The sequence below is a fragment of the Cibotium barometz genome, chromosome 8, assembly GCF_041138505.1.
Source record: "Cibotium barometz isolate CiBa-2024 chromosome 8, ASM4113850v1, whole genome shotgun sequence".
In the NCBI taxonomy this organism is placed as follows: domain Eukaryota; kingdom Viridiplantae; phylum Streptophyta; class Polypodiopsida; order Cyatheales; family Cibotiaceae; genus Cibotium; species Cibotium barometz.
The window spans coordinates 63,958,716-64,102,894 of NC_141053.1; the positions used below are offsets into that span (position 1 = coordinate 63,958,716).

At 43.2% G+C, this 144,179-nt stretch overlaps 1 protein-coding gene across 4 annotated transcripts; it reads left to right on the forward strand.

Annotated features, from left to right (window-relative positions):
* Positions 1-32,341: 32,341 nt before the first annotated feature.
* LOC147636543 (uncharacterized) lies at positions 32,342-110,451 on the forward strand. Of its 4 annotated transcripts, XM_086802014.1 has the most exons (8): positions 32,355-32,972; positions 33,061-33,130; positions 33,268-33,332; positions 33,416-33,500; positions 92,624-92,692; positions 92,857-92,919; positions 109,806-109,894; positions 109,987-110,286. In XM_086802014.1, the coding sequence occupies exons 1-7, from the start codon at positions 32,569-32,571 to the stop codon at positions 109,860-109,862; spliced, it is 813 nt and encodes a 270-aa protein (XP_086658140.1). In that variant the 5' UTR covers positions 32,355-32,568; the 3' UTR covers positions 109,863-109,894; positions 109,987-110,286. The 4 variants fall into 4 exon arrangements, with proteins under 4 accessions (XP_086658139.1, XP_086658140.1, XP_086658142.1 ...); XM_086802013.1 differs by having other exon boundaries at positions 32,342-32,972; positions 109,806-110,451; XM_086802016.1 differs by lacking the exons at positions 92,624-92,692; positions 92,857-92,919 and having other exon boundaries at positions 109,987-110,200.
* The last annotated feature ends 33,728 nt before the right edge of the window (positions 110,452-144,179 follow it).

Below are 144,179 nucleotides of genomic sequence, written 5' to 3' on the forward strand. Positions count from 1 at the left end.
TTAGCAAGAGGCTGTAAAAGAGAATCTGTAAATGAGTGAGAAGCTGTGAAAAGGTGAGAGGTATCTACTGGGAGAGAATAAAGGGTAGCATGAGAAGATTTAGGATGTGTGGAGATATTCTGGGAAGAGGTGGAGAGAATCAGGCAAAAGAGGTGGAGTGAATCAAGGAGAGATCAGTGGGATTACATACTTGGATGTAAACTTTATAAATTGAGGCATTGGCCTAATGAGAATTTGTTGGTTTTTGATTATCCATGCCTACATTAAGCTATCAGTTAATTGCTCACTAATAGCATCTTAATCATCATCTAATCTCTTTGTTAATGATGTTGATTCTTGCATTTGATCCACCATAGCTCATCACATTGTTGCAAATTTAACATGGTATCAGAGCCTAGCTTAGAATCCATCAAATCTATGAGCTCATTATCTTGCTAATCACCTAGTTAATTAGGATTAGGAAATAATCAAGTTTTTAGCTTCTTTTTCAAATAGCCTCTCTACCCCTAGCTGGTGGAGGGGCTTGATCTCCCTCTTGCCATAACATTGGCCCAAACCTTTCAAGCCCCACCTAGCCAAGCCTCCCACGCACCAGCCCATCTACTCAAATTGTCAAACCACCGGCTGGTGCTGCTGCTGCTGCTAAAAATCGCGATTTCTCAAGCGCTTGTTTCTGGAAGCAAAACTGAGATCTTCTCTTCCACAGATATAATTGGTCTAATTCCTCTTCTGTTTGGTCAACTCTTGTGTTTCTTGGCTTAATCCTCTACTAGAATAATTGCTATTAATGGCTTTGAAAGGAGTTAAGCTCATTTGAACTCTCAGACCCCAGATCTGGCCTCCCCGCATATACTCTGTTTTCTCACACCAAACAGAGGACTATTTTGCTAATCAATGATTAATCAGCACTAATCACTGTATTTTGGTGCAATTGAGGGTTCAAATTAACCATTGGGCATGTGATATGGATCCCTATAACTTCATATTGCAATTTGGAGATGGTTTGATACTCTAACCATTCAGTACAGATTTGTTACCCTTGGCTTTATGTAATTTCTGGTGAATTTATGCTGATAAATCTGTTGTAATCATCACCTAAACACCAGATTATATGGTAGATGATCCCTATAACTTCATATTGCGAGATGGTTTGATACTCCAATCATTCAGTATAGATTTGTTACCCTTGGCTTTATGTAATTTCTGGTGAATTTATGCTGATAAATCTGTTGTAATCATCACCTAAACACCAGATTGTAGGGTAGACACTGCCCTTGAATCTTGAAATTGGATCAAGAGGTAAGACCCCCTTCACATCATCATGAGCACGGCACAAGAGATAGCCAAATTTAATGGGGAGTAGTTTTATACATGGCAAACAAAAACCATGTATTTGCTCATGAGGAAAAATATGTGGGGGCTAGTTGAGGGAAGAGATGAATGCCCAGAGGTGAGTGGGAAAAATGAGTGGAAGAGCAGGAATGAGAAAGCATTAGGACTCATCGCACTCAGTTTAAATGATGAAATCATTCATCACATCATAGGGATACAATGGGCAAAAGATGCATGGGATGAACTCAATAAATTATTTGGCACTCAAGCAAAAAATTCAAAGATAAATCTGTTGATGCAATTCTACAAACTGGATATGAAGGAAAGTGAACCTTTAATCACACACTTGAACAAATACAAAAGCATTAAGCAACAACTGGCAGCCATTGGCAAGAAGGTAGAAGATGATGAGGCACTAGCAGTGCTTCTGAAGAGTGTGGACAAAGGTGAATATGAAAACATTGTAGCAACCTTTAAAAATGTACCTGAATTGAAGCTGCACGAGATAGAAGGAGCTCTACTAGAGCAAGAGACCAAGGTCAAAGAGAAGAAATGGCTAGACTCAACAGTTGGAGAGGAAAAAGCATTCTTCACCCGAGGAGGATTCTCATGAGGACGAGGACGAGGCAGAGTAGGAGGAAGGACCTTCACTTATTGCCACAACTGTGGGAAGCCAGGACACATGGCAAGAGACTGCTACAGCAAACCCAGTGGAGAAGGAACATCAGCAAACTTCATGGAGGCTCTTGAGGAAGTGGAGTCAGATCATCTTTTCTGAGAGAGAGAGAGAGAAAGAGAGAGAGAGAGAGAGAAACCCCACAACCCAATGTAACCTGCCCCAACAGAGTAAAACCACCTCTGAGCCATCGATGATGTAGGCCATGTGGTAGATGTATGTGTGAGCACTTTAGTCAAGGTCACGGGCACTTGTAGTAGCCTTGGACACATAGAGAGAGAGAGTGTTAAGGACTATGAGTTTAGGGACTTGAGGCATTGGTCATGGGCTACCAAGTAAGAGGGAAACTTGGTATAGGGTCCAAGTGTGCTAGGATTATTCACTTGAAGGGAGGTGTTGAAATATACAAGTGAATAGGGTGTGTGCGGGAACAAGCCCTTAGTAAGAGGCTGTAAAAGAGAATCTGTAAATGAGTGAGAAGCTGTGAAAAGGTAAGAGGTATCTACTAGGAGAGAATAAAGGGTAGCATGAGAAGATTTAGGATGTGTGGAGATATTCTAGGAAGAGGTGGAGAGAATCAAGCAAAAGAGGTGGAGTGAATCAAGGAGAGATCAGTGGGACTAGATGCTTGGATGTAAACTTTATAAATTGAGGCATTGGCCTAATGAGAATTTTTTGGTTTTTGATTATCCATGCCTAAATTAAGCTATCAGTTAATTGCTCACTAATTGCATCTTAATCATCGTCTAATCTCTTTGTTAATGATGTTGATTCTTACATTTGATCCACCATAGCTCATCACATTGCTGCAAATTTAACATTCATCATGGTAGATCTCTCCAGGAGCACCTGATTCAAATTAAGATTGATGAATGCACCTATCCATATAGGGAAGGTGGGTGAGAGAAGCTCCACAAGGGTTAAAAAGCTTGCAACCCAGCCATGGATAGACCTTTGGACTTGTAAGCCCGCAAAAATGATTAATAGTGGAGATCACTTAAGCACAACAAATGATTTAAAAAATCGTAGTAAATGAGCCGACTTCTCTCTTATAGGCACATCAACTTATCATCAGTGTAGAGAACAAGCCAAAAAAGACATTACAGCATATGATCACTTATGCCAACTATATATGCAGCACTTTGAACTACATAAAGGTGCTAGGTAATCATAGAGTAACCAATGAACGCATCCCAACACAGCTATCATAAACTTCTTTTGAAACTCTAAGCTCAACCAAGGAGCATCCCAACCATGATAGAGTTTCTTTTGAAGCTCTATTCTCAGCACATTAGCCATGGCGAGCTAAGAAGTAAGCAAGCACACTTGCCCCATTAGTGTGTGAGAAGGAGTAGACTTCTAACATCGTGAGAAGGAGAAGCCCTTCATTAAGATCAAGGGAGTTCTCAAGGGAAATTGGCCAATAGCATGAGAAGGAGAAGGAGAAGGTGAAGGAGAAGGTAAAGGAGGGGAAATTGGCTAGTAGTATGAGAAGGAGAAGGAGGGAAAAAAAAAGCTCATATTTTAGGGTTATTTTACCTTTTCACATTTCTCTTTAGCCCTAACTGGTCGGCCTTTCACATTGTGGCCATCTAACTTTCTTGGCCATTCACATTACCACTTTATCACTAGGCAAATTTCTCTTGTCCCCACCTTGTTTGAACATCACACTTTACTTGACCCCTTTACTTGACCATGAGGTTGCTCATATGTTTAGAACATTAGGGTGTTGTTTACACACTTTGGGTGTTTTTATGAGGTGCATTCCCACACTTCACGTTTTGTGGTGATTTTGATTTGGATTTGGCATGCTATTGTACATGGTGCCCATGCATGTGGACAGAGAGATTTGATCGAGACCCAAGATTTTGGTGCATCGTGGAGTCGTTTCAGGATGTGGGTGACTTTGCCACATCCATTCACCATGCGTATGAGCTATTAAGAGTTTTGAGATGGTTGGATGATGCATGGTTGTGATTTTGGTGTTGCTTGGCATTGATGTCAATCCTAAGTTGGGTTTGTCTTAAGTAAGCCATGACCAAATAGCCCAGCAACCACAACTACTACATCAGGACATGTCTATTTTGTTGTACCATTAGCAATAAGTATTTTACAAAACACCCAACATAACATACACACACAATGCAAGCATGAGTCCCATCTTTGACACGAGCCCACTATAGAAGCTTCTTCACCATGGACCCCAGTTTCACTCTAGTTCCTCTCCGTTATTCGGATGAGGAACAAGGAGCCATGGGAAGGGTAAAGAGCTAATGATTGGGACTACCTCAAAGTTAGATCGACCCAGGACAAGTGCCATTGAAAACCACACAGCCAATAAACCCCATGGGGGAAGAAATCCTAAACCTTGAAACATAGGGATTTGCACAATTACTCCCTTACGTTTCACAGCCATATGAATATGCAAAACACATACCCCATGGGGGAAGAAATCCTAAACCTTGAAACATAGGGATTTGCACAATTACTCCCTTACTGCCTTATGTTTCACTGCCATATGAATCTGAAAAAGATATGCTTAATATAGCATTTGAACTCGGAAGGAGGGTTGTTATAAACATAACACTTAGAGGCTCATAAATGGGGCAAAACAAAGCCAATCCACATCTCATCTTTTTGAACTTCTGTTTCAGGGGAACCTATTTTTAATAAGAAGATATATTTTTCCATCCAAAAATATTTAAAAATCCAATTTTGATAAAACTAGAGATCCCATTCAATACCAAGAGAAGCTCGATCAAGTTTATGAAGCCATGGGAGGGATTGACGATCGTTGTTAACGGCACATAGCTATTAACAGAAAACATTGTACTTAAAGAGATTTAAAAGACAATTGCTTAGAACATCGCTTAGAGAATCACTCATGTGCAGAGAACATGGATAGATAGTTGTATTGATATCAGGTCATCCTTATATAAGCGGATGCTAAAGAGTTACAAAGGCGGAAATTACAAAGGACACAGTGCTTCATATTCAGCCACATAGAACAATCAAAAGTCGGATAACTGGAGGGGCGGATATCTGATGAGCGGACAGTATAGGTTTCGTCGGATAGTATAGGTTCCGCCCAACACATGGCACATCCGGTGGATGGATCTTGAATCCACGAGACCCAAACCCACCGAACTACTACTCCACATCGCCGAAATCATCGTCGCTCGCTCCATCATCAGTGACTTGTCCACCTGCAACAATAGCTCCTCCGATTGCAGCACCTCCAGCAACTGCTACAGCCGGTCGAAGCGATGGCAAAGGGGTCGGAGCCAAAGCATGCTGCTGAAGATAAGTCCTCATCCTCTGATACCATACCATACTGGTTCCACAAGGTTGGCGGTGGATGCCATCTGTGCAAGTCGCTGGATGAACACACAGCCTTGTCGGATCACTTGAATCATATTATTCAATGCTTGCCCAGAATCTTTGTAAATCCTCATGCCTCCGTTGGAGATCATCATACTGCCCTTGTAAATCCACATGCCTCCGTTGGAGATCATTATACTGCCCTTAAAAACACTGAGCATGATCTGCCATCAACTTTGCTTGCTTTGCCATAGTCAAAGAGAGAGAGAGAGAGAGAGATTGCACAACTTGAACGATACTCATTGGTGTTACAATGAAGGACCCAAGTACATGCTTTTATAAGCACTCATGGGTCCTTATCTTGTAACCTAACCCTTAATAACGGGTGTTCACACCTAAGAGAGTGTTTACACTGGTTGGTTTGTGTGTTTGAGTCTAATGTATCAACTTCCTAAAATATATTCCATGGGAAAGAAAGTTGGATTGGTCATGCATCGAACAATGTCTGTTCATGTGGAATCAAGTTATTTGTGTGAGAATGGAGAATGGGTAAGTCATAATCTCTCAAATATTTCCCTTTATGTATACATGTTATGTGGTATGGATATCCAAACATAATGTTTTCTCGTTATGGTAGGTGAATACATTGGCGCTTAGTATGTTCTATCGAGTAAATTGCCATGTCCCTATTATTGATCGCGAGGCTGGGCAAAATGTTTCAAAGAAGTTATTCAACGCTCAACGAAATTTCATTTTTGAGAAGAATAAGAAGCATCCATTCCAACGCACGGTGGTCTTGGAGCGCTACATTCGAGGTGGTGCAGAAAGATCTCCTATGTTCTTTAGGAGAGACAATTTTCATTTTGTTCATTTTCATAGCTACTTTTTCAAAATACTTAGATGCACGTTTATGATTGCATTTCATTGTAGGTGGCTAGTGGAGACCTTCTCAAGTGAAGGAGATGGTGTCTTGGATGTTTTTGCGGGATGTGGAGGCTTGGGACGTACGTGCCAAAAGTTAAAAAGGCACTATATGGGGATAGAGAATGACATAGAGGTAGCCAAAGCATATTTGGGAGATTTCTCATTAGGTTGGGATGACACATAGAAGAATGCTATAATTTGTGGATCAAAAGACTTTGTAATCGAGATTGTCATGGTTTGGAAGTTTAAAGATTGATATATACATTTTTTATCTTTAAAAGATTGTGTTATATATTTAAGTAAGTAAGAAAGTATGTATGTAATGTATGTATATATGTTAGTGCGTAGGTAGCTCTTGTATGTATGTATGTATATGTATATGTACGAGGTGTATGAATTTAGGTAGATATATATATATATAATTATATTAATAAGTATGATGTGGATCAAAAGACTTTGTAATCGAGATTTTCATGGTTTGGAACTTTAAAGATCAGTATATACATTTTTTTATCTTTAAAGGATTGTTTTTTATATTTAAGTAAGAAAGAAAGTATGTATGTATGTATGTATGTATATATGTTAGTATGTAGATAGCTCTTGCATGTATGTATGTATATGTATATTTTGTATGTGTATATGTATGAGGTGCATGAATTTAGATAGGTATATGTATATATGTAATTATATCAATAAGTATGATGTGGATCAAAAGACTTTGTAAAATTAATATTTTTATGAACTAGATCTTTAAAAGACTGAAATTTATATTGTTGATCTTTCAAAGCTTGTTATTTATATGTAAGTTCTTGGTCCTTTACAAAGCTCATAGTAAGTTCATGGTCCTTTACAAAGCTCATAGTAAGTTCATGTTCCTTTGCAAAGCTCGGACTACTTGTTCATTGCTCCAAAAAGCTCGGCAAAAAAAGCTCACAAAAAAAATCCCCCCACTGGAAGTCTTTGCATTTGCTGCTACGCTAATGAAGAAAACTCCCAATGGCAATAAATGCAGTCCATCATTTGCATGACGAGCTCTCTGGCCAAGTAAGAGAAGCCCTGGGCAAAGTCTGGCACTGCCCCTTGTGATGCACGAACGCTTTCTTCATATGCTGCACTAGATTTGAATCTGCCGGTGCATGCCCAGTAGAGGCTTTCCATGGTATTAATGTGGGATGATTAAGGAGAGGAGGGGCCTACTTCCGAGTGATGAGGTAGGTAAGGAGAAGATCCTCTCTGAGAGGTGGGGTTTCATAAAAGGTTCTGTTCCAAAAATTCATGCCTCTGTGCCTCCTCCTCAACAACCTTGGATTTGGCTTCTTCAACTTCATGTTCAGCTAGGGTGGGGCCCTTGCTAGATTGGGGGATGGGATCTTTTCCTTGGGGTCGGGTGATCGCACTTTGGTGGTGGTGAAGTGGGAGAAGATTGGGGAGGAGGCAAAGAGGTGGGGACTACATCTGGGCCATTGAGATGCACTACCCTGGGGTGCTCCTCCCATCCAACGGCGTGGTAGAGGACTTTGGTGTGAGGAGGGTGGCCGCTTTCCTTGGGGGTTCGCACAAACAGCATGGAGCTCCTCATTCAAATATTCCACCTAGTTGACGGGCGTTCCTTGCTGGACTCTGGCCAATGTCAATACACTGCATCTGCTAAATCTGTCTATCCACTATGTGGGCAATAAAAGGGATGGTGCCCTTGCTGGCATCACAAGGTGCTCCTGAGTGATGTTGCTCCATTCCATGCCATATTTGGTGGTGTTTCCCTTGAAAGTGCCCTTAGTCAACCGTTGGGCATTAGTGAGCCACACGTACGGTTGGTCTAGTCGAGGGAGGTGGAGTGCTTCTCTGATCAGGTCCACACACTGAGATGTACTTGGTGCACCTATTTTTCGTTACCTATCACCTGACCTATTGCCTGCTAGTTTGCATCATAAGTCTCTGTGAAGTATAGATAGTTGTAGAGGTCAGGTCCCCAAGGCTCCATAGTGGGCAGCTTGCTAAGCCCAAGCTGCTCTAGGAGGGCGGCAATAGCGGGATCTGCAACAATAGCCATGTAGCATGGTCCGGTGTAATACAAAAGTTTGTGTTCGACCTTATGATTATTCCTCATAAGGTAGTGGACCTTACGACTACTGACTTGCTTCATGAGTTACTCCCCTAGATGTGATAATTGGGTCAGGTGGCAACCATACTCTACAAAGCATCCCCCCACTGGGTGCTTCTTCTTGAGGGTGGGGTGGTGGTGGACCTCCAAGGAGGAGTCAGAAGTATCGGCCATGGGTGATGGAGAAGGCTCAGAAAGGGAAGGCTCGAGAAAACATTTGGCAAGACTTCGGGTAGGTAGAAAGCAAAAAGTGAGGAAACGAGAGGGGTGGGCCCATATATATAGTTTTTAGAAGGACACTACCATGGCAAGAGGATGGTATAGGCGTGGCATTCCCAGGAAATGGGCATACCATTTGAAAGGTACGAGCATACCATTTGGACATCATTTGGTACGGGCATGGCATTTGTTTGGAACGGGCATACAATTAGTTAGAACAGGCGTGCCCTTGGAGTGTTGAGGTTAAAAACGGGTGTGGCAGTTAGAGCTGAGGATGGAACGGCCGTGGCACTTCAAGTGGAGGTTGGTACAGCCGTGGCACTTCAAGTGGAGGTTGGTACAGTCGTGGTACTTCAAGTGGTGGTTTGGTGCTGTGGCATTCGGAATGTTGAATGCTATGGCCGTGGGTAAAATTGGTACGACCTGGGTAAATTTGAAGTTCTGAATGGTACGGTTGTGGCAACGCTGCAGGCTGAATGGTACAGTCGTGTGGGCCAAGGTAGAGAAGAATGATACGGCTAGGGAAAATTTGGTACGACTGTGGCAAATAGAGACTTTTTTTGGCACCCTGCAAAAACAAGAAGGTCTTGTACTCCTGGGCTATGTAGCCAGCACCCCATTTGCGGGTTTTGTACTGCCTGCATGCCCAATTTGCCAAATGGAGGAGATGGTTCCAATTAGGTGATGGCAAGGTTGGGATTTCTTTGGGGAGTTCAGAGGCTCGTTGACGAGGGAGTATCTGAGAATGGAGAAGTTAAGGTCTGATTGGGAGTACTCCAAAAGGTAGCCTGATAATGACGGGTGGGAGAGTAGCCGGCGTCGAGGTATATCATTGGTATGGACTATTGGCTTCCCTTTCTCCTATGCAGTATTTGTAGCAGAGGCCACTTTGGGTCCCCATTGAAGGGTTGGTAACTGCGGAGTGACGAGTACGGAGTTTGGTGCTTTGGGGAACCAAATGTGGCGATTGCCCTCATAGTATGGTTGAGCCTAAAGTAGAGGTTTTGGGATTCACCGGGAAGTTGTGGTTGGGCACGGCTTAGGGTGTGTGAGAGGATAGGTTGACTTTAGAGAGTGTGTGGGCCAACATTTTCCCTCTACCATGTGGGCTAGAGGTTGTCAAATTGGTTGCCTGTGAGAGGGAAAAGGAGATTGGGTTGCCGGTACATGAGTATGAGAGTTGGATCTTCGAGGGATCCACAGAGTGGAAGTACCTTCATAATACCCTTGTGTTGTTAAAAGCCTTTCAAGTACCCGATGTCGAGATTTGGATCTTTTGGGATCCACAGAGTGGAAGTACTTATAATACCCTTGCGCTGTTAAAAGCCTTTTAGGTACCCACTGTCGAGAGTGCTTGCCTTGTGTGCGTGTGTTAGTGTTGTTTAGGAGGTTTAGCGTGATTAGTTTTATGGGGGGGTCAGTGTGGTTAGTCTTTTGTGGGGGGTCACAAGTAGCTGGGTGGGGTTTTAAGAGTTGGAATTGGGTTGTTGCTGGGTGGGTTAATAGAGAGGATGTGAGAGGCAATGGTGTGTTTGGAGTGGGGAGCAGCCTCTTTTGGAGCAGTATGGATCTGTGGGGGTTGGAGGGTGGAATGATGGTGGTGAGTGGAGGAGTAACTTCTTGGCATGAGAGAGCAGTAGGTACAAGTTCTTCGTCCATCTCATGAGGACTGTAACTTGGCCGAAGGCCAGTTGTATCCTTGCATCCCAGTTTATGTTACACCGGTTATATCCCATCCAACCCCTTCCGAGAAGTATCTCTTCGCGTATGGTTCATACAGGAACCACATAGAACTTCCCTTCGAAGGGATTATTGCCAATGTGGAACAAAATTGTGAGCGTGCCTAAACAGTGAACAAATTGAGAGGCCACTATTGTGACCATGGCAGGAGTTTCTTTCAATGGAGGTTGCCCGAGAAAAAGCCATGTGTCATAAGACATTAAGTTGTAATAAGCCCTTGTATCTACAAGAGCTAATTTTTGGGCAAAGCTCGTTGGAGTGGTCATTCCTAACCATAACTGAGCAGGCTTGACCTCCCAATCTTCTTCTTCGAGGTTGACAACTTGGGCCATGTTGACCACAATGTGTTTCTGCCAAAGTTTAGCTTGCCTCTCTTTAGCCTCTTGTTACGCTGCTTGTTTCATTTTTTTGTTGTCATGTTTTCTTTGTTTTTGGTCGTGAATGGCCCTTAGGGTGGTTTTGGTTACTGGGCCATAGTAGCGTTTTAATTTGCTACCATTGAAATATCCCGCCATTTCGATACCGTCAAGTGTCTCGATGCACACAGCACCTTGCGGGGTTATCTCGGTGACTAGGAAAGGTACTAAGCCCCTCGAGCTTGAGTTTCTTTTTATGGGTTTTTGTACTGGGACCATGTTGCCCTCATTCATTCGCTTATCCTTGAGCTGGTCATCAAACCATTGTTTACGCGCCTTAGTTTTTCTACAGTCATGCTATATGTGGCTAGGAGGCATGTTTCATCAAGATTTTCAAGCTCGAATAGGTGACAGCCCGCTGGGACATTCCCCATGAGTTTTTCTTGTACAACAATGTGTAAGCTTGGGAACGAAGAACTCCATTGGCATAACCGCTTCAGTACCATAGGTCAAACTGAAGGGTGTCGCAATGGTAGCAGCCTTATATGATGTTCTATAGGCCTAGAGTGGTGTCGGCAACTTTAGTTCCCAATCGTTGCGGCTGGCCTCAACAGCTTTGGGAGAATGGCACACAGAACTTTGTTGGGTGCTCTCTGCTTTTGGCCATTAGCTTGGGGGTAATAGGGGGAAGATTTTCTATGAGTGACGAGGAATTCTTGTGAAAGGAATTGGATTACCTCATTAATCAAGTGTGTTCCATTGTCACTCACAAGGGGGCAACCGAAGGGTGTAACTCATACATGAATTTTGCAATAGAGCGCATCAGCTTTACAGCGGGTAGCCCGAGCTTGACCCATTTTGTGCAGTAGTCTGTGGCAGCGATTATATATTAGACTTGAGTGTATTGAAATGGGCCTATTGAAATCAATGCCCCACTTTTCGAATGGTTGCAAGGACACAATAGGGTTCAGGGGCATACTTCCCTTAAAGTAGAGGATTGACGCTCGTTGGCATTCATCGCACCACTTGACGTATTCTACTGCACCATTAAGGTGGGCCACCATAACCCGGCTATGAGGACTTTGCATGGAATGATATCTGCCACCCACAAAGTCTCCCCCCAGCACATGCAGAGTGAGCGTGTTCTAGAAGGAAGACATATTCGTCTTCACACAAACACAGAATTTGATAATCTTGTCTTTCTCCTACGTATAGAGTTGGCCTACAAATAAGTTGGTAGAGGGCCGCCTGTTTAATGAGGCGTCAGGCACATGATCCTTGTTTAGGAGGGGGTCAACTTGTAAGCCATTTGCTAGAAAGTGTGTTACCTCCACACCCCATTCAGGAATTAGACATAATTGGAACAAGGCAGCGTCTAGTAAATCATCATCAACACCCACCGACACCTCACCGTTAGGGATTCTTGACATATGGTTTGCCAAGACATGCTGTGAGCCCTTCCACACTGTGATAGTGAAGTAAAAATCTAGCAAGATCAGCAGCCATTTGTTCTTATTGTATAGGGTTTGTTTTACTAAATATAGAAGAGCCTGATGGTCTACGAAGAAGATGAATTTGGTCACCAGAAGATAATGGCAAAACGTCTCAACGGTATAAACCATGGCAAACCCTTCCCTCTCAGTTGTGGTATAATTTCTCTCTGCCTCGTTTAGTTAGCGGCTGGGAAAGCTAATGGGGAAATCCATCTTATGTTCACCAGGTTGGGCCAACACACATCCAACACCAAATACGGAGGCATCGATGTGGACATGGAAGATAATGTCCCAGTTGGGGGACCTTAGAATAGGGGCACTTGCCAAGGCTTTCTTGAGGGTAGTATACGCCTGTTTTGGCACTCCTCCGTCCACTCAAAAAGGATCAATAAAGGGGTCAAGCTATATCGGCGTACATGAAAATGAAACACCTATAATAGCCAACATGACTCATAAATCGCTAGACTCTCTTAAAGTTGGTGGGTGGGGGCAGCTCAAGGATGAGCCGCATCTTGCTATCGTCCATGGAGATTCCTTGTTGGGAGACAATGTGCCCCAGGATTACTCCATGCCTAACTCAAAATTGGTACTTGAGTGGGTTTAATGAAATGTGGTACAACATGCATCTTTCTAGCATCTTACATAAACAATCAAGGCGTGCCTTCCATGAGGAGTTGACATAAGGTCATCCATAAAGACTTCAAGGAATTTATGAAGATCCTTCTTGTAGGCCATGCACATTAGGCGTTGGAAGGTGCCAGGGACATTGGTCAGCCCAAAAGGCATGATGGGGTATGTGTAAATGCCCCATTCTGTAGCAAAGGCTATTTTGTGTTTATCCTCCCTTCCTTACGGCCTTCTTTCCTCTTATCCATCCACACTTGGAAGTCTTTTTAGAATCCATTGAAATTGTATCATAAGAGTAGTCATGCACTAGCACTTTAGCTATCTGAGGATATATTTTCAAGGCATTTACACTAATTCTTTTCATTATATCCTTCTAAGCTAGAGCAGAACTCCTCAGTTTCCTTAAAGGCTTCCACATATTGTAAGTAATATTCTTCCCCCTTGAGGCTTGGTAAGTCTCTTGCTCTAATTTTTGCTAAGTTCTTAGCTCTTTTAAGTAGAGCTTCTCTCTTTTTGAGGAATTCTCTGCTGAATGACAGGAGCCTCGTGTTCTAGCAACACTCCTTCTATTTTGTCTTCGTTATTGGAGGAGAGCTACTTGGTGTAAGACTTGCACATAAGCCCCTAATTGGTACAATTTTGGCTCATTGAAAGAAGTTTTTCCCATTTTTAGTTCCTCCTTCCTTGGCAGAACCGGTGTCTTTGTTTTTGGATGCACGGGGATCCTAATTATTTCTTTACCATTCTTATCACAAAACTATGTTCCCATGGGTGTAGGACATACATCTATTGTAGCTAGCAAGTGCATCCAATTTTCCTTCTCTTCGGGTTTGGTAGTGAAGCTATGGAAGCTTCATCTTCTAACTTACATCTTTTGCCACTTTGTGCATATGTATTAAGTCTAAGCGAGCCATTGTATCTGACCCCAAGTCATATAGGTGTTCTTGTGACTTCTTTATACTTATAGTCTTTAAGGTTTATCTTAATGGTATTTCTCTCTTAACGGCGGGTAAATGACATCATAACCCCGATCCTGAATCATCCAAAATCGGCACATGAAAGGTCTTCTTAGAATTACATATAATAATTGGTAGGCCTTCCAAAGTCAACAATAGCAAATGTATGCTCATAGGTCAAGCCACACGATGTTACCTCAATGTGCTTCAAGATTCCCATAGGAGTTCCTAAATTTCCATCTACTAGCTTAAGGACTATTTTGGCTCTTTTAAGGGGCTTGCTTCCCCATCTTTGGCACGTGTTTTTGGTAGCAATTCTCACTCATGCTCCCCCATCAAAAGTTACAATGGTGGTCACTCCTCCTAATCTGATTGGAATGGTGGTGTTTATATCATCTCCCTCATAACCGCACTGACCAACACATACTTGACTCTCTATCGTGGGTTATCTATTTTAGCTTGGTCTGACTTCTCAATTCATCCAACCGGTTTGAGCTTTTCTTTCATTCATTGATGGACTTCATCCTAAGCTTTTGACTTACATGCTAAGTATTAAGCTATGGTTATGGTGATTGAGGTTGAGAGAATTGCTCTCATTTCTCCTTTCAATGTAGGCCTTAGTGATTGATGACACGTTAGGAGGATGACAAGGCTGCTACCCTCACTAACTAGTGTTTTCTTCTCAAGGACATGGTCTCATCTAAAGACATAGGGGATCTAGTCCTTTTGTACAGCATGAAAAATGGACCTTTTTGTGTCATTAACATCACGACTCAAGGTATTGTAAAACTTGCTACCCTTAACAGAGTAGAGATGGAAGGCCTTATAAATGGTAGCAAGGTCAAAAGCTACTACGGTCCTCTAATACAAAATGCTCTTAATTAACACCATAGACAACAAATAGAAAAGAAAGTAAAAGAGGCCGAGAAATGCAATGTAAGGCTGGAAGCCTTAACACAGCAAAAGAAACAGTTAAAACCTCGGCCTACTTCACAAACTCAAACTTTAATCCACATGGCTGTTCTTGAAACAACTGATGAAATTGAAAGAATAATCAATCCAGCTTGCATTGAGTTGGAATTCCCACAAAAAGATCATATAACTGCATCATGGCCAGCACTAGTGGATAGTGGTGCAAGCCATAACTTGATGTCAAGGGAAACTTACACCTCCCTTAGCAATCCTAGCCTTCAAACAACAAATACACAAATAGGTGGTGTCACCAAGGGAACCATGAAGGCCGTAGGAAGGTATGATGCAAAAATTGTTATCAGGACTAAATGAATTTAATGTAGCTTTTATGTAACTCCATCAGGAACAATGAAAGAGTCACTCATCCTCGAGAGGGGATCCTCGAGAGGGGATGGATTACGCAAAACAACTGCCACATTAATTGGCAAAATTTGGGTGCCAACAAAAAGAAACCACTCTCAAATTTGGGTGCCAAAAAGCAGCCACTCTCAAATGGGTTCCTAAAGAGAAAATTGTGAAGGATTTCTCAATAAAAGAATCAACCAATGTTCCAAAACCTCGACGAATCTTTATTCAAGAAGGGTTGTGTGAGAAATCTAGATAGCAAAGAGCTTGCTCAAAGCGTAAGTATATTACCAAGGGAAATATCAAATTTAGGTGCCAAAGCGCTTGCCAATCCCAATTTGTCCTAGAGGTATTCAAAGGAACAACTTTCCCAAATGGGTATGGAGAGTAAAAGCTAAGGGAGAAATTCCAACAACCTAATAGTAAGACAAGGACTCGACACAAGAATATCCCTCAAAGCTAGAAGAAGTAGAGCCTATTTCCATCAATGATTCTGTTTTTGGAATCACTATCAAAGAACTGCCTATCTCTTTGGGAAACTACTTGGCAACAATACTCATGAAAAGTGAGGTACAAACTCAAATGGTAGTATCAGAGTGCAAAAGAATTTTACACTCCCAAATCCCAACAAAACAAAGGGCACAGTACTTTTGGAGAAGCTTGGTGAGCTGCCTCTTCCCTAATCGGGTTCGTCGGTGGCTCTTCCATGCCTGCTCTTAGTCTTCCTCGTCCATCCACCAATCCCTTAGGTCCTTCCATAGACTTGGGCTTCCAGCAAGGAGCCAACTAAAATCTAGACCTGAGAGGAGAGGAAGTAATGAGTCCTGCTACGTCTCTCACATTATGTCAATTATCACTTACATAGCTATTAGGACCGGTAATGGTATGTATATGGAATGTGTAGGTCCTTTTGAGTGCAGAAATCTTCTATTATCTCCCATAGTTTTAGAGGTAATTGATTCAAAGCTTCTTCACCTAATCCATGTTACTAGTCTCTATGTGTTGTAGACCGGACTAGTTCTTCCCTAGCCTTCTCTTGAGCAAAGTAAAACTGACATCTGCATTGGTGTCCACTCTGATAGTGGAAATTATTGGAGGTTCAATGTCTAATTATGCTTGACATGCCCTTACCAATTCATAAGCTACTTCTAGCTTGATTTTCTCCTCAATTGGATTAGGATATTTTGCCAACATTTTAGGTAGGTTGCTAGAGTTTATGACTAGTTCTTCTTGGTCTAGGGTGGATTGCGGATTCAATTCCTCCTCATAAGAGGATGAAGAGACGTTGGAAGTTGTATCCTCGCCTGAACCCTCTTGAACTATCATGCTATCTTCCCCTTGTCCTGTCTTCTTAGACCTTTGTCTTCTAGTTCAAGCGGTGACTCTAGCATGTTTTGAGATTTCATCAATTAGTAAGACCCACGCTGGTCATGCCCTTTCTAGCTTCGTGTGCACATCGGCTCTCCTCCTATTTTGCATTCTCATCACAGCATTAAGAGGTGCTCTTAACAACCCATCTCTAATGCTTAGCAAGTTAATACTTGTAGCGGTATATAATCTTGGGTGATGCTCTCAATGGACAATCCTTGTACATGTGATCGATGCCACCACAACCAGTGCAAAGAGGTGTTAGTGGTTGTGGGTTGGTTGGTGTGGCTACCATAGCCTTCTTAATGGGACACTCTACCACATGGTGAGGTCCCTTGCAGTGATAAAACTATAGCGGCATGCGGGATCCTAAGGCATTGATGTCTCTCCCCCTCTATTGAATTACATGTAGGATTCTAAGGCATTAATGCCTCTCCCCCTCTATTGGATTGCACTACGGCTATCTAGATGGGGTAAACATTGTCACCATCTTAAACGTAGTGACTAAGGATTTGACTAGGTGGACGCTGAGCCTCTAGGAGTTCTAAGAAAATAACGTCCCCCCTATTCCCTCTTCCTCCCCTTCGGGCATTTCTGTGGTTAATTAGTTCATGGGTGGTTGTTGTGGCAACACTAGAGGCGGTAGAGGTAACTCCAAAATCCTTAGTACTCCTCTTTGAGGTAGCAAGCATGGGCCTTGGTGGATGGTGTAGGCAAAGCAAGGTAATAGAACAGGTGGATAGTAGCTGCTGCCTCTAGGGTTGATTCTTGTAGCAATGGATAGTATCATGGTTTCCTACCCTCATGCAATATGCGCACCAGATTCCTCCTTGTCTAGATCTTAGGTGGGGACATTCCATGCTTATGTGGTTATATTAAATGCCAGACCATCTCACATCTAGGGTATGGATGTGGTTTTCCTATGTTTTTTTTCTTAACCCAACTTACTATTGCTTAGTCATTTGCTACATGAGTGCGACCACTAGGTCTTCTACTGCTGGTGCAAGGCATTGTGCCAAAGGATGCTTCAGATGAAGTCCCTTAAGGGAGGTTCCTCAAAGTAGTTCCCATGAATTTATTGTTGAAATCTATGACACTCCTACACATGGCTCAAAGTTTCCATGTATTTTCGAGTACAAGGCATGTAGGATCAAGTCAAGGATTCCTTCTAGGAATGTCCTAGTTACCTCTTCATTAGAGAATTTGTCAATGTTAGCACATCTAGAGTGGATGTATCTCACTCTATTAATTTAGTCTCTGATTGATTCTTTCTCAAGTTACTTGACACGGTAGAGTTAGTCAACTAGATTCCATCAAGTTCCCTGATGGGAATACCCAATCGTGAATGCGGTCTTCAAGGTGCCAAAACCAGCCTTGTCTTCCGGTTCTAGTGCCACTATCCCGCCTTCCCTTCCATGGTGAGGTTGAAGGCACTCACCCTTACCAGTCTCGAGTTGACCACATATATCGCACATTTGATCAAACACTTCCAAGTGTGCAATGGGATCTTTAGTCCCATTGAACTTTGGCATTACCTTTGCAATTTGCATTGGTTTGATCGTATGTTATTGTCTAGGGTTTGGTGCCACTGCTACAGCTGGTGGTGGAGTTGCTGCAAGTCCTGTTACTACCCCTCTCCCTATTTGTACCATCACTCTGTAGCTAGTGGAGTTTTGCTACCCCCTCCCTATTTGTGCTGCTATTCTCAAGATATCTTTCATGGTTAGTGCAATTTGTAAGATTCCTCCCCCAACCTCTTTTTGATGTCTAGTATATTCCCCTGTAATCAATTCCTTTTGTGAAATATAAGAGATCTTGTTTGTGGCTGTTTTAACCTAGAGAGAGAAAATATGCTAGAGAGAGAATATTCAGATTATGAATATTTTTGGATAGAAAATTAACTCATCTTATTAAAATAAGTTCCCCTGAAATAGAAATTCAAAAAGAATTTTCCAATGTGCAATTGGAATTAAATGGAAATAAGTATAAAGAACCTTAGTCTAAGGGTCTAGATTTTCAGAAATTTTTAGATTATGGTCCAATTAAGGTTCCTATGGGTCAATAGCATCAATCCATGTGTAGGGAGGAGATAAATCCAATTTGTAAAAGAAGATACCCAAAAATGAGTAAATGCTCACATAAGATGAAGAGTTGAAAATGTACAAGATTTATTAGTAAAAAAAACTATGAGCAATATTAAAAATATGAGATATTTTGGGTATCCAAAAATGAGTAAATGCTCACATAAGATGAAGAGTTGAAAATGTACAAGGTTTATTAGTAAATAAACACATATGTAAGGAAGGGGAGTTCTTTAAAGGAGGTGCATATTTCACATAAGATGAAGAGTTGAAAATGTACGAGGTTTATTAGTAAATAAACACATATGTAAGGAAGGGGAGTTCTTTAAAGGAGGTGCATATTTCACATAAGATGAAGAGTTGAAAATGTACAAGGCTTATTAGTAAAAAAAACTATGACACATATGTAAGGAAGAGGAGTTCTTTAAAGGAGGTGCATATTTCACATAAGATGAAGAGTTGAAAATGTACAAGGTTTATTAGTAAAAAACTATGAGCAATAAAATTTTGACACATATGTAAGGAAGGGGAATTCTTTAAAGGAGGTGCATATTTCACATGCTTGAATGAGTTTTAAACTCAAAAATAATGTGATATTTTTATCTCTCATCTCTCTTGAACCAAACCAAATCAAAATGGAACCAAACCGAATCAAAAAGTAACCAAACTAGGTCCAAATCTAGTCCAAATTCAACCAAACTGACTTGGAAAATTCTAGAATCAGTTTGTTTGGTTAGGAGCTCAAATTTTCCTATAAATAGAAGCCTCCCCTTGTAGAAAAAAATATAGTGTCTTATGCTTTGTCACTCTACTCCACCTAAGCCAAATTAGATAGTGTCTTATGCTTTGTCACTCTACTCCACCTAAGCCAAATTAGATAGTGTCTTATGCTTTGTCACTCTACTCCACCTAAGCCAAATTAGATAGAGTCTTATGCTTTGTTACTCTACTCCACCTAAGCCAAATTAGATAGAGTCTTATGCTTGTTACTCTACTCCACCTAAGCCAAAATATAGAGTGTCTTGTGCATTGTTACTCTACTCTACCTAAGCCAAGAGTTGTGAATTCTTTAATAATTCACTAGTTTTTGATACTTATCTCTTTCTTCAATCCCCATTGGTGGCTCCATCAACATACTAAACCAATTGATTGGTTGGGGGCCTCTACCGTGAATAAAGAATCAAGCAAATTATAAGGTAAGTATATTGAATTTTGATCTTTCTATAATTTCTCAATGATTCTCTCTTCTCAACCCCTCTCAAGCTTGAGAAGTTTAATTGGTATGGTTTTTTAAATGCTATTGAAGTTAATTGGTGAATAGTAGTGAAGAGTTACATAATTTAATAAATGCTATAGAAGTTAATTTCCATTTATGTTTAAATTCTAATGGTTTTTATGTAATTTCTCTCTCTCACTCAAGAAATGGTCATACTCATGAACCATTCTCAATCCAAGTGAAGCTTTTCATAAAGCCTTTCCTTAATCCAAGATTAAGCTATGCTTGAGGCCAAATTAATGGCTTTTTGCTATGCTTTTAGTTTATGCACATTGATGATTCAATCCATTATGGATTGATGACCCAATTAGAGACCATTCTAATTGTTTTCTTAATGATCCAATTAGAGACCATTATGGATTGATGATCCAATTAGAGACCATTATGGATTGATGATCCAATTAGAGACCATTCTAGTTATTTCTTTAATAATGAGCTTTATCCCTTAGAAAAAAATTGAGATTTATCAGTCATAGTAGCGGAGCTATGGCAAAATTTTTATAGAAATTACGCATAAAATAAATTCATTCAAAGTATAAAAAGAGGAATTCCTACCATATTCTAGGAACTATCATCCTAGATTAATTAAAAGAATTTTATTATGCATGGAGATGTGGATGTTGCATGTAGATGTAGATGTATGGATGTGAGTGTGAATGTGGAGGTGGATGTATGCATGGGACGTGGATGTATGCATGTAGAAATAGATGTGTAGATGAGGATGTAAATGGAGATGTGGATGGATGCATGTAGATGTAGAGGTATAGATGTAGATGTGAATGGAGATGTGGATGTATACATGTAGATGTAGATGTATAGATGTAGATGTGGATGTGGAGGTGGATGGATGCATGTAGATGTAGATGTATAGATGTAGATGGGAATGGAGATATGGATGTATGCATGTAGATGTAGTTGTGAATGGAGATGTATATGTATACATGTAGATGTAGATGTATAGATGTAGATATGGATGTGGATGGGGATGTATGCATGTAGATGTAGGTGTATAGACGTAGATGTGGATGTAGAGGTGGATGTATGCATGTAGATGTAGATGTATAGATGTGGATGTGAATGTGGAGTGGATGTATGCATGTAGATGTAGATGTATAGAGGTGAATGTGAATGTGGATGTGGATGTATGCATAGGGATGTAGATGTATGCATGTAGATGTGAATGTACGCATATAGTTGTGGATGTATGGATGTGAATATACGATTGTGATGTGAGGGAATCTGAAGTGATGAGATGGAAATGATGTGATGGGATGAGTATACATATAAATGGAATATGGAATAAGTAATGTAGATTGAGGAGGGATAATGTGGAAAAATGAAAGTTAAAATAGAAATTGTATTGTAAACTGTTTGTAAATGCTGTCTGTAAATGATTGTTTTATGTCAAGAATGCTGGGGGGGGGCATTTTGACCGTCTTGTGATTAAGGTCGTGATGAGAAAGTTGCAACTGCTGACGGGGAGTCAATGAAGGACGTCTCGCGTAGCAAGGTCGGCCGAGGTCTTGACCAGCCTCGGTGCGATTAAAATGGTGAGCTTCCGGTACGGTGGATGAGGGGCCAAGGAAGCGGCCTATGCGTGAAGCGCTAGGTTACCTGCGAAGGATCCTAGAGGGTGCTGACCATACGGTGCTCGGGCTCTGGGTTGCCTAGGATACCCACGCGTGCGTCGAGGAAGATATTGGAACAGAGTTGGAGTTGTTTTCTGAAATCGAGCATGGATCTGGTTGATTGACCTTGCTGGTCTTCAATGGATGAGTCCATGGCTCCTTATATGGATCTGTTGGTTGATCTTGCTGATCTTCAACGAGAGTCCATCTTGTTAAGTGATTATATTGCCAAGTATTATGGGCTAGGAACTATCGAAACGGCTCCTGAGCGTTCTAGTTGCCAATGATGCCATAGATACTCTGATGAAGGAATGATGGGAAATTAAGAATCAATTGGATAAATTGGAAGATGGTGATCAATGATACTATGGTTTTATTAAAGGATTGTTTTAAACTGGTTGAATCTGGTTGAAAAAGGCAATTTCATATTGGGTGTGTGAGTGGTGTGACTAGTTTTATTTTGCATGAACATCCGGCTAGGGGACCTTGGAACTCTTTTCCTTGGTACCCGAGACAAAACCTAACCAAATTTTTAATTGGATCCCATCACTACAGTGGTTGGGCGGTTGGCTAATCCATGGGATTGGATGGGGTTAGGCTGGACTGATGGATCCGTAAATTGAGACTTAAACTTTTGTTTTTACGATAGAAAAAAAAAAAATCCCGGACAGAAACTGTTCTATGGATAGGAATCAACGGCTGTGCCTCTTGAATGGGGAAAAAAGCGTTGATCCCAATGATCCAAGTGCAAGTTTCTTCCTTGAACTGACTAAGTATCTTATAGATGTAATCGGATCATCTCGATCAGAAATGATCTTGACTACGTTAGAGTAAAAAGTTATCCTGGTGGAATCGCCCGTGCTTTCCGGTAAAGGAAGTTTTTCCGGGTTCGGTTTTGGAACAACCGACGGATTAGTCTCTTATCCGGATATCCGTGGGCGAGGCCCCGAGTGTGGGACCCCTGTCCCGCGCGAGAAGCGCTACTTCCGTTGCCAGTACCCCGAATCCGTTGCTCGGTGGGAACAGGGATCTTACAGTTGGTATCAGAGCATTTGGTTAATAAAGATCAACTGAGAAGACAAATATGTCAAAAATTTATCAAGAAACACAAAAAGGTTATAATTGTGTGATATAACTCATACAATTTGATATTCAAACTGAAATTCATAATTTGGTAATTGGTTCTTCATATGGAAGTACCGCAATTATATAGAAACCCTGACTTGCTTGAGGCCTAGACATGATAGTATTTACCTTATAATTCCAAGGGCCGTGACTACCCGTATATACCGAGAGTATACTGCAGCTCTTTACTGACAGTATATACGAGTAAATCTAAGACTTGAAATTATAAGCGTTAATGCTATCTAGATGATGATTTCGAATGTGATTGATATGATTTTTAATTCTGTTTGAGAATGAATGAATTGATTTGGATTCTGATTGAAAATGCTGATTGAAAAATGTTGATTTTTAAAAATTAGTTGAAATATAATGAAACCACAATGAGGGGGAATGGGACGAGTCCCTGTGATGATATTCATAACTAGAATGATGATAACGAATTCAGCAAATCACTATGAGATTAGTGGGTTGTGCGGTCAGATTGCTACTGTTAATACTTGACCGGTAGATCAAGTTAAGGGATTTCAAATTGAGAACTTGCTTGACTGAAATTTTCGTGTGGAGGAATGTTCCGAAGGAAACTTTTCGGTCTAATGGACTATTATCATGTTAAAGATATGAATGATATAATCTGAATGAATTGTTATTTAATGATGAGTTCTATATAAGGGATATTTATCCCAGTGTTCTGTTGGGTTGACCGCCCAGAATATAAGGAACCCCAGAATAAAATTGGATCTTAAGAGTAAGAGCTGTCCTCTACCTTGCGAGATGAGGACATCTCGCACTTTTTAAGTGGGGTAGGATGTAAGATTCCTCCCCAGCCTTCGAGGTATACAGGGGTAAGAATCTTCCTTTCTGATCTTATAATTATTCCCTCTCTAAAATAAAAGAAAGTTTCTGTTTAAAAAAGGAAGACCCTTTCCCTAGAATACTTCTCAGGAGTCCCACCTGTTTTAAGGCTTTAGAACAATGAGTCCAGAAGTGAGAATCAGTGTTTTGGATACCAAGGTTTTGGTTTTCATTCGAGTACGGCCCAAAAGAAGTTCTTTATCTCTTGGGGAGTATAAGAAGTTATCCCCCAGATATTGTGACCCTTATATCTGAATTCAATAAAAGTAGGTGACTTAGCCTACAAGTTTCTTTTATTCCCTCATCTCAAAATTCTTAATGCCTTCTATAGAAAAATGTGTCAAACTCAAATCATGGAAAGACGGTAAAACTTCAGTGGTAAGTTACCGTTGGCTTCTAGGTTACGCTAGCTCCTTCCTTTATATAAGTCATAATTTTTACTTGCCGCTCACAGTAATCTTACTCCCATCAATCTCCTTTCTTTCTTAATCTCCTTCATGGCTTGGCAACAGGAATTAGTTTTATCCCTGATGATTTCTCACCTTCAAGACGCAAGAGAGTCTGTGAAAGAAGACTTTATAGAACAGTATGAGCGCTCACTTTTTCCTCACCTAGGAACTTCTGTAGCGCAGACCAAATGGCGGACCTATCAAAACATAACTAGGGTAACACCCTGGGGTCAGCAGCACTTTCGTAACAATGTCCGCTTGGCCATGGTTATTGAAGCTTTGGGTTTGGGTCCTCGATACTACTGCGTCATGAGATCAAGGCATCTTGGGTTTTCTGAGCGGGTCTTCTTACTGGCGAGTTTTCTTCCTCATGAGAAGATATGCCTTTATCCCGTTTTTGGCTTGCCTCTCAGAGGTCCTTTTGTTAGATCACCTCATACCACTGAGATAGGTGCGGCAATAACCAGCAGAATCATTCCCATAGATGAGTTACCCTATACTTGTGCAGCTTGTGAGGACTGCTTTTGTGACCATATGATGGACGGGCTTATGGAAGTGTAAAGAGTTCTTCTATCTTTACTGTATAAGTCTCGTGAATGAATAAAGTTTAAATCTTGTTCTTATTTTGAATCTTGCTCTCTTTAAGACTTTTCTTGGTGGTTAATCTTGATTAAAATTTTCCTCTAAGTCTCATATTCGTTCACCTTGCGAAATTATCCCAAGTTGCGAGATGAGGACATCTCGCGTTTTTTAAGTGGGGTAGAATGTAAGATTCCTCCCCCAACCTCTTTTTGATGTCTAGTATATTCCCCTGTAATCAATTCCTTTTGTGAAATATAAGAGATCTTGTTTGTGGCTGTTTTAACCTAGAGAGAGAAAATATGCTAGAGAGAGAATATTCAGATTATGAATATTTTTGGATAGAAAATTAACTCATCTTATTAAAATAAGTTCCCCTGAAATAGAAATTCAAAAAGAATTTTCCAATGTGCAATTGGAATTAAATGGAAATAAGTATAAAGAACCTTAGTCTAAGGGTCTAGATTTTCAGAAATTTTTAGATTATGGTCCAATTAAGGTTCCTATGGGTCAATAGCATCAATCCATGTGTAGGGAGGAGATAAATCCAATTTGTAAAAGAAGATACCCAAAAATGAGTAAATGCTCACATAAGATGAAGAGTTGAAAATGTACAAGATTTATTAGTAAAAAAAACTATGAGCAATATTAAAAATATGAGATATTTTGGGTATCCAAAAATGAGTAAATGCTCACATAAGATGAAGAGTTGAAAATGTACAAGGTTTATTAGTAAATAAACACATATGTAAGGAAGGGGAGTTCTTTAAAGGAGGTGCATATTTCACATAAGATGAAGAGTTGAAAATGTACGAGGTTTATTAGTAAATAAACACATATGTAAGGAAGGGGAGTTCTTTAAAGGAGGTGCATATTTCACATAAGATGAAGAGTTGAAAATGTACAAGGCTTATTAGTAAAAAAAACTATGACACATATGTAAGGAAGAGGAGTTCTTTAAAGGAGGTGCATATTTCACATAAGATGAAGAGTTGAAAATGTACAAGGTTTATTAGTAAAAAACTATGAGCAATAAAATTTTGACACATATGTAAGGAAGGGGAATTCTTTAAAGGAGGTGCATATTTCACATGCTTGAATGAGTTTTAAACTCAAAAATAATGTGATATTTTTATCTCTCATCTCTCTTGAACCAAACCAAATCAAAATGGAACCAAACCGAATCAAAAAGTAACCAAACTAGGTCCAAATCTAGTCCAAATTCAACCAAACTGACTTGGAAAATTCTAGAATCAGTTTGTTTGGTTAGGAGCTCAAATTTTCCTATAAATAGAAGCCTCCCCTTGTAGAAAAAAATATAGTGTCTTATGCTTTGTCACTCTACTCCACCTAAGCCAAATTAGATAGTGTCTTATGCTTTGTCACTCTACTCCACCTAAGCCAAATTAGATAGTGTCTTATGCTTTGTCACTCTACTCCACCTAAGCCAAATTAGATAGAGTCTTATGCTTTGTTACTCTACTCCACCTAAGCCAAATTAGATAGAGTCTTATGCTTGTTACTCTACTCCACCTAAGCCAAAATATAGAGTGTCTTGTGCATTGTTACTCTACTCTACCTAAGCCAAGAGTTGTGAATTCTTTAATAATTCACTAGTTTTTGATACTTATCTCTTTCTTCAATCCCCATTGGTGGCTCCATCAACATACTAAACCAATTGATTGGTTGGGGGCCTCTACCGTGAATAAAGAATCAAGCAAATTATAAGGTAAGTATATTGAATTTTGATCTTTCTATAATTTCTCAATGATTCTCTCTTCTCAACCCCTCTCAAGCTTGAGAAGTTTAATTGGTATGGTTTTTTAAATGCTATTGAAGTTAATTGGTGAATAGTAGTGAAGAGTTACATAATTTAATAAATGCTATAGAAGTTAATTTCCATTTATGTTTAAATTCTAATGGTTTTTATGTAATTTCTCTCTCTCACTCAAGAAATGGTCATACTCATGAACCATTCTCAATCCAAGTGAAGCTTTTCATAAAGCCTTTCCTTAATCCAAGATTAAGCTATGCTTGAGGCCAAATTAATGGCTTTTTGCTATGCTTTTAGTTTATGCACATTGATGATTCAATCCATTATGGATTGATGACCCAATTAGAGACCATTCTAATTGTTTTCTTAATGATCCAATTAGAGACCATTATGGATTGATGATCCAATTAGAGACCATTATGGATTGATGATCCAATTAGAGACCATTCTAGTTATTTCTTTAATAATGAGCTTTATCCCTTAGAAAAAAATTGAGATTTATCAGTCATAGTAGCGGAGCTATGGCAAAATTTTTATAGAAATTACGCATAAAATAAATTCATTCAAAGTATAAAAAGAGGAATTCCTACCATATTCTAGGAACTATCATCCTAGATTAATTAAAAGAATTTTATTATGCATGGAGATGTGGATGTTGCATGTAGATGTAGATGTATGGATGTGAGTGTGAATGTGGAGGTGGATGTATGCATGGGACGTGGATGTATGCATGTAGAAATAGATGTGTAGATGAGGATGTAAATGGAGATGTGGATGGATGCATGTAGATGTAGAGGTATAGATGTAGATGTGAATGGAGATGTGGATGTATACATGTAGATGTAGATGTATAGATGTAGATGTGGATGTGGAGGTGGATGGATGCATGTAGATGTAGATGTATAGATGTAGATGGGAATGGAGATATGGATGTATGCATGTAGATGTAGTTGTGAATGGAGATGTATATGTATACATGTAGATGTAGATGTATAGATGTAGATATGGATGTGGATGGGGATGTATGCATGTAGATGTAGGTGTATAGACGTAGATGTGGATGTAGAGGTGGATGTATGCATGTAGATGTAGATGTATAGATGTGGATGTGAATGTGGAGTGGATGTATGCATGTAGATGTAGATGTATAGAGGTGAATGTGAATGTGGATGTGGATGTATGCATAGGGATGTAGATGTATGCATGTAGATGTGAATGTACGCATATAGTTGTGGATGTATGGATGTGAATATACGATTGTGATGTGAGGGAATCTGAAGTGATGAGATGGAAATGATGTGATGGGATGAGTATACATATAAATGGAATATGGAATAAGTAATGTAGATTGAGGAGGGATAATGTGGAAAAATGAAAGTTAAAATAGAAATTGTATTGTAAACTGTTTGTAAATGCTGTCTGTAAATGATTGTTTTATGTCAAGAATGCTGGGGGGGGGCATTTTGACCGTCTTGTGATTAAGGTCGTGATGAGAAAGTTGCAACTGCTGACGGGGAGTCAATGAAGGACGTCTCGCGTAGCAAGGTCGGCCGAGGTCTTGACCAGCCTCGGTGCGATTAAAATGGTGAGCTTCCGGTACGGTGGATGAGGGGCCAAGGAAGCGGCCTATGCGTGAAGCGCTAGGTTACCTGCGAAGGATCCTAGAGGGTGCTGACCATACGGTGCTCGGGCTCTGGGTTGCCTAGGATACCCACGCGTGCGTCGAGGAAGATATTGGAACAGAGTTGGAGTTGTTTTCTGAAATCGAGCATGGATCTGGTTGATTGACCTTGCTGGTCTTCAATGGATGAGTCCATGGCTCCTTATATGGATCTGTTGGTTGATCTTGCTGATCTTCAACGAGAGTCCATCTTGTTAAGTGATTATATTGCCAAGTATTATGGGCTAGGAACTATCGAAACGGCTCCTGAGCGTTCTAGTTGCCAATGATGCCATAGATACTCTGATGAAGGAATGATGGGAAATTAAGAATCAATTGGATAAATTGGAAGATGGTGATCAATGATACTATGGTTTTATTAAAGGATTGTTTTAAACTGGTTGAATCTGGTTGAAAAAGGCAATTTCATATTGGGTGTGTGAGTGGTGTGACTAGTTTTATTTTGCATGAACATCCGGCTAGGGGACCTTGGAACTCTTTTCCTTGGTACCCGAGACAAAACCTAACCAAATTTTTAATTGGATCCCATCACTACAGTGGTTGGGCGGTTGGCTAATCCATGGGATTGGATGGGGTTAGGCTGGACTGATGGATCCGTAAATTGAGACTTAAACTTTTGTTTTTACGATAGAAAAAAAAAAAATCCCGGACAGAAACTGTTCTATGGATAGGAATCAACGGCTGTGCCTCTTGAATGGGGAAAAAAGCGTTGATCCCAATGATCCAAGTGCAAGTTTCTTCCTTGAACTGACTAAGTATCTTATAGATGTAATCGGATCATCTCGATCAGAAATGATCTTGACTACGTTAGAGTAAAAAGTTATCCTGGTGGAATCGCCCGTGCTTTCCGGTAAAGGAAGTTTTTCCGGGTTCGGTTTTGGAACAACCGACGGATTAGTCTCTTATCCGGATATCCGTGGGCGAGGCCCCGAGTGTGGGACCCCTGTCCCGCGCGAGAAGCGCTACTTCCGTTGCCAGTACCCCGAATCCGTTGCTCGGTGGGAACAGGGATCTTACACAATTGGTGGTAGTATAGGTGGATGTTAAGGTAATGGCTACAAGGGATAGTATTGGTATGTCAATAGCAGCATGGCATATCCATGATATTGCATGTGCCATTAAGGCAAGTTGGGGTACTGTGGAGGGTAGCGGTGTAAGGTTGGGTCATACTATGGGGTGTGGGCTTCTGCCAGTGCCAAACCTATTTTGGAGCCTCTTGCTCCCTACTGTAAAGTTCTTGCTATAGTGTAACCAGTAGCTTGGGTTGTTTTTTCAGTGAACATGGGTTTTGTGGTAGCCTCAGTGGGTAAAATTGAACTAGAAAACCCCTACACTGCTTGTACCGGGGTCGAATACTGTAAAGCATGAAGATGCGGTAGGCCTCGAGGTAGTTTTGAATACTCCAAGGTTCATATTTTGGGAGCTAGTTGAGCCAAAAGTTGTCAACGCGTTGGCAGTGGTGGCTGCGCCAGTTATGGTTCTAGGAAGGATTACTTCCTACCCTATGGGGTTGGCACTTCCTATTCATGTCATGTTTCTTTGAACTAGATGGGTTAGGGTCCATATTGGTAAATGGATGGCTCCATGGTTGGCCTTTCTAGCCAGCAGTTTCTTACTTGTTCGGTAGTCTGGCAATTCTCTAACTCCCACTCCTCCTATGATAATGTCTCTAATTACGCCCATAAAACTCCTTTGAGTGGTTGTAGGGGAGTCAGTTACTCCAACTTCTTAGTCCATATTATAGTAATAGGCTCTTAGTAACACAGGTCTCAAGTAAGCATCTCCTTCGTTATCGCTCGAATACTCTGTCACTAGGTGGTTTGGGTTTGGTGAGGTCCCAGAGACTGTGAAGCATGTAGTGATTCCTCTTGAGATGGTGCTTTTGATTTTGTGCCATTGAGGCACTCTCCTTTAGTGGGGGATTAAGTCCAAAAATCCTTCCTGATCTTGTGTACATGAAAGGCACAAGTCATGAGGTGGCCCTTGAAATTCTAGATTCAGCTAGGCTTTTTTTTATAGTTTTTAGTCTCAATCTAACTTGTGAAAGTGCATTCACAATATGAGAACGTATGTTCCCACTTAGGTACATGTGTGGCTAGATGAGATAGGAATGTGAATTCACAAGTCTAGAACATATGTGGGAATGTGCAAATATACATGGCTGGAGAAGACATGAACATGCATGGCTAGGTGTCTGTTTGACTTGCAAAATGTGTGTTCACAAGATGACAATGTGCGTTCCCACTTTGGTACGTGCATACATCAATCTGACAGGTCTACCAACTGTAGTGAGCATTAGGGTCCTCAACCATGCCGTCCCTATTTTCACTACAAGGAAGCTTTGCAAATGGGTGGGGAGAAAAGAGAGAGAGAGAGATATGGAAAGCTAAACCTCTACCTTAATGCCTTGGTGAGTGAGAGTATGGGGGAGAAGGGGAGAGAAGGCGGGAGGGAGAAGAGATCTAGCATCAACAACACACCATCACTCACCCATACAATCCTCAGCAAAACAAAGAAATGAGAGCGTACAAGAAACCATCAATCACATGGGCAAGAGAGACTCAAACTCAATTGTGAGAATGGGATTATGTCTTTTCTCATTAGTCAAAATGTCTTATACAAGACACATATTTACAATACATGGACGCCCAAGTAATATCCAGGGGTCCAAAGCTAGTCTAGGCTAATTTTTTAGTCTAAGTATATACTACTGATATTACATAAGTTGTAAGCTCGATTTCAACTATCGTTTAGCATTGCACAAGCTGTAAGCTAGGAGATTTCCCACAGTCATTTACATGAAGTGCTTTGCACAATATAAAAAGTATGGCTCGAAAATGTTGCTGTGCCTACCTTTAGAATTTGGGAATCCTTTTGCTATGCAAGTAGATGTTTTTTGATGACCAATCATGCATGGGTATGGCTTCCCTCATAAAAGGTTTAACTAAAATGACATCATGAGAGTCTGATTAGCACTAAGAAGTTCATCACCACACACGTATGGTAGTATTGGAAGGTAAAGTTTTTCATCCTAAGTCTTGCAAGTCTCCTATGGAGACTCCTAAGGCCTTGCTTCTCTGCCATTTTTACAATTAGATCCATTTGTTCTAGCATAGGCTTTCCCCAAATTTCCCAATAATGTTTGGTGATAATGCTTTATCAAGCATTGCAGTTGTGACACCCCTTATGAAGAAATAGGATAGTCGCATTTGTATTATCATTCTTGTAATAGTGTCCTAAGTGGTTTTCATAGACTCCTTGAAAACTTTTACATAGGGATATAGGGTATCGATAGACTTCCTTGACTTTAGCATTGCCTCAAACTTCTCTTGGCATTCTCAACTATGGCTTTAATTTGTTCAAGCTTCTCAATTTCTTGTTTGGACCATGGATATTCACCCACTCCACGAGGTGTTGTAGGTCGTTCTTTGGCCTTGTGATCCTTCTTGTTAGATTTACCTTTAATTTTTTTAAAATTGGGTCCTCTTCAATTGGACTTAGTCGATGGTCCCTCCATCCAAACCATCCTGAATTTTGACCAAAGACGCCCATGCTCACTTCTTTCTTTACCCAGTGTGTATCTAAATTGTGATTGTGTTTGTTTTGAAGTTCTTATCTTTCACTTATGTTGTCATTGGAGATAGTGAATTTGTATAGGTTGAGTTTGTGCTAGATCTTAGGCTCGGTACACACTCGAGGGGCACCCGAGTTGAGTGCCTAAAGCATGGGTATGCAAAAATACACATGGGCACCCATGTTACACACTCATAGCTGCCCATCTAAAAAGTGTTGTTGCACAAAAAAACAAAAAATTGAAAAGGGAAAAATTTGATTGGTTGGGAAATGGGGTGCCCATCTTTGGGTAGCATCAAGTGCCTGCCCACGATTTTGAAAAAGTTGGGCAATAAGTGGCAGCTGATTAGGATTGAAGTCGAGTATTCAACTTGGCAATGTGTCAGGGGGGAGTGCCCGCCAAGCCCTTTTTTGAAACCTTATCGGCTACATCAAAATATTTTTGGTAGGCACCTTCCATTGTGTATCGGGCCTTAGAGCACTCGAGTGAGCTGGCAAATTTATAATCTAAGTGTTTGCTAACTAGTGCCAACAACCACCGTTCCAGTTCCACATCATGGGCACGAACCAACGCACCACAAACAAGATGATGCGCAGAAGACGGTTTCATTTATCCCGCCATGCGCACAGCTTGCAACCGGCGATGTGCAGGACACCTTTTTCGTGGTGGGCATCCCCGCAGTCTGTAAAGAGAGTGTCACCTTATCAAAAAAGTGCCTCCTCTCAACCTTTGTCGTGGGCAGGCCCGTAGTCTGTAAACACCCTTAGAGCACTCAAGTGAGCCGGCAAATTTCTAATCTAAGTCAAATCCTACCCTAAAAAAACCCCTTCCACGAAAAAAGGTCCTTGGTGAACAGGAAATATTTAAACCGGGGTTACATGCCCCATACGACAACGGAGAATCTTGATGCTTCAAATTTGCTCAATGGAATGCCGATAATTGTCGCACTCACAGATGTCTCCGACCGGCTGCAAAGCAGAGCATGCTTGCAGTTAATGCCATTTTCTGAGGACGCAAAGAGGAGAGAATTCCCGGGCTTGGCCACGCTGCCGCCTTTGCAAAATCTGGTGTGGTGCAAAGATCGTCATCAAGCAGAAAGAGTCCGCGAGCTCTCGGAAGATGGCATGGACGGCTGGCATTGAGGCGGCCCCTACCACTACCACTGCATTCAACGTGAAACTTCGTCGTCACGCTCCTCTCCATTCTCCAGCACGCCAGAGATGCAGTGTGCATTTGCAACATCGATCCAAGGATATAATATGGGAACCCTTATACAGTATTGCTTGCAGCAGGCATGGTTTGAGCGGACTCGAGAGATGTCTCGTCACTCTGGTACCATCACGAGGGAGGCACATCGTTGCTGCTGCAGCACACTGCTCTTCTTCTTCTTCTGCTTCTTGCCCTTCGAGAAGTGTCGACCACACGATGGTCGCATGCACATCAAAATGCTCCCCGAGGCGTGCCATCACCGTCGCCGTCTCTGCAACAGCGGACTCAGACCAGACATTCCCAAGCCAAGACGAGTAGGTCTTTCACAGACTGGAACTTCCCTATCCACATCATCAGGAGATTCACTAAAGCTAAGTTTTTAGCCCTCTTTCCTTGTTGCAGGGATGGAGAGATGGCAGTTGGCTGTCACAGAGGGAACGGAAAAGTAACTCCAAAAAAGCCTAGTCCAGAGGTCACACCTCTTTTTCACATTCTAAATATATCATCACTTTTCAATTGTGCTCGCCTTTTTTTAAATGTCTATAGTATGGGGTTTCATCCACGGACCTGAAACATACAGTCAATACATGGTGCAAAATTGTTCTACAGATTGAACCAGGAGATGTGGTACAAGCTCAACTGCAGGCTCTACATGACAGAGACTTAATGACTGTGTATGTATGTGGAAGATTTGTCTCTCAAATATCTTCAAATCGAGTTCTATTCAATTATGCATCACTTCTGTGATTTGTGGCAGGTTTGAATTTGCTTCTCCCAAGAATAAGGCTCATACAGGACCGCTTTCTCAATTTACTGAGATGATTCAAGGAAGAGCATACAATGTAAGCCCGGTTTTGTTATTACCTTTGTTGGCGATTGATTCTAGTCGTGTGGGAGACCATATGTGGAGACATGGGATGATGATAAGTCATCCAGGGTCAGAAGTTGGAATCCCGTCATCAAGTTTAGCAGAAGGGAATGTCATGTGCATGCACATGGACATGCAGATCCTAGTGCTATTCTCTGAACGGCAATAGAAAACACAAATGAATTAGGGCATTAGCCAGGCTCAAGAGTATGTAGGACCTTGGAAATACAAGAGGGTTGTCGGCCTGTAGCTTTTGGTGCTGGTCGACACAGGATGGGCAGTAGGTCAGGTGAGTTTGCTACTGGCCGATAGCAGGTCAGTGAGGTCCTTTGCATGTGGAGAGTCTATAAAAAGGTTAAGCCAAGATCTAGTTAGGCATTCTGTCTTGTAGGGGTTGGATCATTAGATTAGGACTCTTTAGAGTGAGATTACCTTTTCATGGGCAGCCTAGGGCTTGCCAAGAGTTGTACCCCTTTTTGTACTATATTGAATGTACTGAAAATACAGCTCTCTCTCTCTCTCTCTCTCTCTCTCTCGTCTCTCCATCTCTTGTATGCAGTTTGCATCTATGTGTTCCTAGAAAGCTGATAGGTCTGGGGTATTGTCACATGCGGAAGCTCTGGGAGTCTTTTTTCAGCCCTAAATACCTTTCAGGAACATGCTTGATGCAAAACGCGAACAGAAGATGGAGAGAGAGAGCTGTATTTTCAGTGTATTCAATATAGTACAAAAAGGTACAAATCTTGGAAAGAAAAGGTGATCGTGACTCAAAAGAGTCATTCTCTATGACCCAGCGCCTATAGGGCTAAATCTCTAGCAATGATCTTGGCTTAGCCTTTTATAGGCTCACCACATGCAAGAGGCTTGGCCGACCTGCTGTCGGCCAGCAGAAAAGCACCTGACTTGTTGTCCAATACTTGTGTTGGCTAGCTACAGTAGCTACAGCCGACAGCCCTCTAGTCTTTTCTGGGGTTCTCCTGCACACACTTGAGCTTGGCTCATGCCCTAAACTTCTGTTTATTTTGTTGCCCTTCAGGGATTAGCTCAGAGACTAGCATGTTGGAGGGGTCATCTCCACTGTTCTAGGTGCTTCCCCGTTGTTTTTGCACCTTTGGAGGACCTCCCCTGGCCGGGAAATTTTCCCATATTTATTTTGGATTTTTTCCACATTTTTGGCACCCTTTTTGGCATGCTCCATTTTATCCTCCAATCGGCTGCTTTATGTTGGCCAACTGGGCTCTCTAGGTGCTATATAAGCATGGGCTTTGCCCTCAGTTGTATTATCTCATTTTTTGCTTATTCTAGGATCTTGGTTGCACCTACGGTGTGCCTCGTGTTGCCTCCTCCAGCTTTGTAACAACCTTTTGGGCATAGTTGCCAGGCGTTTCATGAAACACATTTCATAAACGTTTCAAAAACGTTTCTTTCAAATCCCAGACATTTCAAAATCGTTTCATACAAAACAGGGGGTTATAGATCCCAAAATTTATATATAAGTTTATAATATGTAAAAAATATGTTGCCTTCCCTGCAAAACAATATTAAACATGCATCATTTACACATTAAAACATGTTTTCAAGTTAAAACTAAAAAATCTGGATAAAAAACGCTTAAATCGTATAGTTTCCAGGTGGACACGAATGAAATGCGTTTCATTCGTATGAAACGTTTCGTTTCATTCAAACTGAATGAAACGTGTTTCATTTCAACTATGCTTTTGGTGTATCTGATCTTCCTTCAGTTCTTGTGCATCCTATATTTGTGAACTTCAGTTCTCTTTCATTGTTTGGCACTTTGTCATGGTATTAGAGCAGGTTTAGGACTAAGGATTTGCTAGACAGCACCTATATCTGTTTCTTTCCAGAGGAGGTGGGCTGCGTTTCGTTTTCTTCTGGAGAGCTGACTCTTTATCTCGGACTAACTAGAACGTCAAGTTCTAGTTGCCACTCCCACCCCACCTTCATCGCGCATTGGGAGGGACTCCTGTCTTCAACCCTCTACTTTTACCTTAGCTTATGCTTTGGCTAGTGGTGGTTGGTTTTTGGCTGTGTTCTCGTCTACAAGTATATTTTTGCTGAATTAATAGCCTCTTCTACCATCCTTTTTCCCACCCTTTCCCTCCCTCTTGCTTTTGAATCCTCTCTCTCTTTCCTGCCTTCTCAGATCTGCAGGTTGCATTTTCTTACACTTTAGAGGAGGAGTTTTCATGCAGAGGATGGCTTCAAATACTTTCACCATTCCCTAGTTGGAGAAAGACTCCAAATTTAATGGCTCCAATTATCTCCAGTGGAAGGATGCCAGCTTTAACCTTCTGGTGGGTCTTGATCTTTGGCGGTTCGTCGATGCTTCTACTCCAAAGCCCGACCCCACAAGTAACTCACCACAGATTGTGAATTCCTGTACCAGCATGGATCTTTGAGCTCGCACAATCATCTCCTACAACTTGAACTAGCCATATCTCTTGGAATTTTCCGATATGGATAAAGCTGCCCAAACCTGTAAGGAATCATGGGATGCAGTTGCAACCCGTTTTCAGAGGAACACTTACAACCTCAAGCTTCATTTGAAAGCTCAACTCAATGAGCTGAAGATTACCGAGACGGATGATGTCATGGCCACAGTGCAAGAACTCAAGAAGATCCATCAACAACAAGCCATCTTGGGAGTCCAAATTCCCAATGATGGCTTTGTCATTGAGTTGCTGGGCAAACTTCCTCCATCTTATCAATCCTTTAAGGATACCATTGCCTTTCGCCCTGTTCTTTCCCCAGTGGATGCGGTGATTGGCATGCTTAAGTATAGGCTAGATCTCATGAAGATCTATGACTCTTCTCCTACTGAGTCAGCTTTTTCAGCCAAAGGGAAGCCCAAGTGGCAACCCAAAGGAGGTAATAAAAACGGCAACAAATCCAAGGAGTCGTTTGCTTCAGGCTCCAAGGATAAAGAGGTGGCCGCACCTCGGGCAAGTAGCTAGCCGACCTCCAACTACCAACCAAGTGCCGACTGCCGAGCTCTTGTGTGCCATCAGCCAAAGAAAGAGGGTGATCTTTCTAGGCCGAAAATTGTCCCAGAGCCTCTTCCAAAAATCTGAGAGGAAGCGCTGTGAGAGGCCGTGTGACTGCTAGTGTGTTGTTGCCGGGGTGCCATCAATCTTGACCCTACTTCTATTCGCCACATGTATGGATTAGTTTCATCCACTTCACCTTGTCTCCCATGTGTGCATTCAATGCCATGGCATGTACGCATGGGCTCATGATGCCTCCATTTTCTATATAAGGAGGATATATATTTTTGTATTGGATCATCAAACCTCTCTTAGTGAAGCTCTTATTCTAGGAGTTCTCATCTGTTAAGGCATTATGCCCACCCTTGTAGTGTGTACAAGCCCATAAGTTTTATAGTACATAGTATACTTAGTACTTTTAATGTACTAAGTGCACTATGTGCACTAGAGCAAATATACATGTGTGATAGGGGAGTCACACACTCATGCTTTTGTGAGTTGACTTATCCCCACACGTCTCTCTCTCTCTCTCTCTCTCTCCCTTCTTCTCTGTGTGTGTCTCCCACATGAAATCCTAACTGTTTCAGCGGAGCTTCTTTAGCTCCTTCAACTGGTATCAGAGCACTGTGTGTGGTCTTGAGACAGCAGGACAGGCGTCTTCCAGTAGTACCCTTGCAGCCTTGTGTGTTGTCAGGTGTAGAGTTAACGCATGGTCTGGCGCAGTAGTCCCATGAGAGAGGTTGCTGCCATAGCAAGGACAGTCTGCCATGTGATCTGAGTGTTGCGTGTGTGTGTTGCTGTTGGTGAAAGCAAAAGCAACGCAGGGTAGCAGGTCGTTGCAGTCCAGAGAAGGTCACGTAGGTGTAAGCGTGGGGGCAGGCGTGCTTGAAGAGGCGAGAAAAGGGGGACGCGCGGCAAGTCATCGGCGTGGCATAGGCGCCTGTGCAGCAGAACTGCGGCTGCGAGAAGGCGTTGCACGCGTTGCGACACGCCACCACAGAGCGTCCGCCGCTCCCGCCGCCCACACGCAGCCCCTTCGGACAAAGCTCGTTCACATTCGCATCGCATCCAGCCCCCCCGGCAGGCACCTCCCTTGTCGTTGCCTGCAGGTTTTCCTCCGAGCAACGATCTGTAGCCACACCACTCGACACCTGCTCGCCTTGCACGTGTTCCAACTGCCAGCAGAGCCAGAGGCTTGATCGAGATACTGTACCTGAAATCTTACAGCAGTTTTCAGACAACAGCACACAGCAGCATCCGTACCTGCACAGCAGCAGCAGCAGCAGCACACGAGTCAGCAAATACGACGCCCCCTCTCCCTTTTCTACAACAGAAATCAGAAATTTCAGAGGTATTTGCTTCAGTTTTGGGATTTGCATGTCCATTATCATCAATTGAGCAGGTACAGGTCCTAATGGCTCAGATTTGAGCACAATTGGCAATATTGAATGACATTGGTCACATTCCGGGTCAATTGGCAGGAAATTGGGTGTTAACATTTGGGGCTTTTGATGTAATTGTGCCATTGGGCAATCATACATGCTGTATGATGTGAGCAATCTCACATTCGGGGCTAAATTGCAGGAAATTGGAGTGCAAATCAAAGGGCTTTTGTGCCAATTGGGTCGATTTGCATGCAGGCACTGGCATTTGATGCTTTGGGCAATGTGTTGATGCCTGTCAAGCACTCAATGTGCCAGTAAATCAAGGGGCTTTTATGTATTGGATGTATATGTGGCCAAGGGGAAGCATTGTGATGAGACATATCAGACTTTTGCTTCCACGTGGAGACTTCTTAATGAGGACAGACCTGATGCTGTCAAGTATGATACTTTAGTCAACAAGCTCTTGCAAGAAGCGCAGTCCAGGCAAAACAGGGCCAGGCAGCGTGCAGTTGATCAAGCATTTATTGCTGCCCAGCAGCAGAGAAGAAGTGGTAAGGCAGCCCCTTCCACTGTTTCTTCTCCTATTAGTAGGTCTGCAACTTCTTCTCCTTCCACAGGTAGCAACAATAAGTCCGAGAACTTAGAAGGCTCTTGATAAAGGCAAGAAAAAGACCAGGTGCAACTATTGTAAGGCAAATGATCATGTCATTAAGAATTGCTCTAACCTAAAGGCTAAAGAGGCAAAGAAGAAAGAGTCAAATGCAGCCACAATAGCGGATGCTTCTACAAATGCAGATTCTGCAAATGTTGTGCAGGATACAGAATGGGCATTTAGCGTGTATTGCCAGTATGATCCATCTGTACATGATGCATGTTTGGCAGTTTCTGTTGACTCTCATGTATGGTATTTTGACAGTGGTGCTACAAAGCACATTACCTCGCATCGTGATATGTTCACTTCTCTTGAGGCTGTCCCTAATGGGAATACTGTCACATGTGCCAATAATGCTTCTTACCCAGTGAAGGGCGTTGGTAAAATTATGCTTACTGCTGCAAATGGCAGCGCTTTCACACTTTCAGATGCTTTGTATGTGCCAGGGATAAAGAAGAATCTATTGTCTGTCTCTGCGCTTGCTAGACTTGGATTTGTAGTCAAATTTGTGGATGACAGATGTACTGTTCATGATTTGACTTCTGGTGATACGATTATTGCATCTGGCACCTTGTTTCTGTTAAAATATAGTATCTCATGTGGAATTAAGTCGTAACAAAGGAGTCGGCCATTTCACTTGTGAGGGTATATATACCCATGCCCACCCATTGTAAATTCAACTATTCATTGCTAATATCAAAGCTGTTCGTCAACTTTACTCTCTCTCTCTCTCTGTGCGTCAACTTCTCTCTCCTTCTCTCTCTACGTGTATTCAAACTTCCGCTGGCTCGATTCTGACATGGTATCAGAGCTGAGGCTCTAGGGTCCTTGGTCAAGCGCATAAAGAGAAGAGAACAGGGTAAAGCATAACAAGCAAGGCTACGCTTTTGTTCCAGTAGCGCTTGGTGGCGCAAGGTTGCACACCACAAGCGACTGCAGCGAGCAAGAGGTAAGGAGAAGCTTGCGTTTTGTTTGGTGAAGCAGGTCAGCCAAGCAAGGCGAGTAGGCACGAAGCATAGGAGGTTTGCGTTTTGCTTCATCGAGCTGTTTTTCACCTGCGTTTACAGCTTCAGTGCTGCGTTTTCTCCTGGTTGGCTGTGGGCTTGCGTTTTCCTGCCCTGTTGCTGGTCGGCCAGTTTTTTAGAGCACTTTGGAGGCTGGTTTTGCTTTGGACAGCATCATAGCAGGCCAGGAGGGCACCGGTGACGCAAGGGTGGAGCCTCGGGAGTGGAATCCAGGACGCGGCCAAGACTTGCAGGTCAAAGTGCTCGAGGACTCGGGACGAGATTTCAACTGTGTTGACTGTTACAAGAGGGCGTCGGCTACGGAGAGGAGGTTTGGATCGACTGAGAAGATCTTGGACGGAGTTTATGAGATGGGTCTCCCGTGTTCAAGCAAGGACGACAAACTGAATGGCGACAACTATGCGCATTGGAATTTGATCATGAGGCTGTGGTTTAGCAGAAAAGGCTTATGGGACACTGTTGATGGCTCGGAGGAACGTCCCCGAAGGGATAGCAATCGGTTCACACGTCTTCAGGAGGAGGAGTTTCTCAAATCTCTTGTGGATTGGGATGCTCACAATGCGAAGGTGATGTCGGCGATTGCAGAATCTCTCACCAAGGAAATTTCCCCTGCCATTCAGACTTTAAAGACTGCCAAGGAAATGTGGTCAAAGCTTGCAGGACTGTTTGATCGAGACTCAACAATGCGAGTAGTAACCCTTCTCGGCCAGTTGTTTTCCATCAAGTTTGAAACCGGGACCTCTATGCAGTCACTTCTAATGAAGGCAAAGGTTATCCATGATCAGTTATCGGCTATGAATAGTGCATTAACTAGTACCCAGTTAGCTGCCTTGGTTCTTACGAAGTTGCCTGAGGAGTACGAGATGGTCTTGAGGGCATTACGCTTACAAGTCACGAAGGAAAAGCTGGAATTTGATGATCTCAGCTCTTTTCTCATTGAGGAGGAAGCAGTGCTCATTTCCCAAGGCAAGATTCGGGTTCCGAAGGATGTAGAATCGGCACATGCTGCATCGGAATCCAATAAGAAGTCTAGGAGCCGTTGTTATAAGTGCGGAAAGCGAGGGCATTTGGCTCGGGATTGCAAATCCAAAGCTAAAGCTCAAGGCTCGACAAACGATAAAGGCAAAGGCAAAGCTGACGAGGATGACAGTGACAGTGATTCTAAGAGGGATGCTACGGCGTCTGCCGGTGTGGCGAGGACTTCACTGGCACATACTCCAGCATTCTAGCTTGGTGGATGGATGCTACCACGTGCTTCAGCCAGAGAGAGGCATGTGAGTGGCAGAGAGGGGCAGTCTGTGCTCCCGTTTTGGTGATTTGGACCCGTGTGTCGGAGTTCAAGGCACATGCATCTGGCATGGAACAGCTTGACAAATCTATGGACGTGATGTGTTCGTAGTTCATTGGTAGTAGACTATGGATGGGATGAGTTCCTAGTTCATTGTCAGAGAATTTTGGGCGTCATGTGTTGACAGTTCAAGGTTCAGAGGATTTTTTGAACGTGATGTGATCGCAATTCAACGAATGGGGGATCATGAATGTGGAGTTGTCTGCAATTCATTATTCTATGAGGCAGCTAAAGCTCAAGATGGCATTTTCTTGTGGAGACAGGTTGATTGGTGCATTATCCGAGGTGTACCTAGCAAAGGCCACGCTAGGGTGTCCATGGTTGCATCTGCATCGACTTGGTTTCTTCATCTATGCCCACTATGAGCTACAGAGAGGGTGTTAAAATATAGTATCTCATGTGGAATTAAGTCGTAACAAAGGAGTCGGCCATTTCACTTGTGAGGGTATATATACCCATGCCCACCCATTGTAAATTCAACTATTCATTGCTAATATCAAAGCTGTTCGTCAACTTTACTCTCTCTCTCTCTCTGCGTCAACTTCTCTCTCCTTCTCTCTCTACGTGTATTCAAACTTCCGCTGGCTCGATTCTGACAGTTTCGTGGGCTGTATAGGCTCAATTCTTATGACAAGTGTGTGGAAGATTCAGCAAATGCAGTTTCTGATGAAAAGGCAGTTTCAGATGCAAAACTATGGCATGCTCGTTTTGGTCATTTGAACTTTGCTAGTTTGCTGCGTTTGCAGAAATTTGATATGGTTGCTTCATTGCCCTCTCTTGAGGCACCATTGAAACATATTTGTGAAGGCTGTATTTTGGGCAAAATGCAGCGTTCTGCGTTTCCAAAGGATGGTTCTGTGCGGGCCACTCGCAAATTGCAGCTTGTACATAGTGATGTATGTGGGCCTATGCAAACTCCGTCATTTGGTAAACACTTGTACTTCGTGACTTTCATTGATGATTACTCAAGGCATACATGGGTATATCCACTGAAGGCAAAGTCCGAAGTGTTTTTCTGCTTCAAACAGTTTTTGCTTATGGTTGAAAATGTATCCAATTGTAATGTGGGCACCCTCCGTTCTGATCGAGGGGGGGAGTACTTGTCTAAAGAGTTTGATGCATTTCTGGCTAGTTGTGGGATAAAACACCAATGTACAGTGCCGTATACTCCTCAGCAAAATGGTGTTGCTGAGAGGAAGAACAGGTCACTTATGGAGATGGCACGATGTATGGTCAAGAGCCAAGCTTTGCCACATGCGTTTTGGCTTGAGGCTGTCATGTGTGCTGCATATGTACTCAACAGGTGTCCCACTAAGGCCTTGTAGTCTATTACTCCATACGAAGCTTGGCATGGCAGGAAGCCTTCTATTGGTCACTTGCGTGTCTTTGGTTGCTTGGCCTATGCTTTAGTGCCTGTTCAACAACGCAGAAAATTGGATGATAAGGCTGTCAAATGCATTTTTGTTGGTTATAGTGCTGAGAGCAAGGGTTACAGATTGTATCATCCGCAATCAAAGCGTATCTTGATTAGTCGAGATGTTGTTTTTGTGGAAGATGCTGTGCAGTCCTTGTTATCATGTACCAAAGAGACAGGTGTGAGCTCACGGGATGTATTTGATACGTTGTTGCCTCTCTTTACAGGTGGGAATTCAAATGTAAGTCCTAATGAGGCAAATATTCAGCCTACGCAGATTTCAAACGACATCATAGATCAGCCTATTTCTGATGCAGATTTACAGGATGTAATTCATGAGGATAGGGCTGAAAATGAGCAGGCTAGAGGTATGCCTAAATGGCTGGTGCAAACCTTGCGTGATAGTAAGATTGATGCACCTATGACTAGTCGTACTCGTTCAGGTTTTCAGCATGCCTCTTATGCATCAGATTGTTATGCTTTGGCTGTGTCTAGTATGTGTGAAGAGGAAGAACCTCTTTCATTTGATGAGGCACAAAATTCAAAAAATTGGTTGGCTGCAATGCAAAGTGAATATGATGCTATAATGAAGAATGGTACATGATCTTTGTGTGATTTGCCTATTGGTAAAAAGGCCATTGGATGTAAGTGGGTTTTTAAATTGAAACGAAAGCCAGATGGCAGTGTTGATCGCTATAAGGCTAGACTTGTTGCAAAGGGTTATGCTCAAGAAAAGGGCATTGATTTTGATGACTTGTCGTATGACTACCATTCGTAGCATTTGTGCATTGGCAGCTCATAATGATTGGAATGTACATCAGTTGGACATAAAGACTGCGTTCTTGAATGGAGATTTGCATGAGGAGGTGTATGTATCGCAGCCTCGTGGTTTTGTTCAAAGAGGGCAGGAAAACAAAGTGTGCAGGTTGAAAAAGGCTTTATATGGTTTAAAGCAAGCTCCACGAGCTTGGTATGAAAAGATACATGCATATTTGACTGCACATGGGTTTCAGAATAGTCCAACAGAAAGCACTTTGTACGTTAAACGTGTGGATGGTGTACATCTAATCATTGCTCTCTATGTCGATGACATGCTGCTCACAGCACCAAATGAGAGTCATATTGCTGATTTTAAGACTGATTTGAATGCCTCTTTTGAGATGTCAGATTTGGGGCATTTGCATCATTATTTGGAGATACAATTTAAGCAGTGTGATGGAGGTATTGCTTTGTGTCAGACAAAGTATATTGAGACATTGTTGCGGAGATTTGGTCTTGAAGACTGCAAGCCTATTGCTACTCCAATGGAGACAGGTTTGAAGTTGAGTCTTCATGATGCTGGAGATCACTTTGATGTCACACTTTATCAGACAGGTGTTGGTTGCCTCATTTATGTATGCATTACGAGGCCAGACATTCAGTTTGCAGTCTCACAGGTGAGCAGGTTTATGCATAGCCCAGGGTCTCAGCATTGGAAGGCAGTTAAACACATCTTTCGCTACTTGAGTGGCACCATACATCTTGGGTTGTTTTATCCCAAGGGGGGATCGTTGCCGCCAGATTTACATGCTTTTTCGGACTCAGATTGGGCTGGTTGCTATGACACAAGAGTGTCCACAAGTGGTTTTTGTTTGATGCTCGGTAGCTCATGCATATCTTGGTTGAGCAAGAAGCAGCCTACTGTGGCCACTTCTAGTTGTGAAGCTGAGTACAGGGCAGCTTTCACAGCTACGGTTGAGTGTGTGTGGCTCAGACGGCTTATGGTGGCTGACTTGGGTGTTGGACAGGAGTCTGCCACCTCTATCTTCACTGACAGTCAGAGCGCATTGGCAGTTGCGAGAAACCCAGTTTTTCATGCTCGCACAAAGCACATTGAGGTGCATTATCACTATGTCAGGGAGAGACTCTCAGCAGGAGAGATCAGCTTGGCCTATGTGCCAACACAGGACAACCTCGCCGATCTTTTCACAAAGGCACTTCCTCGTGAGAAGTTCGAAGCTTTCCGCAAAGCTTTGGGCTTGCTCCCCTTTGTGGATTGATCTACTTCGGGCATGGCACTCCCCTATACATGAGTGCCAGCTCTCGTTCACACCATCACTCCCAGGGGGGATTTGTTGCCATATATATAGGCAGTGATGTGTGTGAACACACTTAGGACCGCCGGGGCACTTTTTCCCTCTTTAGGAGATTTTTTCCCCCGGCTTGTATATACGCCCATCCTTCTAGGGCTAACTTATCTTTTGTACATTGACACAATCTAATACTTTTTGTGTTGTGTGCATTCTTGCTTCTTCTTCTCCAAGCTTTGTTTGCTTTCCTGCAACCCTAATTCCGACATTTTCCTCACTCAAATCAATGTACAGCCATGCCAAAACTTGTACAAAGTTGTATCAAATCTGTACCAGCAAGTATAGTAGCAATAAATGCTCTCCTGGCTGTCCAAATGAGTGAAAATCAGACCTTGATAGTCCCCACCACTGCATACAACAGTCTCGAACAGAAATTGGGCAAAAGTCCCTTGACTGCAAGTGGATTTTTGAGGGTTCAAGGCATAAAAGTCTTCCCTGCTGCTTTGCCAAGCTCAACAAGCACAGAATCTTGAAAAGCCCCTTGATTCAAGATCAATTTCTGATCATGAATGGTACATTAATGCACATGAAGGTATCCAGAGTCTAGGTAAAGCATCAAGAACAGTCTGCACAAGAGAATGATCAGGAATAATCTCACCTGCAGAAATCAACTGTTCTTTGAGATCTTTAATCTCAGCAAGAAAAACATTCATGTCATCATCTTCTTGCATAATCTTCAATTCTAGCTCTTTACGCAGGTAAGCGATTTTTGCCTCGTTACGACCTGCATACAAACCAGCTAGAATATCCCAAGCATGTTTTGCTATTTTAGCTGAACGAATATGTGGGGTGATGTTACGTTTGACAGAAAGTGCAATCAAGGCATGAGCCTGCGCATCTTTACCATCCCAACGAGCTTGTTCAGCAGTGGGTAAAACAGCAGCAACAGTAAAGCTGCTAGATCCTGCAACATCCTCAATAGATCCTACATCCACAGAACCTGGACGTACATCCATACCCTGCACAATGTTCCACACTCCTTTTGCAACCAAAACATGTTGCATCATGTATGCCCAAAGTGGGTAGTTGCTGTCTCCATCCAATTTGTCTTCAGCAGACAACATGCGAAATACATCATTGTTGTTATCAGTCATGGCCACTGACTGAAATTGATGCAAAAGCTACCTGTAATGAAGCAAAGACTGAACAGAGAACAACTTGTGCTATGTAGCACGGTCCACAATAGAATACGTATGCCTGTTTTGCAAAAAACTGCACTGTCGAAATTTCTGCAGAAAATGACGAAAACACCTGTGCAGAACTTGAAATGCAAAAACGGAGCCCGAAACGACCTCAGATGCAAATTCTGAGAACGCTAAGCCCTATGGGCTTATTTGCAGAGTATAGGGACCTGCAAACGCTCGTGAAAACTCACCTCAATCAGAGAACGTGAGTCGGAGGGTGCTGGCAGCGTAGCCTTGGGAGCCGATGCCTGCTCTGATACCAATTGTTGGAATTAGGGTTGCAGGAAAGCAAACAAAGCTTGGAGAAGAAGAAGCAAGAATGCACACAACACAAAAAGTATTAGATTGTGTCAATGTACAAAAGATAAGTTAGCCCTAGAAGGATGGGCGTATATACAAGCCAGGGGAAAAAACCTCCTAAAGAGGGAAAAAGTGCCCCGGCGGTCCTAAGTGTGTTCACACACATCACTGTCTATATATATGGCAACAGAAAAGGCTCATTTTCAGCTGCTGTACTTGCCGGTACAGATTTGGTACATCATTGGTGAGCACTTAGTACTGTTGTACAGTATTTTGGAAGGGGAGCAGAGCACATCTAAGGTGCTATCATAAATCTGCAGCAACCAGATTTTGGTGATTTTATCACATTCAGTAGGAGGAGAGTTGCATTCGTGCTTCCGCAGTGGGAGATAAACTTTGGGAGAACAACTGTGAGCATTTTGTGTGCTTTAGTGCAGTGTTTGCACATCTTGCAGGGAGTCAGGCATTGACTGTGTCAAAGGTTGCATATTGCTATGGCAACCATAGGTGAGAGCTTTTCATTGCTTCACATCAAGAAGCTTGAAGGCTCACATAATTATGACATTTGGCAAACCCAGTGCTATAATGTGTTGCTCCAGAAGAAGCAGCACAAGCCCATCAAAGAAAGGGGTGTAATGCCCGCTTCTCTTACTGCTGAAGAATGGGAAGATATGGATGAGCTGGCAAGATCCACCATCATGTTGTCTGGTTAGACTCTTTACTTTTCAGCATATGTGAAGAGAAGACAGCTTGGGGAATGTGGCAAAGATTGCAGGACTTGTATGCCCAGCTAAGTGTCTCAAGCAAAGTGTATTGGTTGAAGAAACTCATAGGTCTTCAAATGAAGGAAGGGGCGTCTATGACAGCCCATCTAAATGAGTTTAATGGTGTTGTCAGCGAGGTCATCAATCAAAAGTTGGCAATGGACGATGAGTTCAAAGCCACCTTTCTCTTATGCACTTTGCCAGAGAGTTGGGACACATTCAGGACAGCCACTAGCAATTCAAATGCTATGCTGTCGTATGCAGATGTGGAGGGTGCTCTCCTTCAAGAGGAGATGAACAGGAAGAACAACTCTGTTGGAAAGTCCAATGCAATGAATGCACGTGGGAGATCCCAGCAAAGGGGTAAAAGCCAAGAACGGGGAAGGAGCAAGTCCCGCTCCAAAAAGGACTTGGAATGCCATTATTGTGGCAAGAAGGGACATTTCAAAAAGCAATGCTACAAATGGAAGAATGATCAAAAAGGAAAGGGCAAAGGAAAAGACAAAGACAAAGATGAAGCCAAAGATGCAAAGCCAAAGGGCAAAAGTGGAGTCAAGATTGAAGAAGTCAATGTGTCACATGCAGGTGACAGTGAGGCTGAAGTCCTATTCATGTCTTCACTTGATGCCCATTCACTCCATGCAGGAGATGGTCATGGTATGCACTCATGGATCATTGATTCAGGTGCCTCCTTTCATGTCACAGGTTGCAGAGACTTGTTTGTCAGGTATACTGCTGGCAATGAAGGAGTAGTTTATTTGGGTGACAACCATGCATGCAAGATTCTTGGCAGAGGTGATGTGAGGCTTGTGTTTTCAGATGGCTCACAGCTTATGCTCCATGATGTCAGGCATGTGCCTGAGATCAAGAAGAACCTGTTTTCTACTGGACAGCTTGATGATGCTGGTTATGTTACCACATTTGGTGGTGGAAAGTGGAAGATTAGTAAGGGCTCACTGGTTGTTGCCAGAGGCTCTAAGGTGGACACTCTTTACTTCATGCATGCTAATGTTTGTCACCATGCTAATGTAAATGCAACCGAGCTGCCGGAAATCTCTATGTGGCATAGCCGGTTGGGACACATGAGTGTCAAAGGAATGGAGCAATTGTCTCGTTTTGGTTACTTGCCTTCTCTAAAGTTCTCAAGTTTTCAGTTTTGTGAGCATTGTATATATGACAGGCAACTCCAGTGCCCCCACAAGAAAGCTCTTGGACAGAAAGATGCTCAGTTAGAGCTTGTGCATACAGATGTATGTGAGATGCCTCAGCTTTCTTTGGGAGGGGCAAAATATTTTGTCTTTTATTGATGATGCCACACGCAAGGTGTGGGTTTATCCTCTTCGTTTGAAGAGTGATACATTCTCAGTGTTTGAGAAGTTTGTTGCTCATGTTGAGAATCAAACTGGCAAAACACTGAAGGCTTTGCATGGTGGAGAGTATATGTCCAAACAGTTTCAGGACTTTTGTGATGCTAAAGGCATCAAGAGGGAGCTCTCTGCTCCTTATGATCCTCCACAAAACGGGACAGCAGAGAGGATGAACGGGACCATTCAGGAGAAGGTCTGTTCTATGTTGTCACATGCTGTGTTGCCTCATGGTTTTTGGGCTGAAGCTGTTATGACAACCGTTCATCTTATAAACAGGTCACCTAACACGAGGCTTGGTGGGAAAGTGCCAGAGGAAGTATGGACAGGGAAGCCTCCGTCCTACAAGCACTTGAGAGTGTTTGGTTGCGTTGCGTACGTGCACATACGCAGGGAAATACGCACCAAACTTGATCCTAAGTCTCATAAATGCATATTCCTAGGATATGGTGACAGAGGTGAAATGGGGTATAGACTTTGGGATCCAGTGAATAGAAAGATTATACGCAGCAATGATGTCATTTTTGATGAAACATGCATGTATAAGGAGTCTGCAAGGCAGGAGTTTGGCAGAGTCATCTTTGATGACGATGGACATCATGGACAACAACCAAGGGCTGTAAATCAGCCATTACAGCAACAAAACCAGCCCTTAAATGGTGCTGAAAATGGTCCAAATGGACAGCCAGAGATGGCAGAAGATATCCCTATGGATATCCCACAGTTAGAGAAGATACCGGGCATGATCTTTCAACCTTATGGCATGGAACAGGAGCCACCAATAGGTGATATGCAGGCTGGACAGCAACCTGCAAATGATGGTCATTGGGTAGGGAGGTCCACAAGACCCTCCAGACCCCCTGACAGGTTTGTTCTAGGGGTTGACTACTTGATGCTCACTGACTGTGGGGAGCCCTCATGTTATAAGGAGGCTTTACAGAGGGCAGACAAGGCTCTTTGGGAGCGTGCTATGAAGTTAGAGATGGATTCTCTGCACAAAAATGGAACATGGAAGTTGGTGCATTTGCCTACAGGCAAGAAAGTTTTGCCATGCAAGTGGGTTTACAGGCTCAAAGTTGCACCTGATGCAAAGCCAAGATACAAAGCCAGGTTAGTGGCTAAGGACTTCAAGCAAGAATATGGTGTGGACTTTGATGAGATCTTCTCTCTAGTGGTCAAAATGACCACACTTAGAGCTGTATTAGCTTTGGTTGCTCATGATGATCTGGATTTGATTCAGATGGATGTGAAGACTGCTTTTCTTCACGGTGATCTCCATGAGGAGATATATATGCAACAGCCAGAGGGTTATGCAGTGAATGGAAAGGAGAAGCTTGTATGCAAGCTGAAAAAGAGTCTTTATGGGCTCAAACAGGCACCAAGGGAATGGTATCATAAATTTGATACATTCATGAAATCCCAGGATTTCAGGAGGAGTGACATAGATCATGGCTTATACACCAAGAAAGCTTTGGATGGCAGTCTATTGATCCTCATCTTGTATGTTGATTATATGTTGATTGCCGGGAAATCTCGTAAAGAGATGGATGCCTTGAAGAAGAGGCTGCATCAGACCTTTGATATGAAGGATTTGGGTGATGCAAATCACATTTTGGGTATGCGGATACTTCGGGACAGAAATCAGCATGTGTTGTCAGCAGGAATACATTGGCAAAGTTTTGCAGAGGTTCAATATGGACGGGGGGAAGAAGACTAGTACTCCTTTGCCTCCTTATGTGAAACTCAGTGCTATGGACAGCCCACAGTCGGATAGTGACAGGGCTGATATGGCCAAGATTCCGTATGCTTCAGCTTGTGGCAGTCTCATGTATGCCATGGTTGCTACCAGGCCGGACATTGCATTTGCAGTGGGAGTGGTTACTAGATACATGGCCAACCCTGGCAAGAAGCATTGGGAAGCAGTGAAAGGTGTCATGAGATACTTTAAGGGCACACAGGATATGTGCATCTGCTTTGGCAAACAGGATGCATTAGTGCATGGTTACACGGATTCGGATTATGCCGGTCATCCAGATAACCGGAAGTCTACTACCGGTTATGTGTTTACATTCACAGGAGGTGCTGTGTCATGGATATCCAGGTTGCAGAAGTGCACTGCCTTATCTACTACAGAGGCCGAGTATATTGCCGCCACAAGAGGCTTGCAAGGAGGCATTATGGCTATCTCGGTTAGTGGTTGATTTGGGTTATACAGGGGATATTCCATTGTTGCATTGTGACAGTCAGAGTACCATCCAGTTGGCAAAGAACCCTGTCTTTCATGCAAAGACGAAGCATGTGGATGTGAAGTATCACTTCATCAGAGAGGTGATAGAGAACAAGCTGATTCAGCTTGTCAAGATTCATACGGATGACAACCCGGCTGATCTGTTGACAAAGAGTTTGCCTCCAGAGCGGTTTGCTCATTGCAGACACTTGATGGGCATTGGATGAGGTCAGTTTCAGCCTTGATATGGCCTTGTATATTATCATGTACATGCTGATTTTTTTTCTTTTCCTTCACTTAAGGGCACATTGCCTTTAAGTGGGAGGTTGTTGGGGTAAAGGCATTATGCCCACCCTTGTAGTGTGTACAAGCCCATAAGTTTTATAGTACATAGTACACTTAGTACTTTTAATGTACTAAGTTACGTTTGTTTATGGGGTTGAAAGGGCATTCCTTGCAAGATAGGGTTGTTATGAGGTGTTGAGAGATTTGGAGTGGTTTCTTATTCCATCCCTGGAGGGATTTCCGATCCCCTCCCTCAATCGGTGAACTTGACGTGAAACAAACCCAAGGTGGCAATTGATGGAGTCAATGCATAATAAACAACACCACAAAATCATCTCCATGATGGAAAGACAAGTAATTTACTATGTTGGTAATCAAGCTTCCATCTCTCACCTATGGTAATTGCAAGTTTTGATCCTCACAAGCTACTTTATAAATTAAGAGATGGAGCTCCTTTGTTTACTTTGCATTAGATGAAAAGAGAAATTTACTCACAATGATTGCATGAGAGAGAGAGAGAGAGAGAGAGAGAGATGAAATGATATATTCACGTTTTCAAAAGGCCAAAATGACCTATGAGACCAAAAAGGTTACAACAATTGGTTACAACAATTGGTGGATCTGATACAAAGTCTGTGTAAGAAAAGCTAAAACAACTAAACAACTAACTAAAATTGAAACAACAACTATGGGGAAAAGTAAGGTACTAGGAGCTCCTAATGGATAACATATGGGAAGGAAAACTCCAGCATCAAAGGTAAGCATCATATACATCACTATCCAAAGATGTCTCTCATCGGTCGATGGCGGATATCCTCAATGTCCTCCATGGTGAGTACTCTGACTGGATGTCTCCCTTGCCGTGCTAGTATGGTCATGATCCTCTGTTGTAGTCTCCGCCGGTGCCTCTACTACCAATGGGGGGGCAGCCATCTCTGCACGGATAATATCATGTGGTACGGAGGCCTTCACCCTAATCATCCGGGAAATCATAGAAACCAGGGCCTCTCCATACATCTCCATCCATCAGTGCTACCAGCTCGGCTGTGGTGATCCACTGAGGGTCCCCATATCTCCACTCCATACAGCATGGCTGAAGTGACCAAAGTGTCAAAGAGCCAGAGCTTTGTTCGAGGTTCCTGAAACTGAACCTGCGAACACATCTTCTCTAGTCTCCCCAATGCTGCATAAGCTCTGGTCAATCTGGTCTCCACTGCTCTCCTCAAGGAAAATAGTGGGCCACTGAAAACCACACCAAGGTAAGTATATGCATCTGTATACTCCACTGTCTCCTGACCATATGTAAAGGTGGGTACTGACCTCCTAACCCACTGTGCTGTGGTGTTAAACACCAACACCTTGGTTTTACCAAGGTTAACAGACAATCTACTGTCCTGTGCAAACGTGTGCAATGCATCCAAATGACGCTGCATCCCCTCTGGAGAATCTGAGATCAGCACAATGTCATCAGCATACAATAATAGCAGAATCCATGTCCCTGCTAGCTATGCTCCTCTGTCACCCTCCCGCTCTACATAGTCCGAAACCTCAGCCACATACATCTCAAATAAGGTGGGAGAAAGGGGGCAGCCCTGTTTCACCCCAATAGTGGAGTGAACCATCTCAGATATACCCTGAGTAGTACGTACCTGACCCACAACTGTCCTGTATAAAGCCATGATTCCCCAAATCAGCTCTGTGGGCACTCCCATTTCCTGTAGTCTGCGCATCAGTCTGGCTTTCGGTACTGTGTCAAAAGCTTTGCGGAAATCCACAAGCAACAATAAATCCTCCTGCCATATGATCTGCCCTCCTCAATAATAGCTCTGAGTGTCAAGATATGGTCAAGAGTGGAGAAACCTCTCCTGAACCCTGCCTGCCCTAATGCACGTATGCCCTCTCTCTCTGCCCATCTACTCAACTCCTGCCCAAGAATAGATGCATATAATCTATCCAATGTGTGACCAATCATGATGGTACGATAATTCCCAGGAAGCATGGGATCCCCTGACTTGAAGATAGACACAATTGTGGACATATTCCAAGTCTCAGGAAAACCCTCACACATGGCTCGGTTAAACATCATAGCAATAAGCTCTGCAAACATATCTTTGGCATGAATAAAGTGCTCTGCTACCAAACCATCATGATCATATGCTCTCCCAGTCCTCATCCTGTCAATAGCTTTCCTTACCATCTTAGCAGTAAAGAAAGCACATGTCTCTGGGCATGGCTCCGATGGGTCTAGCAGGGGTGGCTGTCCTGGTGCTGTGTACAGGGATGCTGCATACTCACCCCAAATCTCTATGGAGGTAATGGCTGGTGATGGTGAATGCTCGTGGAATAGTCTCCATGCCTTGCCTGAGTCCTGACTCATAAATAACTGATACAAATCCCTCTCGCATGGACTGTCCAGGAGCGTGATGCGTCTCAGAGTAGAAGATGATGTCCCTCCCAGTGAAACTATCCTCAAAAGCCCCTACATCAAGGTGTAGAGATCCATTACAATTCCAAGTAGCAACTTTGAGTGTAGTCCCATAGGTCTCGCGCCGTCATGAAGAGCGCCTCTCCATAATCACCACTCTACCATCTCTATAGAAGGCCACTTTCCCTTTCTCTTGGGCTGCCCTTATCTCGGGCATAACTTTTTTCATGTGGGCAAGCTGCGAGAGTGTGAGGTCATCTCCAAGAAATATTCCCGTCTTCTTGAGTGTAGGACGTCTCTTCAAGAAGTCCTTCTTCGCTTCCATGGAGGGGAAATGAATGATAAGTGCTCTCTCCTTAGAAGATTCGCCACTACCTTCTCTCTTCTTTCCCACTCTCCATGCCTTTGTGTGCGTGGCTTCGATTCCCATCACAGAGAAGAGCTCCTTGGTTTCCCTTTCCGCATCATCACGGTCTTTTAGACCGGACACTCGTACATGTAAGGCCCGGGTCTTCCTCCTTTGCTCCTCTTCAAGGGTCATGTTGATGATGGTGGGAGTGGGGATGGGTGGCGATTCTTTACCTTTCCCTTTCTTGGCGACCTCGATCCATTTCTCCTTAGAAGATTCGCCACTACCTTCTCTCTTCTTTCCCACTCTCCATGCCTTTGTGTGCGTGGCTTCAATTCCCATCACAGAGAAGAGCTCCTTGGTTTCCCTTTCCGCATCATTACGGTCTTTTAGACCGGACTCTCGTACATGTAAGGCCTGGGTCTTCCTCCTTTGCTCCTCTTCAAGGGTCATGTTGATGATGGTGGGAGTGGGGATGGGTGGCGATTCTTTACCTTTCGCTTTCTTGGCGACCTCGATCCATTTCTCCACCTCGTCCATCTTCTTTTGTGTCTTTGTGATCACCTCCACCCACGAAGATGTCTTCTCTTTATGTTGCTCCTCCTCCTCTCGAAGGATCCTCATTTGTTCCTTGATCGTATTCAGCTCTTCAATAAAGGAGGGCTGAAATTCTCCATCCTGAAGCTTGCCTTGTGAAGTGGCTTCCAACTCCTTTTTGAGGGCTGAGATTTCAGCCGCTTGACTTTTAGCATGCAATTTGGCCTCCACTAGTTTCTCCTTTAGGGCTGAAATCTCAGCCTCTTGCCTGGATGTTCTCTCTTCGAGCTCTTGGATTTTGTCAAATCCCTTCTCGAGTTTGGAGAGGCGGTTTATGATTGCGGTAACGGAAGAGTCGACCATCTTCTTGTTTTCTTTGATAATTGTGCTGAGCTTGTCCTCCACCTTCACGAGCTCCTCTTTAACTCCGGTCTTGGCCATGACTTTTTGTAGTACTTCCCACAGCCAATGGATTGGAATTTAATCCATGACACCTGCGCGCAGAGTGGGAAACAGCACAGCAGGAGGGGGGTCAAGCCATGTAGAGAAAAGATTCAGCAGTAGGGCAATGGCGGGGCTGTGTGTGTGTACTGGCGGGGGCAGGAGAATGCACAGGTGGTGTCAGGTGTGCAGGCGGGGGCAGGAGGTGCAGCAAAAAATGGGGGGGCGGGGGAGGGGGGTGGTGTAAAACAGGCGGAGGGGGGAGGCGGGGGCTCATAGGACAGGTCGAAGGTAGAGAAGAGTGGGGAAGGCGGGGGCTGAGAGGACAGGTGGGAGAGAAAGAGGAGAGGAGGCGAGGGGCTGGCGGGCAGGAGGAGGGGGGGCGCAGGGGCTTGCGGGCAGAGAGGGCAGGAGGCGGAGCAAAGAGGGGGGTGTGTGTGTAGGGCAGAGGGATATGCGCAGCAAAGAGAGCGAGGGGCTGGCGGGCAGGAGGAGAGAGAGAGAGAGAGCGAGAGAGAGAAATGAAATTAAATGAAATGTTATATTAACGTCTTCAAAAGGCCAAAGTGACCTGTGAGACCAAAGTTACAACCATGTGACATCTGATACACTGTCTAGAAAAGAAAAGAGATAGCCCCACAATACATCACTAGGGGGGAAGCTAATGCTACTAGTCAAAATGGGATACATGAGTACATGGATACCTGAATACATGAATATGGGGGAGTACAAAAGTGACAATGAGTACAACAGTGTATGGTTGGAGTTGTAATCATCCTAGGAGCTCTAGCATGGGTCTCTGCCGGATGGCCTGGATATCTGTCATAGTAAGATGCCTGGTCGGACGAGCCCGATGCCTCGCAAAATGATGCTCTAAAATTTCCGGTGTAGGCACCGTCTCCGATGTGAGGATCCGCGAACCCTCGGGCGTCTAGATCTGCCCAACTGGATAGCTCTCTCAACTAGAGTCCCATAGGGTGCCCACTGCTGGGCTGTTGGCTGTGTGTCCTCCCGGGTAGTCCCTCTAAAGAAGTCAGTAATCTGTCTCTGTGTGGACTCCCTGCCAGTCGGGCGTCTGCTCTTGATAATGGACTCTCTGAGCCTGCGGATCTCCAGGAGATAAAAACCCAAGCATCGCTGATCACAATAGTCCATGACTCTAGCAAGTGGTCCAAATCCTCTCTGAAAAGGCAATGGTAGCGTCCTCGAATCTCATAATATGCTGCGGAGCGACAGATGTAGTGCTCCTCCGTCTCTGGCTCTATCCAACAAATCTAACCCCTGGAGGTATGCCTCTAAATCTGCCTGTCTCTATCTCTAACTGATGTGAAGAGGTGCGGATCTGCCCAATGGCGCACCTCAATCCATGAGACAGATGGGTATCCAGAGAGAAATGAAATGAAATGATATAGTAACGTCTTCAGAAGGCCAAAATGACCTATGAGACCAAAAAGGTTACAACAATTGGTGGATCTGATACAATGTCTGTGTAAGAAAAGCTAAAAACAACTAAACAACTAATTGAAACTGAAACAACTATGAGGAAAAGTACGGTACTAGGAGCTCCTAATGGATAACATCTGGGAGGAAAACTCCAGCAACAAAGGTTCGGCGAGACCACGCAGTCACCTCGCCAATTTTGTGGGGATTGGGGCACTCTCAAGCGGGGGCTTGAAGTCCAGGCCTTTTAGATTGAAAAAAGAGAAAAATACAAAAATATGCACAATTTTTTTCTGCAAACTCTGCCTAGATAATCTGGTGTGGGACTGATGGTTTGCTGCGGATCATACGGGAGAACATCCTGACCTGGGGCCTCTCAACTCGTTGCCAATCCTCATCGGATAAATCTGCCCCCGAGAAAGTTGCTCCACATATCAAGGCTGGTGTCACGAGGGTGTCGAAAAGCCAGCCCTTCGTCCTGGGCTCCTGGAAGCACTGCCGCTTAAGTAAGCTCAAAGCTGCATATCCCCACGTCACTCTAGCTTGTGCTGCGGGAAGCATGGTAAAGCTTGGGCCACTGAAAGTGACACCAAGGTAGACATAGGATGAGACAATCTCCACAGGATCCCCTCTATATGTGAAGCTCAATTTGGATGTGACGGGGCGAGAGATATTGCAGGCGAAGAGAGAGAGAGAAAGAAAGAAAGAAAGAAAGATTTTATTAACGTCTTCCAAAAGACCGAACTCGGCCTATGAGACAAATCGGAGTACCTGTATGGGGTATCCTCTGTCATCCCAACAAAATGAAAAAGTACTGAATAAAAAAGCTGAATCTGGGTGTGCAGGGGATGGAGCTCTATTACTAGGAGAATGCAAAGCTATATGCATGGAGTATACAATCATGATATGCAACCTAGCTAGCTCCATCCTGTACCATACTGGGGGTATAAAATGGTATACATCAGTGAAGGGGGTGTCCACAGCTCCCTGAAGAACATGCCTGGGTGTGCTCTGAAGCGAGCCAGTCGCTCCGCACCCTCTCTGTGAAACTGAGCTCTGATCTCTGTCATCTCTCTCTGGTATAGGCGTGGTGTCCGAAAGCCAGGTGTCCTCTGTCTCCTGCGGGCTCTAAGTGTCTCTGCTCTCTGGAGAGTAATTCCCTGCCGTGTAGGGGCTGGGAGGGGTATGGATCTCTGAAAAAATGTAGTAATCTGTGTCTGTCGCCCCCCCTCTGGAGCTGTCTGAGCCTGTAATAATGTCTCTCTGTGGCGCTGTATGTCTAGAATGTATCTCCCCAGTATGCGCTGGTCTGCTGTCTCAAAGATCTGGCGTAGGGAATGTGGCTCTCTGAATAAAATGAGATATCTCTCTCTGATGGCTGTATATGCTCTGCATCTGCATACATAATGCTCCTCACTCTCCACCTCCTCTCTGCACAATCTGCATACCCTCTCCTCTCGGGGGATCCGTGCTGCTCTGCCAGTCTCAATCTCCAATCGGTGTGATGAAACTCTGAGCTGACCAATAGCCACTCGGGAGCCGTGTGGTAAAAAGCCCTCCATGTATCTAGGCCTCTCTATAAATCCATCATCAGTGATACTCATGAAGTGATCTCTGTAGTATAGCATCTTCGGTGGAAGAGGCTGTGTAGGCGATATCCATGTCTCTCGTGTATAGAGCTGCCATAGATCCTGTCTCGATACTCTGTTCCTCTCACTATGAGAGAGACGGATATGTGGTGCATCCCTGTCATACTGGAATGGTGGTAGATGATCCATGTCTAGGCCATGCTGTGAGAACCAATGTGTGACCTGTGCATACCATGATCCTCTGTCTCCTGCCTCAGCCAACTGTCTAGATGCCTGAAAAGCTCTGTATGATAATCTGTCCTGTGGCATCTCTCAGAATCTGTCTAGCAGGCATATAGTCTGAAATATGGCCTCTACCATCATAGGAGGCGCAGCAAACTCTGCTCGGATAATGTCATGAGGTACTGACGGTTTGCTGCGTATCATGCGTGCCATCATGAGGGCCTGTGGTCTCTCTATCTGTGTCCACCAATGAGTAGCAAGGCCTGGTGCCCATACTGCTGCTCCATACATCAATGCCGGTGTGACTAATGTGTCAAATAGCCACCCCTTCGTCCGGGGCTCCTGAAAATGCGCCTGGTGGCACTGTCTCTCTAGCATAGCCAATGCTGCATATCCCCGTGTCAATCTAGCTCTGGCTGCTGAACCCATGGTAAAGCGTGTGGCTGCTGCAGAGAAGGTAACCCCTAGGTACACGTATGATGTCACCACCTCCACCTGGCATCCTACGAGAGTGAATGTCAGCTGACTCCTGCCTTGTCTCGATGTATGAAAGACCATAACCTTGGTTTTCCCAAGGTTCACAGTAAGACCCCTCTGTGTGCAGAAATCATGGAGTGCATGTAGATGCTGCTGTAGACCACCTGGGGAATCAGACACCAATACAATATCATCAGCATAGAGCATAATATGTACTGAGGTACCTGCTAAATCAACTCCATCTCCGCCTCCCCGTGTAATGAAGTCAGCCACCTCATCAATGTATAACCCAAATAGCGTGGGGGAAAGTGGGCATCCTTGCTTCACACCAATGGTGCTAGCAATAGTCTCGGACATACCTCCTGGACATCTGACTCGCCCAAAAACCTGCTCATATAATGCATAGATGCCCCATGTCATATCTGCTGGTATGCCAAGAGACTGTAGGCGCTGAAAGAGCCTCTCTCGTGGTACTGTGTCAAATGCCTTGCGGAAATCCACAAAGCAGCAATAGAGCTTTCTCTTCCTCACTCTGGCCTGATCAATCATACATCTCAAAGTGAATACATGGTCAGTGGTAGAGAAAGCTCTCCTGAAGCCTGCCTGCCCTGATGAGCGTAAACCTGCTCGCTCAGCATATAAGCTAAGCTCCTGCTCCAGCACTGCACCATAGAGTTTGGCTAGCACGTGGCCAACCATAACCGTCCTGTAGTTGCTCGGATCGAGCATATCCCCTGTTTTGTGAATCGGCACAATGGTGTGCATCGTCCACTCCGCAGGCAAACCCTCTGCTAGTGCCCTGTTAAACAGGTGTGCAAGAAAAGGAGCTAAAGAATCTACTGCATATATGAGATGCTCACCCTGCAGGCCCATATGGTCGGCGGCCCGTCCATGCTGTAGGCGGCTGATAGCTTCCTGTACCATCGAGTGGGTAAAGAAGCTAGCTGTTGTAGGTCGAGGCTCCTGTGGCTGAGGTATAGGTGGCTGCTGTGGGGCATGGTATAGACCCTCTGCGTATGTGTGCCATGTCTGTGGGTCTGCAATAGGTGTCGGGGTCCGGGGCTCTCTGAAGTGCCGCCATGAGACAGGGCTATCTCTACTCATGAAGAAATGACGGAGTCGTGAGTATAGAGCTCTGCACTCGTCATCATACCATCTGTTCTGGGGCATAGTCCCAGGTCTCGCAGGCTCTCCTGAGTGTACACGATGTGGGAAGCTCTGTAATGCAGCCGTGTGTAGGAGTGATGCGAGCTGGGCTGTAATGGTATCCATAGATGCCAGGGGATCCATGAGTAGGAGCCCATCCTCTACTCTGCCAGTGTATATGTCTGCCATGTCATGTGTGAAGTAGATGGTAGTGTGTGGCGTCGGTATATGGGGGGCTGGTGATACTGGTGATCCGGCTAGTGAAAATGCCAAGTATGTATGATCTGCCCCAATAGGACGAGGTGGAATGGAGAATGAGGTGACAAGCTGTGATGCCTCCAAAGACCCCATAATGTAGTCTACCACCGTGCCTCCGGTCCGTGTATGACTCCCATGTGGGAAGCATGTCAGCCCTCCTGATCCCGGCCACTGTAGCATCCCGTTATAAATAATGAGACGATGCCTGGCTCCCAACTCTAGTAAGTGGTCCCCATAATGCCCTCTGTCTGGTCCAGTGTCCTCTGATGCCCGACTAGCCCCTATCTCCTCTGGATCCACAGGGTGGAGGATCTCCATGTCATCATAGTCATACACCTCACACTGTCTGCTCTGTGTGTGGGCATTGAAGTCGCCCGTAAGAAATACTTCCCCTAGTGTAGAATAATGCATAATCTCCTCTGACAGACAAGTGTATGGCGAGGCTCCTATCTCCTCCTCCTGTGGCATGTCCTCTGTAATGACATAGGAGGATCCTGATGGAGAAAAGTAACATAGAGCTATGTATATAACCCTGTCCTGTGAGAGCTGTAAGCTGATCCACATGTATCTGGCCTCTGGATCCTGTGCTACCACTCTCAGTCTCCCCTGTAGCTCCCGTCTGAATAGGACTGCTACTCCCCCCGACCCTCTCGAGGTACCCTGGCGTGTGGTCCTCCTGTATGCTGACTCCCACTGGAATCCCTCTACTCGAGGTAGCCCTCTCTCTGGGCTCTGATGTGTCTCTGTCAGAAGTATGATGTCTCTCCCCACAATAACATGCTCCAGTCGTCCAGGCTGCACCCATAGTGAACCATTACAGTTCCATACTGCTATGTGTATCTCTGTCAGTGGCCTGGTCTGTGTCCCATAGGCCCCAAACCGCTAATCCATGGGCCGGCCATCAATGATGACCCGACCATCTCGATAGAAGGCCTTCTTGCCTTCTCTCCTCGCGTGTAAGACTCGTGGCATGCAAGTTCTCCTATGCTCAAGCTGCATCCTCGTGAGATCATCATCCAAGAAAATAGGAGCTCCCTCTAAACCCCGTAGTATGACCCTCTTCCTCATGAAGGTGACCCTCTCCGTCTCTCCTGCAAACTGTAGGATGAGGGCTCGCTTGCGTGTTGAGTCTTTCCCGGCTCTCCATGCTTTGGTGAAGGGGAGAGGGTGCTCTTCCTTGTAGCCGAGCTTCATGCATAGAAGCTGTCCATCTTTCTCGGGAGTGGAGTCGGGTGTCTCGGCTATACCTGTGACTCGAATGTTGAGGCGGCGGGCATGCCTCATCTTCTCCTCCTCAATGGTGGTGTGAATGATTTGGTTTTCTTCCCTTTGAGTCTCCTCCCTCACTTCTTTACGGATGTTCTTCTTCACCACCTCTACCCATCCTGACTGCTTGGCTTCGAGCTTTCCCTCCATGTCCTTTGTGATCTCCTTGGAGATCTCTTCTTTGATGGCCGTGAGAGTGTTGTCATTGATCTCCCCTTCTTCCTTCTCAGCATTCTTGATGGCTACCATTTCCACTTTCAATGCACTCACCTCCTCCTTGAGTGCCGTGTTCTCTTGTTCGAGGTTCGTGACCCGTGCTTCGAGAGCTATGATGTGCTTGTGTAGTTTGTTTTCCACCTCATTGAGGTTGGAATCGGATGTCTTCTTGTTCTCCTTGATTAATGCCTTCATTGCCATCTCTAGGGCCTCGAGTTTCTCTTGGAGACTCGGGGCCATTCCTCCAAATCACTCTGCAGTCCTTCCCACAGGCAGAGAGAGAGAGAGAGAGAGAGAGAGAGAGAGAGAGAGAGAGAGAGAGAAATGAAATGAAATGATATATTAACGTCTTCAGAAGGCCAAAATGACCTATGAGACCAAAAAGGTTACAACGATTGGTGGATCTGATACAATGTCTGTGTAAGAAAAGCTAAAAATAACTAAACAACTAACTGAAACTGAAACAACTATGAGGAAAAGTACGGTACTAGGAGCTCCTAATGGATAACATTTGGGAGGAAAACTCCAGCAACAAAGGTAAGCATCATACACATCACTATCCAAAGATGTCTCTCATCGGTCGATGGCGGATATCCTCAATGTCCTCCATGGTGAGTACTCTGACTGGACGTCTCCCATGCCGTGCTAGTATGGTCCTGATCCTCTGTTGTAGTCTCTGCCGGTGTCGAGATGGGCCTCTAATCTTGGGGCGCCTGGACCGCCCCAGCTCTATAGCCCAATCAATCAGTGTACCTCTGGTGTGGCTATACTCTGGGGCTAGGTGCAATGCCTACTGGCCTGACTGCTCAGTCTCTGGTCGAAAGAAGTCTGTAATCTGCCTTTGTAGGTGTCTCTCCCTCTCTAATCCCCTCCCTCTCAAGAGACCCTCTCTATGTCTACGCAGCTCCAGCAAGTATAATCCGAGGCATCTCTGATCCTGGTATCTCATGACTCTAGAAAGTGGTCCGAAACCCTCTCTAAACATGCAGTGAAAACGGCCTCGTATCTCATAATATACTGGACAATGACATATGTCATGTAACTCTGTCTTTGGCTCCATCTGGCACAGCTGACAAATCCTGGCCTCAGCTGGTACTCCTCTGAATCTGCCAGTCTCAATCTCTAGCTGTGGTGGGGATGTGCGCATCTGACCAATAGCACACCGTACCCCATGAGAAAGATGAGTATCCATGTAGCTGGGTCTTATCACAAACCCATCCTCGGTGAGCTGGAGAAGATGATCTCTATAGAAAGCCATCTTCATACCAAGCTCGTGTGTCGGCTGTATCCATGTCCTCCTAGTGTCCAGCTGAGTCAAGTCCTACCTGATAAGTCTGGTAATCTCTGCCCGTGTGAGAGAGAGGGAGGGTGCATCCAGAGAGTACTGAAATGGAGGTAGCCTGTCCATACTAAAGCCATGCAGTTGGAACCAAGCTGTCATCTGTGCATACCAACATGATCCGTCTCCCTGTGATGCCAACTGTCGTGAAGACTCTAGGGCTAAGCGAGCATATCTGTCTCTAGGGAGAGCCCAAGTGCTATGTATAAAGGAGACTGATCGAGTGAGTGCCTCTACTACCAATGGGGGGGCAGCCATCTCTGCACGGATAATATCATGTGGTACGGAGGCCTTGGCCCTAATCATCCAAGAAATCATAGAAACTAAGGGCCTCTCCATACGTCTCCATCCATCAGTGCTACCAGCTCGGCTGTGGTGATCCATTGAGGGTCCCCATATCTCCACTCCATACAGCATGGTTGAAGTGACCAAAGTGTCAAAGAGCCAGAGCTTTGTTCGAGGTTCCTGAAACTGAACGTGCGAACACATCCTCTCTAGTTTCCCCAATGCTGCATAAGCTCAGGTCAATCTGGTCTCCGTTGCTCTCCTCAAGGAAAATAGTGGGCCACTAAAAACCACACCAAGGTAAGTATATGCATCTGTATACTCCACTGTCTCCTGACCATATGTAAAGGTGGGTACTGACCTCCTAACCCACTGTGCTGTGGTGTTAAACACCATCACCTTGGTTTTACCAAGGTTAACAGACAATCCACTGTCCTGTGCAAACGTGTGCAATGCATCCAAATGACGCTGCATCCCCTCAGGAGAATCTGAGATCAGCACAATATCATCAGCATACAATAACAGCGGAATCCATGTCCCTGCTAGCTGTGCTCCTCTGTCACCCTCCTGCTCTACATAGTCCGAAACCTCATCGACATACATCCCAAATAAGGTGGGAGAAAGGGGGCAGCCCTGTTTCACCCCAATAGTGGAGTGAACTATCTCAGATATACCTTGAGTAGTACGTACCTGCCCCACAACTGTCCTGTATAATAAAGTCATGATTCCCTAAATCAGCTCTGTGGGCACTCCCATCTCCTGTAGTCTGCGCATCAGTCTGGCTCTCGGTACTGTGTCAAAAGCTTTGCGGAAATCCACAAAGCAACAATAAATCCTCCTGCCATATAATCTACCCTCCTCAATAATAGCTCTGAGTGTCAAGATATGGTCAAGAGTGGAGAAACCTCTCCTGAACCCTGCCTGCCCTAATGCACGTATGCCCTCTCTCTCTGTGTAATATGCGGAAGCTTCGGAGAAGGATCGGTACTTCAAAACTCAGAAATCAGCACTCTTTTCGCGACGGAATTAACGCACAAACTGAAAGACGATGTGCAGAAAAATAGAGAGAGAAGGGGGAGATGGAGAGGACACAGTATTGGGTCCCAATTACCCTCTGTAGGGCCCCCACCACGGATGGTGTATTTGCTTTATTAGAATGATGTAAATCTGAAAACAAATACAAAGTACTTGACCTTTTCTTGGCTGGAAAACCTGCCCTTGACCTTCAGTCCTTCTCCCCTTTGCGTTAGCAAGTTCTTGGCTGTCCTGGCCCTTGTTTGCTTGATGCACTTGGTGAATTATGAGATACCCTTATTGATTTCTTGGCTGGGCTTTTATACCCAGTCGGCCAGCTAATAAAAGCCTCACGACTAGGTTCCATTCCATAAAATGCTTTCACACTTTATTAAATGCTGTCCAGCCTGCGCATGCTTTCTGGGACAGCTCCTGGCTGCTGGGCATGCTGCGCAGAGGTGTGGGACTGCCCCTACACCTGGCCTGACCTGCTGGGTAGGGTTTCAAACCTTGTTGGCTGCCTGTCCAGCAGCCCTAGGGCTGGCTGACAGCCTTTCCAGCCCATAAAGCTTGGGCCCTCCTGGCCCCTTGGGGGTGGTTCTACACCTCCCCCATGCCCACACTAAGAGTGCAAGTGCAAATCTTCGCACTGGGGTAGCCCTATGGGCTGGCCCCATCTCTTCATGCAAACCTACATGCCTACGGAGGTCTGGCATCCAGTTGCAAACTAGATACACAGAACATCTGACATCATTCCAGAGGGAGACTCACAGCGCGGACTGGCATTGCTTCATGTGCAGGATAGTGCACACTTGACCTTGGACTCATGTGCAGGACAATGCACACCTGACCTCGGACGACTGAGATGGATCCCTGGCTGACTCGTCCCGGACTGGGCTCACATGGGACCAGTTCACCATCCCAGGTCCTGCACCTTCTGTACAGAAATGTCTACGTGGCATCCAAGTGCGGGATGCACATGACATCCCCTTCTGCTTAACTTGACGGAAGCTGCATAGCCTCCAAATAATCCGTCAATAATGCCGGATAGTCCTCGAAGAATTCTTTGTCGAGCCATACCGCTTCATGAGTTCCTCGGTCTTGAAACTTCGTGAGAAACTGTCGTAGTCTTCGGCCTGAGCCATGCTTGAAACGGTGCAGAAGGATCTGTTCTGGAACCATTACCTCTGCTTCATCAATTATGTCTGGTTCCGCTTCGTCTTTGACCTCTGAAGGGGGTGGACCTACATATGGCTTTAACCAACTGACATGAAATACATCGTGCATAGTCCAACTCGGAGGTAGCTTTAACTGCATAGACACCTCATTAATCTTTTTCCGGATGGGAAATGGTCCGAAGCTCCTGAAAGACAACTTTGGGCATCGCTTGCCCACCTGCTTCAATCTTTGCTTCATAATCCGAAGATACACCCAATCTCCTTCCGAAAACTTCATGTCCCTTCGGTCTTTATTGGCCTGTCGAGTGTAGGCCTCTTGCGCTTTAGCCAATCTGTCTTTAACGGACTCTATTATCTCCTGGTAAGACTCCGTCACTCTGTTCGCCTCCGGTACTGAAGACGAAGTCCTGGTTAACAACGACTGGAAAGGTCTTCCAAACGCTGCCTCATATGGAGTCTTGCCAATAGCTGAAGAAAAAGAGTCATTCAAAACAGCTTGAACTAAAGGCAAAAACGATTCCCACTTACCTTGCTGATCGTGGACATAACACTTCAGCACATCAAAGGCCAACTGGTTGTATATCTCTGTCTGGCCATGTGTCTGTGGGTGGAATGCACTGGAAAAATTCAACTTAGTACCAAAATTATCAAACAATGCCCTCCAAAAATGACTGGTAAACTTGGCATCTCGGTCTGACACTATGGTCCTAGGAATCCTGCCAATCGGGTACCAATGCCGAATGAATAGCTGGGCAACATCCTCGGCGGTCACATTGGCCCTGCAAGGAATAAGCATAACAAATTTGCTGAACCTATCAACAATAGTTAAACACTGCGTATTACGCTTACTCGGACTGAGAGGCAGATTTGTGACAAAGTGCATTGAAATGTCTTGGAAAGGACCCTCAGGAATTGGCAAAGGCTGTAACAACCCTATCTCCTTTCCACGAGGAGCTTTCACCTTTTGACAAATGTCACAGTGTTGTACATATGTAAACACATCACGCCTCATCTTTGGCCAATAGTATTGCCGTTCTAATTTCTCCAGAGTCGAATTCATGCCCCTATGACCACCGGTAATGGCGTCATGGGCATCATGGAGAAGAGCTGCCTGGAATGATTTCATGACACATAGTCGGCCTTTGTAGAAAAGCCAACCATCGCGTATCAGAAAATGGCATGGTCGTGTGGCATCCAATGCCTGTTCCCACTGTGTACCGAATTCCTCGGAATCCGAGTACGTGTGCTTCATGTCTTCTAGTCCTGTACCAACAAGGTCAAGTCTAGTGGTCTGAATCGCAGATACTTGTCCCTTCCTGCTCAAAGCATCGGCCACTGGATTGGCCTTTCCTGGAAGGTACTCAATCATTCCACCGAACTGCTGGAATATCCGACTCCAGCGGTGTTGTCGATCACTCCACTGTGCACTTGGCATCGTCTGAATCCAGCGCAATGCCTGATGGTCAGTGCGAACCTCAAAGTCACGGCCATACAGGAAATGTTTCCAATGTTTCAAGGCCTGTATAACTGCTAGGAGTTCACGATCATAGACCGAGTAGTTCTTTTCGGCGGGCAGTAACTTACGAGACATGTAAGCTACCGGATGACCATTCTGTTGTAATACACCTCCAATTGCGATGTTACTCGCATCGGTGATCATTTGGAATGGTTCGTCCCACGAGGCAAGGGCTAAACAAGGCGCTTCTGACAAAGCCACCTTGAGGTTCTGGAATGCCTCCAACGCTCGTGGAGTCATTCGAATCTTTTGCCTTCTTGTTTTCACTCCCTTTAGCAGATCGGTGAGGTCTGCCGAGTGATCAGAAAACTTGTCAATGTGGGTGGAATATGCCTGGCATATACCCACAAATGATCTAATGTCATAAGCGGTTTGAGGTACTTCCCAGTTAACAATCTCGGCCACTTTAGCCGGATCCAGTCGAATGCCTTCAGCACTAATTATATATCCCAAGTAATGTACCTGGAACAGATAAAACTCTGACTTCTTTTCATTGACGTAGAGCTCGTTGCTTTCCAGCAACTTAAGGCCTTTCTCCACATCAATGTCATGCTGCTCAACTGTAGTTGAAAATATGAGTATGTCGTCCAGAAATATGAACACACACACTCCAATCAACTCCCGGAAAATACGCATCATCATGCGGTTAAATGTAGCTGGGGCGTTCGTCAAACCAAATGGCATGACCACAAATTCATAGTGGGCCCGTTCTGTACGGAAGGCTGTTTTGGGGATGTCCCCCTCTACAATCCGTACCTGGTGGTACCCACTCTTTAAATCCAATTTAGAGAACACCTTAGCTCCATTCAGCCTCTCGAGAATATAGTCGATTCGAGGCATCGGGAATCTGCTCTTGATAGTCAGCTTGTTGAGTGCACGATAATCGACACACAACCGAGAAGATCCATCTTTCTTCTTGACAAACAAGATCGGTGCTGCAAATGGCGACACGCTGGGGCGGATGAAGCCAGCTTGCAACAATTCTTGGAGTTGGCGGTCCAACTCCGATTCCATTGCCTTAGAAAGGCGATACGGAAACTTGCTCGGGGGTTCCGAGCCTGGGAGGAGGTCAATCTTGTGATCCTCCGGTCTGGACGGGGGGAGCCGGGGAGGGAGACTGTCCCGAAGAAAAATCTTCTGGAACTTTTCATGGAGAACCGAGTACTTCTCGGAAGCACTGGCCACCGTCTGGGCTGTCTGGATGTAAATCATTGCACAGTGTGCGCCTTTCCGGACTGCTCGCTTAGCTTGCAAGTGGCTTATGAGCGGAAAGTTTTGAATGCCTGGCTCACACTTAATGGTCACCGGGGTGTTTGACACATTCCGATCGATCTGGAACGTGTGCTTGTCCCACTTGACATCAGGAAGAAACTTGTGAAACCACTGGATACCCAAAATTATGTCTGCTCCTACAAGAGGGGCAACCATAAAGTCACGCACAAACTCTATGCCCTGAATCACTAACTTAGCACCTAGAGCTTCATACTTGACGCTCGTTGTCATACCTGTGCTAAAACCCTCAACTTGTTTGTCCACCGGAGTCAGCTCGAAACGGGCACGCCTAGCGGCCTCTTCCGTGATCACATCCTCCGTGCTGCCGCTGTCAAACAAGACAACGACTCTCTGGCCACCTATGTAGCCAAAGGACTTGAGCAATTCGTTGCGCTCATACTCCTGGTCATGGGCGCCCTGCTAATAATTGCTCCAACTGAAGCACCGGGGGTTGAAGAACTAGGGGTAGCCGCTGGGGTCTGTGTGGGAGCTGTGCTCACCACGGAAGCTGTGGAGGCGGCGGCGGCCTTTGGAGGCTTCTTCGGACAATCCCGAGAAGTATGTCCTTTTGTGTGACAAAAGTAACATCTACCCTCCTTCCTGTACTGAGAAAGCTCCTCAGCACTCAACTTGGCACCTGTCTTGCCTGCCTTCGCTTTTTGGTCTGGAGTAAGCTTAGACGCATTGTTCGAGTTCTTGGAGCCAGAGGCTCCCGGGCTCTGTCCTGGGGAAGACCCCGTCTGGTTCTGGCTTTTGCCCCCCGAGGCGTTAGCCTTGGGAGAAGCCGGCTGGGAAGTCTTGGGCTTGCCACCATTGTGTTTTGTTTCTGCACTCTGCGCAAGCGAGAGTGCGTCCTCAAAGGTGGCTGGCCTAAACATAGGCACCTCCCATTGGATTTGCGTGTCCAGGCCATACAAAAACTGCCCTTTCTTGTCCGTATCAGATAAGCCTAATTGCAGACACAAGGTCGAAATTTTATTGGCAAACTGAAGGACTGGTTGCGCGTTCTGACGCGCTCCCCTGAACTCGTCTTCGAGTCGCTCAAGGTAGTGGGGCGGTAGAAACCGCTGCTTAAGGTCGCGGACGAACTCGTCCCACACATAAGCTGCCATACCTGCTCTGGTGTGGGCATGAGCCCACTGAGTCCACCAAGGAATGGCCTCACCTTCCAAGTACCAACTAGCTAAGATCACTTTGTCAATATCGATTTTCCTAACTGCGGCAAAGTAAGCTTCAAATTGATGTAACCATGAATACAGAGTAGTGGGGTCGAGTTTACCATTATACTTACTGAAATTCATTTTCTCGGGAAAATGATTCGAGGGCGCCGCCGGTGTCAATCTGGCGTCCAAAGCTCTGAGGTAACGCTCGTGTTCCACTCGTCGCATGGCGTCGTCTTCTCGTTGTCGAATCTCCAATGCACGCATCTGCATCTCAAGCAAGGAGCTTGGCTGCGGCTGTGACCCCGCGAGAGGGTCCCTGTGAGACGAGGATCTGGTATCTGGGATACGGAAGGAGAGGGAGGAGGAGATGGAAAACGCGACGCTGGAGAGCGAGAACGCTCCTCCAGAGCCAAAATCCGCGCCTTCTGCTCATCCAACTTGGTTGTCTGGTCTGCGATTGCTCGCATCATCTGCTGGAACATGTCTGTGACACTCAAGCCGGGTGCCCTAGCTGGGCTGCCTGGTGCACTCTGGTCCCATGGTTCTGGTTCTCTCTCGTCGCCAAAGCTCGCCATAGCGGGAAAATGCAATTCCTTTCCGGAACGCAATCTGACCATCCACTATCTGTGTGGGAGACTTCCGGAGGCTAAAAACCAACCGTCCTTCGAGGGACAGGAGTCACTCCGAAAGGGGTAGTCCACCGGCGTCTAAAAACCAACCACACGAGCGAAAAAATTTTCTGGTTTTCTTTGCTGAATCTTTGTCCCTGAAGTGAGCTCTGATACCATTGTAATATGCGGAAGCTTCGGAGAAGGATCGGTACTTCAAAACTCAGAAATCAGCACTCTTTTCGTGACGGAATTAACGCACAAACTGAAAGACGATGTGTAGAAAAATAGAGAGAGAAGGGGGAGATGGAGAGGACACAGTATTGGGTCCCAATTACCCTCTGTAGGGTCCCCACCACGGATGGTGTATTTGCTTTATTAGAATGATGTAAATCTGAAAACAAATACAAAGTACTTGACCTTTTCTTGGCTGGAAGACCTGCCCTTGACCTTCAGTCCTTCTCCCCTTTGCGTTAGCAAGTTCTTGGTTGTCCTGGCCCTTGTTTGCTTGATGCACTTGGTGAATTATGAGATACCCTCATTGATTTCTTGGCTGGGCTTTTATACCCAGTCGGCCAGCTAATAAAAGCCCCACGACTAGGTTCCATTCCATAAAATGCTTTCACACTTTATTAAATGCTGTCCAGCCTGCGCATGCTTTCTGGGACAGCTCCTGGCTGCTGGGCATGCTGCGCAGAGGTGTGGGACTGCCCCTACACCTGGCCTGACCTGCTGGGTAGGGTTTCAAACCCTGTCGGCTGCCTGTCCAGCAGCCCTAGGGCTGGCTGACAGCCCTTCCAGCCCATGCCTTGGCTGGTGGGCAAAGCTTGGGCCCTCCTGGCCCCTTGGGGGTGGTTCTACACCTCCCCCATGCCCACACTAAGAGTGCAAGTGCAAATCTTCGCACTGGGGTAGCCCTATGGGCTGGCCCCATCTCTTCATGCAAACCTACATGCCTACAGAGGTCTGGCATCCAGTTGCAAACTAGATACACAGAACATCTGACATCATTCCAGAGGGAGACTCACAGCGCGGACTGGCATTGCTTCATGTGCAGGACAGTGCACACTTGACCTTGGACTCATGTGCAGGACAATGCACACTTGACCTCGGACGACTGAGATGGATCCCTGGCTGACTCGTCCCGGACTGGGCTCACATGGGACCAGTTCACCATCCCAGGTCCTGCACCTTCTGTACAGAAATGTCTACGTGGCATCCAAGTGCGGGATGCACGTGACACTCTGCCCATCTACTCAACTCCTGCTCAAGAATAGATGCATATAATCTAGCCAATGTGTGACCAATCATGATGGTATGATAATTCCTAGGAAGCATAGGATCCCTTGACTTGAAGATAGGCACAATCGTGGACATATTCCAAGTCTCAGGAAAACCCTCACACATGGCTCGGTTAAACATCATAGCAATAAGCTCTCCAAGCATATCTCTGGCATGAATAAAGTGCTCTGCTACCAAACCATCATGATCATATGCTCTCCCAGTCATCATCCTGTCAGTAGCTTTCCTTACCATCTTAGCAGTAAAGAAAGCACATGTCTGTGGGCATGGCTCCGATGGGTATGCAGGGACGGCTGTCTTGGTGCTGTGTACAGAGCTGCTGCATACTCACCCCAAATCTCTGTGGAGGTAATGGTTGGTGATGGTGAATGCTCATGGAGTAGTCTCCATGCCTCGCCTGAGTCCTAACTCATAAATAACTGATACAAATCCCTCTCTAACTAGAGAGAGAGAGAGAGAAAGAAAGAATGAAAGCTATATTAACGTCTACGGAAGTCCCCAAGGGCCTATGAGACCAAAAGTAATACAATGGTACCATGGATATACTTAGCCATGGAAAACTGAAAGAAAAATTAAAATGAAACATTTGACAGTACATGTGATCAACAGATGATCTTGTGTAGAGTGAGATATGCTATGATCAGCTAATGACGATACCTGCCTCGGCTAGAACCAATCTCAAGCGATTGCCCGACTTGGTACATCACACTCTCCCATGGAGCCTTACCCGGTACTGCAAAGCCTTGCCCTTTTGTGGCCGAAAACCCCATGATTTCGTGATGGTGGAGTGAATGTTAGGCCTCTGTGATGGGAGCGTGTCATTGCGGCAGCGAACCTCACGAATCTTTCTATGTGGTGGAAGGACGTGATGCTCTGGGAATGGATCAAGCTCTCTCGCTAAGAACTCCTCTGGGGCATGGAGCTGACACGTGGGTACGGGTGGTGGGCTCTGATGTCATAGTAGAGGAACTGTTGTGGGCAGTGGATTCCAATGTGGATGTGTGTACCACAAAGAAATCTGTGATGGCTCTTTGTGAGGTGTCCTGTCAGAGCCGAGGCTGTCTCTCAGCATGCTGCCTCAACACTACATCCTTGTGTCATCTGAGCTCCATCAAGTGAATGGGAGAGAGAATTAGGGTTTAATGTTCATGTGTGGGAGACATACACAGAGAAGCAAGGGGGAGAGAGAGAGAGAGTTGTGGGGATAAGTCAACTCATGATGAGTGTGTGACTCCCCTATCACACATGTATATTGCACTAGTACACATAGTGCACTTAGTACATTAAAAGTACTAAGTGTACTATGTACTATAACTTATGGGCTTGTACACACTATAAGGGTGGGCATAATGCCTTTACCCCAACAACCTCCCACTTAAAGGCAAAGTGCCCTTAAGTAAAGGAAAAGAAAAATCAGCATGTACATGATAATATACAAGCCATATCAAGGTTGAAACTGGCCTCATCCAATGCCCATCAAGTGTCTGCAATGAGCAAACCGCTCTGGAGGCAAACTCTTTGTCAACAGATCAGCCGGGTTGTCATCCGTATGAATCTTAACAAGTTGAATTTGCTTGTTCTCTATCACCTCTCTGATGAAGTGATACTTCACATCCACATGCTTCGTCTTTGCATGAAAGACAGGGTTCTTTGCCAACTGGATGGCACTTTGACTGTCACAATGCAACAATGGAATATCCCCTGTATAGCCCAAATCAACCACTAACCGAGATAGCCATAATGCCTCCTTGCAAGCCTCTGTGGCTGCAATATACTCGGCCTCTGTAGTAGATAAGGTAGTGCACTTCTGCATCCTGGATATCCATGACACAGCACCTCCTGTGAATGTAAACATATAACCGGTAGTAGACTTCCGGTTATCTGGATGACCGGCATAATCCGAATCCGTGTAACCATGCACTAATGCATCCTGTTTGTCAAAACAAATGCACATATCCTGTGTGCCCTTCAGGTATCTCATGACACCTTTCACTGCTTCCCAATGCTTCTTGCCAGGGTTGGCCATGTATCTAGAAACCACTCCCACTGCAAATGCAATGTCCGGCCTAGTAGCAACCATGGCATACATGAGACTGCCACAAGCTGAAGCATATGGAATCTTGGCCATATCAGCCCTGCCACTATCTGACTGTGGGCTGTCCATAGCACTGAGTTTCACATATGGAGGCAAAGGAGTACTAGTCTTCTTCCCCCCATCCATATTGAACCTCTGCAAAACTTTGCCAATGTATTCCTTCTGAGACAAATACAACACATGCTGATTTCTGTCCTGAAGTATCCGCATACCCAAAATGTGATTTGCATCACCCAAATCCTTCATATCAAAGGTTTGATGTAGCCTCTGCTTCAAGGCATCCATCTCCTTACGAGATTTCCCGGCAATCAACATATCATCAACATACAAGATGAGGATCAATAGACTGCCATCCAAAGCTTTCTTGGTGTATAAGCAATGATCTCTGTCACTTCTCCTGAATTTCTGGGATTTCATGAATGTATCAAATTTATGATACCATTCCCTTGGTGCCTGTTTGAGCCCATAAAGACTCTTTTTCAGCTTGCATACAAGCTTCTCCTTTCCACTCATTGCATAACCCTCTGGCTGCTGCATATATATCTCCTCATGGAGATCACCGTGAAGAAAAGCAGTCTTCACATCCATCTGAATCAAGTCCAGATCATCATGTGCAGCCAAAGCTAACACAGCTCTAAGTGTGGTCATTTTGACCACTGGAGAGAAGATCTCCTCAAAGTCCACACCATATTCTTGCTTGAAGCCCTTAGCCACTAACCTGGCTTTGTATCCTGGCTTTGCATCTGGTGTAACTTTGAGCCTGTAAACCCACTTGCATGGCAAAACCTTCTTGCCTGCAGGCAAATGCACCAACTTCCATGTTCCATTTTTGTGCAGAGAATCCATCTCTGACTTCATGGCACGCTCCCATAGAGCCTTGTCTGCCCTTTGTAAAGCCTCCTTATAACATGAGAACTCCCCACAGTCAGTAAGCATCAAGTAGTCAAGTAGTCAACCCCTGGAACAAACCTGTCAGGGGCTCTGGAGGGTCTAGTGGACCTCCGTACCCAATGACCATCATTTGCAGGTTGCTGTCCAGCCTGCATATGTAATATGCGGAAGCTTCGGAGAAGGATCGGTACTTCAAAACTCAGAAATCAGCACTCTTTTCGCGACGGAATTAACGCACAAACTGAAAGACGATGTGCAGAAAAATAGAGAGAGAAGAGGGAGATGGAGAGGACACAGTATTGGGTCCCAATTACCCTCTGTAGGGCCCCCACCACGGATGGTGTATTTGCTTTATTAGAATGATGTAAATCTGAAAACAAATACAAAGTACTTGACCTTTTCTTGGCTGGAAAACCTGCCCTTGACCTTCAGTCCTTCACCCCTTTGCGTTAGCAAGTTCTTGGCTGTCCTGACCCTTGTTTGCTTGATGCACTTGGTGAATTATGAGATGGATTCATGGATTATGGGCTGGAGTATTTATACTCCACTTAGCATCCAGTCGGCTGGCTTCAGGAAGCTCCACGACTGGGTCTTTATTTAATAAAATGCTTTCACACTTTAATAAATACTGCTTTCACACTAGGCAGCCTGCTGGCCTTTCTGCGCAGCCTTCTGGGACAGCTTCAGGCGGCTGGGCACACCTGCGCATGGGTGTGGGACTGCCCCTACACCTGGCTGACCTGCTGGTTAGGGATTCTGACCCTGTCGGCTGCATGTCCAGCAGCCCTAGGGCTGGCGGACAGCCCCTCCAGCCCATGCCTTGGCTGGTGGGCACAGCTTGGGCCCTCCTGGCCCCTTGGGGGTGGTTCTACACCTCCCCCATGCCCACACTACAAGTGCAAGTGCAAATCTTCGCACTGGGGTAGCCCTATGGGTTGGCCCCATCTCTACATGCAAACCTACATGCCTACAGAGGCCTGGCATCCAGTTGCAAACCAGATACACAGAACATCTGACATCATTCCAGAGGGAGACTCACAGCGCAGACTGGCACTCCTTCATGTGCAGGACAGTGCACACCTGACCTTGGACTCATGTGCAGGACAATGCACACCTGACCTCAGACGACTGAGATGGATCCCTGGCTGACTCGTCCCGGACTGGGCTCACATGGGACCAATTCACCATCCCAGGTCCTGCACCTTCTGTACAGAAATGTCTACGTGGCATCCAAGTGCGGGATGCACGTGACATCCGCTTCTGCTTAACTTGACGGAAGCTGCATAGCCTCCAAATAATCCGTCAATAATGTCGGATAGTCTTCGAAAAAATCTTTGTCGAGCCATACCGCTTCATGAGTTCCTCGGTCCTGAAGCTTCGTGAGAAACTGTCGTAGTCTTCGGCCTGAGCCATGCTTAAAACGGTGCAGAAGGATCTGTTCTGGAACCATTACCTCTGCTTCATCAATAATGTCTCGTTCCGCTTCGTCTTTGACCTTTGAAGGGGGTGGACCTGCATATGGCTTTAACCAACTGACATGAAATACATCGTGCATAGTCCAACTCGGAGGTAGCTTTAACTGCATAGACACCTCATTAATCTTTTTCCGGATGGGAAATGGTCCGAAGCTCTTGAAAGACAACTTTGGGCATCGCTTGCCCACCTGCTTCAATCTTTGCTTCATAATCCGAAGATACACCCAATCCCCTTCCGAAAACGTCATGTCCCTTCGGTCTTTATTGGCCTGTCGAGTGTATGCCTCTTGCGCTTTAGCCAATCTGTCTTTAACGGACTCTATTATCTCCTGGTAAGACTCCGTCACTCTGTTCGCCTCCGGTACTGAAGACGAAGTCCTGGTTAACAACGACTGGAAAGGTCTTCCAAACGCTGCCTCATATGGAGTCTTGCCAATAGCTGAAGAAAAAGAGTCATTCAAAACAGCTTGAACTAAAGGCAAAAACGATTCCCACTTACCTTGCTGATCGTGGACATAACACTTCAGCACATCAAAGGCCAACTGGTTGTATATCTCTGTCTGGCCATGTGTCTGTGGGTGGAATGCACTGGAAAAATTCAACTTAGTACCAAAATTATCAAACAATGCCCTCCAAAAATGACTGGTAAACTTGGCATCTCGGTCTGACACTATGGTCCTAGGAATCCCGCCAATCGGGTACCAATGCCGAATGAATAGCTGGGCAACATCCTCGGCGGTCATATTGGCCCTGCAAGGAATAAGCATAACAAATTTGCTGAACCTATCAACAATAGTTAAACACTGCGTATTACGCTTAAGGAATAAGCATAACAAATTTGCTGAACCTATCAACAATAGTTAAACACTGCGTATTACGCTTACTCGGACTGGGAGGCAGATTTGTGACAAAGTGCATTGAAATGTCTTGGAAAGGACCCTTAGGAATTGGCAAAGGCTGTAACAACCCTATCTCCTTTCCACGAGGAGCTTTCACCTTTTGACAAATGTCACAGTGTTGTACATATGTAAACACATCACGCCTCATCTTTGGCCAATAGTATTGCCGTTCTAATTTCTCCAGAGTCGAATTCATGCCCCTATGACCACCGGTAATGGCGTCATGGGCATCATGGAGAAGAGCTGCCCGGAATGATTTCATGACACATAGTCGGCCTTTGTAGAAAAGCCAACCATCGCGTATCAGAAAATGGCATGGTCCTGTGGCATCCAATGCCTGTTCCCACTGCGTACCGAATTCCTCGGAATCCGCGTACGTGTGCTTCATGTCTTCTAGTCCTGTACCAACAAGGTCAAGTCTAGTGGTCTGAATCGTAGATACTTGTCCCTTCCTGCTCAAAGCATCGGCCACTGGATTGGCCTTTCCTGGAAGGTACTCAATCATTCCACCCAACTGCTGGGATATCTGACTCCAGCGGTGTTGTCGATCACTCCACTGTGCACTTGGCATCGTCTGAATCCAGCGCAATGCCTGATGGTCAGTGCGAACCTCAAAGTCACGGCCATACAGGAAATGTTTCCAATGGTTCAAGGCCTGTATAACTGCTAGGAGTTCACGATCATATACTGAGTAGTTCTTTTCGGCGGGAGTAACTTACGAGACATGTAAGCTACTGGATGACCATTCTGTTGCAATACACCTCCAATTGCGATGTTACTCGCATTGGTGATCACTTGAAATGGTTCGTCCCACGAGGCAAGGGCTGAACAAGGCGCTTCTGACAAAGCCACCTTGAGGTTCTGGAATGCCTCCAACGCTCGTGGAGTCATTCGAATCTTTTGCCTTCTTGTTTTCACACCCTTTAGCAGATCAGTGAGGTCTGCCGAGAGATCAGAAAACTTGTCGATGTGGGTGGAATATGCCTGGCATATACCCACAAATGATCTAATGTCATAAGCAGTCTGAGGTACTTCCCAGTTAACAATTTCGGCAACTTTAGCCGGATCAAGTCGAATGCCTTCAGCACTAATTATATATCCCAAGTAATGTACCTGGAACAGATAAAATTCTGACTTGTTTTCATTGACATAGAGCTCGTTGCTTTCCAGCAACTTAAGGACTTTCTCCACATCAATGTCATGCTGCTCAACTGTAGCTGAAAATATGAGTATGTCGTCCAAAAATATGAACACACACACTCCAATCAACTCCCGGAAAATACGCATCATCATGCGGTTAAATGTAGCTTGGGCGTTCGTCAAACCAAATGGCATGACCACAAATTCATAGTGGGTCCGTTCTGTACGGAAGGCTGTCTTGGGGATGTCTCCCTCTACAATCCGTACCTGGTGGTACCCACTCTTTAAATCCAATTTAGAGAACACCTTAGCTCCATTCAGCCTCTCGAGAATATAATCCATTCGAGGCATCGGGAATCTGCTCTTGATAGTCAGCTTGTTGAGTGCACAATAATCGACACACAACCGAGAAGACCCATCTTTCTTATTGACAAACAAGATCGGTGCTGCAAATGGCGATACGCTGGGACGGATGAATCCAGCTTGCAACAATTCTTGGAGTTGGCGGTCCAACTCCGATTCCATTGCCTTAGAAAGGCGATACGGAAACTTGCTCTCGGGGGTTCCGAGCCTGGGAGGAGGTCAATCTTGTGATCCTCCGGTCTGGACGGGGGAAGCTGGGGAGGGAGACTGTCCCGAAGAAAAATCTTCTGGAACTTTTCATGGAGAACCGAGAACTTCTTGGAATCACTGGCCACCGTCTGGGCTGTCTGGATGTAAATCATCACACACTGTGCGCCTTTCCTGACTGCTCGCTTGGCCTGCAAGTGGCTTATGAGCGGAAAGTTTTGAATACCTGGCTCACACTTAATGGTCACCGGGATGTTTGACACATTCCGATCGATCTGGAACGTGTGCTTGTCCCACTTGACATCAGGAAGAAACTTGTGAAACCACTGGATACCCAAAATTATGTCTGCTCCTACAAGAGGGGCAACCATAAAGTCACGCACAAACTCTATGCCCTGAATCACTAACTTAGCACCTAGAGCTTCATACTTGACGCTCGTTGTCATACCTGTGCTAAAACCCTCAACTTGTTTGTCCACCGGAGTCAGCTCGAAACGGGCACGCCTAGCGGCCTCTTCCGTGATCACATCCTCCGTGCTGCCGCTGTCAAACAAGACAACGACTCTCTGGCCACCTATGTAGCCAAAGGACTTGAGCAATTCGTTGCGCTCATACTCCTGGTCATGGGCGCCCTTCTGCTTATCTTCGAGCTCCCGGCTAATAATTGCTCCAACTGAAGCACCGGGGGTTGAAGAACTAGGGGTAGCCGCTGGGGTCTGTGTGGGAGCTGTGCTCACCACGGAAGCTGTGGAGGCGGCGGCGGCCTTTGGAGGCTTCTTCGGACAATCCCGAGAAGTATGTCCTTTTGTGTGACAAAAGTAACATCTACCCTCCTTCCTGTACTGAGAAAGCTCCTCAGCACTCAACTTGCCACCTGTCTTGCCTGCCTCCGCTTTCTGGTCTGGAGTAAGCTTAGACGCATTGTTCGAGTTCTTGGAGCCAGAGGCTCCCGGGCTCTGTCCTGGGGAAGACCCCGTCTGGTTTTGGCTTTTGCCCCCCGAGGCGTTAGCCTTGGGAGAAGCCGGCTGGGAAGTCTTGGGCTTGCCACCATTGTGTTTCATTTCTGCACTCTGCGCAAGCGAGAGTGCGTCCTCAAAGGTGGCTGGCCTAAACATACGCACCTCCCATTGGATTTGCATGTCCAGGCCATACAAAAACTGCCCTTTCTTGTCCGTATCAGATAAGCCTAATTGCAGACACAAGGTCGAAATTTTATTGGCAAACTGAAGGACTGGTTGCGCGTTCTGACGCGCTCCCCTGAACTCGTCTTCGAGTCGCTCAAGGTAGTGGGGCGGTAGAAACCGCTGCTTAAGGTCGCGGACGAACTCGTCCCACACATAAGCTGCCTTACCTGATCTGGTGTGGGCATGAGCCCACTGAGTCCACCAAGGAATGGCCTCACCTTCCAAGTACCAACTAGCTAAGATCACTTTGTCAATATCTGTTTTCCTAACTGCGGCAAAGTAAGCTTCAAATTGATGTAACCATGAATACAGAGTAGTGGGATCGAGTTTACCATTATACTTACTGAAATTCATTTTCTCGGGAAAATGATTCGAGGGCGCCGCCGGTGTCAATCTGGCATCCAAAGCTCTGAGGTAACGCTCGTGTTCCACTCGTCGCATGGCGTCGTCTTCTCGTTGTCGAATCTCCAATGCACGCATCTGCATCTCAAGCAAGGAGCTTGGCTGCGGCTGTGACCCCGCGAGAGGGTCCCTGTGACGAGGATCTGGTATCTGGGATACGGAAGGAGAGGGAGGAGGAGATGGAAAACGCGACGCTGGAGAGCGAGAACGCTCCTCCAGAGCCAAAATCTGCGCCTTCTGCTCATCCAACTTGGTTGTCTGGTCTGCGATTGCTCGCATCATCTGCTGGAACATGTCTGTGACACTCAAGCCGGGTGCCCTAGCTGGGCTGCCTGGTGCACTCTGGTCCCATGGTTCTGGTTCTCTCTTGTCGCCAAAGCTCGCCATAGCGGGAAAATGCAATTCCTTTCCGGAACGCAATCTGACCATCCACTATCTGTGTGGGAGACTTCCGGAGGCTTCCGGAGGCTAAAAACCAACCGTCCTTCGAGGGACAGGAGTCACTCCGAAAGGGGTAGTCCACCGGCGTCTAAAAACCAACCACACGAGCGAAAAAATTTTCTGGTTTTCTTTGCTGAATCATTGTCCTTGAAGTGAGCTCTGATACCACTGTAATATGCGGAAGTTTCGGAGAAGGATCGGTACTTCAAAACTCAGAAATCAGCACTCTCTTCGCGACGGAATTAACGCACAAACTGAAAGACGATGTGCAGAAAAATATAGAGAGAAGGGAGAGGACACAGTATTGGGTCCCAATTACCCTCTGTAGGGCCCCCACCACGGATGGTGTATTTGCTTTATTAGAATGATGTAAATCTGAAAACAAATACAAAGTACTTGACCTTTTCTTGGCTGGAAAACCTGCCCTTGACCTTCAGTCCTTCACCCCTTTGCGTTAGCAAGTTCTTGGCTGTCCTGACCCTTGTTTGCTTGATGCACTTGGTGAATTATGAGATGGATTCATGGATTATGGGCTGGAGTATTTATACTCCACTTAGCATCCAGTTGGCTGGCTTCAGGAAGCTCCACGACTGGGTCTTTATTTAATAAAATGCTTTCACACTTTAATAAATACTGCTTTCACACTAGGCAGCCTGCTGGCCTTTCTGCGCAGCCTTCTGGGACAGCTTCAGGCGGCTGGGCACACCTGCGCATGGGTGTGGGACTGCCCCTACACCTGGCTGACCTGCTGGTTAGGGATTCTGACCCTGTCGGCTGCCTGTCCAGCAGCCCTAGGGCTGGCGGACAGCCCTTCCAGCCCATGCCTTGGCTGGTGGGCACAGCTTGGGCCCTCCTGGCCCCTTGGGGGTGGTTCTACACCTCCCCCATGCCCACACTACAAGTGCAAGTGCAAATCTTCGCACTGGGGTAGCCCTATGGGCTGGCCCCATCTCTACATGCAAATCTACATGCCTACAGAGGCCTGGCATCTAGTTGCAAACCAGATACACAGAACATCTGACATCATTCCAGAGGGAGACTCACAGCGCGGACTGGCACTCCTTCATGTGCAGGACAGTGGACACCTGACCTTGGACTCATGTGTAGGACAATGCACACCTGACCTCGGACGACTGAGATGGATCCCTGGCTCCCGGACTGGGCTCACATGGGACCAATTCACCATCCCAGGTCCTGCACCTTCTGTACAGAAATGTCTACGTGGCATCCAAGTGCGGGATGCACGTGACAGCATATCACCTATTGGTGGCTCCTGTTCCATGCCATAAGGCTGAAAAATCATGCCCGGTATCTCCTCTAACTGTGGTATATCCATAGGGATATCTTCTGCCATCTCTGGCTGTCCATTTGGACCATTTTCAGCACCATTTAAGTTCTGGTTTTGCTGCTGTAATGGCTGATTTACAGCCCTTGGTTGTTGTCCATGATGTCCATCATCATCAAAGATGACTCTGCTAGGCTCCTGTTGCCTTGCAGGCTCCTTATCATGCATGTTTCATCAAAAATGACATCATTGCTGCGTATAATCTTTCTATTCACGGGATCCCAAAGTCTATACCCCATTTCACCTCTGTCACCATATCCTAGGAATATGCATTTGTGAGACTTAGGATCAAGTTTGGTGCGCATTTCCCTGCGTATGTGCACGTACGCAACGCAACCAAACACTCTCAAGTGCTTGTATGACGGAGGCTTCCCTGTCCATACTTCTTCTGGCACTTTCCCACCAAGCCTCGTGTTAGGTGACCTGTTTATAAGGTGAACGGCTGTCGTAACAGCTTCAGCCCAAAAACCATGAGGTAACGCAGCATGTGACAACATAGAACGGACCTTCTCCTGAATGGTACTGTTCATCCTCTCTGCTGTCCCGTTTTGTGGAGGATCATAAGGAGTAGAGAGCTCCCTCTTGATGCCTTTAGCATCACAAAAGTCCTGAAACTGTTTGGACATATACTCTCCACCATTGTCGGAACGCAAAGCCTTCAATGTTTTGCCAGTTTGATTCTCAACAAGAGCAACAAACTTCTCAAACACTGAGAATGTATCACTCTTCAAACGAAGAGGATAAACCCACACCTTGCGTGTGGCATCATCAATAAAAGACACAAAATATTTTGCCCCTCCCAAAGAAAGCTGAGGCATCTCACATACATCTGTATGCACAAGCTCTAACTGAGCATCTTTCTGTCCAAGAGCTTTCTTGTGGGGGCACTGGAGTTGCCTGCCATATATACAATGCTCACAAAACTGAAAACTTGAGAACTTTAGAGAAGGCAAGTAACCCAAACGAGACAATTGCTCCATTCCTTTGACACTCATGTGTCCCAACCGGCTATGCCACATAGAGATTTCCGGCAGCTCGGTTGCATTTACATTAGCATGGTGACAAACACCTGCATGCATGAAGTAAAGAGTGTCCACCTTAGAGCCTCTGGCAACAACCAGTGAGCCCTTACTAATTTTCCACTTTCCACGACCAAATGTGGTAACATAATCGGCATCATCAAGCTGTCCAGTAGAAAGCAGATTCTTCTTGATCTCAGGCACATGCCTGACATCATGGAGCATAAGCTGTGAGCCATCTGAAAACACAAGCCTCACATCACCTCTGCCAAGAATCTTGCATGCATGGTTATCACCCAAATAAACCACTCCTTCATTGCCAGCAGTATACCTGACAAACAAGTCTCTGCAACCTGTGACATGAAAGGAGGCACCTGAATCAATGATCCATGAGTGCATACCATGACCATCGTCTGCAAGAAGTGAATGGGCATCAAGTGAAGACGTGAATAGGACTTCATCCTCACTGTCACCTGCATGTGACACATTGACTTCTTCAATCTTGACTCCACTTTTGCCCTTTGGCTTTGCATCTTTGGCTTCATCTTTGTCTTTGTCTTTGCCTTTTTCCTTTTCTTTTTGATCATCTTTCCATTTGTAGCATTGCTTTTTAATGTGTCCCTTCTTGCCACAATAATGGCATTGCAAGTCCTTTTTGGAGCGAGCATTGCTCCTTCCCCGTTCTTGGCTTTTACCCCTTTGCTGGGATCTCCCACGTGCATTCATTGCATTGGACTTTTCAACAGAATTGTTCTTTCTGTTCATCTCCTCTTGAAGGAGAGCACCCTCCACATCTGCATATGACAGCATAGCATTCGAATTGCTAGTGGCTGTCCTGAATGTGTCCCAACTCTCTGGCAAAGTGCATAAGAGAAAGGTGGCTTTGAACTCATCGTCCATTGCCAACTTTCGATTTATAACTTGGCTGACAATACCATTAAACTCATTTAGATGGGCTGTCATAGACGCCCCTTCCTTCATCTGAAGACCTATGAGTTTCTTCAACCAATACACTTTGCTTGAGGCACTTTGCTGGGCATACAAGTCCTGCAATCTTTGCCACATTCCCCAAGCTGTCTTCTCTTCACGAATGCTGAAAAGTAAAGAGTCTGACACAGACAACATGATAGTAGATCTTGCCAGCTCATCCATATCTTCCCACTCTTCAGCAGTAAGAGAAGCGGGCTTTACACCCCTTTCTTTGATAGGCTTGTGCTACTTCTTCTGGAGCAACACATTGTAGCACTGGGTTTGCCAAATATCATAGTTATGTGAGCCTTCAAGCTTCTTGATGTGAAGCAATGAAGAGCTCTCACCTGTGGTTGCCATAGCAATATGCAACCTGTCAATGCCTGACTCCCTGCAAGTGTGCAAACACTGCACCAAAAGCACACAAAGTGCTCACAGTTGTTCTCCCAAGCTTTATCTCCCACTGCGGAAGCAAGAATGCAACTTTTCTCCCACTTTATGTGATGAAATCAGCAAAATCTGGTTGCTGCAGATTTAGGACAGCACCTTAAATGCGCTCTGTTCCCCTTCCAAAGTACTGTACAGCAGTACTAAGTGCTCACCAATGATGTACCAAACCTGTACATGCAAGTACAGCAGCTGAAATTGAACCTTTTCCTCACTCAAATCAATGTGCAGCCATGGCAAAACTTATACAAAGCTGTACCAAATCTGTACTAGCAGGTACAGTAGCAATAAATGCTCTCGTGGCTGTCCAAATGAGTGAAAATCAGACTTTTATAGTCCCGAACACTGCATACAACAGTCCCGAACAGAAATTGGGCAAAAGCCCCTTGACTGCAAGCTGATTTCTGAGGATTCAAGGCATAAATGTCTTGCCTGCTGCTTTGCCAAGCTCAACAAGCATACGATCTTGAAAAGCCCCTTGATTTAAGATCAATTGCTGATCATACATGGTACATTGACGCACATGAAGGCATCCAGAGTGTTCACAGTGCTTCCCCTTGGCCACATATACATCCAGTACATAAAAGCCCCTTGATTTACAGGCACATTGAGTGCTTGACAGGCATCAACACGTTGCCCAAAGCATCAAATGCGATTGCCTGCATGCAAATCAATCCAATCGGCACAAAAGCCCCTTGATTTGCACTGCAATTTTGCCCGAATGTGCGATTTCTCACATCATACAGCATGTATGACTGCTTAATTGCACAATTACATCAAAAGCCCCAAATTTCGACATCCAATTTCTTGCAAATTGATCCTGATTGTGACCAATGTCACCCAATTTTGCCAATTTTGCTCAAAAATTGATCAATTCGGCACCTGTACCTGCTCAATTGATGATTGTACTTGCTCAATTGCAAATCCCAAAGAAAAATTGAAGCAGAATACCTTGTAATTTCTGATTTTTTGTTGCAGAAAAAGGGGTTGATGATGCTGCTGCTGCTTTTGCAGAAATGGGCAATTGAAGGAGCCGCTGTGCAGGTTCTTGGAGGTGATCCTTGCTGTAGATTTGATGGCTGCTCCAATCAAGCTGATGCGCCTGCTGCTGCAGTTGTACGGATGGCTGGGCAGCAGCTGCTGCTACTGAAGGCGCCTAAGATGCAGGCGCTTGGAGGTAGGCGCACGAAAAGCAACGGGCAAAGCTGCCGTCTAGCGCTCAACGATAACACGTTTTGCTACGTGCGAATAGGTACGCCGTTGCACTCCTCTAGCTTCCATGCCATCGCTCCCAACTTCTGCAGGTTACTACAGTGCTTACGCTCACTACGTGCAAAGTTGGGTACGCCGCTGCACTCCGTGTCTGCCTGGCTGCTGGCTACCTGCGCTGCAGCCTGGGCTTCGCTACGAGCTTGCCTTCACGATTACACGCCTGGTTGGGCAGCGTGGCTGCACCTGCCCTCTCTTCAGTGCTGTGCGCTGCTCAGCGCTCTCTGTCCTTACAAGAAGCTCCAATCTCAAGCGTTGCTGCGCTTCATTGCCAGCTCGACTGTGTGCTCCAGTTGAAGGCTCTGATACCAGTTGAATGGGAGAGAGAATTAGAGTTTAATGTTCATGTGTGGGAGACATACACAGAGAAGCAAGGGAGAGAGAGAGAGAGAGTTGTGGGGATAAGTCAACTCATGATGAGTGTGTGACTCCCCTATCACACATGTATATTGCACTAGTACACATAGTGCACTTAGTACATTAAAAGTACTAAGTGTACTATGTACTATAACTTATGGGCTTGTACACACTATAAGGGTGGGCATAATGCCTTTACCCCAACATCAAGTACATGCCCAAGCACCTCTGATCATCTGTGTGAGTGGTCCGAATCCCTCTCGGAAGAGGCAGTGAAATCTCCCCTATATCTCGTAGAGTAAGCCGGGCAACTGAACATATAATGGGCCTCTGCTAGCAGTCATCTCCTGTCTGTACCATATTACTCAGTAGGGAGTGAGGGCCATCGTTGTGGGTGTGTCCACCCGAGTAGGAGTTTCTCCATTTTTCCTCAGTCCATGTTTTTCCTAGTTTTGCTAGTTGTGGGGGACTGTTTCTACTGGCCGATTTGATCTGTTACTGGCTACCTGTTTCTGTGCTGGCTGACCTGATCTTTTTGCTGGCCGACTTCATCTGATGTTGGCCGACTTCGTGGAGTTCTATTGCTGCTGTCGCCTGTTTTGCAGTGGCTGACCAGCAGCCTAGGGTGGTATATATACCACTCTTGCCCCCCCCACTTCTTCTTGTACCGGTTTCTGGTGTATATAGTAGAGATTATACCACCTTCTCCTCTCTTTCATTTGTGTACTTTTGCTCTCAGCACTTTCTCATTTCTGCTGCCCATTTTGACATGGTATCAGAGCCCTAGGTGGCTTGAAGGTTCGGAGACGGTGAGAGCATTCGGGACTGCTGTTTTTTGGTGCTGATTGGAGTATTGTTGGGCTGTTCGGGATGTGGAGAAGGAGGTAGAAGGTGACATCACTAATGGACAGCCACCTTGCACTTATTTGCAGCCTCGTCTTCATATATTTTTTCCTACCCACCCCCCCTTCACAAGACCAAGTAAACCCCCGAGATGGCAGATTTGCTCAAGATGGCAGAGAAACATGTGAAGATCCCCACCCTCCTGACGTCCCCGGTGGACCGATAGTTGGACGGGAACAACTATGGCGTTTGGAAGGTAATGATGGAGTCTGTCTTGGAGTCTTATGATTTGGTTGATTTCATCGTGGTTGGAGTTCCAAGGCCAAAGTTGGAGGAGGAGGAGCTTTCACTATCCGCTAGGAAAGAGTGGGAGGTTGAGGCATAGTCGTGGGATTGTGTCAATGCCTTGTGTGTTCTTTCATCTTCCTCAATTGCACACCCAAGTGATCAACCACATCAAACACATGATGTTGGGTTGAGGGATTTGGGACCACTTGGCTTCTTTGTACAACAGGGTATCGCCCATGAAGAGAATTTCCTTGGAAGTGCAGATGCGAGTGATGAATCCTACAAAGTCTTCGAGGATGCGAGAGCACATGAACAAACTCTAGGCTCTTCAACAAGAGGTTCTTTAGGCTGGGAAGGAGATTCCTTCAGAGGATATGGCCATCACTTTGCTGTCTCATCTTTCCCCTTAGTACTCAGCTTTCTATTCTTCTTTGATCACCAGTGAGAGGCTTAGCACCATTACATGGGAGGAGCTTGTGCTGATGGTTTTGGACCAGGAAGAGTGTTTTTTGAACCCTCCCACAAGGCAGAGGTTTTGAGACTTTGACTGGCCAGCGGGTCCATAAGGTCGCAACAACAACAACAACAAGGGCAAAGGGAAGTCTTCACTGGCGAAGTCTTATGAGAAGAAGGGCAAAGGGAAGTCTTCACCACGGTCGGGTACGGGCTTGTGCAGGCATACAAACAGGTATGAGGTGGTGTGATGATGTATGGTAATGTACGAGGCGACGTGGTTGTACGAACATCAAAAAAATTTGGGCCATTGTGTTGGGTGCCAATGCTCGATGCAGAATCAACCTAGAGCTGTGATACCACTGTTGGGTTCTAAGAAACCCTAATGTTTCGTAGAAATACACAGAAAATAGCAAGAGCACAAAGCAGGGAGCAATAGAATAGAGAGCTTGGAAGTGTGGATATACTAGAATGAAGTGATGGGATATTTAAAACCACAAGTATCCTTAGTACAAACCTGAAATGTAAAAGTATAGGTGTCCAGACACACCAAATGTCCAAGGGGAAAAACCTTCTATAATGTGTAGAGGGCAAAAGTTTCCCTGGTAAGCCCCCGTTCACCGGTCACTACCACATATGCATAATCCTACATGCCACTTGGGCTGATTCTTCATCTCTGCAATGTTAAATGTCCTATCAACCGCTGACCTTCTATATCCTCCGTGCTCTTGGAAAGGTATGTTCTGTAGCCATTGTTTGAAGTGTTGCTCGAGGTAGAGCCGCATGAGCGGGAACTCAAGCTCGTGTACACCATAAATGGGCTCTTGACGAGGAAGATTTTTGGCAAGCCTGTAAATGGCTTCGTCGTAATCATCTTCTTTGGTTTGCTGCCCCCTTGCAGCTGTGGTTCCTTTGAAGCATCCACATTGAGGTCTGGGAATTTCTCTGTAAAAGAAATAACAAAGGGAAAGTGTAATTGTGTGGGTGCGTGTGAACACCTCTTGTTAAGAGACTGGACACTTGTAATGGGCACTGTGACGGCTTTGTAGGTGTAATCAGCCTTGTACTTTAATCAAATCATTCAAAGTCTAGCCAAGATGTAGCCCTCAAAGCTCTCCCGTGTGTTGAGTAGATTAGGGTTTTATTTATCTTGTCAATCATGTTTTGTTATTCTAGTTAATCCTCCTTTGTTTGCACTACTCCCCTCCACTTATGATCCAACAATTGGTATCAGAGCTACAGGCCCATCATCTTGGTCTTGTGCTTGTCACCTTCTTTATGGCGCTCTGGTGATGTCCAGTAGCTCCCCGTCGCCTCACTGTTGAACTCGTTGCCCTTGCCGACTGCCCACCTACTGCACTTTCTCTGGCTCCTACTTGCGCCACCATCCACGGGTGGCACTAGTGCTGTAGCTCCATTGTCGTTGCCAATGCTCTTAGTTGAAAAAGTTCATCACCATCGGACAAGGATCGGATGTATGGACGTGCATCCTCTAGTGCCGCGTCCATACCCATAGATGCAAACATTATAGGACTCCACTGTGCTGGAAATTCAAGGCAAAGACTTGGACAGCATGAAGGCACAATATCCGGATTTGGAAGAATTCGGGACTCATAATCCATTGGCCCTCAGTTCAGAACCAGGCCACTACAGTTTACAGGATGGTTGGTTGTTTTGCAAGAACTGTCTTTGGGTACTCAAAGAAAAGCGCCAAGTCCTTCTCCACGATGCCCATGACCCTCTTGTTGAAGGTCATAGAGGTATCAATAATACCCTGGAGAAGTTAGAGATTCCATATACGAAACAAGCAGGCTTACTTCAGCCTTTGCCTATTCCAGAGGGACCTTTTCATGACATGAGTTTGAACTTCGTAGGCCCTCTTCCCGCCTCAGCTAGATCTAGAAACACAGTGTATGATAATTGTGGACAGATTCAGTAAGTTTTGCATGCTCATTCCATGCAAGCAGACAGCCACAACCGAGGACATAGCTCGCTTGTTCATTAGGCTTTAGTATCCCATTCGTAGTTTTCCACAGACAATCACATCTAATAGAGATCCTAAATTCACGTCCCATTTTTGGAGAGCACTGTTAGACAATTTAGGGACTAAGTTACAGCTGTCTAGTGCATTCCATCCACAAACAGATGGCCAAATAGAAATATATAATCAATTGGCCAAAAAAACATTCTCAAATCATACAGCCATGACCAGTAGTCGAAATGGGAACAAAATCTTCCATTGGTTCAGGTAATCCTAATTGATACTCACTCATCGAGTATTGGTCGGACGTCGTATGAAGCATCATTTGGTTGCCGGTTCTCATCTCTTTTGACGAGACAAGTATCACCATCTCAACAAGACAACTGAAACATTTTCGGAGATCATTGAGTCAGTTAAGGAGTGCCTTGCCAAAGCTCAAGAAGCTTACACCCGGCAACAAATCGAGGTGAGATGTTTAAAAGAAGGGGATTGGATATATCTCTGCTCATGAAGCAATGGTTAAAGCAAGCGTGCAAACATTGTCCCAAGCTTTCATTCTGAAGTTTCGGCTCGTTTCCTGTCATTCAAAAGTCAAGTGATGTCTCATGACTCACTCTATTTTAGAATCTCATGTATTTTTATTAATTACAAATTGTGTTATCATGACATCTCATAGCTAGGGAATTTATATGTACCATATTTTTTGCATTATGGACATCATTATAAAAATGTTTTCTTAATTTAACACTGAGGTTTCCTATTGCAGCTTTTCTAAATTCCATCTTGAATTTATTGCCACTTTTTCAAGGGAGCTAGACTACTTTTGATGAAAAAGATTTAGCTGGACTATGCACAATGCCTTTAATGTTTCTTGGTTGAAGCAATATGTAGGTCCAGCATTGCAGGATGTATTAGAAGAGCAACAACCATATATGATCAACGAGGCAGAAGGCGTAGAGCCAGAACAAATTCCCGGTCGAAGAGTACGATAATTTTATACAAAGTTCAAGGACTGAGGAATCCATGAAGCAATATGGCTGGATGAAGAGTTCTTTCAAGAGTATCCCTAGTTATTGGCGGACTACTTGGATGCTCTGAACCTGCCGCCAAGTTAAGTAGGAGGGAATGTCACGTGCACCTTGCATTGGGGCACACAGTGACACATTTGCATGATCATCAATGCAACATTTGTATAGAAGTAATATATTTTTCTAGGAATATTTGTCGTACGCTGTGATGCCATTGCGAGTCCTCAGTCCAGGGACAGTTAGGCAGGAGCTACGTAGGTTAGTCTCCGAGCCAAAGAGGTCAGTCGGGAGTCGGTTCTCTTAACCCACTTCGAGAATTCATTAGGAGCTTGCTGAAGGCCATACAAGGGTTTCTTAAGCTTGCATACTTTGCTTTCCTTCCCCTTCATCACAAAACCACGAGGCTGAGATACATAGACCTCCTCGTGTAAATCACCATGGAAAAAGACAGTTTGATGTCCAGTTGATGTACAACCCATCCATGGTGTGTAGCCAAAGCAATAATACACCTGATGGTAGTCATACGAGATGTGAGTGCAAAGGTCTCATTAAAAGCAGCCCCCTTTTGTTGGGCATAACCCTTTGCAACAAGCGTGGCTTTGTAGATGAGTACTACCATCAGCTTTCTGTTCAAGCTTGTAAACCCACTTCCTACCTATGGCCTTCTTGCCATAGCTTGTAAACCCACTTCGTACCTATGGCCTCCTTGCCATATGGAAAATCTGCCAAATCCCAAGTGTCATTCTCGAGCATGGAATCATACTTATCGTGCATGGCCTACAACCACTTTTTTGTGCTTCTTCAAAAGAAACAGGTTCCTCTACATTACATGTATTGGCAGTAAGAGAGTGATCCACAAATGAACTAGATGCATGATGAGAACCTATCTGTGTCCGACTAGGCAATGGAACATCTAATTTGTTGTGATGTAATGTATACAACAACCATCTAGGCACCCTTTTGGACTCCTGTATGGCTGTCCGTTCCTCATCCACTCATCATCCACTATGCCCTCATCTATGAGTTGATTTGTGGGTTGATCCATTTGCTGATTTTCAGTCATTGGGGGCTGATTTTCAAGAGTGTATCTCTATTCACCAAAATCCGCTTGCTAGCCAGATGGTAGTGTCTATAACCCTTGCTCTCTGAGCGGTATCCCACAAAAATGCATTTCACGGCCTTATCCTCCAGCTTATGTCGTCTTTGCTCAGGCACAAGAGCATAAACCAGACAGCCAAAAACTCACATGTGAGCCACTGAGGACTCCTGCCATTCTAGGCCTCATCAGCGTGATAGATTGCAAGGCTTGGTGGGCATCTATTGAGTACATATGTAGCACACATAACAGCCTCCAACCAAAAACCATGAGGCAAATCTTGACCCTTGACCGTGCATCGTGCAATCTCCATGAGAGTCATGTTCTTTTGCTCAGCCATACCATTTGGCTGAGGTGTGTAAGTTATTGTGCACTAATGTTTTATGCCTCTTTCAGCCATAAATGCAGCAAAATCTTTTTCTTGTACTCTCTCACGACTGTACTTGTGTGTGTGTGTGTGTGGGTTCTTGTGATTTGAAGGGTAAAGATGAGGTGTTTATGTGCTTTAGACACTTCTTGCCAACGGATGAAAATGTGTTTTGGTCAGAAGCTTGGTACATTACGTACAGATAGAGGTGGAGAGTAATGTCAAAGGATATTTCTGTATTTATGGCTGAAAGAGGCATAAAACATCAATGCATAGCGCCTTACACACCTCAGCAAAACGGTGTGGCTGAGAGGAAGAATAGGACTCTCATGGAGATGGCACGATGCATGGTCAAGGCCAGGGTTCGCCTCATGGTTTTTGGTTGGAGTACATATGTAGCACACAGAACAGCATCCAACCAAAAACCATGAGGCAAATCTTGGCCCTTGACCATGCATCGTGTCATCTTCATGAGAGTCTTGTTCTTCCTCTCAGTCACACTGTTTTGCTAAGGTGTATAAGGCATTGTGCACTGATGTTTTATGCCTCTTTCAGCCATAAATGCAGAAAAATCCTTTGACATATACTCTCCACCTGTGCACTGATGTTTTATGCCTCTTTCAGCCATAAATGCAGAAAAATCCTTATGACATATACTCTCCACCTGTGTCTGTACATAATGTACCAAGCTTCGGACCGGATACATTTTCAGCCATTGATAGGAAGCGTTTGAAGCACATGAATACCTCATCTTTACCCAATAAAGTAGGAGATCCCATGGACTACAACAACTATTGGACTATAATGATTGGCTATATTCTGGCCAAGATTTATGTAGTATATAAGGCCAAGATTAGCTCCTTGGTAGAGAGATAGAAACTGAGGACACATGTTGCACAAGATTGAGGAGGGGTTTGACATTGGATCATTAAAAAAAAAAAAACTCAGGGTATCATTGAGAGGTGAGGACACGTAGGCAGTGAGTCTATTGCTGTTTTGTAGATTTTCAGAAGGCCTTTGAATCGTCCCAAGATCGGGGCTCTTGGGCCTTCTGCAGGGGCTCCAGAGATATGGGGACTGATGGCACTATATGAGTCTTTGACTTGATGGGTTTGAGCACTAGGGGAATGCCGGGTGAGACGAGCAGTATTATTAGTGTGGGCTGTCTACTCTCTCCATGTTGTTTGGGCTGTACATTGATGAGATCTCGAAGTTCATCAACTGAGTGAGAGGCACAGGCTCACTGCTGGCCTTGATGGTGGTGCCCTCCTTCTATATGCAGATGGCATCTCTAATTCAAGACAAGTTTTGTAGAGATTCTATAAATTTATGTACGTGCATTGTGGACAAATTCTACTTTAGCACAGATATCATCTTGTAGCAACTTAGTGTTGTCGATGTTGGTTTCTGTAGGTGATGCTTGGTCATGCAAGTGCAGAAGTTTTAAGTACACTTTTTGTCAGTCCTGGAAGATTTCAGCAGGTAGTAAAGCTTTTCACTTCTCCATCTAATAGCTGTCTTTAGCATCCGTTTCCACCCCTCCCCCTCCCCCCTCCCCCCTCCTCCCCTCTCCTCCTCCTCCTCTTTCAGTTTTTCAAAAGAAAGGCTTTATCCATTGTTGATTCGTATGCTTGTCCTTTGTGTAGCGCATTCTTATTGAAGGTGCCAATGGCAAGCAAGCAGTCTTCTCATGGTCTTTGTCAAGACAGGTGAGGGCTTTTAAGAAGCTCAAAGTTGAGCAGGATTTTTTTGCCTTGACATATTATAGTGCGTAACATTGCGAAGGATGAATCAACCTTCCATCCTTTTTCTGTGATTTACACCTTCAAGCATTTGTGAGTTAACTACGTTTTGCAAAATGTATGTCAAAGTTTGTGCTCCAGAGATATTTGCAAAGAAAGGAAAACTCTTATCAAGAAAGTATCTGGATGGAATGGAAACAGAAACAGAAATGGTTGATGTCGAGGCCCCAAATTAGGAACAACTAGAAAACAGCATGCATTAAATGTATTTGAAGAAAGCGAAATTTTAAAAATTAGAAATGAGGGAAAACTTGAGGGAAATAGAGGAGAAACGTGGGGTAGAACATGATGTTTTAGATCCTTCTAAAAAGAAGACCTGTGGAAAGTCCAAATTAAACCTCATATAGACACAATAATTGATATGAAGGGGAGGACTCCTTCCATGGCTGGTTGCTCTCAGGGAGACTACGTGTTGGTTGGTGGGGGAGGGGGGGGGTTGTAACTGGGGCATCGAGAGTGCCAAAATATGCCACCCTTGCCTCTGGACAGGACCAGGGCTCCGCAAGTGCAAAAGAAATAAACGTCTCTCTTGCATGGCCTCAAAGCTGCATTGAATCTGATCCCAGTGACCGTAGGGAGTGTGGATGAGGTTGGTTTATATGGAAGAAATGGCCTCCAGTGTTGATGGTCTCGCAGCAGCATGCTCTCCAAATCTCCCATGCTGCAATGCTGCTGATCAGCTCCCAAAGAGAGTCAAGTGTTGTCGAGCGCCATGGGTTGGCAGGAACCTGGTGTGCTGCCATGACAGAGATTTGCTAGTAAGACAGAGAAAAGGCCAGACTTGTGTCATGTTTCTTTTAGTGAATGGCTAAGCCCATCTTCATCCCCTACATGACTGTGCCCTAGGTGATAGGTTGTCATGGCAATCCTAAGAGCAGGATCCTGTGCCAGACATGCCTGACAAGGAGTCCCATAAGCAGTGGTGCTGAAACTCTCGGGAGGCTCCACAGCAACGGCAGCCTGCTGTGGTCTGCAGGTCACCACTGCAAGACCTCTCATGAGCAGTAAGCCATCAAAAGTAGGAGATCTTGCAGGGACAAAGGTGTTTCCAGAAGGCCATCATCAGGATGCAGACATGTCTTGTGTCTGGGCATGCTGCTGGGCATGGGGGCTTCATCATCAGTATTGTGGTCACAAAGGTCACATTTAGCGTGACCTTTGTGTCAGGATGCAGACATGTCTTGTGTCTGGGCATGCTGCTGGGCATGGGGGCTTCATCAGCAGTATTGTGGTCACAAAGGTCACATTTAGCGTGACTGTCGCAAGAAGAGATAAAAGGACCTGGCACGCCACAACAGGATGGTGTGGTTGAACGCAGAACTACATCATCAACCATTCTCCCACAAAGGCGGTTGCTGATATGACACCGGAGGAGGCTTTTACACGACAGAAACCTTTAGTTTCACATCTTAGGGTTTTTGGTGTGATGCCTATGCTCATATCCATGATTCTGCTAGGTCCAAATTTGATCCCAAATCTAGGAAGTGCAAATTCCTTGGTTGTAGCTCTCAATCCAAAGCTTCTAGATTATGGGATCCGGAGAAGATGTCCTTAGTGATTTCCCGCGTTGTTCACTTTGTTGAACCCTCGCCTGATGATTCCTGGTCTCACCCGAGCTTACCATAGAGGTTCCTTATCCTCCTGCTTCTTCCTCTTCTTCCATGGCACATCCAGCTTCTCCACTCTCGACTGCTCTGCCCTCAGCTTCTCCTACTCCTGCTTTTGTGCGACGGATGATTGGCCCGAGGGTTCCCCCTGGAAGACACTGTTCATGATTCATCTTTTTCAAATGTTGATCTTCATCAGCTTGCTGGCTCCTCAATTGCACCTTTGACACAGGCATGAAGATTACATCAGCTTCGTCATTCTTGTAACCTTGCCCTGAGTAAAGTGGTGCAGTCATATGAGCCAAGGTTGCATCCGTATGTACGTACCTTATGATATGGTATGTTTTAGTGTACGGTACGGATCCATACGTGATAACCCCCCCAACCCCCTCCCCCCCCCCCCCCCCCCCCGGCGGGCGTGAGACTGGTCTTTGGTCCAAGATCCTCCTGTAGTTACCGATTTTTCATTGCCCGTAGGTGCTCGCCTGTAGCTGGTTATTTATCCGCCTGCAGGTGATGCCATTGAGGAAGCACCAAGGGGGGTTTTGAACCCAATATCTCTTGGTCCTAGGTGTTGACAGATGGAGATCTTGAATCTTCATCTTCTTCTTCATCTGGTGGTGATGAAGTGGATTGATCGTTGAGGGCTCTGCAATGTGCAGTGATAGTGACACTAGTGACTAGAGCTATTATTTTTTGTCTTCTCTAGATAGTAAACTGTCTTTTAACTTTTAAATTTCGATTGATTGCTTATAGTATGTAACCCGTGGCATTTGAGTCATGGGTACTGAACGTTTGAGTGATTCTATTTCGTAAAACCTATTTATGCTTTTGTTTACTGATAGCTCTCATTTTGGTAACTGTGGTGTTGTTCAGAAATGAATTGTTTTTCAAATTTAAAGTTTGCAGTTTTTCATTCATTTTTTTTGTATATATATACACTATATAGTATATATTTTTTATGTTTTTATGTATCTTACAAATTTAATGCACCTCAAAATCTCAACCCATATTTGAATGCGTATTTTATGTACTTGATTCGTACCGTACATTACGTACCTTTCCACCTTAATATGAGCTTGTTACAGCTAAAAAGGCTCTTGCTCTTCCTTGAGTGGCAAGCAGCCATGGAGGTTGATATTTATTCCATTGAAAGGAATGGTACATGGGAGCTTGTGGACGGGCCTTTGCATATGCAGGTCATTGGGGTCAAGTGGGTCTTTAAGACCAAGTTTGATGGCGATGGTTCTTTGGACAAACACAAAGCCAGATTGGTTGCAAAGGGGTATTCTCAGATTGAGGGTATTGACTATGATGAAACTTTTACCCCTATAGCCAGATAGATGGCGCGTGAATGGATCTTGCAAAGATTCAAGCCATGAAATATTAGCTAGAACACAAATCCATACATGAAGCTCGCACTTTTCTTGGTTTATGCTTGTACTATAGGAGGTTCATATTTCACTTCGCAATGATTGCCTCGCCCATTGCATGAACTAACCAAGAAACGAGTTGCATTCAGATGGTTAGAAGCTGAAATTGATGCTTTCCATAACCTCAAGGATGCTATTATTATTGGGTGAGTCTTGGTAATTCCTAATTTATAGAAACCATTCATTGTGGATTGTGATGCTTGCGGCAATTGCATAGGACTTGTCCTAAATCAGGAAGCACACGCTGTTGCATATGAGTAGGAGATTGGAGGATGCCGAGCTCACTCTTAACATTTATGAGAAAGGATTGTTGGTTGTGATTCATGCTCTTACAGTATGGAAGCATTACTTATTGGGAGCTAAATTATTAGTCAAGACCGATCACCAAAGTTTGTGGTACTTTCTTATGCAAACTAAACTTTCTGAGAAACGTATGAGGATGGTGAATTTCTTTAGACACAGAGGAGAAAGGAGCACACTGATGTACTTGCTAGAGCCATCCCGTTGAGACAGACGAGAGGAGTCACACGGGAGTGAGCAATAGTACTACAACATGCCCCCATCCCCACGGCAGACATCTGCTCTATAGATCCCTAAACCTATCACCCTAGATGCACTGCTCGTATTTGTGCAAGGACAGTCCCTTAGTTATATAAACGGTACACTAGGAGACCTTTGGTATTGCATTACCCATGCAGGTTCTTTTTTGGAGACAATTGGGAGAGACACATCTCCACGTTCTGGTTCCTTAAGCACTGTAGACTCCTCCCCCTGTCCCCAACCTTCCCTCACATTCAAGCTTGAAGCTCCATAGTTTGTAAGTGTTAAAAAAAAAACTGTATTTTATCGTACGATATCCGAAAATTTCATATCGTACAAAAAATTCTCGTACGATATCGTATTTTCGTACCGTGACAACTATGGGTGGACCTAGGCAGCCTCTTGGCAGCTGTCCTTGATTGCCCGATGGACAATGTTCTACATGAACCATTACTAGGGAGAGGTGCACCCTAAGGAGCTCTGTACATTACCTCATTTATCACTTAGCTCTATCATTGTACCTAGATGTTATCCTTTTATATTAAGTTCCTTTCATTTTTGTACTATCTAAGATGAGATATTATCATGGAAACATTGTAACACTTCGGTCTCATGGGCCAATTTGGCCTTTTGTAGACGTTTAATATAACTTTCTTTCTCCATGTTTCATTTTACACTCTTGGCAAGAAAAATGTGGCTGCAGATGCTTTTATCAAGAAAGCCATATATGGTTGCAATTTTAGTTGCCTCTCATCAAGACCTGTCTGGGATATGAGACAGGTATCATTTGGATGCTGAATTTGCAGATATATGGGCTGATTTGATGATTGGTCATGCACATCCCTCTTACAGTGAGAGATGGCTATCTTATGAAAGATAACTATCTATGTGTGGTCTCAAACATGAGGCAAATGTTTTTGGACAAATGGCATGCTCCTCCCTATGCAAGACATAGAGGAATATTGCCTACCACTCATATGATTGAGAGGTATTTCTTTTGGCCAAGCATGAGAAGAGACATAGAGGCTTATGTACGTGCACGTGTCACCTGCCAAAAGGTGAAATTTGATAGGCAAAAGGCTTTCGGCTTGCTTCAACTTTTGCCAGTTTTGGACTAGCCATTGTAAAGTATTGCCATTGATTTTATCATGGATTTGTCTTGCACACAGTATGCAATGATGAAATATGAACAATTGTGTATTTGGTTGGTGATTCAGATCGCATGCGGTGGTGGTGAGAGACATTTCTCCATGCCTGCCCCACAGATCCTTTCTAGGAAGGACAACGATGTTGCATGGCACTATAGCTCCCCCGTGTGGCTTTTCCCTCCTCTGCCTCTGATGTAGCCTCCCTCCAATAGAGCGGCCAGCCATGGAGGGAGTTCCCCCACCATTCATTTTGTACTTTTGACTGCTTTTCAGTAGGGTTGTATGCAATCTCTTGGCTAAAGGATGATCACCACCAAATCCTGTTGTATGACATCCTTTATGTGTAAGCAACATGTCATCCACACAACGGCTGATCACCACCAAATCCTCGTCTTTCCTTGACATAAAGGGTACTCTGTGTCGGACTGTTTTGACAGCCCTGGCTGAGCCTTCCGTAACTTGCACACTTTGTCTTCTTGACTTGGCATCCTAAGTCCAATGGGTTGACTCACAGAAACTGAAACACCCCAAGAAAGAATCCACATACGTGTGTCCACCCAAGGCTGGCAACTCACATTTGATAGCTTGGGAAGCACATCCATAGCACTGCAACACCATATAGGAGCCATTGTAACCACAAACAAATAATGGAAACGAACAGGGGTTCGGCTCACTCTCCACCTGACCATAGGCTCCAAACCAGATGCAATGGTAAGCCACCCACTGAGCTAGACACCGTCACAACCTTGGCAAGTTCGTGCCCACAAGGCATGCACATCCCAAACCATGCATCCCCAGCCCTCACGGGTATCAATGACACAACTAACTACCACTACCTAGGACCCTTGGGATGCCCCAATCCGAAGGTAGAGCTCCCACACTGGAACTCGCTACAAAAGAGCCACAATTCCAATTTTATAGCCTCAATGACCAATTCACACCGCTATAAGAATTGTCCTTTTTCTTCTAACACTAGCCTCGTTATGTCCACACATGGGACATAACCTTCTCTCCCTCCTAATGAGAGGAAGTTTGGGAGACAAACTCTGGATACTGGCGTCGAAGTGAAGCAACGTTCTCTCAAGAATTGTGTTTATAACATGATTTTATTTCCCATGGAAATGTGGAGAAAACAACCAATAGAAAATAGGTTGTATGGTTAATAAAAGGTTTGAATGAATGGTTGTTAATAAATGTTAGTAAAGTGAGGTTTGGTATGGGTGAAGGCTTCTTGCACACTCCTCAAAGTAGCCAGAAAAAATTAAAATTTTTTGGAGGGGAAAACATAGAAATTGAAGTGGACTTTGTATAATTTCATGGTTATTTGAGTATTATGGTTTGTAAACCATGCAATTATGTGCATTTTTGGCTTAATGCAAGAGCATTTGGGGCATTTTTGTGTTGAGAAAAGCTAATGGGAGAGAAGCGTGGTATTTCTACATGCCTGCTTGCATTGGGAGAAGCAACGAGTTGTCATTTTCATGGAATTGTACATTTGGCAAAGGTAATATCACGTGGAGTGTCCATTGGTTGTGGCAAGAGGGATCTCTATGACTTGTACACATGTACCCTTGCTGTTGTACCCTAGTACCACTTGTCCTCTGTCAAATTCCGACAAGTTCTCCACGCCTGTAAGAAGAGAAAAAGAAGAGTTGAATTGTCAACATGGCTCCCAAACTTCAGACTTTTTGCATTATCTACTATTTTGCAGAACTTAAATTCCTATTTTTCTCTCCTTTGTATTTTCCTCTTGGATCTTGCGGGGAAATAATTGGCAATACTCCATTATCTCCTCAAATACACTCTTACATATTCTCAAAAATCAGCCACATTATCTTTCTTATCTCTCTCAGGCTTTCACCATAGTCTTGCCTCTATAACATATAACCATTCACCTTTGTTTAATCGTCTTTACAAGCTTTAGAACAATTTTTTGTCTATAACAAAGACGACCCATCACAAATCAATTTTCTTGGTTCTTGGACCTCCCAGATCTCAACATCTGCCTGTTTTTCCTCTAGGCATTACCTTGTGATTATCATAATGAGGTAAGGCAGAATGTTATTAAGTGCTTTGAAGACATGTTGCACTTTGCACATATCTATGATGGTACGGAGACAACTACGAGGAAGGACACTGGTCCTACCATCAGCTCTAACGAAATATCTTTATTGGTGGGTCAAGCATTGGTAAAAATTATGGAGGACCTTTTAAAGATTAAGCATTGGTAAAAATTATGGAGGACCTTTTCAAGATTAAACTAAAGTTTATTCTTGGATTTCAAGTGACCTGTGGTGATTGTAGGGAATCTTTGAGACAATCATGCTGGCCATAGTCTCAAATGAAGATCATAGCGAAAAGAATCCACACGTGGTTACTACACGGTGTCTTTGCACAAAAGTATCAAAAGACACATTCTGAATCTCTAAGCCAAAGAGTTTGCTCAACACCCAAAGTCATAAGCACCTTAGACAACTCTAGCCCAAAAAAGGCACTCAAAATGTGTCCAAGTCACGGGTTTCACTAGGTCAAGGTTTTCCCATATAGGAAACCTGCCACCTACTGCCAACTGGATCTGCCTAGTATGAAATAACAGACCTGAGACGGAAGACAACATGCGTTGCCCCACTTGGTAAACCAAGTGTAACACATCCTCCTGGGTCTCTAAATATTGTGAAACATATCATGGATACAAGGAGAACTCCAGATCCAAGGTCCCACTGCTAGGGATTCGGAATAGCACTTTGCACAAGTTCCACTTGTTCATGCAGGCATTGCATCTCCTTGTAGACTTAGCTCTCAAAATATACTCAACTCAAACTTCCCATAAGACCCATGGTCCAATAGGTCCATGTGATCACCACATGTGAATAAAGAGTTGTCACGGAAAGAAAGAGAGGAATCAAGAAGGTAGGAGCCTTGGAGAACCGAAAGACAATTCGTGTCAAATAGCCCTAGGACGGGAGAATAGAGGAGTGGTTCACATACCAAAGTGTCACAAGTCTTCTAATCTCCACAGTCAATGCGAAAGAAAAGGACTTCGGTCTCACGAGAAAGGAAAGTGTTCAAAAAGCAAATTGCTTTTCTAGTTTTCAAAAAACATCAGTTTGGCCTAAACCTACCCGCGTTTTTATGCTACCAAAAGCTAATAACACTTGTCCCATGCTTTCCAAAGCACGGTTTTTTTAAGTGCTAAAATTAACCTTTACCATCCTTTTTGGGAAAAAAACATGTAATAGAGAAAAATCTAAATTTGCACAAAAGTCGAGGGTTTACTTTTTCACGGTGTATGTTTTCTTTACACGAGTATTAATAAACAACACCCATAATTGTCAAACCAATCTTGAAAAGAAAAGCTTTTTCTTTGAAGTGTTCAAAAATAACACTTTTTGTAGGCGCCTAGTTTTTTCCCAAACTGATACTTTTTGGCACACCCATGTGTGCCATGAAGTACAGACATGTCCTAGCTGAGCACATGCATGTCCTACTGTGCATCTGTACAACTGCTTCATACACATCCTGTATGGCCAGCAACTATGCTGTTATATGGCCACTGTACGGCTGCCTGTACATATTGTATGGGCAGGATCTGTGAATGGCCTGTTGTGCATGTACAACCAGCAGAAACACTGTTGTACAGCCTGATCCCGTGCAAGAACCAGCACATCCACCTTCTATATGGCCCATAGATGCTAGGCCTAGGCTTGTATGACCTACTGCCATACGGCTGTATAGTCAGCGCAACCAGCCCATGTTCGCACCATGCCTACACACATGTGTGTTGGTGTCCCCACAAACCTATGCAAAAGCATAAGCGCAAATCAAAAAAAGCATTTGCCTAGTATGAAAAGCATCAGCATATACATGCTCTCTCCCTCATGTATGGCTAGGTTTCAAGTGCACCAACAAGCATTTATGGATGTAAAAGCACTACAGAACCATCGCTAGGCCCTCAGGCCGTCAGGATCACCCATTGCAGGATAGAGTCTATCCCCACTCCCGACTCTCCGGTAGTAGCTTGCCCTCCCGGCACTTGTCAGTGGTGGGAGATCATCATCAGCATTCCCGCATGGCACATTTGGCGGGCATGGTGCAACGAGTGTTACCATTTGGCCGCTCAAGTTGTCTTCCCCTATTTCTTGCCAAGGTACGGGAGGCTAGGGAGCTTCGTGTCACCCGTATTGAGGCCAGGACTCGCCTCACCTAGGCCAAGCCTTGTGTCACTTGGAGTGTGGCCAAGACTGGAACAACCCACTATCAGGGATCTGAGTTTCCCACTGAGCCAGTTCCGTGCTTGGGAAGACTTGCTATTTACAGGTTCCAGGAACGCGATATATATCCATTGCATAATGCATATGCACGCATCTTTGCCTGATTGAAACTGTTTTTGCGTGAATTGTTTTCGTGTGACTGCCTGCTATGACGTGTCTAGTTCACGGGCAAGGGACGCCCAGCCGAGAACCGTGCGAATGCTGTGTAATGTGACATGGTTTGTGGCATGTGAACAAGTGGTAAGTAATAAGTCGGGCACCGGCCACTGTACCTGGGGCCCAATAGACCTTTGTGTGGGAAACCCCAATCTTGTGGGCACCCTTAACCTTGTAAACACGCATTAATGTGTGAACCCTTAAAAGAGGTGCCCAGCCCAGTTTGAGGTGCCACGTGGCATTTGGAGGTTGGACCCCTTCCACTTCAAGCCCACCAACCTCTCCCATGATTACTCTCTCTCAGGTTTGGTAGCTGGCGCATCACTCCTTACCACTCCATCTGCAAATTGACACTTTCTCAGGTGTTCCCCTTGCTGCCGTACAATACCCAACTGTGCACCTTTGTACCTGCCGTACCTGATCGTATACTTGCTGCCATAAAGTACCCAACTGTGAACTGCTGTACTAGCTGTACTCAACTGTACCTGCTGTAGCTGCCTGCACCAGCTGTACCTGACTACATCTGATGTACTTGCTGTGCATTTGCAGCAACCTGTATGGTGTACCTGACTGCTGTAGCCACCTACTGTACCCGCTGTAACTGACTGTACTTGCAGTACCTGCTGTAGCAGCCAACTGCACCTTACTGTACCCGACTGTGTACACACAGTACCAGTTGTACTCGACTATGATACTTGCAAGCACTTACTAAAACCTTACTGTACCTGCAAGTACATGCTGAAAAACCTACTGTACCTGCAAGTGCATGCTGAGAACCCTACTGTACCAGAAAGCACATGCTGAAAACCCTACTGTACCTGCAAGTACCTGCTGGATATCAACCTGAACCGGAACCAAGTGTACTTGTTTGAGTACCGGCTATTGACACCACATACCAGTACCTGTTCCTGTACTCATAGTTGTTTCTCGTACCGGTACGAATGGGTTCGTACGGTATGGTTCGTATGGCACGATACCGTACGATATCGTACGGTACGATTTTTTCCCCCCCCCCCCCCCATTTTTTTTCCCTTGAAATTTTTTTTTCCAAATGCTAAAAAAAATATAGAAACCCTGCTTTACGAAGATCCCAAATGCTCGCAATTCTTCGCAATTTTCGTGTCCACTCAGTATTCCATATGGAGTTGTTGAGAGACCTAAAAAAATCTGGCGAGGTAGACTGTTAGTGTACACTTGATTGGTAGGATGAGAGAATCTTGCTACATCACTTGGGGATCCCTGGTATAGGTAGGCTAGACAATTAGATTCTCAAGTTATGCACGAGGGAGAAGATTTGGACATGGCCATTTTGATTTAGAGAGGAGTCCCTAAACTTATCACCCTAGATGCACTCCTCGTATTTGTGCAAGGACCGTCCCTTAGTCATAAACGCTACATTGGGAGACCTTTGGTATTGGGTTCTTTCTTAAAGACAATCGGGAGATCCAGCCGGGAGAGACACATATCCATGTTTTGGTTCCTCAAGCACTGTAGGCTCCTCCCCTCCCAACCTTCCCTCACATTCAAGCTTGAAGCTCCATAGGTTGTAAGTGTAAAACATAAAAACCGTATTTTATCGTACGGTATCCGAAAATTTCATATCGTACCAAAAATTCCCGTACGGTATCGTATTTTCGTATCGTGACAACCATGCCTGTACTCCTACCCGTTTGTGTACCTGTACCTGTTTGTGTACTCATACCATGGAGGTTTGAGCCACGGTCTTTGCGAGGGTGTAAGCGAGGCTCTAGTATGAGAGCGCATGTTTGGTCTCGGAGCGATAGTTTTGCGTTCACTTCCCTCGAGAGACTGGTGATGAGGCTATTTAGACTCATTCGACGAGTCCCGCATTGATAGTCTACTCCGACACACTTTTTTTTGGATAACTTGTCTTCATACTTTCATTGCATTGGATTATTTGGTAGGCAAGCCCTTGGAACTTTGTACATATTAAATACTCCAATAATATACTTCAGTATTGAAAGAGATGTTGGTCATGTCCACTCCCGGCTAGTTCAGGTGTGAACCCAGCTTACTCACGGGCACTTTTTTCCTGTGACTGGACACAGGTTTTTTCCCGTGTGAACACACTTATGTGTGTTGGGCACTTTGCCCTAGGCCTTTTAGTACTCGCTTGTACTTTCATTTCATATCATTATTGAGTACAACTTTTCCAGCACTCTCACGTTTCTTTGTGCTTGAGGTTGTGTGTGTGTGTGTGTGTGTGTGCAGGCTAGCTTCCCTCCTACCCAACATTGGTATCAGAGCCTGGTTAGGGTTAGGGTTACACCTTGCTTCCCCCCAACATTAGGGTTAGGGTTTGCCCCCTGCTACCCTTCAGCCTATTGCATACTTTATACACGCCACACTCTCTCTCTCTTACAAGTCTCCTACATACATGGCTTGTGGGATCTCCCCCGAGACAGATATGCACGCCTCGCCCTGGAGTCCTCCCGACAGTTAGCTTTACAGGGAGACACGGCTTGTTGGTATGGACAGATGACATCTTGGTTCCAGGCACATGGTTTTAGCATGGACAGATTGCCTCCCTTCCAGTATTCTCTGGAGGCACCCTCTCTCACTCTTACACGGACAGAGATTACCAGACTCATCCGTCAGGATTTAGTTCAGCTGGACATTAGGAGGACATGGATACAGCCGACTGAGGAGCTGGGCACGAAGATGGCTTTCTACAGAGAGCATTTTCTTCAGCTCACAGCAGATGGTTTTGTGATCAGACCCAGTTACATGGATGTACACTTGTCTCATGCAGTACGATGTGCTATTGGTCAGATTCGCACATCCTCACACCAGCTTGAGATTGAGATTGGCCGATATAGAGGTATACCAGCTGAGGCCAGGATATGCCGAGTATGCCATAGGGAGCCAGAGACAGAGCTGCATTATATATGCCATTGTACTGCATACTATGAGATACGTGGTCGTTTCCACTGTTTATTCAGAGAGGGTTTTGGACCACTTTCCAGAGTCATGGGGTACCAGGACCAGAGGTGTTTGGGATTGTTCTTGCTTGAGCTGCGGAGGCATAGAGATAGCCTGCTTAGGCGCACAGAGAGCCAGACTCAGAGGCACATTACAGACTTCTTTAGTCCAGCCATCACTGCGCCAGATGGACCACAGCAGCAGCAGGACATGGATACCGCCCACACCAGGGGTACACTGATTGATCGTGCGATTGAGCCAGACGCCCACGACTACGGAGGAGGGCATCCCAGCATAGACGGAGGTTGCAGCGGCAGATTCGGATTATTCTTGCGAGGCATGCGGGACACCCAGTCAGGGTGCTGACCACAGAGGATATTGAGGAGATCCGCCAGTGTTCGATGCGGCACATATTATGAGATGGAGGTACCTCCATAGTGTACCTTCCAGTTCCAGTTTCATTTTCTAGGTGCCAGTAGTATCATCTTTGTTTTTCATTTTCTGGGTTTTTTTATCCAGACATTGTATCAGATCCACCATGATGTAACTTTTGGTCTCATAGGTCATTATGGCCTTTTGAAGACGTTAATATAACATTTCATTTCATTTCATTTCATTTCTAGATCTGCAAGTACTCTTTCTGCTACACTACTGTACTTTTACACGTTTCTATACGTTGCTCACGACCTGCTGTTGTACGATGCCGCCTGTACCGTACACTGTTGCTGTGCGCCGCTGCCTTGCTGCCCCCTCTACCGTCGCCCTCACAGCTGCCGCCACCGTTGTGAGCTGTAGCTGTCTTCAGGTCCGTTGTAGTTCGCCGCCTGTCAGGTCCGCATCACCGTCGACGGTACAGTAGTCGCTTGCGCCCAGATCTCACAGATTGCAGGCAATTTTGGGTATTGCAGGCACATTTGGTTGGCATTGGGACATTTCCTCCAAATTTGGGTATTACAGGCACATCTGGTTGGCATTGGGGCATTTCCCCCAATTTTTGGGCATTGCAGCACTTGGTAGAGGTGACAATTGCATTAGCAGACTTACAGGTGCAGATCCGGTTCAGATGTGGTCTAATTAGTTGCCTAAAAATTAGGGCTTTTCTACATTGAGCCCATCACCACTGCAAAGGGTGCTTGGGATACCTTGGCGGCATTGTATTCAGGTCGCAATGAGGCTCGTGTAGCTTACCTTCGGGGCAAGCTTGACCGCATGCTTGAAGGTGACTCTATCGATCAGTACCTTACGTATGTGAAGGACCTACGAGAGCAACTCATTAACATTGATGAGGTTTTGACAGATAGCTATCTTGTTCAGACAGTTTTGCGCAACTTGCCTGACTCTTATCAGACATTTGGCACCACTTTGCGGTTGTTGGCTGGCAATGCACCTAATGCGGTCACTTTTGACAACCTTGTGACTCTCTTGCTTAGTGAAGAGCAATCTAATTCCAACAGGAACAACATGATGTCTGTTGAGTCAGTAATGGCTGCTCCTTTTCGTGGGAATAGATCTGGGCCTAAACCTAGCCCATCGAATCCTCCCAAGACAGAGGACAAGCCTGAAAAGAAAAAGCGCTGTAACTATTGCAGGAAAACAGGGCACACCATAGAGGAATGCAGGAAGCGTATTGAGAGTGAAAAAAAGAAGAAGCTGGCATCTTCTTCCACAGGTGCATATCAGGCCAATTTGGCTACACATGTGTCAGCCTTGACACTTACATCTTCATTGCATGCAGAGATGTCTTCTGATGCCATTGCTTTTGATGACTATGCTTTATAGTCTATACTTCATGGTATGCATTGTCTGGCAGATGCATTTCAGGGGGGGATTCTAGTTGCCCACATGCAGTTGGTGATGCCTCATGGTCACTTGTGCTTGTTGATCCTTATGCTGGTCTATGCTAGACGCTTTCTCTTATGTGATTACTGGAGATGCCTTTTATGCTGTTTTCCCTTGCTAGCGGGATTGTTTCTATAGTGTTGACATTGTCACTTTCTCACATGTGATGTTTACTGGGAGTGCCTTTTACACACTTGGCCAGTGTTGGCTTGCTCTCATGGTTTTGACATGGATTCATTGTGGGATTATGCATCTTTACATTTGCCATACATGCCACTGATCATGTCATCGCTGAGAGTTTACCTATCCTCTCATAGCATTGGCTGATGCCCGCCTCGAGCCCCCACTTTTTCTCCCCATTTTCAGCTTTCCCCATTGCTGAATTTTTACTTTTATCAGCCCTACCATTGCTGATTTTTTCCTCATCGGATCCTCTATTGATGAGTTTCACTTTTGTAGCTTTCATTGCATGTCTCACAGGCATGACTTCAAAATCCTGTTGCCTTTACACATGTGTATATTTGCTACCTCTTCTTATGCTTATCACTGGTGCAGTTACAGAGCATTGATGTGGATTACATGCAGTTCAGCTTGGCATTTGGCACTTGCCTTCAGGGGGGTATTATGCGATGCCTCTTGATTTGATGCAGTTGATGTCCACATGATCTTTTCCATGCATTTCTGGTGATGCATTTTTGTACTACTGTGACTATGACATTAGGGATTCTCCTTTTTCCCGTCATATAGTGCTTGCTTTTTCCATTGGCACTGCAGTTCACTCTTACTGTGGAGCATAGTGCAGGGCAGCATTCACAGCTTTATCACCCTGCTGCTACCCGTTCAGACCATTCATTTGAGGGGGGTTTGTTGGTCATGTCCACTCCCGGCTAGTTCAGGTGTGAACCGAGCTTACTCTGACGGGCACTTTTTCCTGTGACTGGACATAGGTTTTTTCCCGTGTGAACACACTTATGTGTGTTGGGCACTTTGCCCAAGGCCTTTTAGTACTCACTTGTACTTTCATTTCATATCATTATTGAGTACATCTTTTCCAGCACTCTCACGTTTCTCTGTGCTTGAGGTTGTGTGTGTGTGCAGGCTAGCTTCCCTCCTACCCAACAAGAGGAGGGGGGGGGCTGTTCGCAGCCCCCGTGGTGGTGTACTGTGCAGTGCCCGTCTCTTATGCGGATTATCTTGTGTAATGATGTATCATTCAGTTGTTTTGTGCAATGTGGCTTTTACATTTTGAGTGTTGACGTGCATATTGTTCACAAGACGGTGCCCAAGGATGTTCACACCTAGCTGGTGTATATTATTCTTTTAGTTGTATTATTCTTTCCTTGTACATGATTAGTTTAGGACTCTCGTGTGCTGTATGTGTGATTCTGCTGAACTCTTTTCTATCTCTGAAAACCCTAACACGTGTTCTACAATTGAGATGTTTGGTCTTGAATGTAAGCTCAGCTCCTAAAATCTAGCATATCAGTATCTTTGTGGCATGAATTACAGCCAGTATCTCTTTCTTGTTCACTCTTGAAGACAATTTAGTGTAGCTTTGAGTCTCAGGCTTTCTAAGGCTACTGCATAATTCTCTTGGTTTAGGACTGCTGCAGTGTACGTTGACACAAATCTCCATCTCACAAAGCATCGCTATTGATATCTTGTTCTCTTGCACTCATTAGCAGCCAAGCCTCTCTTGGATTCAAGAGAGATGCATGCCTCAATCTTATTTGCACTCTGAGAACAAGGGTGATTGATATCGGTAGCCATGTCACCTTTTCTTCATGCATGATTGCCACAGTATTAACCTCATCTGATGTGGTACATTTGCCTCAGCAACGGAGACTGGCCTGCATTTCTACAAGCAGGATGGCATTGGCCTCACAGTTTGCCTAGATTTTCATAGATGGAGGCTTGGCAGATATCCTGACTCGGTTCACCTTGAGATTTTTGGTTAAGAGACGATCAACAGCCTCATAGTCTGGCAGACTGGAGGGTACGCTGCCATAAGACCGTTAAGAGACGGTTGAAGAGCCTCCAATCCCTTCCACAGAGTCTTCTAGTGCCATTTGGACAGACTTAATTCATACTCTTGGCTGGTGGGAGCACAATTCCAGGGTCATGTGGGAATGGAGGACAGCTTTCTTACGCATGTGGAGCCTTGGGTTTTGTGTGTCTGGAGGCACAGATGGAATCACATTGTGCTACAGGCCCCCAATATGACTTCTCCCTCCACCTCTTCGTATCTAATCTCCCACACAAGTGGCAAGCCATGGAGGCATCCTCTTCTCTGAGACTTGTGCCTTGATAAAGGGATTTTACCAGTTCTTTCAGGGGAACCTTTTATCATGAGGAGATAAAAAAATCTGTTTCGGTTTTTGGTTATGAAAACATGACCTCACAAGCTACAGTTGTGATTGAGAACTGTGACACATCCTCCGTGAGGTGTTGTGTGGGCCATTGAACAGAAGTCAGTGTCACCATCTTCTTGTTTATGAAACTCATTTTCCTTTTCAATTTCAGTGATGTTGCGTGCTCTAAGCTCCCCCAACATGTGTGGTTTGGGCATATTTGGGGCAGTAACTCTTCAAAGACTGCTTTAGCCTTGACTAAAGGCGAGCCTAGATTGGTCATGGAATGCTGCATGAAGGGTGTGATTAAGATGAAAGAACATGTCTGCTTTAAGGTTTTGCAACGGCTGAAAAATAGCCCCCAAAATATTCATACATAGGGTAGGCATGTAAGCCTTGTGGTTTCTTCAAAATGAGCCTTTTTAGGAAGTGGTGATATGTATCTTTTCTCAGAGTTTTCATGCTCGTTTCGTTTCTAATAATGAATTGTGTAAATTTTGAGCAGGAAACTGATCCATTTCAAGGCTGCTGGATGACAGATTCAGTACATCGGGATGAGTGATGGAGTATTGTAAAACTATGTATTTATTGCAGGTGATAGTGGCTAAAATGCGTGGTAGTTGTAAGAGTAGGATCCCACAACTTCAAATGAAAAAGAAGTATTGACCTGAATTCTAACATTTTAGGTCAGCAGAAAAAAAGTGGGCTTTGCCTTCAGCAAGGACCAAAAGAAAGACAAGTGGATGCATGACCAGACAAGCAGCATTAGGCCTGCAAGATTGTAGTCGTTTTCTTTGTTTAATGTATATATGAAGTTGAAAAGGAAAGGGGGAGGGGAGTGGGGGTTGTGTCAACATGTTATTATTACTTAATGCCAATGCCAAGTACGATGGACATCAAGTGCAAGGCTCCTGGGAATTATAGTGTGTTTTATGTAAGTTGGATGGACAATGGGTGCTCAATGCTTTTATAATTTGCCTTATCCATTCCTGGTGGGCAGCTTATCAGGCTTTGTAAGTGATGGGGCAGCACGTGCAAGGAATCTCCAGGTTTTTTGTTCGTTCCTCTAGCTCGTAACAACAATTTGTTTTGATTCCCCCCCTATTCCCCTTTGTCCTTAAACACGTAACTTCATGCATTCTATGTTGTAATGCCTATCCTTTCAAGAGCAATCAAACAAGTACTTGTTGCCATGTATGTTGCTGGCAAGGTTTTGGTAGGGGGATGACGTTGATGACAATGAGCTCTTGGTGTTGGAAACTTTTTCAGTAGCAGCTGCACGGAAGCATTTTGGGCATATGCATCCGATTAACACGACCTTTTCAAGTTACATTTCTATATATAATGTCCAAGAGGTAGTGGTGATGAATTTGGACAGCATGTAGTGTGGGAAACGTTTCTTTAGGCCATCCTTGCTCGAGTGGGGATGAAACTTAAATTGAGGTTTGAAGAGTTTTGTTTGTTTGTTTTGATTGTGGACACAACCAAACAATAACAAAAAAAGATAAGCTTTTTTGATGTGGAACACCTTGATTCAGGCACTATGTGAGCAATGTAGAGGATTTGTGTACCACTGGGGAGGTAGAGATAGAGGAGCACTATATCTGTAGATGCCCAATATACTATGAGATTCGGGGCTGATACCATTGTCTATTCAGGGAGGGATTTGGCGCACTCTATAGGGTGATGGATTATGAGGATTAGGGTTGCCTAGGCCTATTTCTGTTGAAGATGCGTCGCCATAGAGATAGACTATTTAGGGCACAAAGATCAAGATGGGACACATCACAGAGAGTCCTCACAGTTTTTTGCTTAGACAATCCACGAGGTGACCATACATTGTACCCGTGAGAGTAGGAGGAGCCCGAGATCAAGGAGACTTGCTAGTGCCTTATCCAGAACACCCATTAGCGAGGGGTCACCATTGAGTTCGACGTCCACACCCACCTAGTTGTTGACCCTTGATAGAACAACTCTAGATTCGTGACATACTTGAGCGGTATCAGAATAGCTCCCGCTAAGCAATGGATGTGTCTCACCTGTTTACCAGTTTTGGGTAATACATAATCTTTGTAATCCCTTATGTCTCATAGACCTTACGGTTTTTTGAAGATGTTTTAATGTAACTCTCTCTCTCTCTCTCTCTCTCTCGTCTACATGGCCACCACCATTACCGATATATGCATGGTATTTGGAGGTAGTTGAGTGGTTTCATGTACATAGCATATTGATAGATCGTCTCGTCCCATTTCATGACATTCCCTCCACCTCGACCTTTCACATGACATGAGCTCAACCGGATCATCCGGTTCCATTTACTTGAACTATACATATATTGGACATGGGTGTCACCGTCAGAGATCGTCAGAGATTGGTAAGAAGTGTGAGTTCTACAGAGATCACTGCTTGAGACTCTTTGATCACGGATTCATGGAGAATCCAAGATACATCCATATACAATGCTATGCGTTTCGCGATTGGGTAGCACAGGGGGTCATCCCACTGTCTCATAATGGAGATTGGCAGAATATCCCATAAGAGGAGAGGAAACAGATGCCATATGGGATTGTTAACAACTCCCTTGGTTCACATGGTTTTGCTTGTCCGACCTACCGTAAGGTGCTTCGCCATCTTACCAAATGGCATCTATTTGCAACATGGCTTCACACAGTGGTCAATGGTTCCTTAGACCATCTACATCATCTTACGAAAGTGGTCAATGGTTTCACACAATGGTCAACGGTTGTCTATTTGACATTAAGTGCAATGGTAAGGTTGCTTTATATGTTCCAACATCGTCTTGGTTCACATGTTTTCGCTCGCCCGACCTACCGTAAGAAGGTGCTTCGCCATCTTACACATGCGAGAGGGGACCTAACTTTTGTAAGACAATGTTGGCACATATGAAGCAGCCTTACCATGTGCTTAATGTCAAATAGGGAAAGTCTATGGACTCTGTGTACATAGTTGCTTAAGCCTAGTAAAGGTCGGACCATTTTTAGGTCGGTGTAGAATGAAAGCTAGTCATTTGTATGTAAGTCATTTTTGACAATAAGCAATACACAATCATTTCCTTGGAATAGTTTACTTGTGAGCTTTTCTTCTTCCCTCTTCTTGCTTGCTTGTATGCTTTTGAATTCATGCTTGTTGGATGGATGCTTGCTTGAATAAGTTTGATTGTAGAATTCTCTCTTCCATTAGTCTCTTAATCCCTTGCTTTTTTTGAGAAGCCCCATCACGAAGGACCATGTCTTCTTGCCTCCAGCTAGGCATTGAGAACTCTCCCTTCACTCGTTTGGCAAGGAGCATTCTGTTGTGATAATAGAGTGAGAACGCGAGATAGACAAGCTAGTGAATCCACAATTTGGAAGTTACATTTGCGGCTCGAAGGCAGGTCCCAAGGACGCATGCTTTGGTAAGGCTAAGGTAAGCTCTTGACTTCAATATATTTTGCACCACTATCAAGGACTAGTTTAGAGCTTGGTTTCATTTTTTCATTCATTCTAAGCTATCCCAATATTACTCGTTGTTGATTACTCTTCGAAAAACATACAGTTTTAGAGCATTGGATGTGTTTGATTTTGATTTGAAGTTTGTTGGGCATTAGGGTGCTCTATTTTTATCTATTGGTAGGACAAAACCTTGGTTTTTTGGTGATTTGCATGGAATTGGAACCCGAGGCTTAGATTTGATTTCTTAACAATGATGATTAGGAGTGGAATCCGTTCTAAAAACATGAGGAATGAGCTTCAATAGGTTAAATTATAGTGAAATTGTTAACTTTTGTTTATGCCTTTCATATTTTTTTATAGTTTATTCATGCATTGTTGGAATTGATTAGAAGCATGCTAAACTATCAAAAAAGAATAAAAAAATACTTAATTAGTTACATCACACCTATTAACTAGGATTAGGATCATTGATCACACTCTTTCAAGTCCAAAAAATCATAAAAATACTAAAAACTAGATCAAACCACCTCTCGAGTAGGGGATGTGAGCTCGTAGTCCCGCATAAAAAAATGCGAGTCTTGATACGTGAGCTTGTAGATGTGAGCTATAAGCGTGGACATGTAAGCCGTGGATACATAAACCATGAGTCTTGACACGTGAACTTGCAGACGTGAGCTTGGAGACGTGAGTCTAGAGGTAGGTATACCTAACATAGTATTGATTAATTATTATTGCCTTAAAGACTCGTATGGACATATTTAACCATATCCTCAGAAGACTTTCTTGTTATAAAATCTGTACTAGCTACAAATTCAAAAGAAAATTCTTGTCCTTTGTAATTATTAAAAAATTAAGTACACTTATTACCCATTTTACACACCAACATTGTCATAGGCTCAATTTCTAGATTTTCGGGTCTCAGGTAGGCTCATTTCATACAAGAAAAGTATATGAGCCAAGTTCATTAAAAAAACAGAAGTGCGAGCCTATAGTCGTGAGTCTAGAGGCGTGAACTTGTATACGTGAACTTGGACACATGAGCCTAGAGACGTGAGGCTATAGGTATGACCTTGCATACATAAGCTTGGACACTTGAATCTAGAGGCACGAACCTACAGACGTGTGCATAGACATGCAAACTTGCATACACAATCTTGCAAGCGTGAGCCTAGCTTGGAGACGTGAGTCTAGAGACATGAACCTGGACACGTGAACCTAACACCAAAAAAAAGAAATATTAGCTTTTAGAAAAACTCATTTGAAATCATTTTCAAACCTGCACCAGAAACACCAAGGATCTTTGATGCGAACGCGGTGGTCTGGACTAATTATTGGAAACGACAATACATTTAATTAAACCATATCAAATCATACTCCCTCAAATCCATCAAGCTTCGATCCCAATAAACGACTAGGACTCAGTAGAGTGCTCTTATCTCTAGAAGACTAGACTTCTTTGGATCCACCCCTTGCGAGGAGCTTTGGGAAGAAATGAGCCAATGAAATATAGAAGTGAGTGGAGAAACAAGGAAACCCTCAGAAAGAAGGGGAGAGCCACCACAAGCCTCTGAAATCCGATTTCTCTAATTGGCTCTGTTAATGCCTTCAATTTTATGAAGAAGGTGCTTAATCGACCTGTTTTTGGGCCCAGCTCCAATGAAGGAGTAGGGGCCTCAAGGTTCGCTCCCACAGGAAGTGGTAAAACTCTATTAGATGCCATAATGTTTTAAACATTTAGCGTCGATTCTTAGTTGGGTTTATCCCAAGCAAACCATGATACACAAGCAGCCAAAGAGTCATAGTTGGGTTTATCCCAAGCAAACCATGATACACAAGCAGCCAAAGAGTCATAGTTACAACAAACGAGACATGCTTCTTTTGTTGTACCACGAGGGATAAATGTTCCATTGTATACATGACAACAAGCCACATAATGCAAGTAGGAGTCCTGCTCTCCACATGAGCTCATTATAGAAGCATCTTTCCATGTAACTTTCCATAGAACCCAATTCTTGTTCTTTATTGATTGGACGAGGAACATGGAACACATGGAGGGATAAGGAGCCAGTGTCAAGGCCTACCTCATCACAAAGAGATCCGCAAGGGCATTCACAAAGCGTATTCTCAGCGAGCTAGAAGCCTCAGAGCCTGGTTGGCGAAGGAAGTGGCGAAGTAGGCTTGGTCCGGTGGTCTTGCCATAGCTGAACTGTTTTCTTTAGGGTCATGGCTTCTCTTCTCTAATCTTTCAGACTTTGCACAATTGAATAATACTCCTCGGTATCTCTATTGGCTCATGTCTTTGAAGATAAAGAATAGGGAAAAAAATGTCATCATGGGGCTCTAGTGCATTGAGAACTTGTGCAGCAATGGAGGTGGCAGCAGGTCTTTTGCCAAAACGTCGGTTTCTTACAAGATTAAATGCTTCAACTCCAGCAAGGCCTCAATCATGTGATGTGCTTATCTAAAAAGTTGGATGGGTGTATTTCCTTCTGATTGGACCTTTTGAATCTCTCTTTTGCTCTTTGCTCTCACCCAACAAATGGCTTTTTGGTGCATCTGGCCAATCTCTCTCATAACTCATTAACTTTATCTATAACTTCTCGAGATCTTAATAGCAACTCCACACTCCTCCTGACCGATCTGAAATATGTGGTGGTTGCTCGCACCGAGAGAGGGAGCTTTATTATCTTCTGCTACCCGGTACACATGTTCTAAATCTAACAGTTGTATACATCTCATATGTTTGTATGGCACATATGGTATCAAGTAGGCTACCTATGTCATTAACTTTATCTTCTGGAAGCTTCTCTTCCTCTATCATTTCTTCAAAAAGCTACGATATCTCGGCCTCTTTGCTCACATTTACCTTCAGTCTACTTGCTTGAAGATATATAGTTGTTTTGTTTGCAATTTTTCACTTTTTATGTCACTCTCTACTTCTTGTGCGACATTCTAATGCAAAGCGACTTGGTTTGCCACAATAAAAGTAATCCTAGGAATCCTAGTCTTGATTGCTGTCTTTGCCAATTACCTCAACCTCTTTGGCTTCCCTTGCCTTGAGATTGGCCTCTTCCACACCTGTGTGTGTTTGCTGCTACTATTGCGAATCATTAGACTGATGTGTCCTTAATTTAGAATTTCTAAAATGGCCCACTATCTTGGCCTTGATCATGACCTCTACCTCTACCTCTACTTGAATTTGAGTAGAAGGCCTATTTTGAAGTGTTCTTGCTTTGGGAGGAAGAGAATTCTTCACCCCCAAATACTTCTCTTCGATGATAACGTAGATATTGAATCTCGAAAGTTGAAAAAATTCTCTCTTATAGTAATAGAAATCTTGAATGGCACGCATTCTCTACTATGCCCATTCAGAAAGACGCTCACCAAGTCATCATCTTCCCATTAAGACATAAATAGATCCAAGGGATTCAACAATATCCTTGATCTTCAATCCATACTCATTGAGGACATTTTCTTCTCCGCTATATGTAGCTCTTGTTTTAGCTATAACTCCCTTGCCTTTGTATTTGTTTGGAATATCTTCACTAGGTTTTGCCATGCAACTGTTGGAGTGTTGGCATCATGTATATGCATTCCCTATCATAGTGTCTATCACACTGACTGAAAGCCAATACACTACTTTCTTTGCACCCTAGTTTTAGTTTTTGAATGTCTTTATCTCTGCTAGTGTAGCATTCTCTTTAGGCAATTCTAGGAGGCTTCTCATTGTCTCCTTCAATAAAGTCCCAAAATCCTTTTCCCATCAAGAAATTAGTCATACTCAACTTCCACGCATGGAAGTTGTTCTTGTTAAACTTTTCACTGAAAATTTGATTAATATTGTCAGATATCTTTGCTTGTAACTACCAAAAAATTGAAACATACAATTTTTGTATGCAACCTGCAACATAGCAGCATCTGCTATAACTCCTATAGTAGCGATACTTCTGCATAATTTGTATGTCACAACACATGACTAGAGTACATTTACATACATCTACAATAAAAAATACATATGTAAGCATTGCCATGGATACACAAAATGCACTATTGCATTGGAATAACCAGAGTTTGGACAGAAATAATTCCAAACCAGAACTTCTCAGAAGTGCTTGAAAACAACTTATAGTGGCCGAACGAAGGCCAAACATGCCTGAAATGCAAATCTAGCCACCATAGAGGCACCTTCATGCCTACAAAGATAGCTCTTGAATCAGCGATGTGTAGCTCCCAAACCTACCTAGGGAGTGTCGTACCAAAATAAGAAGGGAAAGAGATGATGATGCTTTTACTTGTGTACTACTTCCTTTGCCTTCGTAGCTTCCTTTGCTTGCCTCTCAAGTCCTTAGCTTGAATAGCTATAATACCATGAAAAGATTGGGAGAGGAGAGATAGCTTGAGCTCTTGCACAAGCGCACATGCACACACGCACATGCACATGCACACACGCACACGCACACGCACATGCACACAAGCACACAATGGAGAAGATACACACAAAAATGGAAGGCTTAAACCTTCTTCTTCTTGTTTCTCTCAAAATATGTCTACAAAGTATGAGTGAAAACCAACATAAGTACTAGAGTACTATGTACAAGTGGTCCATAATGTGAACATGCTAAGTAGGTGAGCTGGCAGTCCAACTATAGAATCACTCACAAAGATCCATCATATCAGACCAAATACGTTAGTGGTGTAACGGTGGAATAATCACCTAGGCACATCTCATGAGTGCAAGCTCGTGTTGAGCTTGACATCTTTAGTGAAGATTCATTATGTTAGCTACCAAATATGTTAGTGGCGTAAAGGTGGAACAATTATCTAGGCACGTCATGAGTGTCAGCTATTGTGTGTTAAGCTTGACATCTCAAACAATTTTGTCACTCTGCTTTGGTATAGCTTCAACTTTGAACAGTGTAGCATTAGATAGATCATCATCTACTCTAACTAGTGCATCATCATTAGGTGTACCATCTAGTGATTGTCCCTATGGGGCTTGGTTTATTAATAACATACAATAAGGCTTGATAGTCAACATAGAAAACAAACTTATTAGCTAATAGGTAATACCAAAATTTATCATTGCAAATACTATAGCTAATCCTTCATATTCTGTGGTGGTATAATTTATCTCAGCCTCACACAATTGTCAACTAGAAAAACTTATAGGGTAGTCTAGTTTGTGTTCACCTGACTAAGATAGGACACATCCAATAGAAAAGTTAGAAGCATCTATTTGCACATGGAATATAATATCCTAGTTTGGTCCTTTTGTAAGATTGGAGAGCTAGTAGCTAGAGCTTACGTTAATGTATCATATGCATGTTGGCACTCTTCTATCCACTCAAATATGATGAAAAGCTTATAAAATGGATGCACAATCTTGGCATAGAAGAGTATAAACCGTTTGTAGTTACCTACATGACCCATAAATCTTTAGACTGCCTTGTAGTTTTTGTAGGTGGGGGTAATTCTAAGATAACTTTTATCTTGCTCTCATCCATGGAGATCCAATTTTTGGACACTATATATCCTAATATTACTCCATGTTTTATCCAAAATTTACACTTAAAAGGGTTTAAGAATATGCAATAAAGTCTACATCGTTCAAATACCTTACCTAAACAAGATAAATGCTCCTTCCATGATGAATGAACACATAAATCATCTAAGAAAGCATCAAGAAACTTTCTTAAAAAATTCTTAAATGCAATATTCATAAGTCATTGGAATGTGGCTGGTGCATTTATGAGGCCAAATGGTATAACTCTAAGTATATACACTATGTTCTTTAACAAAAGCAATCTTAGCATGATCCTCAAGAGTAATTGAAATTTAATTATATCCCGAGTCTCCATATAAGAAGTTGTATGTTTCTGTGCCAGCTATGCATTGGAGAATGTGTTGTTTTGAATATGGCGTCTTCTCGTAATCGTATTTACCTTCTTGAGATCAACATATACTCTCAATTTTCCATTTTTTTTGAACATAAACATAATTGGTGAAACCCAATTGGAGTGCTCAATCTCATAGATGAATCCACATTCAATAAGGTTGTCGATCCTCTTTCTTAACAATTTTAGTGTACTTGGGATTCATAGGATAGGGTCATTCTAGATAGGTCTAGCATTTGTACCATGGGGATTGTGTGTTGTACAACCACATCGGGTACTTCCTTCATGTCATGGTAAGTCCATGCAAAGCAATTCTTATATTCCTTGAGGAGTGGAATGCGTTTTTCTTCCTTTGGGTAGGGTGTTTTTTTTTGGCAAGCATTTTTGAACAAGCACTTTTTAGTGTTGAGGCGAGCAGTTTCTCTCTCTACACTTTTTGTATCCATCTACTCCTCTCCATCTATTGTCACACCTATGAGATGTTGAGAGAACTATACACCATGGGCCACTATCATTGTTGTAACTCATTTACAAAGACACCATATTATGATCTAAAACTTCCATTATATTCCAAATCAAATTTAGAAGACCATAGCATTACATGACAACACCTATGAGATGTTGAACACATGCAATAATACATGAAATCACATGTGTGCACAATGTTCTTTACTTCCATGGGCCACTATCATTGCTACTCATTTACAAAGACACCATATTATAATCTAAAACTTGCATTGTATTCTAAAGCAAATTTATAGATCACAACATTACATGGTAAATTCTAGCCAAGATATTAAACACACGCAACAATACATGAAAGCAAGGGTGTACACATTGTTCTTTACTTCCATGGGCCACTATCATTGCTACTTCTTCACAAAGACACCATAGAGAGACGTAACTTCCGTTATATTTCAAAGAAAAATAGCAATAATGTGAAGACTGACAAACACAACGAATATGTTGAACACATGCAACAATATATTAAAGCATTTTGGGCCTCAACTATCATCTTGGCCTTCTTCGTCTACCCTTAATTTGCAACTTTAGCTTGAAGAGGAGCCTCCTTTGCCTCTTGAAGGTGGCAACTTTAGCTTGAAGAGGAGCCTCCTTTGCCTCTTCAATGATTCCAAAAGCTCTCCATATTCCAATTGGTGTTGTTGCTTTCATCTCTAGCTTGTTCTTATCTGCAAGGTCTATCGCTTTCTCTGTTGTGAGCTTCTTGTAGAGCTCCTGCACTTCAGACGTTATTGTCCATGCTTCCATAATAAGGGAATTCGATCTAGGTTCCTTTTTTTGGAGGTGCATGAAAGATTGAAGAGCTTTACTTAAGATGCTTGCAAACGTAGTAGTATTAGAGGGATTGCTGGATGATGAAGCCATGATAAACGAGTTTATAAGTCTATCCGTGAATAACTCATTGCCAATGAAGTGGGCAAGAGCTTGCATGAATGGAGACTACACACACACACACACTACAAGCATGCATACACAAGAGAAAGAAAGAAGCATTCAACTAATCATAGATTAATCTACTTCAATGATGCTAAAACAGATTAAGAGAAAGAAGTGGAGCTATACTCATTGGAGCTTGATGCTCATTAGAGTACAATAGAGAGAGAGTTAGAGAGTTGCCATAGCTTGAGAGCTCAAGAGCTTCACTCAATAGCTTATTTCTTCGCCCTTGAATGGTCCAGGCTGCTGCAATCTATGAAGAGTTTTACGAACATCCGGGTCAAGCTCTTCCTAATCGAGTTGGGGGTTAACATTCCTACCACGGCGACCTCGATCCATGATCCTATCAATACAAAAACTCTTGTTAGGTCTCTTTTTCCCAAATTAACCAAGACGCTCAAGTGAAAAGACCACTTTATTTATAATTCAAATTTGGGGTTCTTTAGATTGGTCAATCCCCCGTAAAAATCCTTGTATAAAGATCCCTTCTACAAGAATAACATACAAAACTCATTGCCAGAGAATAAATCATTCACATTCTTATCACAATATTGGTCCATCAAACCAGAAATTCCATCTAAACATTCCTCCATGGGAATTTCAGTTATGCGGGTTCTCAATTCGTCATTCCTTAATTAGATCCACTAGGTCAAAGGTCAAACAACATTAATGCGCTTAATAAAGCATTGGTCCTATGTATGATTGTTCCTCAAACAGTAATTGCAAAATAGAGTTCGAGGTTAATCCTAGACATTGTTGGACACTTTGTAGCCAAATGACCATAGCCATGGCACTTCCCATATCAAATATTTGGTCTAAATGGGTTTTGAGGATTAGCTGCATTTTGCAGTGCCACAACATATACCCCTTTCTCTTGTGGACACACCGCACTAAGAATCTTTTCTTTAAATTTTCCCAAAGAACTCACCACTATTTCACTCAAGGGTACTTGAGGAGTACCCGTTTGAACCATGTATGCTAGTGCAGATACATAAGGATTATAGGGGACATAGCATGATGGGTTTGGACCCTTTGCACACTCGTTTCGTGCGTTTGGGGAATCCCATAAACTTGCGGTAGCTCCATTGGCTTTACTTTTTGCGAGGGTTGTGGAAATCTAGGATCTTGTAATAACTCTTGTTGATGTTTTTGACCCAACTATTCTTGTTTTGCATCTGTTAGTGTAGCAAGACACCTAAGACTTACATGCGTTTGGGCTTCTACATTTCTCAACCCATCAATGAACCTTCATTTTTGTGTCTCTTCATTTGGAGCATTAGCAACCATCTTGCTGATAATTGTCTCCATACGCTCAATATAATGATCTATACTTTTATTTATGCCCTTGGATAAATAATCTAACTGTTGTGCTAGGCGATCCTAGAAACCTTGCCTCCTAAACTTTGTAAGGAAAGCTTGTGCTAGATCATTACATGTTGCTCTTAAAGCTAGATCAAGGTTACCATACCAACTAGCAACTTCATCTTTTAGTGTAGCCAAGAAGATGTGCAACTTCTAATCATCATCGGCAATTTTGTTGGCCACACAAGTGACCTCAAATCATTGCTTATGAGCATCGGGATCTTCATCCCGAAGTCCACTATATTGTGTGAATTCTGCTAAGTGAACTATCGTTCTAGGTGGTGGAACTGCCATTGGTTCTTGGAAAAGCAATGCTAATCCTAAGTCCGCTTCTTCAAAGAAGTCAAGTGCTTTCCCTTTAGGGATATTAAATAATCTTCTAAACTTGAAATCCTTGTGACTTCTAGATGTTCTATTTCCCTCTTGAATTTGTGGAGATGGTGTGTGTCCTTGAACACTACCCTCTTCTCCTTCTCCTTCCTCTTTGTCAATCTCTATTTCCTCTTTAAAAGGAATTATATCGGGTTGATACCCCTCATCCTCACTCAAAACTAATATATCCCAATATGTGGGATCATTTTCACTTATACTAGAGGGTGTACTCCCTGTAATCTTTCCTCATGTAAATCTCTACTAAATAAAGGCGTTCCTCTAGATCCTTCCACTAGTAGTTCGTTAAACTCTTCTAACCTTGTAGCAAGTTTCTTGTTTCGTCTCTCCCACTGTTCGTCTCTCTCTCTCTCTATTTCTTATTTCTCTACTCCCTTCACCACTCATCCATTCTATTATTACTATTTCTTTCCTAACTATTCCACTCTATCCTCTCTTCTATATAACTAACTACTTCATAAATCGTGGGTAAAGACTCACCTGACTCTCTCGTGTACAATTCTATTAAGCGTTGAATTACACTAGTGAATTCTCTAATGAAGCATCTAAAGTATGTCAATCCACCTAATAAAGTTGCCAATTCTTCCCCACTAATAGGTCTATCCATAACAAAAAAGAAAATTCTATTTCTCACAAGTGAGAAGCTCGCTCTTCCCACAGTGTTTCTAAATCTTCTAATTCCTTCTTTACTTTCGGGAAAAATCCTAATTTCATACCACTACAGAGGAGGAAATACTTCCTTAGATCCTCGTAATGTACTTTGTGTGGTATGGCAGTTAAAGGTCTAGGGCCTCACTAATATCCACTGCAAGTGGAAAAGGCAACAGTCTCTAATTCTATCTTATCTACTAGCCCCCAATGTGTAGCTAATTGGATAGCCAAGTGGCTAGGGTCGAAGTCATCTACATATTCCAAGTCATAGAAATTGACGCAAAGAGTCAACCCCTTCTTCTTTTTCCCTTGTTCACTTGTCTCTCCCTTGTCATCACTCACTTCCCTTCTTACGTCATCTTCTTCCTCTTGGATCCTCTCACTAGTGTTCTTCTTCTTCTTGGGATACCTAATGTAAACACTATAAGTCTCCCTAAGTAGGCTCTTAACTATAGATAGCTTAGCATCTCTTGGTAGTTGGCTTACTCGTTCTAGGTCCAAGTCTTTCACTGGTTACTTTCTCATTAGCACTCATAATATTCTACCCTTTCTATAGCGTGTGCTAGACTCCCGATGAATGCGCCAAAAATGACCCTTGATAGCTCTATCCTCAATATACCTCTAAATCGGGTTCTAGCTAGCCAAGTATTAGGCTAGTATACTACGTAAGGGTAACAAAGTGCTAATTGATCTCTCTCTCAATTCACTCTCAATTTCACTTCTCTTTCTCACCTTCCTACGCCTCACTGTCTCACAATGTTTTATAGTCCAACTAGTCCTTGTAGTCTCCTAAATAAACCACTCCTGGTCTAACTTATGCTATATTCTAAAGGGACCTAATACCGCTCTTTAAATTTTATGATCCTCTAAACTCTGAACATGCCCTCTTAGAAGAAAAGCCAACAAGTTCCTTCATTAATATGCACTTAAGCATTCAAGAGGACACTTATTAGCTATTTCACTACACCCAAACCAATGCAGATTTACAAAGCAACCCTAACCAAACAAATTCCAAACAATATTCAACTTTGTAGACATTCAAAAATCATCAAAACAATAAACTCTTCTTTACACTTCATCCCCAAAATCTTTGCTCTTCTATTATTAATCCTCCAATAAAACCCTGAAATGGCTCGGTTTGCACGACAACCCTAAGCTAGACTCATTTTCTGTCAAAACTATTTTACACAAACAAACTTCACAAAAAATAAATCCCACTTCTTTTTTAGAACCAACCCCAAAATCATTAACCATGATGAGTTATTAAATTTTCATGTTTTTTACTCAAATCGATAAAAAACTCATTTTATTTTCCTAATTTCATTTTTCTACAAACTTTCACCACACACTAGACCAACACACTATGGAAAACATAACCCTAATTTTATAAATTTTTATCATTCATTTTTAATTAATTCTAATTATTTTTATCTTAAACCATGTCCCAAAAAATAAGTAATTCATTTTCTTTAAATAGCATATGTCATTAAAACCATCTCAAAAACTTTTCTATTTAAATTCAATTTATCACAAAACTCTAAAAAAATTCACAAGATAGAATTTCATATTTTGCTAATTAATTATGCTAGTTAAATGAAAAGAGGATAATTTTAATAATTAATCTTTAATTAGAAAATTAGACCCAAAAATTCCTATAATTTAATAGTCTTTTCTCATCAAACACTTCATCTTTTTGTATTAAGTTCACATCATTCATCATTCTTTAATGAAGTTCCTTTGTAAATCATCTAAACAGTCCCTAACCTTAATTAATTAATTAGAATTAGTGAGATTAAGAAAAACCATGGAATAAATTAGGATTCAATGCATCAAAACATTAAGTTTCTCTATTGGAAATTAAACTCCTTAATACTTCATTAGAATTCTTAATTTTCACTACTACACAGAATTAGGGCACCAACCTTGTGGTTTTAAGAGAAATTGGTGAAGGATTCGCAATAAATTTGATCCCTTAGGTCTCCTTAGCCCTTCACAATGATGAATCCTTAGCAAAAGCATCAATCCCTCACACACCCTCACTAATCACTCATTTAATGAGATTAATTAAGCAATAGGGCTCGTAGTTTAGTGTAGAAAGTGAATAGGAAAGAAGAAGTGAGGAATGGATAGCATAGATATCACATATAGATCTGCAAAATGCCCAAGAATCCAAGAAGCAGACTTCCCACAAAGATCCACGCCTATAACTACCCAACCCCCTTCACATGACATCAGTTTTTGGCACAGTGAACCTTAGTAATCGTTTTTTGCACACCCACACTCATTCCTAGGCTTCTTCTGAGCTCCCTAAGGTTGAAAACATCCCAAGAAACAAATCTATTACATTTTCGTAGTGTATTAAATTGTCAAATTTTTTGACAAATTCTCTCAAAGACGGATAAAATTTGCCAAAAAATCCTTACAATAAGGATAAGTACCCAAAAAACACAAATGAACCTAAAATCCCAATTTCTTGCTAAAAATAGCTAATTTTTCTAATTTCTAACCCTAAAATTGACTAAAATAGCTTCAAAATTTTACATTTTTCTCTCTTAAAAATGCTAAATTTAGGCCCAATAATAGGATTATCAAAAGGCTAGCAAATTCACTACCCCCAAGCTTGCAGAGATCGCTCGAGCACATATTCCAAATGGAGAGTAAGATCTCTAACTCCCTCGACGCATTAAAATATTTTTTATACGTAGGTAGAAACATAACGCTCATTCACAATGTAGGAAATGTAGACTCCTTGTCATGTTGGTGGGTGGTGAGTTTGCCATGAGGGATGCCCAGATTTTGCCATCCAGATAGAGCATTCTTCGTGTGGATCCATCGTCACATGTATTGGTTCCAGTTGACCGAGTACGTGCTACAATTGTACGCAAAGTTGGAGATGGGCTCACCCACCCGTAGTAGCCAGCATGTAGTAGCCAGCATGCACGAGAGAGCCACAGTGGACTATAGGGTAGGTATCATGGATGCCCTCAAATCTTACAGGAAAACTCACTTTTAGAAGGCATTCATAAGGTGGAAAGGGCAAATGTGTGCCACCTTGGATCCTGATCAACAACCACACGTGCCATGCACGGCACAATGCACATGTGGTGATTCCTCTGCACTTCGTTATGAGTTTCAACATTAATCACCTCCGTATCGCACTTTTGGGGGAGCGAAAACACATGTATGATCTCTAACATGTGCTATTGACTCTCCATTCATCATCATTATATAGTTTGTAGTCCACTTATATGCTTTGTTGTTCTAGGAATCTTGTAATATTGCAACAATTCATGGGATTTGTGTGACGAGGTGGGGAAGCAAGGATGCCTTTGATAGCCTTGGAGGCATGCACTTGGAGTGGGCCGATTTTCCAACAAATCTCTCTCTGCAGGAGGTAGCTCAAAGCATATTGGAGGAATTTCGTGAGCAAGAGAGGAGTCTGGGAGGGTGTATAATGGCTCTTCCATCTCCTCTCAAAGTAAGAGGTGAACCAAGAAATGGTACCAAGAATTCACATATATTGATTGACCTTTTCTTGGTTTCACTAGTAGTGGCTCTACCATGGAACTTAACAAATTGCTTTCTTCCATCCATTGCTTGTGAAGAAGAAGGCATTTGACCATTGTTATGCTCAAACTCATCATCAAAATCTTCCTCAATATTAGGTCTTGAAGCACCACCTCGATGAGTATTTCCCTTGAATGGAATACAAACATTACTCCTTGGGAATCTTGAGCTTTCATATGGAGATGCATGACATTTGCCTTTGGCAGCATTGGGTGTGTATGTAAACATTGGTTTGTGCATAGCACCATGAGTAGAATGGAAACTTGGGTGACGATCCTCGTTGTCTTCAATATAAGCTTGTCGATCCTTGTAAGATGATACACCCTTGTCTTCATCCTTCCTCTTCATCTCATTACGCAAGTACCTAAGCTCTTGCATAATGGTTTCCACAAATTATTGAGACATGGTTTCTATCATGCATCATCATCATCATTTGTGACATATGATTTGTCATTGTTGTTGCGGGCATTGCATGCACACTTGCATTCCTAATAGTGTTAGTGTCCAGTGCCCCATTGCCATACTGTAACCCTTCATCTGCATCTGTGCCTTCATCTTGTATAAGAATTTGAGCCTCGTCCTGCAATTGCAACTTCTTCCCCCAATGTTGAGTCCTTTGGCTTCTTCTGTGGTCTTCCCTTTGGTGCCATAGCTGAAAATAGGAAATTGCTTGTAACTTGCTCAAATCTTGGAGGATTTAGGAGATCTTGTAGTCTAGGGATAGCTTCCAATTTGGAGCGCATCTCCTTTATATCTTGGATAAAATCTCAATAAAAGTATGACCACAATCTCATATCCACCACTCATATCAATAAAATATCAATAAAAGTATAACCACAATCTCATATCCACCACCACTCATATCAATAGTTGACAACACTCCATCAACCAATTTTCATCAATTGCATTCCATCAAAGGCATCATTTGCTCAATAATGCATGTGGAATAGGCTCATGCAATGTCAACGCCCATCATCACTTTACCATGTGACATAATTGCATTTGCCCATGCAATGCCGAATGTAAGATGTTGTTGCTGTGCCGGAATCAATTCAATTGTTGTTGATGTAGCGCATCTATGCTTGTGCTGATCTCTCGGCCAAGCACTTGTTGGACCACCCTCATACCTAGGTCGAAACTAGGCACAAGTTGGGGCCATTTCTTCATATCCAATGTACCTAATCCCCTTCCTTACCGCTTTACCATGGCACTCACGGCGGCAAGGAAGATTCAAACCATACTCTCCTTGGCCTAATGCTTTGCATGAATTCATGCACAATCCATTATTATATTAGCATGTCCTCATGCTATACTTTCACTTCCCAAGCTTCATTTCCCAAACATCATCAACACCAATGCAAGGTGAAGCAAAAATCATATGGATTAGCATAGAGATGGCTTGAATGTCACACCAATGATTGAAAAAGCATCAAATGGTTCCAATGGCATCTAATGGTGTATGAATTTGATTAATAACCCACAAACTTGAGACAAATGGCTTGATCATTGGTCTATCTAAAGCATTAGCTTATGTAATAGCATTATTAGTGTAATTAATGATTAGACAAGGTTAATGTGGCAAGTACGAATGGCCAATGTCAAGAAATTAGGGTTTCTTGGAAGAAAGACCTAAATCTCAAGAAAAGGTTCAAGAAATCCGAAAATCAAGCAAGAAATGTAAGGAAGAGCTTAGCAAATGCTCGAGGATTACCACAAAGCCTTGATCATGAATGTATGTTAAAGAGATGTCCTTGCTTTGATGAAAAATGTAGGCCTCTACTTGTAGTTTTTTCAAGAGTCTTTGGGCTTCATTCTCCATGAAATAGAGCTATAAAAATCTTGAATGTTGTAGAAGACTCCATAGCGCAACTAACCTTTTGATTTCATGCCATAGATGGTGATTTCCACGAAAATGAACTCCTATGCAAAAAATGGCTGCCACCTTTCCATGGCTTTATAGAGCAAGGATTACACCTTCCAAAGAGTAGAAAATGGTGAAAAACTCCATTTCTATGCTTAATAGAGAATTTAGGCGTGGAATTGAAGCTTTCTTGGTGCCTTCTTCATAAAAAACACTGCCAACGCTACTAAAAATCGCCACCCTATTTTCCAGTCTCAAAAGCTCACATCACATAGCTAATATGCTCAATAATCCTCTCATATTGTTGTCTAAATGACGATTAGGAATGATCAAGTGATTAGAGCAAGGATGATGATGAATCTAGCATTTTCTTGAAGAGCCTAATGGCTGAAACTTTCTGCAACAAAACATGTAAAAATTTGGGAAAAATGGGTCTAAATTATCTTATCAAACACCAAAATGTATAAGCTTAGTGAGATAAAATACCAGTGGCCCCTCTTTGCTTTGTGAGCCCTAGCCTCTTTGAACTTTTAATAGCTCTACAATCTGGTAACTCATCAAGCTAGTAGCCTTTGCATCCCTATGTGATCGCACAAACCCCCAATGGTGTTAACATCAATCTCAACCATGCTCTTTTACACTGTGGAAGCTACTCTTAGAAGCTTCACAAAACCCTGCATTGTGCAAGACTCTCTAGTTTTTTCTCTCTCACAGAGCGCAGCCCTATAACCATTGTAGTAGATAGGACTACACTCTCAATGTTCCAACCTTTGCTACACCCAATGCTCAAAAGATTATATTTTAGTTATGCATAAAAGCCTTTGTTGTTGATGATGCATGATGTAGGTTGAAGGAAAAAGTTATATTTTGTTTATAATAATTTGTCACATTAAAAAAAAGTGTCTTTCTTTCTTTTTCTTCTATCTTTCTATTTCAATTCACAAAGGCTTTCACGCATAAAAGCCTTTGTTGTTGATGATGCATGATGTAGGGAGTTCTGAGTTAAAGGAAAATTTTATATTTTGTTTATAATAATTTGTCATATTAAGAAAAAGTGTCTTTATTTCTTTTTCTTCTATCTTTATATTTCAATTCGCAAAGTTAGATATAAATGTAACATCTTTTGCACAACAAAGAGAATATATCTTTTTTAAAGCCTTAAATAGTTGAGAAAGTTATAATTGATGCCCAAGTTGAAGGGGAAAGTTGCAAGTTTCCAGATTCTAGTAACTCCTCAAGCCGGTAGCCTCTACGTCCCTCTGTGCTCACACATACCCCTAATGTTGCAAGTAGCATCGATCTCAACCTTTCTCTTTTGCATGGAAGATTTTCTTAAAAGCCTCACAAACTCCATATTGAGCAGCATCGATCTCAACATTGCTCTTTTGCATGGAAGCTTCTCTTAGAAGCCTCACAAAACTCCATATTGCGCAAGAGTGTATCGTTCAACATCTCCAATTTTTTTTATCATGGAGAGTAACGAAATAAGTAGCACTACCATTACGGATAGGATTACATCCTCAATGTTCCAACCTTTGTTACACCCAATGCTAAAAATAACATATTTTAAGTGATACATAAAATGTAAGAATACATAATAGCAAACGCTAGATCAACACAATACAAAACATTGAACTACAGAAAGAAGTGGAGAGCAAACAATACTATTGCTTGTAAAACTTGATTATAAACTGATGGCATCCACCCACCCGTGTGCTTTGGGTAAGGAGATTTGATGGCGATCTAGAAAGACTCTGGATAGAGGATGTCTTGCTTACAATATTGCTTGAACACAATGAACTCGATGATAAACTAAGGCTACAAAACTAATGTATATATAGTACCCAGAGTCAACAAAGGACATGGGTCACCAACATCAGCTAACCCACGGTCCAAAATGACAAACCAAGCACATTATGTGGTTGGGATCATATTAGACTACTAGGGACTATGCGCAACTCTCACGACCATCTAAGACCATCCAAACCTCAAACCAACCCCTGAAATCTAAGAATAGTGGGTCCTCAGTTTGTTGTCCCCATAACATCTAAGACTATATGGAACTCAAAAAGGGCCCATAACCTGAGAATAGTGTGTTCTTGGTTTGCTATCCACAACACTCATTAATGCGATCACATAGCCCACAAAAGCATGCATCCTACCTGACAGAGTGCCAACTCTACATAAGCCATCTCCTAACCATCTGGCCACACTTGACCACCATCCAGTGTCTAAACTGGGACTACTCGGGTGTTGGGGTGATCACCACAATAGCTACTCCTCATAAAGGGGGCTTCACAAAATAGAGCACATTTGTCACGTGTAGAAATAACACTAGGGTATAGCATTGAGCAAAAGGTTTTTCCAACACTCCCCCTCAATACAACCATAGGTAAAGTACCTCTTCGGTCCAATGCTGAGTTGATGAAGATGGCGCTCCAACAAATCTCTCCCCATAGCCTTTCTAAAAATTTCTACACAATTTGTTGTCATCGCGATAGGGTCAGTAAATAAGCTCCACCTCTTCATTCATAATTAGCTCATGCACATAAATGATACTGTATCTCAATGTGGTACGTGAAAGCATAAAACACTGGATTCTTAGTGATAGCCATGCAATTTTGATTATCTCATAGTAACATTGTCACTCCCTTCTGAGCAACACCCATGTCTCCTCCTGAGATCCTCCTCAACCAGACTACTTCCCATGAAGCAAAGCATGATGCATCTTGTACTCAACCTTTGTAGAAGAAATTGAAATAGTAGGATGCTTCTTGTTGATCTAGGATGTAATTCCAAACCCAATAAGAAAACAGTAACTAGAAATCAATTTCCTGCTATAAAAATCTCCTACCCAATCCGAGTCACAAAATCTAGTCAAGAAACTGTATGAATTATAAGTGATGCCATACCCTATTTTGATGTGTTTCAATGCCCACATCCCTAACTTCTCTAGTGGTTTTCTTGGGGCTGATTTGAGAACCTCCTAAGGACACTAACTGCAAAGCTAATGTCAGGCCATGTATTACATAGGAAGATTAAACTCCACACCAGCTTCCTATACTCCTTCATTTCCACCAATGGAGAAGCATCTTCAACAAAAAGCTACCTCCATGAGTGTAACCATTGACTACCCATGCCAAATGCCTTTAGAATTTCTCCTTCATACTTTTGCTAAGAAATGAAGATTCCATCTAACTCTTGCCATACCTCTATCCCTAATAGAAATGCATAAGCCCAAGGTTTGTCATATCAAACTGTGGACTCAACATCTCCTATGTTTGCAGGATCTTCTCTTCATGGTTCCCCATCATAATGAGGTCATCCACATATAGGAAAATGATCATGTACTTACCTTACTCTGAGAAAATATATAAATTCACATTTGATAGGAATTTAGAAAGACTAATACTTACAAAGAAAGCATCTATCCATTGGGCATTTAGAAAGAATAATCCTTACAAAGAAAGCATTTATACATTGGTACCATGCTCGATGGACCGGCATTTAGAAAGACTAATACTTATTCTACCCATTGGTACCATGCTCGATGGACTTGTTTCAGCTCATACAAATGCCTTTTAGAGTCTACACACTTTGTTTTCTAATTTGGGTATCTCAAACCTAGGTAGCTATGCCACATAAACCTCCTCCTTGACATGGCCATTCAAAAATGCTTACTTCACATCCAATTGGCAATACTGGCTGCTTTCCATGAGCGACCAAGATAAGTATTCTACGAATAGTGTACGAATAGTGGTCAATGTAGATATGAGGGTGAATGTCTCTTGAAAGTCGTACCCTTCGACCTCTACAAAACCCTTCGCCCATGAGACTTACCTTGTACTTATCCAATGCACAATCAGACTTATACTTGGCCTTCTAAACCCACTAACCTACCATTTTTTGTAAGATGATCTAGAAGATCCCAAGTGTGGTTTCTCAAAATTGAGTCAAACTTTGACTCCATGTCCCACCCTCCAATTTGGATTTGCTACTAATGCTTCCTCCCCGTACTTCCATTATCTCATCCATTGAGGCCATATATTAACAATTTGAGTGGAGGCCCTCTTTTCCTCCTCTATTCTCTTGGATTTACGAATAGCTTCTAGCTCTTCTATGATTGTCAGCAGAGGAGTTGGTACTATCACTGGTGTGTGTGCTAGGATACTTTTTTGTTGAAGGTTTTTTGTTGAAGGATAGTGTGGATGGAGCCCTCTCCTCCACTTGATAAGGTTGTTCCCCTCGAACAACACATCACGGTTGTCACAGATCTAATTTTCTAGGAAGGTATAATTTAAAAGAAACTTGCAAGAATTGATTTAATTCAAATAACTCTTCAAACACCACATGCTCAACATATTCAATAATTGAGAGAAAAAAAACAAATAAAAATATTTAGCTCAGTAAATTGAGGCTAGGGTTTAAAGCATATCACGCTTCAAACATATTAAAGATCAAGTCTATGCTTGATAACTAAGGTTTTTCAAATAAATTAAAATGTGCACAAGCTAACACATGTATATACAAAGCTTGTTTACGAAAATGGTGTGCTAAGTAATAAATTTGTGCAACTTCTCCTCAATCTTCGGAATCCTCTTCACCTATAAAATAACCAACAATAAATTGGTGAAAAAAATATTCCATAAGCATACAAACCATATCCACACACATGTTTGTCAGGCATAATGACCCGAGAATCACCCTTCCATACAAACCAACTGAAACAAACATTGGAGACCCCAAAAATACGTCAATATCCACCAAATGTATTAATATTTATAATGGCATCACCCATGATATTAAGATAATTTAGCTTGACACAAAGATAATCCAAGCGTCCCTGAATACTAAGAGGGTAGAATCATATTTTTAAGAGGGCTTAAAATATATTCCCATAATGTTCCATCTTTCTTGAGTTTGCAATTACCCTCAATTTTTGATTTGTTGAAAAGAATAGAGGATCTCAGGGAAAGCACGAAAGTATTTCTCAAGCACCCATCTTGCATCTTCACGTGAGGATGATTTTGGAAAGTCACTAAATATTTACTATCTTGGTTTTCGGTTCAAGTTGATGTAATCTGATGATTGTCTGGAAGTAAAACTTCTTCCTCACCTTCAATAAAGGTGGTTCTTTATACACTGGATGAGTGGGAAGTGATCCTTTGAAAGATTTTAACAAGCTAACATGAAATGAATTATGAATTTGCCGATGAGAAGGTAATCCAAGTTTATATGCAACATCATTAATTTCGTGAATCACATTAAAGGGTCCATAAAATCTTGAGGCAAGCTTAACAGCTGGGAATTTTTCAACGCTCTTAAGCCGACGCTTTTGAATTCTCAAAAGTACATAATCTCCAAGTTCAAAAGATATGGCTTTACGTTTACGGTTTGCTTAGGCTTAATATATTTTTCTTGAGCATGAGCAATAGAATGTTTTACATCATTCAAAGTGCTACTACAATCGATAGTGAATTGAGTAGCAGCTTCGATTTTGTGGAAAAGTCTAGTTGCAGGAATAGGCAAAGGTTTTCCATACACAATTTTGAAAGGTGCTCGACCAGCCGAATGAGGAGTATTATTGTAAGCAAATTGGAGAAGATGAATGTACTTATCCCATGAATTAGGTTGCTATGGGCAACATAAGCTCTAAGTAGATCCAAGATAATACGATTAGTAACCTCAGTTTGTCCATTCATTTCTGGATGAAAAGCTATGAAAAAATCTACTTAAGTGCCTACTTATGAAACAATGACTTTTGGCAATCTGTGATGTACAAAGATTTGTTTAATAAACATATTCGTAGCTTGCTGAGAAGTCAAAGTTTTCTTACAAGGTAAGAAATATGCTTGTTTGCTTAAGCGGTCAACTATAGACCAAATCATATCATTATGACTCGATGTAGTAGGAAAACCTGTAATGAAATCCAAGATATTTGTTCCCAAGTATCATTAGGAATTGGTAAAGGAGTAAGAAGTCCTTGGGTTTTACCTTTGTAGCTTTTAATTTTCTGACAACAAACAGAACATGCAGCCATAAATTTTCCTATATCTTGTTTAATATGAGGCCAAAATAATTCTCTAGAGACCAATTGTAGAGTAGCTAAAACACCTCGATGACCCATATATGGTGGTTGATGCATTTTCTCCAGTATGAATTTTTTGAAAGGTTGTGTAATGCACAGTCTCTTTTGGAAGAAAAGATAACCATCATGGTATGAATAATCACCAATAGGGTTCCAGTTATTGTCTCTAAGATTAGTCTAAACTTCAATAAAATTTAGATTAGTATCATAGGATTCTCTCATAGTGACTCAATGGTTCACTTTGAATAACAGAAATGTTGTGACTCAATGGTTCACTTTGAATAACAGAAATGTTGTGAACACTAGGACGTCTACTTAAAACATCTCCCACAACATTTTATTTGCCTGGTTGATATTAAATCATGGATTGAAAACTTTGGATAAATTTGATGTCGATCAGAGATCAATGGTTGGGTCAACGAATGATGAATGCTTTGCTAGTCTGTCTTGATTAAGAATTCAGATCCCATTAAATAATGTTTCTAAAGTTTTAAACCATGAATCACCACAACTAATTCTTTTTCATATGTACTATAATTTCTTTCTGCTGGTTTAGGCTTGCGACTTTCATAAGCAATCGGATGTCCATCTTGCACAAGTGCAGCATCAAAGCATTGCCCACTTGCATCCGTAACTATAACAAAGAATGGTCATTGAAAATCTAGTAGTGTAAGAACTGGTACATGGATCAATGCTTCTTAAGTTCAGCAAAGGAATGATCCTATCTACTAGTCCAATCAAAATGTCTAGCGTTCTTAAGAAGTTCAGCCCCAAAGGATGTGCAATGTAAGCAAAATTTCTAACGAACTTCTTGTAGTAACTACATAATCCAAGAAAAGATCAAAGTTTATGAATATCATGTGGTCTAGACCAATTAGTGATGCTTTTGATCTTTTTGGGGTCTACTCGAATACCATCAGCAGAAACAATGTGTCCTAGATATTCAATTTCTTCTTGAATGATATCATTAAAAAACACTACATTTGTTTTTTGATATTTCAAGAATATTCTATTCATCATTCTGTTGAAAGTAGCCAGAGCATTAATCAAACCGAATGGCATAACTAAAAACTTATAATGACCAGTTTGGGTTCTAAAGGCAGTCTTGAAGATATCTCTTTCGTCCATTCGAATCTAATGATAACCGGACTTTAGGTCAATCTTACTAAAGACTTGGGCTCTCTTAATCTTATCTAGCAAGTCATCCACTCGAGGTATCAGATATCAATTCTTAATAGTAATCTTGTTTAGTGCACAATAATCAATACACAATTGATATGTTCCATTGTTCTTTTTAAAGAACTAGAGCACCAAATGGAGAACTACTAGGTCTAATCAAATCTTTATCTAATAGTTCTTCGATTTGTCTTTGGATCTCCTTTTGCAATCATGTTGACTCTATAAGGAGCTTTACATGGCGGGAGTGAGCTACCATGAATTATCTTAAATCTATGGTCTTCTGGATGAGGTCTTGGTAAGCCAGGTGGTGAATCATCTATGAAGCAATTAGAGAACTTAGAGATAAAAGGGTCATGAGACACATTTGATTTGGAGTCATCCTGAGCAGTAAGCTGGTTGACAAAAGTAAAAAATGTCTTCTCCTTTTTTGGTACAGCTCTTTTGCCTTGAGTATAAGTCAAAAATGGGCCTAATTCACCTTTGGTCTGACATTGAAGACAATGTAGAAAATGTTTCTTTAAGAGTTTTTGAAACTCTTTCCATGTTGAGAGTCTATGTCCACCTTGTTTGATCACATTCCACCACCATAAGGTAGCACTTTCGATCAAGTGATTACAAGCACATTTAATTTTGTCCTTTTTTGAGAACTTTTTACCAGAGAAATATTAATCTAGTTGGCTAATCCATACAATAAGAACTTAAGCATCCTTTTTGCCATCATAATTTTAGAAAGTGAATGGCTTTTAGCTGATTCGTGAGTCTTTCCAAAAATTTTAAGCATGCAAGGTAGCTTCAAGAGTGCACTAACATGATCACTTTCCTCCTCGTCTGAGTTGGAAGAATCACGTTTGCGTTTGGAATGCTTAACTAAACACTTTAATTTGCGTTGGAGTTCTCGCTTACTGGTAATTTGTACTTAAAGTGCTAAGATTTGTTCTTGCACCGTGAGGGTAGTGCGGGTAAAGTAGCCATTGCAATTTAATAACACAAAGAACTTAGCTCTTGAATTCGTCGTCCAATAGTTGGCTAGATATGGTCCTCCAAAAATTTACGAAAGCCATTATTTCTTTGATGCTGACAATTTTATAGCAAGAGACTTCCAATTTTTTGAAATTTTTTGAAAAAAGAATAAGAATCTTTTTTGAAATTTTTTTGCAATCTATTTGAAATTTTTCCTTTGAATAACCTTCTTTGAAATCCCTTTAATGCTTTAAGGGTAGGCTTTATAAAATAAGCTTTTGTAAACTTATAAAGCTTTAAAGGTTATAGTTTAAGCTTTTAACTTTGTAAAGTTTACAAAGTTATAAGAAACCGCTCTCCTTCTCTCTCTTGAGAGTAAATCTCCGAGCTCACAACAAAAGAAAGGGGCGTTTTATAAAGCTTTACATTATAAAGCTTTAAAGTTTATAAAGCTTTATTTAATAAATCTTTCTTAGCAAAGCTTTACAAAGCTTCAGATAGACAAAAACAACGCTCTCAAAATGGCATTTCTCTTCTCTAGAAACCCACGCAGCGCGGCTGCGCAACAGTAAGGAGGAATCAAAAAAAAATTCAGGCTGAATTCGAACTGTCCGTCGCGCTTCCGCCGCCGTGGAGGGAAGAAGAAGAAGAAAAAAAAAGCAATTACTTTGCCCACTTGATGTTCGTCCAATTAATTTATCTTTTTAATCAAAAATAAATCCAGCCTGCAAAAAAGGGATTAAAGCTTCTTCAAATAAATTGATTTATTTGAAGGGTCCTCCATTATGGATTTTTCTCTATAGTAGTGGTTTAGCAATGTGATTATGGGACTCAAACTCCCTTCAAGAGCTAATTCTATCCATATAGGTAGATCATAGAGAGGTTTTGGATTGGAGAAAACCACTTTTTCAAAAAGAAGGTGGTATTATGGTTTTTTGGAGAGTGGTTTGCCACCCTCCCCTTAAGGTGGTATTATGGTTTTTTCTAGAGTGGTTTCCCACCCTCCCCTTATCCTTTGGTCTTTTCCCCTTGGATAATACATGCAACTCTTCAAAAACCTTTGAATTAAGCTTTTAAGCTTTCAATTCTTATCTCCATCTTCCTAGATCTAGCTTTGATACCACTTATCTTCCTAGATCTAGCTTTGATACCACTGCCACAATCTAATTTTCTAAGAAGATCGAATTTAAAAGACACTTGCAAGAATTGATTTAATTCAAATAACTCTTCAAACACCACATGCTCAACATATTCAATAATTGAGAAAAAAAACAAATAAAAATACTTAGCTCATAAAGCATGACTCCAAGGATTGGGTGCAATCATCCCCCCTTGCCTATTTCCCCCACACACGAGTTTATGAGATACTTTATTCCAATTTAGGCCATAGCCTCCAAAAATACAAAAAAGTGCTTTTCTTGCACGATACTCTCTTATGTTCAAAAATAGAGTGTCCATAAATTAAGGCTAGGGTTTAAAGCATATCACGCTTCAAAAATATTCAAGATCAAGTCTATGCTTGATAACTAAGACTTTCCAAATAAATCAAAATGTACAAGCTAGCACATGTATATATAAAGCTTGTTTACAAAAATGGTGTGCCAAGTAAGAAAATTTGTATAATTTCTCCTCAATCTTCGGAATCCTCTTCACCTATAAAATAACCAACAATAAAATGGCGAAACAAATATTCCATAAGCATACAAACCATAGCCACACACATGTTTACCAAGCATAAGTAACCCGGGAATCACCCCTTCATACAAACCAACTAAAACAAATATTGGAGACCCCAAAAATACGTCAATATCCACCAAATGTATTAATATTTATAATGGCATCACCCATGATATTAACATAATTTGGCTTGACACAAAGATAATCCAAGCGTCCTCGAATTATCTAAGAGAGTAGAATAATATTTTTAAGAGGGCTTAAAATATATTCCCATAACAACGGTTGGCAATTATCTTCTTTGCTATAGGATGATATAGTTGATAACCCTTTGACTCTAAAATCTCACTAGGCTCTAGATGACAATCACAACCAAATGTCTTGAAATATGAAACTGAGGGTTTTTTTACTTGAATAAGCTTCTTGAAGTGTCATGCCCTTTACTGCCTTTGTGTAACTCCTATTGTTAAGGATATACAGTACAACCTTAACTGCCTTGGCCGCCCAAAAAGAATTTTGTAATCCTTTGCCTTTGAGTATATTCCATGCCATCTCCACCCACTATGTGCGATTCTTGCACTTTGCAACACTGTTTTATTACAGGGTATGAGCAAATGTCGAATCTCTCAATCCTTTTATTCTTGTAATAGGCATTAAACTCACTTGAATATGTGAATTCTCCTCCTTGATCTAATCAAAACTTCTTCATCCTCTTTTCTATCTCATTCTCTACTAAGTTATGCCATACTTTGAACTTTCTAAAAGCTTCAGCCTTATCTTGAAGAAAATACACCCACATCTTCCTACTAAGTCATTGATCATTAAACAAGAAGTAGAAAGAACCACCTAATGCAGTGATTGGCATTTTACCACAGAGATATATACATGTATAATCTCTAGAGGAGAGCCTTTGCACGATTCTTGTTTTTCTTGTGGAAATGTATGCCGATGTTGCTTGCCTCTCTCAAACAAGCTTCAAGCACATCTAACATCTCTAAAAAATGCTAGTACATGTGCCACAATCCCAGCTCAGGTGCCCAAATCTCTCATGCCATAGCCTACTTATCCCCACATCGACTTAAGCTATGAAAGCCAACAACTTGTTACACCAGATTCCTTTCCTAGCGACATTTCCCCTAGCATCTATGATGACTGCACTAGCCTTATCAAAGAGAACCTTCAAGTCACGATTACTATGGCCATTCAGACAACAGATTCCTCTTGATGTCTAAAACATAAAGCACTAGAACCTTCAAGTCACGGTCACTATGGCCATTAATAGACCACTATGGCCATTACCAGATTCCTCTTGATGTCTGAAACATAAAGGAAATCACAACTTCTTAGTATCACCATTACTAGAAACAAAAAAAATAGTACCTAAACCCATGGATGGGCATTTGGCATCATTCCTGACAACTACCAAGATGAACTCCCTCATAGGCTTGAGGGAGCTATACCAACCCTTTTAACTGGTCATATATTAAGATGCTCCACTGTCGATGATCCATGAACCCTCGGATGTTAAGGTTTATTCTATTGCCAAAAACAGCTCCAATTCCACTTTAGCGCTGTTCTTGGACTCCTTCCAAGGCTTCTCATTTTCTTCCTTTAGTCTACATGCTTTTACCATGTGACCAGGCCTGTCACAGTAAAAACACTTTGCCTTAGATTTCTTATTCTTTTTCAAAAGCATTAGGGTTACTAGAGTCCTTCCCCTTTTGTTTCTTTTAAAAGCATTAGGGTTACTGGATCCCTTCCCATTTTGTTTCTTTCAAAAGCATTAGGGTTACTAGAGTCCTTCCCCTTTTGTTTCTTTTAAAAGCATTAGGGTTACTGGATCCCTTCCCATTTTGTTTCTTTGCATTCAAGAACATGTTGGGTCAGAATTCAGCGCAACAAACACCCACAAAGGATGCCTTAGATATGGCATAAGGCTCCCCCACCCTCTTGATCCCTGGAGTCCACACACCTGTAAAGGGTGTGTGAGGGATGAAGGGGAAGGGCCCCTATTACATTATATAGATATTTAATTTGAACCCCCAAATTCACGATGTGGAGTATACCAACCACAGCGACACATTGTCATCCACATGGAGCTTACTTTGACAATGCTATTTAATTTGAACCCCCAAATTCACGATGTGGAATATACCAACCAACAGCAACATGTTGCCATCCACATGGGGCTTACTTGACAACGCTACTCCAATACCCTCCCTTAACGGCAAGCTTGCAACCACGCCTACACTTGATAGTGCGACCCACCGATAGCTAGTTCCTCTTCTCGCCCCCGCCAGCCATGGCCTACACCATCGGTAGCCAACCTTTTTCTACCTGCCAACCATGACGTCCACCTGACACACTAGCACTCGCAATTGCAACCCAAGAAGCGAGGGCAACAATGTCAACAACCATCCAAACTCCACACACGGCAAGCACAAGACCCTCCCTCACTCTGATACCAATGTTGAGTCAGAGTTCATCGCAGCAAACACCCCCAAAGGAGGGCCTCAAACACGGCGTAAGGCCCCCCCACCCTCTTGATCCCTCGAGTCCACACACATGTAAAGGGTGTTGGAGGGATGAAGGGGAAGGGTGCCTTCTACATGAAGGGGAAGGACCCCCAAATTCACAATGTGGGATATATCAACCAGTAGTGCAACACATTGCCATCCACAATGGAGCTTGCTTGACAATACTACTCCAATAGAAGAATGTCATGTTGCTACCATCTCTGGCTTTGAAATGCATCTCCTCCTCCACCAACATTATGCCGAACTCCTCAAAAGTAAGAGACAGGTTACGCACCCACAAGTTCAGTGAAGTCACCAAACCGTCATACTTCGAAGACAACACTCAAATGCATATGTGTGCCAGTTCTTCATTGGTCTTAGTGGTCCCCACCACTACCATATGATCTTATAGACTCTTTATATGTAATATGAACTGCTTTGCTATTTCTCCATCAAAAGGCCTTTCTACTACAAGCTCAATCTGAAAGTTTTGAATCCTTGTCTGCTTCCTCGTCTCATACTGGTTCTTTAGAACTTCCCATGCGTCAGAAGCTATGGTAGTATGTTAAATTTAGGTCATCACTGAATCAGGGATGCTAGTAATGATGGCACATAGTGTATCTGCATTCCTTTGCCTCCAACTTCCCATCACCAAATTAGTCATGCTAGTAATGATGGACCTAATCATGAACTTCCAAAGAGTGTATAATTTGTCCCATCCAACTTCCCATCACCAAAAGGTGGAGGGTGGGCACGAGCGGCTGCGTTATTTATAAGTTGGGCCACCTCTTCAAATCTTCCTTCAAATAGCAAAACTGCCAAAAACAAGCTTTGCCTAGAGGTTATGCTCTAATACCATGTAAGAATACACAATAGCAGAAGCTAGATCAACACAGAACAACAAGTCATGAAAAACGATAACAAATCATGCAAATGACAACTCAACTCCATTTTTTAAAAAAAACCCAAAAATATACCTTTGTTCAAATTTGTGGAGATGAAAGACACTTTCATGTAAAACATTTTAAAAAAAACACTATTTTTGTGAAAAAAGAATTCATAAAACATTACTTACATTTTACTCTAAACCCGAAAACGTCCGTCCAATTGAAAAAAGAATTACAAAAGAGAAGAAACTCTTCCAATCAACTAGGAGAGTCATTACACCTTTTGCTTAAAAATATCAATTATTTTTTGGTGCAAGTGTCAAGAAGTTTTTTAACTCAAATCCATACACAACGATTCTATATCATGCAAATTAAGCATGTCCACACATCGACAAATTTCACTTTTCTTTCCTTTTTTTCTTTGTTTAAACATCTCTAGATCATACTTTTCCTTGAGCACGGATACTTTTTGTACCAATACGCATTTCTACACTACGTGTTGTACGTAGCATGTTATCAACAAACTGATAAAGGTGATAAAATTGACGTTACTTTAGACCCAATATAATTTGATGAAACTCTTACATGGGGTTATTGCATTGTCTAAGAAAATAATTTTTCTTTGTATACAAAGTTGATCCAATGGTTGAATTTAAGCATATTTTGATATTAAGACAAGTAGGTATATGGAGTCCATAGCCATAGAAGAGGTTTACTGAAAGCAAAGATGTCTCTAGATTTAGATAGAAATCCAACGATCTAAACAGTCAAATTTTAGATGGTAGTGATCAGTACTATAATTTATCAATTTACTTTATCTTGATCTAATAGTTCGATTTAGAGTTATAGTCTTTGTAAAAACACAGTTTTTAGTTTATAACAGTTAGATTTTGAGCCATGAAAATGACGACAGTTGTTGTTTTAAAAAATTGATGGAAATTTGGATTCCAGAATCCACTTTGTTGATAAAGTAAATTTTGGAATCCCAAAATTCCATTGAGACTGACGTTTCTATCATGACATTGAAATTTTCATCCAAAAAAAGAGAAATTTTGGTCCATAATGAACAAAAATTTCACTTTTATTAGATGAAAATTTAAAAATTTACGTCGACGAAAAAAAATTTCGTCAACAGAATCCAAATTCGATGGAAATTTTAATATATCGACGAAAATTTGGATTCCAGAATCCAAGTAGCATCCAAATTTTCATTCATGAAAACTTTTCCATCGACATACTAAATTTTTCATCCAATAATAAAAGTGAATTTTTTGTTCATTATGGACCAAAATTTCTCTTTTTTTAGATGAAAATTTCACTCTCACGATACAAACATCAGTGTGTCTAAAATTTTGGATTCTGGAATCCAAATTTTCATCAATTTTTAAAAACGACAACTGTTGTCATTTTCATGGCTCAAAATCTAACTGTAAAAACTGTGTTTTTACAAAGACGATAACTCTAAAGCAAATTGTTAGATCAAAATAAAGTAAATTGATAAATTGTAACACTCACTACCATCTAAAATTTGACCGTTTGGATAGTTAGTTTTCTATCTGAATCTAGAGAAATCGTTTCTTTCAATAAGCCTCTTCTATGGCCATGGACTCCATATACGTGCTTATCTTAACATTAAATACATACTCTAATTCAATGATTAGATGAAGTGAAATGATTGGGATGAAGATAGTTAAATTTTTAGAGAAGAAAAAGTACATTTTTGTAATTCTAAGTAAAGAATATATTATACATTACATAGACATACGTGAATTATTAGTAGTTTTAAAGAATATTAGATCTTGTATTGACCTTGTTTTTTCCATTTTGTTATTTAACATGAAAAGTGAAAAAAATTTCACCTTTAAATTAGCAATATGTACATTTTTTAAAAGAAGATTAAAACTATGCTTATTTTATAAAAAAATTAAAAACATTTCTCTTCAATGTATCTAAAAGAATCTAACATTGATCAATATTTAGGACTAGTGAAAAATCAAGACAGCTTGTTGCAAACAATAACTCATGACTCGTTGTTTTTCTTGACTCACTGTTACAAAGCAATGAATTGCAATCAAAAGTGGAGGGTAAACAACATTACTACTAGCAAAAACTTGATTACAAACTAATGGCGTCCGTCCACCCATGTGCTCAGGCCTGAGTAAGGGACTTTAATGGCGATCTAGGCAGTCTTTGGATGGAGAATGTCTTGCTTACAAGAGTGCTTGAACACAAAGCTCGTTTGATGATAAACTAAGACTGTAAAACTAGTCTATATATAGTACCCAAGGTTGGCATGGGTGTAAGTAGGCCACACCAACCATTGGTCCAAAATGACCAACCGACCACATCATTCAAGTGGGACCATATTAGACTACAACACTTTCCCCTAGGGACTATGCATAGCTCCCACGGCCATCTAAGACCATATGGACCCTCAAATAGGCCCCATAACCCGAGAACAGTGTGTCTTCAGTTTGCTATCAACAACACTCACTAATGTGGTCACATAGCCTGCACAACCTTGCATCCAAACTTGGCAGAGTGTCCCAAGTCTACATCAGCGCCCATCTCCTAACCATCTGGCCACACTTAGCCACTATCCACAGTGTCTAAACTAGGAACTATCGGGTGTCGGGGTACTCATCATATAAAGGGGGCCTTACAATATAGAGCACGTGCATCCGCCATAGAAATAAGACAAGGATGAAGCATTGAGAAAATGCTTTTCCAACATAAAAGCCTTTATTGTTGATAATGCACAATATAGGGAGTTCTGAGTTGAAGGAAAAGTTATATTTTGTTTGTGTAATTCATCACATTCAGGAAAAGTATCTTTTTTTTTCTCTTTCTTCTATCTTTCTACTTTAATTCATAAAAAACTATATAAATATAAACACATGTTTTGCACAACAAAGAGAATATATAATTTTTAAAGGCTTA

Bases quoted from the DNA above. Each gene is read 5' to 3' on its own strand.
- LOC147636543 (XM_086802013.1), top strand. From the start codon at position 32,569: ATGGCATGGACGGCTGGCATTGAGGCGGCCCCTACCACTACCACTGCA. The intron at 32,973-33,060 runs GTAGGTCTTTCA...TCCTTGTTGCAG, and splicing joins ACATTCCCAAGCCAAGACGA to GGATGGAGAGATGGCAGTTG. The intron at 33,131-33,267 runs GTCACACCTCTT...ATTGTTCTACAG, and splicing joins CAAAAAAGCCTAGTCCAGAG to ATTGAACCAGGAGATGTGGT.